This window comes from Photinus pyralis, unplaced genomic scaffold (assembly GCF_008802855.1).
Source record: "Photinus pyralis isolate 1611_PpyrPB1 unplaced genomic scaffold, Ppyr1.3 Ppyr1.4_LG2, whole genome shotgun sequence".
NCBI lineage: Eukaryota > Metazoa > Arthropoda > Insecta > Coleoptera > Lampyridae > Photinus > Photinus pyralis.
In genome coordinates, this window is record NW_022170403.1 from 40,388,478 (window position 1) to 40,501,300 (window position 112,823).

Genomic DNA, 112,823 nt, shown 5'->3' on the forward strand with positions numbered 1-112,823 from the left:
GTTTAGTTACGGTTCCAATTTGGTTAAAAACCGTTCTAATATCTAAAGTTAATTGCCACCGCACAGTTACAGCTTTAATAACGTTAGGGATTTGTGGTAGTAGGTAGGTATAAGCCGAGAACTTGAAAAATATTATTTGTTTCACATAGGAAAATACGCGCTTCCTATTAATCTCATCGTTGCATTCTCGGAAGAGCGGTATACGCTTGGGGGAAGCAAATACAATTTTTGGTGTACACCAAAAATTCAAATTCAAATTAATTCAGGTTAATTCACGTTAATTCACGTTAATTTCAATTAATTCACATTAATTCGATTTAATTCACGTTAATTCAAAATAATTCACATTAATTCAAATTAATTTACGTTAATTCATATTAATTCACGTTAATTCAAATTAATTCCGTTAATTCAAATTAATTCCGTTAATTCAAATTAATTCACGTTGATTCTAGTTCATTCCCCCTAGGGTATACGTATACGTGTGGTTTGCTGTCGTAAATTTGACCTACGGCAAATTGTTTGCAGTCACAATCGTTCAAACTAAAACTAGTTAAAAAGTAATGGTAAACGATTTACAAAAAGCGCATTTCCACTTGCATTCATTTCCCATTTGTAAGATGCAACTTCTGTTAAAATCGCAAAAATCCGGCCACAAATATGAAAGATAGGTTGCACATGTGCAATCCGTTTTTGACGTGCTACTTCAATTTCAGTTTATAAGAAGAATTTCATTTCAATGCTTTCATAAATAAGAAAGTTGGCAAGTGCGCATGCGCAAAACCAAATTTTGAAACTGGCGTTTGATTTTCCTTTATTCCAAGTGCCTATGTATCAAATTTCATTGAAATAGTTTTATAAATAAAAAAGTTTGCAATTCGTTTTATAAATGGTCGAGATGCGAAAAGGTCACTGTGAATTTTGAATCGATTCGACTCAACTTTTGGCATTGCGTATTATGTGGCTGAAGCTATGCCCATATTGAATTTCATGCAATTCAGTTCATAACTAACGGAGATGTCAAAGCGATCGGACATTTCTAAACAAAGTTATCGTTCACACGTACAGATAGAGAGACAGACAGACAAAGGAGCAGACGGACAGACCAACAGACAGACGACAGACAGTAATATGAAATTATAAACGAGCTCTAGGATCGTTAATAAACGGCAAAAGTGTAAAATTATGAAACATGTAAAAAACGGTTTTTTGGTTTTTTTACATAACTTTTTCAGCAATAAACACAGAAAAAATTCCTTCCTTTGTACAAGCCTCGATACCATAACGAACCAAATAGGGAAAAAAGTAGAACAATAGCTCTTAAGATAAAGAACTAATAGCGTCTCAACAAACGAGCGGACGGACGGACAAAGTAGCCACAATAGCGCATTTTTTTTATTTTTGTGGAAATGCGCTAAACAGGGTTTTCGGATAAAATATAATACGAGTGCAATGCTTATTTCCACCTGCGCGTAAGTTAAAGAGCGTTAAATTCTAAAGAAGTTGCCTTATATTATCAACCTAAACGCATCTTGGCTACAGAAAGACTGGAGACGTCTCAATCCAGTGAGGAAATCATTTCAATCTGATTTCCTTTTGTCTTACTGTACCTATATGGAAGAGGTAGGAAGAGACGAGGTTGAAGGAGATGAGATAACAAGAGAGGTGATCGAGCAGCAAATAAAAAGACTGTAGAAAGAGAAAGCCGTAGGGAGACGAGATAGGTAATGAGACTTGGATTTTCGCCACAGGCCAAGGAAAGGATGAGAAATCTGGATCCGGATTGAGCGCATATAAGGTGTAGGTACATACATGACAAATTTTTTTAGGGTTGGATCTTCATGTTCTTAGGATCGCTCCTGATGCTTAGTTTCAAACTAAGATATTGAAAAAAAATGAACCAAATCAATTAATATACAGGGGTGTTTTTTTGCCGAATTCTAAAAACTAGTCAAGAGTAAACTGTCTTTATTTAAGCAGATAACGGGCGATCAAAAATGAGTTGCTGTCGAGTCGCCTTTGGAAGTTCAAGTTAAATACGATTTCCCATGTAAACAAAAGTTCCAAAGGTGACTCGACAGCAGTAACTCATTTTTAATCGCACAGTATAACAAAAATGTATTAAAAAATGTTGTTTAGCATTAAAAGTTATGGTAGACTTTCAATTTTCATACAAATGCGCCTACTTTGATTTTCTCACCAGCATCCAATACTTTTGAACTCATGTTTATAACAAACATCAAAGCACTCTGATTTGTATCAAAATTGAAAGTCTACAATATATTGAACTACTATTTATACTCGTAAGTGGGACAAGGGCGCCGTGACGAGAGAGATGGGTAGAGGTAGGTATACCTCAGCGTGTTTCACTCATGTAGCGTTTATGCTTTTTGCAAAACAACGTACCAGACAAGGTTGATTATGCCAACAACGTGCCAGACAAGGATGAGGATAGCTACCACAAAGTTTATCTCAAAAAAATACATCCAGACTGCGACGTCAATTTATTTCTATCACTTATAGTTTTAGAGGCAGGTACCCCATACTCTCGACCAATTTTAGTCACCCTATACAGAGCAAATAATTTATACATAAACATTAAATTGTCCAATTTTAATAGGTTACATAATTCCGAATACCAAGCACCTTCCTCTATATTTGAGGCCTATAGGATCAAAACCGGATATGTCACATGATTATGGTTTCCCAAAAAACGGAATAATCTGTCCAGTGGATTCGAAACATAAAATTCTTGGTATTTTGATTATTAAATGAGTTATTAATTAATTTAATTAGGGTTTGACCGAATTTGCATCCAAAATGTGGACATGTCTGGTTCTGAAACTAAATATGACGGATTTTTGAGTTACAATACCTATGCTTATTTTTTTCAGTAAAAAAAAACTAACGCAATTGCAACATAATCAAAAAGGGACCGCGCCACTTATATGCAAGAAACTTCCTCAATAAATTCATGATCACATGACACAATGCCAGAACGTTATTGGTTCAAATGGACATGTCCGTTTTTGCATCAGAATTTCATGCGACATGTTCGCTTTTGAATCTAATGGCAATTTTCAAGCCTGATTTTAATAGGAAATGTACGGATTGCAACTAAACTGACTTCATTTTATTATAAAACACGCCACAATGTACAAAATGTATATCTCACTTCATTTTGTTAAAATATGTGACATGTCCGGTTTTGATCCTATACGCCTCTTTTGATCATGCTATATTGCGTCATATTAGGCAATTTTCAAAAATCTCTTGCCCCCCTCTAGCTACGACCCTGCTTAGTTCGTTTACGGTCATTCTTATCCTAATCGAAAATAACTCTCCTTTAGTTTTCAATGCATCAACCTACTTTATGTTCCATATAGATTCACAAAATCGGGCCTTAATGTGTCAACATCGATCATATGAAAAGCTTTTCTAAGGGAGTAACTATATGAGAAATGTAACAAAGTACAGATTTATTGCAGACCAAGAAATAGGCATACGAAAATACGTATGAAAGCCTCCCCATTAAATTGTCATGAATTATTTTTAATTATATGATTTGTGTGCAGTCGAAAAGTGTTTTATTTTAGAATATAGCATTCTCGAATTAGATAATAAAGGGAAAGATAAAAACCAATAAAAAACTCAGTAATGTTCGTATTTTTTGCGCAATTTCGGCGGACGGCCCATCGAGTTGTTAAATTAAATTTAATTGCCATTAGGCGTCGACATCTATCGGTCTCGCAATGCTGTATTGCGAATTATAAGCGCGCAGGGTTTTCAGCTTTCAGAAACCGACCGAAATGAGAAAAACGGCGTATCGTAAAGTACGTGAAAAACCAGCCGGAGTAAGGGTTGAACGCGCTATCGTGCTTTGTATTTTGCCTCTTGTACGTTGAGATCTATCGACTGTCTTATATTTTGTGTAATTTGGGAGGTGTGTTCTTGTCAGCGCGCTTTCTGTGCGGAGAATTATTAGCAATTCCGGCGATCTTTTACAGATTGTAAGTGTCTGCCGTAGTATTGCAACAAGTGGCATGCGTGAGCCGGCCAATGAAGGGTAGGTTTATGGGCCGGCGGGGATGATATCAACGTTGGTGACCTGGTGAAGCCAGTCCGCGCGTGGTTATCGAATCCTTGCGCAATCGCGAGTTGTAGGAGTTGAAAGCGTTGTCGAGGCGTGAGTCAGAGGCGACGGGCACGGCGAGGCGGCAGGCGCCTGGGCGACCTGCCCGCCATGGACTAACGCCAGTCCAGCGTCGCGGCATCTGTCTGTCCACCCGTATGTAAGTATCCAGCATGATCTACTTCTGAGCTTTCAACTTTGTTGAAGACGTGCAACCAACTGTTGGCGTATTATGAGTGCATGGCTTTGCAAATAAATGTTCAAAATTTTAAATAATTTTTAACAAATTTGAGTGAATTGTTAACTTAGTTATTTAGAACTTAATTCGTTTTCTCTGATTGAACGGAAAAATAACATCGGTAAGTGCTACTGTTTTATGACCCTGTAGTGATCATTAGTTTAGTAAATACTAACATAGTAATAGACATTTAATGGGAATTAGCGCGTGTCGTTTTTCATCAACTTTTGTCGATTTTTCTAAAACGTAAGAGCACTGTTAACAATGTGAGACAGTTTCGCCTTTCCTCAATAACGATATGTCTTATAGTGGAATTTCGGCAAGATGTAACTAAAATAGGAACGCAGCGTAATTAAAATTTTTTAATGCCAGTCTAATAATTTCCGCTAAACGAATTTTGCTTCTGGATTAGCCAGCGGACTTTTTTAATTGAAACTCGTAACCGGGTACGATCTGCACTGCACCGTCACCCCGATTTAAACATTGGTTGATTACAATTGAACGCTGTAGGTATGTTTAATTGATATATGATTGAAGTAACCGCCGCAAATTTTTCGGCACAGAACATTCCCAACATTTTTGCGGGTTTGCGGGCGATGCAAACAGTCGTGTTGCCATATTTTTTCTGATTTCCATATAGTTAGTTTGATATATATTTGAGTACTGTTACTATATACACTTGAGATCCGATTTCACTAGAAAGAACCTTACTTTGCATTGATGGGATATATTCTAATTTTTCTAAAGTAACCTATACCTACTGTTAGATATTTCAATATTTTATCTTGTACAATTCACCAACGGATTCAATTTATTGCGTTAGCGCGACTAATGATAGATAAATGTAGGCAAATCATTAGATACACGCGAGTTATACGTTGTAAATCTTAGGTAGTTATTCAAACAATCCCAAACAATAAGTCATGTCCAGGATGTGTCAATATTGACACATATGTAAATACATCCTAATATTGAATATATATCATGCATCCAGAACTGGGTAGCTTCCAGAAAGTTGGTAGCGTAGGTACAGCAATATTGTATTGAACTACTTAATAAGTTGTGCATTACCTACTAATGCATATGGGTTTAGAATAACTATATGTATATCTGTGTTACATTTTTAGAAAATGTGTGTAAAAATACTACAAATGGAGTAGTACCCCAAATGCGCTTTGGGATAATACTGCGGGTAATTAATTTTTTATTGTTGAAGTTAGAGACTAGGTTAAATAAGAACAATTTTGAAGTTTTGTGTGATTGTTAAACTTACGTTTAGATGAGGTGAAAATTCTGGTCCATTAGAAATAATCAAAAAAAGAACTGAAAGTGACCGATGTCAAAAAGTTGGTAAAATGGTATCCACGTTTCTTAATTCTAAGGGATAAACTAAAAAATGGAGGTTCTTCGTATGAATACCAAGTTTTTTTATTACTTTTTGAATTATTTTAGTTTATTTATTTTAATATTCACTGGGCGGAATTGTAATCAACGCGCAAACTATAAAACATTATCCATTTTATTTTATTTAGTACCAAAGCACGAATATCAGCCATGTAATACCAATTGATCTGGGATCTCTCGAGACTTTAGAACTAAATATACAATTTTTTCCTTTTCGGATGGCTGACCAGTTGTATGGAAAATCTGTATACATTTTTCATGGTCTGATAATAAATAAGCTGTTGACATTAATTGTTAGATATGTACAGTTATTATTTTTCCGTAGAATATAAAAATAACTATGGCATTGTGTTTATACAGAGATTTGAAATTGTTTATACTGCACCGGGTGGGTGGCAAGTAACACATGTAGTACAAAAATTTTTGTTTCATAAATACGGAACCGCAATTTTTTTCATTTCATGCGTTACTTCCGAGGGTATACTTCATTTCACATTGAAACCATAAACAGAATTTTGGTTTAACTAGCATTGGAAAGACGTTTGGACTATCGCATTATGTAATATTAACAACTAAACGTCAGTAGAGTGGAAAAAAATTACTACAACGCCTCTCGTGTTTGTTCAGACAAAATATCTGTTTCGCGGGAAATTCAAATAAACTTTTTCATTACATAAGTGAACATTTTGCTATAACGTTTTCAACTGGTAAAATTCATGTCGCAGTAACCAAATTTTTAGTTATGACCCATTGATCCAAAAAAACTTTTTAATATCGCAACTAAGCATGTTCAAGAAGACGTACTTCATTTTTTGTCACAGCCGTTTCGTATCGTATTTTTTGTATTCTTCGCACGCGAAAAATTTAAAATCAATTTTTCACTTCGTAACACAAACGAAGTTGAGGTAACGTTTATGTGCTCAATTTTCTGTCGTCTGCATGTTTGTTCCATCGAGATCTCGGCCCTTTGACCATCCAGAGACTTCGGATTTTCGCTAATTGATAGCTGTTACGAGTGTCACGAGGGGGTTTTGAAACGTTTTTTTAAAAAGTATAGTTCTGGGGACTTCTTTGGCATTTGGTTACGGGATAATTCTCTACAAATATCATAATATTATCAAAAAGTACCTACTAAATCACTTTACCTGCAATGACAACTTTACAACTTAAGTTACAGGGCCGGATTAATAATGCATAAGCAGACTAAGCACGTGCTTAGGGCCCCAGCCAAAAAATAACGAGAAAATGAAAAAACAAACTTTATTAATTTTAATTTTTTGTACAAAATCTTAAATAAATAATTTATTAAAGAAATATTAAATACTATTGGTTTAAACAAGAATATATTAATAATTGCGAAATAATTATTTACCTACTATATTCTATGTGAAACGATAGACGCACGGTAGAATGCTGGCTCTATGAAATAGCAAATCAATATACTCTGGCCTCCAACTCCAACCGATAACATGACTTTCAATACGAGTCTCGCACTTACCTCTTTTCCAAGAACTAAACTTTTTATAAACAGTCTCGGGGACACTGAACTGAAGTAATATAATCGTCATCCAAGAACAAGGACGCATAGAAACCAAAAAGGCGAGGATGCCGAGACCATTGGACCTGGGACGCTCCGCACTCAGCTTTAAGGCCAATTCACACTATTGGTCCAGTCACGTTGCGATCACGCGGTTCGGCAATAATACACAGGTATTTTTATTTAAGGAAAAATATTTTTTCTGCACGATTTTTTGGCGGCACCCTGTATACCTACCAAATATGCACAATCCAAAAAGAAAATCAAAATCGAGGTACTTTTAGCAGATCAGTGCAGCAGCTGCGCTCGGGAAATCGTACCTTCCCGCGTGTCTACCGAGACCTAGACCGAGACCTTAGCAACATCACGCGATTGGTAGACAATAGTTATTTTTCTACAACTGTCAAAAAAACCTGTCATTTTCTGACGAATTTCGAAACGCGAAGTACTAGATTTTTAAACGGTTAAATAATAAGTAAGGTTGCTCTTGACAACGCGCTCCTGTTATATAAATAACTATTAAACCTCTCGCCAGGAAAGATTGCCGGTCACAGAACACTTGATCCCGGTCTACAATCTATGTTTTTCTAAAGATGTGATCGACTTCCGGGATAGTATTGTGTCAATGTTGAACAAAAAGACTTTTCGTTCAACAATGGCACGATCTTATTCCGGAAGTCGCTCGCATCTTAAGAAAAACATAGACTGTAGATCGACACAAGGTGTGCTGTGACCGGCAATTTTTCCTGGCGAGAGTTATATATAACTTAAGAGCGCGAAGTTCAATTTCGCGTATTGAGACTGTCAAATGCGCAAAATAACTTCGCGCTAGCGTTATATACAATATTTTTTCTACAACTGAACCGATTGTTAATTAAATTTGCTGTTTAAATTCAACTTTGTCACGTGCGCGAAATACTTTTTTTCACTGTTGACGATTTCGCGCACGTTGTCAATAGCAACCTTACTTATTAATTAACCGTTTAAAAATCTAGTACTTCGCGTTTCGAAATCCGTTAGAAAATGACAGGTTTTTTTGACAGTTGTAGAAAAATGAGTGCATAAAAAATGTCGCCGCCTCCTGGACTACAAGTAGTCTTTTAAAAACTAATTTACGTTGTACCGCAGTCAGGTTGTTTAATTTAGGTAATCTATGTGAATACACTCGTGATTACATACAGTGAGTTTTTTTAAATGCCAACATGGGACTTTGTATGCAATGTAATTTCCCTATGTTCGATTTTTAAAAAAACGCATCTATCCATTAGGTGGGCTCGGTTCACATTCGCACTAGCAAAACGCGCCACTTGCGTGACTATGAACAGTAACGGTTTCGAGCTTGGTTTCGAGTCTTGATGATGAATAGCACTCGGTGAGATTTCCGCTAAACAGCATGAATTTATGAAGGGTAGGAGCACTGTAACAAATTTACTTGAATTCTCACAAAACGTATCGAAAGCGTTGGAAAAAGCAATTCAATATAATAGACACTTTGGACAAGCACTGTGTAAACGTGTGCGTATTACGTAAACGTTACTTTGTCACGGATACGTATACGTATGCTGTGAGTTAAGGTTGCTTTAGTTAGAACTGTGTTTTTCTAAGGTAGTGTATCTGACGTTTAGAATATTTTTCAAATACACAGACTCTCATAACCCAACCGTAAAGCTATGTTGCGTACATCGGTTTATTCTCAAGGCTACACGTATCCGCATGATAATACGTAAAATGGGAGGAGCCTAACGTAATGCGATAAGGATAAGTCATACGGATACACAGCTCTGTCCTAAGTGTCTAATGTCATATATACACTGACTTTTCAAAATCTTTCGACAGCGTAAACCAGGATATTCTTTTAAATAAATTATATAAATTTGGTTTTTCCGGCCGCCTTCTAAAGTTCTTTATATCATATCTTGCTGAGCGTACACAATGGGTTACATTTCATTCCTGCACATCTCATAGGTTTAATGTTTCTTCGGGAGCACCACAAGGATCTAATCTTGGCCCTCTCCTTTTTCTGTTTATTATTAATGACTTACCTGACGTTGTTACATTTAGTGATCTTGTACTTTTTGCTTCACGATTTATTTAGTTATTTAGTTCGTTGTTTTTGCATCTGCTCCATCAAGTTAGTCCCCACAATTAAAAAAATGTGTAATAAACATTTTTGACCAGTGCTAAGGTTGTGCCGATTCAGTTTTCATTTGTGCTGATCTGGAAAATTAGTTTTCCTTGAATTGAAAATTTGAGTCTCGGTTGTTTTAGGTGACAAATTGCATTAGTACATTAACGAGTTGTGCTCGATGCATATTGGATTGTGCCGGTAAATTATTCGAAAATACGGTAGTTCTTGAGCTCAAATCACGACTCTCAACCCCTACGTTTTTTGAATATATGGAATAAGAAATAAGTGCAATCAATTGTACTCACTGCATATTAGATTATGCAGTTCAAATTTTTGAAGATGTTGTTATACGCGTGTTTACGAATAGCGCCAGTGAACCACAAAATTTAAATAGTTTTGTTCGTATTGAACCCAAACCACCATTGTTTATACATCGAGCACAATCATTTAGCATTATTTTTCATACCATACTTAAAAACGCCCGGTAGCTGAGAGTCTAATTGGCTCCAGAGGCATGTGAGAACAGAAACTAGTATTTTAATGGCATAATCCAATATGCATCTATTACCAGTGATTATCATTATTGCTGATTCCATATCTGTAAAAAACGTGGAAGTTGGGTGCAGGAGCTAATGGATTATGTACATTGACATATAGAAATGACTGCGCATGCCAATGTTAAGGGCGAATACTGCAGGTAAGAGAGAAGGAAATACTAAGAGACAAGCTCTCTCTTACGGTTACGCATCAATTCGAATGCAATCAACAAAAGCACCATAGAGAGAGCTTGCCTCTTAGTTTTCCCTTCTCTCTCTCCTGCAGTATCTGCGCTTAGCATCGACACACGCAGTCCATTACTATATCTCGATGGGTAGGTACCATGGAAACTATCTTCGAAAAGTTGATCGACACAATTCAATTATTGATTCCTAGATTGATTCTGATTCTATATTTGTAAAAAAATTAAAAACACTTTTCGTTAACAGAACACAAAATCTGAACTAAAAAGCCAAAAATAACATTTTCGTTAAAAAAGTGTAAGGATCTTAATATATTGAGAAATATGAGTATTGAAATGAAACACTTTTTCAACGAAAATTTTATTTTTGACTTTTTAATTCCGATTTTGTGTTCCGTTGACGAAAAGTGTTTTATATTTATTTATTTTTTATTTTTGGCTTTGTAGTATTTTATACTCGGTGACTAGAAAGGCTAACAGAATTTGATATAAAAAAGTGTGTACAACTCTTGTGCAGATAAAGCGCATTTTTTTAACCGAAGTAGCTTTTGTTTTGACATCACCAATGGATATATTTCTTGCAGACGTCTCAATCGCCCTTTGTGAGTACCTTCTTCCGACAATCCGTTCTTGAGGTATAAGGGAATATACCCGATCATGATAAGAGGTCTAGGAGGAGGGCTATGGTTGGTAAAAATTAATTTCTTCCGTTGAGACCTTTCATTAGAGTACCATGAAGGATAAAACTAGTTCCACTCCCCTCCTCCCCCACCGCCCCGTACTTTGACAAAAGGACAGAAAGAAGGGCAGTAGTTTTCAGAAAACGTTTCCTTTCGCTGAGACCTTTCATTAGAGTACCATGAAGGGATAAACTAGTTCCACTCCCCCCCCCCTGCCCCCAGTACTTTGATAAGAGGACAGAAAGAAGGGCAGTAGTTGGTAGAATACGGTTCCTTTCGTATTTTTATTTTGCGTATTTGGTTGTCGTATGTAAAAGCTATAAACGTTTTACTTTCAAAAACCGCATCTCAGGAAATAATTCGTGGGGGGGCCCCATTTTAGACAGCGAAATTTGATGGCCGTCTGGCACACTTTCAAAGTATAGGCTACCTCTAGGGCTACCTACTGCAAAAAATTCCAGGACTCTAGGACCATTCCCCTAGAAGTGGGTCCGGACGGGCGGACAAAACGCAACCAATAGCACATTTTTTTAATCTTAAAAAATTCACTAAAAATATGTTCGTGTTATTTCTCGTTCGTCGCCGTCGACGTAGAGGGGTTCCATAGCGCGCACAGCGAGTGACAAGTTCCTCACTGACACACGCATCCCCACGGTGCAGGCTGAGAGAGATGACCAGCGACAGTTGAGTGCAGGAAATATGGAGTACCGTAAGACCATTTTCAAAAGTCTGAACAGCCAGCACAATCCAGTATGCAACGATTACCATTATTGCTTATTCCATATTGTAAAAAACGCGGGGGCCGAGACAGATTGGACCCCGAAATTGGGGTACAGGAGCTACCGGGTATAGTAAGACTATTTTCGAAAATTTGAACGGCACAATGCAATATGATGCATCGAGCACATTGATTGTTATTATTGCCACCGAGTACAGTAAGACCATTTTGCGAAAATTTGAAAGGCACAATCCCATATGCACCATTGCCATTGTTACTTATTCCATATTTGTAAAATTCGTGGAAGCTAAGAGTCAAGTTAGCCCTCGAGATTTGAGTGCAGCAACTATCATGTACCGCAAGACTATTTTGGAATATTTCACCGACACAATCCAATATGCATTGAGTACAACTCGTTAAAGTAGTAGTGGAATTTGGACCTTAAAAAATCGAGAGGCTGAAAGTCAAATTAGCCCCCGCGTTTCAATTCCAAGAAAACTGATTTTCCAGATCAGCACAAATTAAAATTTGATCAGCACCATTTGGCACAACACTAGCACTGTTTAAAACGTTCATAAGACATTTTTTTTAAATTGCGAATCTGTCTATTCGAGCGTCCGTATTTAGGTAGAACCGCAGATAGAATTATGTCTTCTACATTGGTAGATCTACAAGTATATGATGTCGAGAGTTATCACTAGTGAGAGAGCGCGAAATTTTATTATAAATAAAGATAAAAATTTACTATACTCATACGTAATCAAGTAAGTATAATCAATGAATTGGGTAAAAAGTGTAAAGGAAAAATGTGTGCTTACAAACAAAGTGAATACGAATACGAATGAAATATATAGTGCTCTATTATTTTAATGTTGGGGGCTAAAATCGTGAAGTTGCCTCCCCCCCCTTTTCAATATCTTTTTTTTTATAGAAATGTGCAAACGAAAAATCGAAGTGTGCCCAAATGTGCAATCAATGTGCAAACAATGGAACTATTTGACGTTTCATTATTTTTTCATGTCATCACGATCGGAGTACAAAGTTCAAAGAGAATCTACTCACTCAAGATTTCCCTTTCTTTAAAAAAATTACCAGACAGTAACAGTATCTATTATCTGCAAACGCCGTCAAAAATGTGTGAAAATTTGTCGCGTAGTTTAATATTTATTTAGGAAATAATCATGCCGAATATCCCGCGTGCTTAAAAATAGTCTGATCAAACTATATCGTTAAAAAATGATTGTTGGCTATATGGTGCAATCGTTAACAGTAACCCATTTTAAATAGGAATATGTGGAACCGCAAATAAATAATACTAATTTTCGTAACGAACAACAAATTTGAGATTGGCTGTACGACCGTACGTATTATGTAGTATATGTGTACTTATAAAAATTACATAATCCATTCGCTGATTGTGTATTGTAAGTTTGTAACGCGCAGAAAAGTGCCTCTTTTACATAGTAGGAGTGTTACAATACCTATAGTGTGTACCTCGGTGTGTACTAACAATAGTGTGAGCATCAAAAAGATTATTAGGTACGTAGGCCAATATCATCAACTAGATCAATAGCTGTAATTTTAGTAAATAATTAACAAAAATTTGCAAACTGCCTTGTAATGTGAATAGAATAGTTAAATTATGCGTAGGTCTCGAACAAATACCTAAGCGCCATCATAGACATATTTGGCGCATTTCATTTTAGAGGAATGTATATCAATTTTTATAATGAACTTGACCTTAACATAAAAACAAAATATGCAGTACAACTGAAGAGGCGTGCTAGATCTTCGGCCTGCGTTTAGTTTCGTCGATTGAAATAATTTCAGTTTCATCTAGAAGAAAAGGTGTTTGAACAAGTTTGCACAAACGTAAGTATCCTTACGTCATTTTAATATCTGATGGTAAATGGCCATTGGCATAATTCATTTTTCAAACCAAGAGCTTCGGTTGTTCACATCATTTGCGAAGGAAAAAGATTCACAATTTGGAAACGGAGAAAATTTTATTACATACAATTTCTCTGATGCTTGACACACTAAACTTGTAGACGAGATTCTTGTTAAGAAAAAGGGCTCCCCCTCTGTGTAGTATAGGGTTGTAAGGCGGGTAGTAGAATACGATAAGGATTTCGTATTTCAGCGGCAGGAGTTTCGGTAGGTCATAAAGTGTAGTAGTAAATGTTATTATTTTTATCTCGTGAAATGAAATGTAGATCACTTTCTCAGCATCTGCCCAATGATATTTTACTTATACATCATAGTCCAATGTGCATTAAATAAATCGCAACAAAAAATATGATTATACTCGCAAGCTACATACCGCTTGCATCTTTGCAACGTTGATTAAAAACAATCATACACTGCCGACACTTTACTGTTAATTGTGAGAATTGAACCTCTTTTGTTTCATCATGGCACACTTAGATTTGGAAAATATGGTTTTTTTTTACAAATTGGCGTTCCGACTGGTTTTTCTCTGAAATTTTCTTTTGCAATGTGTGGTTTTCTTTGTATCAGTAGATTTTGCAATGTGTGATTTTCTTTGTATCAGTAGAAAATTTGTAGTTTTGGCTACCCAGAGGTATATTTTGTTTAGGGGGGTGCCGGGTGCCATTTGAAATTTTGGAAAAATATGACTTTTGGCGAAGGTCAATCAAAAATTAAATTCTTTTCTTTTTAAGTACCTAAAAAAATTATGTGACTAGGCAAGAGGTTTTAACCTGTGACTTAATTCAAAAATTAGCCACCTGCGCGATTTAGTTTCTCTAAAAAAAATTCGAAGAACTGTCAAATTTTGACGAAAAAAGGTTATAACAGCGAAATCGTTAAAGTTAGGGGTATAATATGTTATACAAAAAATAATAATTTTCAAGTACATTCCAAATCAGTAATAAAATATGGGGCGTTCCATTTAAAAAAATGCAAGTTTGATTCGCCACTGGAATACAGCACGCCTCTGGTGATCAAACATTTTTTCGGTATCTTTTATGGTAAGGGAATTATGATCGGAGGGATCTTAGGTGCTACATCCTGTATATTTAGCGCCAGCTAAGTTGCTATTGCGATCAACGGTTTTTGGACATGTTCAACTTTTAAAGAATAAAATTTGTTTCCGTGTGTATGTATGTGCGTACGATCGTACGTTGGCAATTTTCCGAAGTAACGGCTCGACGGACTTTGTTCAAATTTTGGATTTAGATAGCTATGGGGATATTTAATGGAAGATTTCCCTCAGTTTTGGTATTTACCCCCGCACCCCTAGCGTACCTATTCGTTTTGTTATATTGCCATTCTAAACACTTTTATAACGGTTTGTATTTCATAAGTCCTATTATTTGTGAAATGCCACCATTTAATTTAGGTGTAGGTACCTACTTCCAGCTGTAGATCCGTTTTTACAAGCAGAGCGTGCTTGAGAGACATGGCTCTCGCTTTACCGCACGGGGAGTAATGCGTTAAACGAAGATGGAACTACAAATTTCAAAGGCATGTGCTATAGTTATACGACCGTCTGCCGCGTTTTTCATGGTTTCCCAAATTCTACATTCAAAGAGCTTTATTTTAAGCTATAATTCGAGCGTGTACCTTATGACGAGGTATTTAACAATTTTTGAATGTTTTTAAACGCGTCTGCTCGGGAAAGTTGCCCAGATAAATCGTCTGCCGCTGCAACTATGAATTTGGTGCACATTTCCGAATCAGATTGCAAAAAATCATACGTGTACCAGTGACGAGGTATTATGTGATTTGGAACAGTTTTCAAAATTCGCCCCCACGCTAAGTTGACCGCCGCGGGCCGGCAGACGGGCGATTTTGGAATCACACGGTGACATTCTACTGCCTAGTTACATCAAACCTTTTGTACCCTATGACGAGGTATTTTCTACACGGGCTCTCGGTCTATATAACAGTACATGCTTGCCAAACGGGACAATGACAGCACAAGGAAATTATGTTTTGTTTTAATACTTCAATTTAATCATATGTCAATTTGACATCAATGCGGTTAGAAACAAGGATAGAATTATCGAGGAATGATGCAAACTAATAAGAGAGGCAATTAGTCCATAAGACCCCATACTGCATCTGGAGGTGCGAACGCGCTATAGTGAATGATCTAATTTCGCATGTAGTTAATTGAAAATGTCGCAAATAAAAAAATAACAATTTAAGTCGATATTACGATACTTGCAATAATTCTTATTGATTGTAATGGAACTCTACTTAAAAAGCATTTTCGCACCACCCGCAGCCACGGAATTTTTGGAATCGAATTTGTAGACTTGATTACCGTGATCGACATATCGAATTTTTTGTGATCATTTAATCATAATGTCGACTTAAATCGATGTTTTTTGTTATTTGCGACATTTTCAATTAACATGCGAAATTAGATCACTCACTACACGTTTTCCACTTTTATTCGAGAAACTATCAAGTTAATTTGAGAAAGTATCAATTGTATTTGAGAATAGTAAAATGTATTTGAGAAAACAACAAATGTAGTTCAGAATAGTGATTTGTAATTGAGAAGGCATCAAATGAATTTGAGAGTAGTAAATTGTATTCTAGAAATGGTAATATTAAGCATTTGAGAATCAATAACAAAATCACATGTATAACATAGCCTGATGCTGCTGCTGCTGCTGTTGCGGGACTACATACAGTAGCGGAATTATAAAATTTGATTCTTAATTATAATTCATTAGGAATAATATTACATTCTAAAATACAATAAAATTAAATGATACTTTCTCAAATACATTTGATGTTTTCTCAAATCCAACTGACTATTCTCATCTACTTTGACGTTTTCTCAAATACAAGTAACAAATTCTCAAATACAATTTACAACTTCTCGAATAAAAGTGGAAAAGGTGTAGTAGGCGGGGGACACTTTGTAACCCGAAGGTACCGGTCAAGAATTGCAGTGGAACTTTTTTTTTCGAATTTTCAAAAACTAATTCCAGTTTCGTCATTTTCATGTTCAAAAACCCCCAGATATCAAATTTCGTCGAAATCAGAATTTAGTTCGCACCCCCAAGTAGGGGTGCGTCCTTTCGTGGTAGGAATTTTAGAAAAAAATTTTCAAAATCGGATAGGGCATACCCGAAAACCTATTCAGCCCATCTTTGTAACTCTTATGGTTGCTGAGAAAAACATTAAAGAAGAAATCCAAATTTCACCACTTTTTTGGGGGTGGCTCCCAAACGAAACACGTTGGACCCTCGGTTTATTTGCACAAAGTGGTTGCCTTAATCCCTTCTATCACACGATTTTTTTTTCATGCGGTCATGTAACACCCTGTATAGGTACGTACTTAATTTTCGATCGATATAGCTTATAACTTGCAACGGTGTAGCGTATTCAAAAAGATACAACACACAGGGTGAATTTATTTTTTGACTTTCACTGTGTAACCGTAACCGTAAAAGATACAAATCTCTTAAATGGGCAAAGTTATGCAGAATTTAATGCTGATTAATTTTTCCTTTTAAAGTTTCTTATAGCTCTTGAAATAGCTACGTTATGGGCAAAGAACCGCAAAATCTCATTTTCGAAAATCCGCTAAATTCTACGTTATGACCTCATTTTCAGAGAGGTTGTAGAAAAACTAATTTTAACAAACCCTTAGTGATCTTTTCTCAGCTTTTTGATGGTGTTAAGTTGCTAAAATAAAATAGTTATGATAGTAAGGGAGCTAGCACGAAATCCACTGAACGAGAATGATCAAAATTTTAACCGATGGAGTTCCATTTTGCCCTATCAGAGTATGCTAAAATCGATCGTCTGCCGCCTCAGGTCATATGACTTAAGGCGCTGCGGGTACTTCTTGCGGTACGAATTCTAAAAGGTTGTTTTTGGAGAAAATAAGTTATACACCAAATGAAAACGTTGATAATAGTTCTTAAAAAAATATTAAAAAAAATCGCGCACATTTGGNAATGGTGGCAATTATTCGTTTTAGAGAACTTGTCTAAACGTTTGAGCGAATTTTCGGGTTGTGTATTCTAAAAGTGACAGCGTGACAGTTCTCATTATTGACTACTAGTTAATAATATCCACATTATTAACCACTTTGAACAAATGCCGAGAAAGCCTACTTTACAAGTGGAAAAAAGGTTAATAATCATGTCATCAGACGCTAGTAGTGAAAAAAAAACAATTCTTAGTCGGTTTTTCACGAACTTTCTACGGATATAACTAGGTTACGGTTGGACGAATGAAGCTGATTTTTTTTACAGACTGATGATAGGTACTACTAATGACGTAACGGTGTTTCGTTTTTAAATTTTTTCTCTAATTATAAGATTATCTTATTATCTTAACATTATAAGATATCTTATAATTAGAGAAAAAATTTAAAAAAGAAACACTCTTATAGTCATTGGCTGTACCTATCATTAGTCTGTAAAAAAAATCAGCTTCATTCTTCCAACAGTAACCTAGTTATCTCCGTAGAAAGTTCGTGAAAAACCGACTAAGAGTTGTTTTTTTACGGAGTTACCAAATGTGCGCGATTTTTTAAAATATTTTTTTAAGAACTATTATCAACGTTTTCATTTGGTGTATAACTTATTTTCTCCAAAAACAACCTTTCAGAATTGGTACCGCAAGAAGTACCCGCAGCGCCTTATAAGTCATATGACCTGAGGCGGCAGACGATCGATTTTAGCATACTCTGATAGGACAAAATGGAACTCCATCAGTTAAAATTTTGATCATTCTCGTTCAGTGGATTTCGTGCTAGCTCCCCTACTATGACCTGTAAGTAAATTACATCAACTTTCTTATTTCTTATGGACGCCATATTGGATTTTTACGTCACTCAATAGAGAAAAAACTAGCAAGATCGGCGGTACCAAATACAAGAACCAAATACAACAGCAACACAGCCACGGACTAAGAGACGGACGGATGGACAAAACAAATCAATAACACATTTGCTGCACTTTTATTTAAACAAAAGTCTACGACTAAACCAATGATACATTCAATGCTTACTGGCCAGTCGATGATATAAGTTTCTATGTATACCGGGTGAATATTTTAAAACCGAACATAGGCAATTAACATAGGAAAAACGTTTTTGGCAGTTCGTTGCTCCCCATGTTAAATTAGAGGGTTTATAATGCAACTAATCAAAAGAAGATTTTTTTTCTCATGGAATGATATACGAATTAGTTTATTTTCAGGTGTATTTCTCATTATTTTATCAAAAATTCGGCAATAAATCCAATTATCAAAATCATGGAAATTTCCTAAGGAATTGAAATCGGTTTTCACACAGACGGAATGGCATGCTCATAAAATGCACGGAAAACAAATATCGCTAGAGTAAATATTTCCACTGTAAACGTTGTTTATTATTAAATACTTTTTCGTCAGTGAACCGCATTTTACAAAAAAATTAATGCCAGTCGTCATAAATTGATATTGATTTCGACGTTTCAATCTGCCTTTTGTCTTACTAGCCATGGCTTAACATGATTTTAGTAAGTGGATTTATTGCCGAATTTTTGATAAAATAGTGAGAAATATAAGTTAACATGGGGAGCAACTATCTACAAAAAACCTTTTTCCCATGTTAATTCCCTATGTTCGGTTTGGGAATATTCACCCGGTATATGACTTTCCACTATGCCAGTTCTTAATGAAATGGGTATAGGTAGGTATTTCTCTCTAAAGCTCCAACATGTTTCGCTTGTCCGCTTGCTACTTTATAACACTACTACCTATACTAACTTTCATATCAGTTCGTTAAAATGTGAAAAAAAATTAAATAAAAAAAGACGTATTCAAACTCCACAGCAATTGACACTACAAACTTTTTAAGATTTTCACTACCAATTAAAAACTGCTTGACAGCTTAATGTGAAAGTGTATTACGTATGGGATTATGGGATTAGTAGAAGTTTCGAGGATTTACCGTTTCGTGTTAACAAGATAGTAAGGAAGGTTACACAGAAATGTAATTTATGTTATAACTTCGTGTACAGCGAGCGGTATCATTTAATATAATAATTTCAACGTCAGCTAGCTATGAATCGGAGACTAATTAGTTCGTTTGCGTTAGTTTACAAAGTTAAGATTTGATTTCATTCAAATTTCTACAACTTTCAGTATTATTGAATAAGGCCGATCAGGATATCTAATTGTAGGGAGAAATCTCACTTTGGAAAGCATCTGTTCCTATTCGCTGATCTAAATCTAATAAAGCAAGCAAAATAAACTAAATCTAATTTTGTGTCAATCGAATATGATGTTACGTGGAGCGTTTTATATTGAAATCAAATTAATTCATGTTAATTTAATATGTACCTACATTGTAGCATGTACTTAGCTGTTGGACAGAAAACATCCTAGCGATCTAGATCAGCTTCTAGGATTGTATATTTTTCAACTTAAAAAATGGGATATAATTTAAATTTCAGATTTCTGAAATTATCGATGTAAATTAACCGCCAATTTATTCATTTTGCAACGCGCTTTGCATTTATGAATTCCTTTTTTGCTACACCTTGCGTAAATGCGTCCACACTTTACGTTAGGAAAGCATAATTCTTTTATAAAACATCAGATCAATGTATAGAGCCTCGATTTAGTCTTAAGATAAAAGTCGGAATCGATTTGACAGAGGCAGATTTCTATCACGACTGAAAATCGAGTGCGTCTGAAAGCAGGAAATTAAAAGATTAAACGCACCGCCAAAGGCTACTACCTTCAGTGACAATTTCATGGTACACATTGCTTTTGAATACATTATTAATTGCATAAAATGGATTGTATATTATTAATATAATATTCAGTAATTCTCTCAATGTGCATGCTATTGACAAATCTATTGTCACAGACTTATCACATTTTAATAAGAGGGTTGAGGTCGTTCGAGGGAGTTCATTGGAGGATTAAGAAGTGCTGCGTGACTCGCCTGTGATTTTCCAAATCACAAAAAAGTCTAAGACGCGCAGAATTCCAGGACAATAATACAAATGAAATTGTCATCTCGTTATTGGTGAAAATCTGCAATCAGGACACAAAAACACAGAATTTCCTTAGAAAAAGGAAAATTTGTCCGATTGGTATTCTCGCGTTGTGCGCCGGTGCGCCATCCTGTTGAAACCAACAGTTTTTTTGTATGCTGTACAAGTGTACAGCGTTGCATTCGTAATAAAAAGTGCTACTCGATATAGTATGTACTTTTTTACGGGCCATAAAAATGATTTCTCAGAAACGAAACGTTGTATTGAAAATCTCTTCACGATGTCTTGTCGAGCTCAAAAAGTAGCAACGAGAAAGTGTTTCTTATTGTTTTTGTATCTGTTCAAATGACATAAAAAAATAAAAACGAAATCGCCACATTTCGGTTTTTCTGCCATATCTTTGGAAGTAATAGGAATTTTCTAGTTGTCTTTAAAGCATATGATAATACATAACTCTTTAATTACGCATCTTTTCTCTAATTGAACCATCGTCGACTCACCTATGGTTTCTGAGATCCCTTTAATAGACATCTTATTTTGGACAAAGTGTATAACAAGGGACTAAAGTGTGTTTTAATGCCGAGGGTGCAGATTGTAAAAAAAAAACGTAGTTTAGGGCAACAAGCACCCGAGGGATTAGTACGCACTTTAGTCCTATTTTTTGTACTTTTGTAATAAATCAGCTACAGCAATTTTAATGTTACAAGTTCAAATTTTAAAAAAAATTGTTTGATTGTAGAATCAATGTAGATCGTCATATCAAATTGTGTACGTATAATAATAAATGTCAGTGTCTCTGATTCAAAGCTACGGCGCAGAATTGATCGTTTAAAACTCTGCAGAATAAGCTATGAGGAAACTACTGCCTCCCAAATACAAAAGGTTATACAGTGAGTATTATACCGGTTTCCATATATACAGGGGAGTCCCATTAATAATGGTCACAGGTCATATCTATGAAACCATTAATTGCACAGCTTCGGGAAAAAAATTTTGTTAACAAAAGAGGCCAAGAAAAATCACTGGATATTAGTTAGTTAGTTTCTGAGTTTGCCGCTAGCTAGAGGGAGTACGATTCATGGTTAAGTAGAAAAATGACTTTTTTCCTAAAATATACCTACCCAATAAGCAAGCATAAAAACATCTAAAACATCTATTTAACACGGAAAAGAGAGACCGCGATTTGGGCTTCAGGAAACTTTGAACCGCGTGACAAAATTCACAAGGGAAGGTAACTTTTGGGCGGCCGAAGTTGAGTACCTCTCGATGACGCGGGCCTTGTAAAAGGTGGGGATTGCTGAAAATTTTATATGTGCCAGTCAACGTCTAAATGTACCTATCTGGTAGAAAATTTTCTTCTCTATAATTTTGCTCTCTTCACATTTTTCTTAAAACGCTTAGTTTTAGAGTTATTAAGAAAAATTTAAAAAAAGGTACATTTTATCCCACTTAGCGGGTAGTTTTGGGGTGGATGGCTCAACGCCTCGGCGCAGGGGTTTCAGAGGGTGTTTAGACCCTTAAAACAAAATACCTAGCCAAATTTCACTTTTCTCTAATTTGTTAAACGTTATCCATATAAAACGGGAGATATGCCCTGTGCTAGTTATTTAGTGGCGACAACATTTTTATGAGGTCCCTAAGTAAAATATCAAGCATGTTTGGTTTTGGCACTCGGTTGAGTGAACTCTAGTTAGAGATGAATCTTGTCCTCGCGCACCGATTTCGCTGTTTACTACTCCAAAAACTCCACGATTTGGTAATGAGAGATTAATGAATTTTCTATAAAGATTAAACGAGAGAGAAAATCCCGCCAATAAACAATAAACAAACAATAAACGTCTTCCCATGTCGAGTTCAACACTCGGTTCAACACCTAGTAATCGTATTGTACCGGGTGACCCAATAAGACTATTCCTCGGCCATATCTCGGGAACCGTTCGTCGTATGACTTAGGGGTAAAAAAATTATTGGGTAAATCGGTTATGAAACATCGCTGGCGTTCAATTGTTTTGGCTTAAGTTCTTAACCGTTTGAGCGATTGTAACAAATTTGGTATCGTTGAAAACAGCATTCCTTGGGCAACAAGAATCAAAATATAATTAATCCTTCTCCGCCAGGGGGCTAGTTGTGACACTATGATCCAAAATCCTAAAAAAATCAAAAAATCAAATGGATTGATATGACTTTTTCTTTATGAAAAAGTGGCCAAATAACACCCAAAGAGGCAAGTGAAAACTGTTTTTCAAAATCTCGTTCCTAACCTCAAATATTGGGAAAATTAAATTAATTAATTAATTAAAATGCTTAAATTGTATCTTATTTGACGTATTTCCGGTTTTTGTCGATGGCACGAAAGACTGTTTGGAAAATGACGCTAGGCCTTGGAAAATTAAACAAATGAAACACGATGCATTATAAAATAATGACAGCCGTATTTTGTAAATTATTCTGCTGTGTTTACATTCAGAAAGTGCAGTTTTTTGAATTTGTAATCTTTTTTAAAATGCCGATTTCTAACCAAGAAGCATTTAATATGCTGGCGGCGATGGTTCGTGGTCGATTCGGATAACGCAAATAGAAGATGTGGGCAGCGATGGTCTAATTTTGAAAATACTCAAATTATATCGCCAGCATATTAAATGCTTCTTGGTTAGAAATCGGCATTTTAGAAAAGATTACAAATTCAAAAACTGCACTTTCTGAATGTAAACACAGCAGAATAATATACAAATTACAGCTGCTATTATTTCATAATGCATCGTGTTTCATTTGTTTAATTTTCCAAGGCATACTTAAAAGTGTAGGGTGCTTTTCTTTGGCGTCATCGACAAGTACCGGAAATCGTAAAAAGTCAATTTAAGATGCAATTTAAACATTTTTATTAATTAATTAAATAATTTCGTTTTCCCAATATTTGAGGTTAGGAACAAGATTTTGAAAAACGGTGTTCACTGGCCGCTTTGGATGTTATTTGGCTACTTTTGCATAAAGAAAAAGTCATATAATTCCATTTGATTTTTTTTATATTTTTTTTATTTTTTTTAGGATTTTGGGTCATAGTGTCAAAACTAGCCCCCTGCCGGAGAAGGATTCGACTAAATTAACTATATTTTGGTTGATTCTCATTGCCCAAGGACTGCTCTTTTCAACCATCGTGTGTGTGTAGTAAGGGTTGGCATTGGATGTTATCCATTTGCCACAGACTTTTGTTATGATCCCTGGTTTTATAATTAACGCGAACTAATTTTAAATGTCCATTTGAATGCTATTCATGAAATTGACCAGAGCATCAAATATGTTTTTGTTTTGAGTCTCAAGTAATATCGTTATGTTTACCGGTAGAGGAATTGAATTTGCTATCAAAATTTCTTGCAGTTGTTTAATGGCGTGGATAAAATTTTTGCATGAGAAGAAGATGTGGTTTAAATCACCTATTGACAAGTTATCGCATGAACAGTAGGGCGACTCGGCTAGGCCAATTTTAGTCAAACGATTAAGTTAAAGCAGGTTATTGCAATAATGTAAAATAACTGAGTTTTTGCTTTTACGAAAATGATAGATAAACTGGTTCTCTTTAAAAATGTGAAATAAAATTTTTTTTAGTTTATTATATGAAATTTTAAAAAAATGCAATTTTAAAATTTAAGATGGCAATTACGCCCTCTGTTGGTCATTTTTAGAAGTTGAAAATATTTTCCAGCGATTCTTCATGACCGATTTACCCAATAATTTGTTTTACCCCTTGTCATATGACAAACGGTTCTCGAGATATGGCCGACGAACAGTCATATTGGGTCACCCGGTACTTTAATATAAATAAACACATTGTTCACACTAATAACCATCGTACAAATCAGCGCATTCCACAAATATTTCGGGGGCTTCGTAGTGCCACAAAGTATAGTAAGTTGTAAATCAGCATATGCATGATGAAAGCGCATTTTTGGTAATTACCGATCAGTATTTTATTAGCGAAGTTTAAAATTATCTATCTCATGAGTAATCTAACTCAAAATAGACTAGAGCCTACATATCTACACTATATCAAAAAGCTTTTAGTGAACATTTGAAGTCTTTAGCTATTGTAATTGCTGAAATCTTAGCCGGACAGCCAGCATAACGAATATAATAGCGTATTTTTTTCATTCGTTCATTAAGAATGCATTCCCAGCAATCACTTGTCAACTACACCAATGTAATGAATCATCCCCCTGAGTTGTAAACCACCCAGGTCTCACCACCAAGGATCACCACGACAAGGTTCGTTACACAAATTGTATTGTTATTGTAAATTTTCGATAGACACCTTTATCATCCATTTAAGAAAACTAATTTTGAAATATGACTAGATAAAAATTGAGAACAAGAGATTGTAAAAAAGCTTGTTTGTGTATGTTTTGTTTTGTATTCTTATCGGGAGAAATTTCTGAGTTTACAACCGGTCTTATCAAAGACTGAAGATAGTCTTTGGTCTTATTAGGCTTTTTATTTAGTGGAATCAAATCAACTTCTAATTAAAGTTCATGTTAAGGGAATAATCGGACTCGACAGATTTCCACGGCAGTTATCAGTGGGGCAATTTAGGAAACCACCAGACACAATGTGTATATGACAAAGCAAAAATAGTACAAAACTAAACTCTGTTTTTTAACTAGGAAGACGGATTTAAAAACCTGATTTACACTGAAAATGTCACTAGAATCTAGTAACAAAAATAATAGACTCATTTTATACAGACATGTATTGTGGGTTGCGTGATGTGTTTTTCTTTCACATTTGGATAGATTTCATTATTTATGCTTTTGGGTTATTATTTGGTACGAACTTCTTTATATTATGCATACATCATACTTTTAAAAGCAAATTATAAAAAATAGGTAATACATTGATAAGGTAATCATCCTGCATACATTTTTTGGCCTTTGAAACATTATTTTGAATTGTAGTTTTAAATGTTTTATCAGTTGTAATACTACACAATCCACATTACAAATTACAACAAATGTTAAGTTATTGAACAAATTCAGAACAATGGAATTATATACTCATATTATTAAACAGCATTATACATAAAGCAGAGAACTACTGCTTTATGTATAACCGATTTAGTCACTGTTTTCCGAAAGTTCACTAAAACTGTCGCACTGTCCTCCGATCCGAGTGAAATAATAAATGGTTCTATAAGTGTATCCATTAGGCAATCCAATCTACACATCTTATATTCTTCCTTAATAATGTGTTGCACACAATTCCGCCAATCGTCAGAGCTCACATTTGCAACAGCCTTATGGCCACCGGGACGTTTCGAAGGGGTAACAATGCCAGTACTTCGATATTCTTTAATTATCCAGGATACTGTAGATCGTGCAACTCCTAAAATGTGTCATACTTTAACAAACAAATATATACCTACATCATTATTTACGTTACTTGTGGTAGATGCAATCTTCAACACCAGCATAGCAAAATTCATATCCGGAATATCAGACAACATTTGTTTATATTAAACTGCTTTTCGAAGACTGATAAAATGACCCAAATTTAAGCGACTACGTTTTTTCAAAGGAGACAAGCTTGCTTTCCTGGTACTTGGAGTTGAATCCATCACTAATACCAGTACACTTAGGACGCGAAATATCAACTTTAGCTCTTAAAAGAACTGTTTTTTTTTTGTTAAAATTTATGCAAATGGACTCAGAACACAAAAACTCAAAAATAAGTACAACAGTTACGGACGAGAATCGCGATTAAATTTGACAGTTAAATCATGTCAATAGCAACTTTACCTGGGTGTAAAACGGGCGCAGCGGGAGCCAATAGAAACTAAGATTTTTTGCGGGAACTTTTAAATCCGTCTTCCTAGTTAAAAAATAGAGTATAGCCCAAAATTAAGGTGCGAAAGAATTATAATTTTACAACATCGAATATAGAAATCCCATTCTAAAAATTTGAACAACTCAAAAAGCATAAAAGCACACAATTTGTATGATACAGTACAGAACGAAACCACAATTATCATTTGGATATCGATTCCCCAACTTCACGAACCCGCTGGCTGTTAGGTCCAACGGGTTAGTTACTTATGTGTAAGTGTGTAACCTTATGGTATAAAAAAATCAATCGTTAGTTATTGCTTTTTATTATTGAAACCGTAATGTATTTCGTAGTTAGTATCCATTCAAGCCCTGAGAGTCGATAAAAAGCATATGAAATGCGGTTACGTGAGACCGCACACCCTGAGATAATTTAATATTCCGATGGAAATGTCATTTCATTTCATTCTAAGACAAAGTGCAGCAAGTACCTACCTAATTCAATGTAAAAAAAACCTTATCATCTGTAAGATTGTCACGAAAAGTGCGTTACGACCGACAACACTATGATTCACTTTACATCCCATATAATATAATATTTAAAAGCCTTCCAGCGATGTCTCAAAAATATAAGAAGGTAAGTAACGCTTTATCAAAATGATGAACCGCATAAAAGAAATGTGTGGATTTTGAGAATAACAATACATTTAGGATTTAAGTCACAGAATCTATGGTTTGAGTGTTTTAACAGCTTGTGAACTACGTGAGTGAAATCATAAACGCAATAATGCCTAATATTTTCTAAGGATTTGATTTTATTCCCTTCTTGAGGAGAAATTATGTGTTTGCGTCAATATTTTAACAATGGTTAAGTACACACACACACATTCTCCCTAAGTGGGAGTTGATGACCAGAAAATGATGCCTTCAAACAGAAAATCAAGCTATACTAGAAACAATTAAATACTGACGTATTTAAACGAAAAAAATCTCTTTGCGTCAGTGCTATTGGAAAGCTATTTAGCAGGGATAATTATCACATTTCGCTGGGAGTTGATATTGAGTTTTAAGTGTGCGCTCTTTTCATTTAACAATATTGAGAATATATGATCTTTTTTATTATAAAATATATAAAATAAGGTAGATTTTACATAATTTTTATATTATCTGGACCTTTTCCAAAGCGTTACGCTCGGCGTTACGTCTGTCTAATTTCTCGCAACATTAAGCCCTTTTTTGTGCATGAATTCGCGAAACTTTCTTTCATATCGACTGAAGCAATAAACCAGGTCTGACAATACAATTCTGTTAATGAAATTTACAAACACGGTTTCGGCTTTGAAATTCTGGCTTTTGACATTGAATAAATATTCAATGCTTTTGAGTAACAATACATTTTGGTATACGATGCAGCTGTTATTTGCAACATTTTTGGAACTCGTTTTATTACGTTAAGTTGTATGAAGATCCAAGGCTTACAAGGTGCTAAATGTGGCAAATTTAACATTATTAAGCGGCAGAGCAACGCGATGCAAACTTTGTAGGGGAGTCGATGGTGTCCGTCTGTCAGTCCGTGAACACGATAACTGTCAAACGCTTGGACCGATTTGGTTCAAACTTTGCACAGTTGATCTATATGCCTCAAGTAATAAGCCTATTGAAAATGGGTCAAATTCAATTACCCCTAGGGGTCACCCCTCTCTGTCTCTGCCAAACGCTTGAACCTTTTCAGTTCAAACTTTGCATAGTCGACCTATATGCCACATGTAGTAAGCCTATTGAAAATTGGTCAAATCCAATGACCTCGTAGGGTCATGTCTCTCGGTCTCTGGCAAACGCCTGAACCTATTCGGTTCAAACTTTGCACAGTTAACGTACCGGATGGTGCACGGTAATTGGGAACATAGGGATTTAACATGGGAAATTAGTTTTATGCAATATCCTGTCCTCCTGTACATTTTACAGAAAAATCTGTAGAGTTTAAAGTTGTTCAGAATTAAAAGGTGCATACAAAACTGTTTTTACACGTTTTATTAAGCTTTTGGTATACCCGCAAATTTAAAAATAAATTTCAACATTTCTGTTATTAGTAGCAATTCATAAATCAACAAAAGTCATGGCTATAAAACATGTAAATGTTACAGGCGCCAGGTGTCTCTTTGGGCAGTAATCACACATAGCAGGAATACGAGTTCAATATCAAATACCAATAAAGTAATTAAACTATGCATTTATTTAATACATCTTACAGAAATAGTTGTAATATTATATTTAGAAAGATGTATGATTTATTGAAGATTGTAATTTTATGTAATTACATTACTAATGAATAATGAGGCAAATTTTTCATTATTCTGTTACTCATCCAACTATTTGGAAATTAATGGACGGCTTATGAAAAGTTCAAAAGGGTCGTGTGGTTTACTATGAACAACTTGTGGCAGGAAATCAACCCCCTTTATCCTTCATGGTACTCTAATGAAAGGTCTCAACGAACTCTACCAACCATAGTCCTCCTCGACCCCTTGTCATGATCGAATACATTCTCTTATATCTCCAGATCGGATTATCGGAAGAGCGTACTCACAAAAGGCAAGTAGAACTTCAGGACGAAATATATCTATTGGTGCTTTCAAAGCATTCAATGCAAATATCTGCAGAATGGAGCGTCGAAGGATTTTGAATGTATGCCAGGCGACCTTTAAATGTTTATGTGTAAAGGGCATCCTCCCCATTACTCATTTACCAAAGCAGTAAACATCGATAGCATACTACTACCTTATAACCCCACCATTTACTAAGCTATTTCGGTTAAAAAAAATGCGCTCTATCTGCACAACAGTTGTGCACAATTTATACTTGTTTCTCCCGTATTCTTTTGGCGCTATTTTTTTATAGTCGTCATGATAGCGAGAATCTTCATGATATTTCTCTACTAATGATATTAAGTAGTAGTTCTTCATTCATTTTGAAAAAAAGTAACTAAGACAAAATCAAGCAATTCGAAGAAAAAATAAAACACGTGTCTATCGTATCGTTTCACGTCTGCGCATTAATAGACTTGGATAGTAGTGACGTCAACAATATGTGGGAAATTTGAAATTTTGGACAGTCGAATATTGTTGTTTAGAACTTGACCCTATTTAAGGCTCAATATTGTAATACTTAATTAAAATCACAATTTAATGGACTGTAAAAGAGAAATAAGGTTTCTTACGTCTCAATTCGTCAACCCCACCCTTTAAATTTTTAAACAAAGAAAAATGCTCCTTCATACGGCGCATTGCTCTAATTATTAAGCAGCGTGGTACGTTTATTGTTTACTAAAATCTACTCTTGTGAAAGATACACCCAGGGATACACTTGTATAAAAAGGCCAAAAATATACTTCTTGTATTAAAATGTTTGAAATCACATAAAAAGAGGGAACACAAAACAAAGGTTCAGGTTATGTTGGTGAGACAGCTGATTAAAAACACGCAATAAACGTACCGCGTAGATTAGTGTATGCGCCGTATGAAACAGAACGATGTATAAAATCAATTAATACTACATTATTTATGTTTCATTTTTCCGTTGCTTAAATATTAAATGTTAAGTATTGACACATCTACATAAGGATCTAGACGAAACAAATCACCTGGCCAGATTTTCAAATTTTCCCAGACATTTTTGACGTCACACTGTCCGAGTCTATTGGTTTCGTCGCATCGACTGAGTTGCACCGCACCAAATCGAAACGCCTTAGCGCACTTCGGTCAACGAGCAATGAGCGTGAGAAGTTCGGCTCGATTCGTTACGGCTCTTCACCGGTCGACGCAGATTCAATGTAATTATATGGGAGGCGATTTTTTGCAATTCGATTCGATTCGACTCGGCGAACCTAGTCGACGTTAGCCTTAAGGCCTATTCCCACGAGGCTGGTTTATAAGCGCTGACGATCAGCCTCGTGGGAATAGGCCGTCAGCGCTGACGTACACCAGCATGCTGGAAGCTGGTGACTTTGAACATGTTTAATATTGCCAGCGCTGACGTGATCTATAAGCGCTGACAAATCAGAGTGTGACCAGCACCGTGGGAAAACTCCACGCGCAGTTAGTTAAGTAGTCGTAGAGGACAGATCGTTTGTGAAATGGCCGACAAATTGAAGTGGTCTTTTGACTTAACAATCAAATTTTTAAATGTTTTTAAAGTTTATGTGTTTGTGGGACACAGCAAATGAAAACTACTCGAAGAGAGACGCCAAAGACTCAGTCATGATCGGTTTGCTAGAACAGTTGGCAGCAGAAGGGTTTGATTTTTGGATAATTGGCGTTACCAGTCCCAAAAGTTCTTCAAATTTTGGTTCACTCACTCTCATAAATTTGAAGTGTTCATGAGGGCTTTCCTCAACCAGCTCCCTCAACAGCCTCGATGGTGCACCAAGCTCTTCTCTTCTACCAATCCAGTTCCGTATGCAAACTGATCGTTTCTTCTTCCTTAACATCTTCTGCACTAACTCCTGCACTCCCATTCTCAAAATACATCGTAAAGTATGCCTATTAAGCCCGACAGATGACACTTTTCGAGAGCAATAGCGTAAACACGTCCACAACCAGAAAACTATACACCAGCTACGTGGGAAGAGTTGCGTCTATGCTGGCACACTTAGTTGGTTTATAAGCGCTGATCTCGGCGCTGATTGTCAGCCTTTACATCTGCCTTAGTTTCGAAACAATGCGTAATTTTGATACGTAAAATATACCTAATTTTTATTTGTATTTGAGAGAAAGTCAGTAAACCAATACAACTCCCGTGTGGTAAATTAAAGTGGTATTATATACGTTTATCAAATTATTGTTAAAAGAACGTTTATTTATGTACATATATTATTAAAGTAGAACATGAACTCTGTGGTTTACATACCTATATGAATAAACATACGTAGGGTATAAAATTGGTTTACATAAAAACGTATTTCATACTGCCAATATTGAATTTATCCTTTTAAAGCGCTTTAAAAATAACACAAAAAAAGGTACACGACATCCTGCACCATACTTTCATTACGACCTTTCGAATGTTATATACGATATACCCAGATTTTGTTAATAACCTCAAACAACACTCAATAGAGATGTATTAAGGGTAAGATGAATAAACTAGGTACCGGATAAATTTAACTTGGTCGATACCTTGCCAAAACCATGTTCTAAGAGTCTAACGAACGCATTCTTTGCTTATGTAAATTACGAAGGGGTGACAGTGACAGAAATTCCCTTTGCACTATCTCTCTCGGAGCGCTACATAGAAATGGCAGAGACCGGCAGTGCGCGTTCCAGTTTAATTATAGTTCAGTGATTACCACTTAATTAGCACCGCAGCAATGTGTTTCCTGCAGTTGCTCTGCTGCCTATGAGGATATTCCAAAACGAAAACTTTTACTCGAGGACGGTCTTCAATTTCTTTTTAAAATATGAAGCATTTCGTAACGTCTGTAGTAGACAATAAGTCAACTGGTCAATCTATGAACGCCTTGCAGAAAATGTGAAACGTGCTATCTAAAATAACGGGTGTTTCAATAAAAGCGCAAGATTTGAATTGCGCGCCATGTTTGACAGTCATAATGTCACATGATTATGACGTGACAGATCTAAAGTTCGAAAGTTGACAGATGGGAGTTAGCCAAGGATGCTATATAATATAAGGATTGCTCGATCCCTATACTTGTAATGTTGCCCGAGTTTAAGTCATATGTGACGTCACCAACGGACCTGGCTGTCAGAATTGACAGTTATAATTTGCTAAGTTGTCAACGTTTATGCATTAGCGTTATAACTGTGTGTATGTGTTCGCTATATTGCAACAAAAATGCTTGGACGCCGGCGTGCAGTATTGGACTGTAATAACAATTTGGGGTAGTATTCACATTTTACACTCAACTGGCGGTCATTTTTGCCAGTGTCAAGAAGAACGTCGAGAAATCATTATTTTAAGATGCACAAAGTTGAAATAAACTGTTTTAGCTGCAAATTCCATGGATGATGAAGAGTAAAAAAACCAAAAACGCAGGATGAAATGGGTTCACGACATTTTGAGTATGCGAAAAACCGAAGGAGAATTTGTAGACTTGTAGACAATGAAGTGTACAAGTGTTTCTAATTTAAATACCTACCTAAATACATATATAACATCCATTTGGACGTATTAGAGCCCTTTCTTACCAGGCGTTTTTTGAAAACTCCAAAATTATAACAGAAATTGTACAGAAGAGACTTATAAACTTCAGTTCTTACTCATCTGAGATTTCCGCATAACCGTATCTTTTTTTCGAAGAAAATTTCCACTCTGCGCAGCGTTTCAAAGACGCATCGTGAGAAGGAGCTCTTAGAATCTTACATAATATCATTGAATAATAGATTTTTTATTATACCTGAATCACAATCTCCGTTTTAAACACTCAAATGCGTGCGAAAAAGGGCCTTTAAAACACACGTGCTTTAAAGTTGCTAAGTAACGATACTTCAAGTATGACTTTTGAAACTGTCATCTGGATGAAAAAAAAATCCTCTTAGGTCGCTTTCTGTAAATGCAGAACATTTCTTTGGCTTTTGTACCTATCCTTTGGTTGAAGCTTTCACAAACGCGCGTAATTTAGGGTTGTTTCCAAATCTGTTCCACTTTTTAATCGCAGCATTGCTTTAAAGTTTTGAATGAATGCACCAAAATATAGAAGATTTAAATACCTTTGACATTTCCTTCATATATACCAGCATTATCGATGCATTTAAGACTTTATTCGTAAGTAACTTCCTATTCATCCATGGAAACAACTTTTCATATTCTTTATAATAGGCTTTAGGCTTTACTGGAGTTGGATTTTACACCCACCAACGTTTGTTTAGATTTTACAACAACCGATTTAATGGGCGGTGTATTATCTTTTTCAACGGAAATCGTTTAATTCACAAAGACGATGATTTTTATAAGCAAACGTCAAGTGACATTTCCATGGCAATCGTGAAATTACGAAAACCCAGCCCACTTAATTAGACATGTATTCGAGTATAACGTCAATATGACTTCATTGTATTTCCTATTTTTAAATTATACTGCAGGTATAATAAAAATACTATAAGATACACGTGTATAATTGGTCTTTAAAGCACTTGCAACGTTAAAGGCACTCCGCTTTGCGTCGTGCCCTTAAACTCGTTGCGCGTGCTTTAAAGACTTGATTATACACTTGTATCTTAATATACTATATTATTCAATGATAATATAAAATACAAATTAAAGTGGTGCACAAATCTAAAAATCAAAGCATCCGGTGCGTCTGGATCGCCAGTGACGTCACTACACGCGGCGAAAAAATTCAGTGATCGAGCAATCCTTATATTATATAGCATCCTTGGGAGTTAGCATGGTACAATAAGACAATGTATGCCTATGCGTGACGTCATTGGGATAACTTGGCTCTACCGTTCAATAAAGTAATGGGGTTTTTCTATTTCGGTGTCACAATGATGATTTTGTACAACTGTTTTCGACCGAAAACAGTTGTACAAAGACAGTGATTATAGTCGTTTTTTTTGGTAACTCATCTCTTAAGTTGGCAGTTACTAATTAGTACAAGTAGGTACTTCGTGGGGTACTTCCATGTTTGAACTTCAAAATGTCAGTATTACTACGCTGCCAACCTAAAACTTAACGGCATAAAAAGTGTTCCCAACATAAAACATGTTAGTTCTAATGTTCCCTATAGTTTCTGATAATGATTTTTTTAAATTAAATTAAAGCACCGAAATAGAAAAAATAGTATGAAAAACGCGTGTTACAATGCTTTATTGTAATACTCCTATCTTGCGAACACTCGTGGCTACGCTTCGCGTCGCCACTCGTGCCACAAGATAGTCGTATTACAATAGGTCGTCATTGGGATAACTTGGCTCTACCGTTCAATAAAGTAATGGGGTTTGTGTAGTCCTACCAGTTAATAAAAGTGTATCCCCTTTACGGATGTGATAAGATTTGTTCAATCCATGTCAACTGCGTCAAGTTTCTCACATTAAACTTACAAAGTATCAATTATTGCATGTTATCAATACAAATATTTAAAGTTACAATAAAATATGTAAGTAAAAAAAGTAAAAATATATTAGCATTTTCAAATAAGGACGAGACCTCTAGCGGCAATAAAAAAAACTTAAAAGGCTGATTCATTTTCTGAAATAAGTATATTAAGTGGTACGGATAGCTTCTCTGTTGCCTTATATTTATATCTAAATGCATTCCGAGATGCATTCAGTATGATTACTCTACCAAATTAATTGAGTAATTGCAATGGCAATGGTGATTCTTGTGACGTCATTGGGATAAAAACGTCATCTGTGTTTAGTTATAGGCATACCTTGTCTTATTGTACCATGGGAGTTAGTAAAATTTTTTTTTCAACGGTGCCACATGTCATACAGCCCGTGAAACATTGACCGTCTTGCACGAGTTTGCTCCTGGTCGTGTCATTTCCCGATTTGGTGACCAGGCTCTTGCGATTTACCTAACGCATTTAGACTTCTAGCTGTGGGGTTATCTGAAGTCACAGGTTTATGCCAATAAACATTCAACCAAAGAGTACCCCTTTGCTTCAACCATCGAAGCATTCAAAATCGAAATTAGACGCTGTATCAATGAAGTACCACATGTATTCAATAACGTTATTGAAAGTTTCGTCAAAAGGGTACGCATATACCAGCAAAGCCGTTGCAGCCATTTACAAGATATTTTCCTTCATACATAATTCCCAAATGTACCTACCTACATATATTTCTAAATCAATAAATATTTTAATACTTTGCTACAGAAAACTATGTTTTATTGAACTGCACTGAAATCTTGCGCTCTTATTGAAACACCCTTTAGAACTACCTATATCGAATGTTCTCATCATTTGCATGTCTGGAAAATGTACGGTTATGTTTACTACTGTCTAGCTAAAAAGATCTACATAAGGAAATCTTGAAAAAAAAAACGGTAACCTGTCCCAGCCAACTGTTATTGTTTAGGTACGTCGTTTACGATATAAATGGTCTTAGCGCTAAAGAGGATTTATTGAAGATACAAGTTGGTTGACATCGTTTACTGAAATCACAGCCTACTTACTATGAGCTGTACTGAAACCTGAATAACGGGCGATCAAAAATGAGTTGCTGTCGAGTCGCCTTTGGAAGTTCAAGTTAAATACGATTTTCCATGTAAACAAAAATTTCAAAGGCGACTCGACGGCAACTCATTTTTGATCGCATAGTATTATGAAAGAAATACATAACGTATGAAAACGCTGAACCTACTCAAGTAAGATTGTAAAGCGAGATACCATTGTGTGGGGGTTTTACTCAACGATTTCAATAATGTGGGAACTTTCCTTAAAAATTAAGAAATCTCGTGCTTGCCAGCGAAAGGAAGTTGTTTCAAAAGGAGTATTTAAAAAGCCCGAGAAAACGCCATTTTATGCGTATTAATAAGCAACAACGTAAGTCACCAAAATTGTTGGCAAAAAACAAATTCCATCAATGTTCTCCCTTAAAAAAGAAATTTCTTTTCTTTCGCTGATGATGTCGATAACAGATTAAAAAAGTTTCATTTCATTTACCCGCCCATGTGTAATTAAAGGCCAAGAGTAAAGTGATACATCGAGTTTCAAGTTTGCCGTACTATGGCGAGCCCTATTTTTTGTAAATAGGCCGCAATTTAATTAATAATAAAACAAATTTAATTGATTTTTTATCACATCTCAATAGGACTGCCTTAATTTATTCTAATAAAAGCTTTTCGATGTATCATTGAATAAAAATAGTGTTTTAAATCAACGGGTGTATGTAGTCGAACTAGAAGCACTAGGGCCATACTAGGGCGGAATCGCTCTCAGTATTGAACTGAAATGAAGTACATAATGTTACAACAGCATATGTAACAATTACAAAATGCTTTATTGAAATTGGAGAAAGTTGCTTAGGAAATAATATTATGTTTAGAGTAAACTTCCATGGAACGGCAATGAATTTCCTTTTAACGATTTTTGTAAATAACTGGTTTGTGATCGTTTCATTGCTTTATAATTCGGTATGATCTCTTATGGTGGGTTTATAAATCAATCATTATCACTAGGCCATTAAGAAATAGCCAATAGAAACAATTGTATGGCTGCGTTGATTAGCAACGCACAATAAATCCTTTTTTCTATTAGCTATTTCTTAGTGATCTAATGATAGTGCACTAATGATAATGATTGTATGTATAACCCAGCGTTACTCAAAGTGTGCTCCGTGGAGTCCCGATGCCCCAAAGCCACAGACAGGACTTCGCCGGCAGCCATAACAAAACGAATACATGTATTAAAGTTACCTAATATAAGGTAAAAATAAACTACCAAAACGAAACGCCTACTTATAGGTTTTACGGGTACATACATATACAGGGTGTTATATATAAGTATGTAACAAAAAAATTGGATGGCAGAGAGGATCAAAACAAGCATTTTTTCCAAACAAGCCGAGGATCTAACGTGTTTCATTTGGGAGTCACTCCCCAAAAATTAATGAAATTTGCATTTTTTCTTTAATTTTTTTCTCAGTAACCAGAAGAGTTAGAAGACTGATGGCACGTATTTGAATAGGTTTTCGGGTATGCCCTTTTCGATTTTGCAAATTTTTTTTTAATTCCTCCAAGACAGGGAGCACCACTAAAAGGGGTGCGCAAATAGTTCTGTTTTCGATAAAATTTGGTATCTGGGGGTTTTTGAACATGAAAATCACGAATATGAAATTAGTTTTTGAAAATTCGAAAAAAAATTCCGCTGCAATTCTCAGCCGGCAACGAAAATTGAGACTATTTCATGAAATTCGTTGGGACCACATTTGATCAGTTAAGGAACGAAATTGTCGAACAGTTTTTTAAAATCACATTTCAAACAATAAGTTATACTCATTTGAAGATTGGGCCTTCAGGTCACAAAGTGTCCCCCGCCTACTAGTGAGTGGTCTAATTTCGCATATAGTTAATTAAAAAAGTCGCAAATAACCAAAAATAATTTAAGTCAATATTATGATTAAATGTCCATCGTGGTATTGAAGTCTGCAAATTGATGTAGATTGTGCGTGGTTGTGGGTGGTGGAAAAATGTTATTTAAGTAGAGTTCCATTACAATCAATTAGCATTATTCCAAGTATCATCATATCGACTTAAATCGTTATTTTTTTTTGTTACTGGCGACATTTACAGTTAACTACATGCGAAATTAGATCACTCACTAGTAGGCGCGGAACACTTTGTGGCCTGAGGTTCAAATCTTCAAGTGAGCAACTTTTGTTTGAACAGTGACTTAAAAAACAAACTGTTCGACAATTTTGTTCCTCCTCATCAAGTCTGTACACACCGAATTTCATGAAATTCCCTCCATTTTCATTATCCGGTCAAGAATTGCACGGGAATTTTTTTTCAAATTTTTAAAAACTAATTTCAGATTCGTGATTTTCATGTTTAAAAATCCCCAGATACCAAATTTCCCCGAAATTAGAATTTTTTGATCTTATACAGAGTGTCCCATTTTCGACACTTACAAGGTGTCTCCATAATTGTTGGTGCTAACATGGGGAAAGTTTTGTGTTATTAAGTCGATTATTATCTAACAGTAATATAGGCGTTAGGTATATGCTCCTTTTGGGCCAAACTGTATAATTGTAAAATTAAATTTGAAAATATTCGCTCTCTTAAGAGATACGGAAGAAAATCAAAAAGTTATCCATATCAGAGTACCTCTATATCTTTTTAGTTGAAAAAGATACAACAGTTTCTGTATAATAATTGTTGAATAATCGGCCGCTATTAAAAATAAGTGTTCGGGGTCAGATAAAAAAGTCATCGGTCCTAACTTCATTTTTTAAATGTAACACCCTGTATATATAATCTAAAAATATGGCATATTGAAGTCTCGTTTCAAAAATATAATACTAAAAACGTTTAAAAATTCAATATTGAATGCAAAAGATTTTTAAATAATTTTAAAATTTTTGGATATCAAAAATCATTTTTTTGATTTATTTGAAACTGCCTTTAATTTTTTTAATCTGTTTGAATCATTTTTCATTTTATCTGTATAACTTCAATCTGCTTGGAATATGATCCATAGTGGGTTATATTTTTGAAAAGAGAATTTAATATATCTCTTGAGATTCAAATATACAGATGTTCCATAATTGGTTCAAAAAATAAGTGAGAATAGCCGTTTGTAGGCTCACGGACGATCCAACTCAGGTAGTTTAGACTTTAGGGTAATAAAAGTAAAGATTATTCTATCCCTCATTATCGCGCAATATTTTAATGTAGACGTAAATAAAGTTTAAATAGTTCCTGAACAGACACTGAAACAAAATAGAACAGAAGAGAAACAAATACTACATTATTCAATAAAAAACTTTAAATAAAATGGATGAATGGAGACCTAACAGCTGCGTTTATAGAAGTAAATTGGAGCCCTAAATAGATAAGAAAATAAATAAAGTTTGGAAAAGAACTAATATAGGTGAACTAAATGAAATGCACAGAACGAAGAAACAAGTTAAAAAAGTAATCGTAAACGATTTACAAAAAGCGCATTTCCACTTGCGTTCATTTCCCATTTGTAAGATGCAACTTCTATTAAAATCGTAAAAATGCGGCCACAAATATGAAAGATAGCGTTGCATAGGTGCAATCAATTTTTGTCGTCCTACTTCAATTTCAGTTTATAAGAAGAATTTCATTTCAATGCTTTCATAAATAAAAAAAGTTGGCACTGCGCATGCGCAAACTTAAATTTTGAAACTAATGTTAGATTTTCCTTTGTTCCATGTGGCTATGTATCAAATTTCAATTAAATGCTTCCACAATTAAAAAAGTTTACAATTCCGTTTATAAATGGTCGAGATGCGAAAAGGGCACTGTGAATTTTGAATCAATTCGACTCAACTGTTGGCATTGTGTATTATATGGCTAAAGCTATGCCCATATTGAATTTCATGCAATTCAGTTCATAACTAACGGAGATGTAAAAGCGATCGGACATTTCTAAACAAAGTTATCGTTCACACGGACAGATAGATGGACAGATAGGCAAAGAAACAGACGGGCAGATCAACAGACGGACGACAATCAGCAATACAAAATTATCAACGATCTCTAGGATCGTTAATAAACGGTAAAAGTGTAAAATTATGTGTTCTACATTTTTCGCTATTTGGTTCGTTATGGTGTCGAGGCTTGCACAAAGGAAGGATTTTTTCTGCGGTTATTTGCTAAAAAAGTTATTGTAAAAAAACCAAAAAACCGTTTTTTACATGTTACACTTTTGCCGTTTATTAACGATCCTAGAGATCGTTTATAATATTGTATTGCTGTCTGTCGTCTGTCTGTTGGTCTGTCCGTCTGTTTCTTTGTCTGTCTGTCCCTCTATCTGTCCGTGTGAACGATAACTTTGTTTAGAAATGTACGATCGCTTTGACATCTCCGTTAGTGAACTGAATTGCATGAAATTCAATATGGGCATAGCTTCAGCCATATAATACGCAATGCCAAAAGTTGGGTCGAATCGATTCAAAATTCACAGTGCCCTTTTCGCATCTCGACCATTTATAAACCGAGTTGCAAACTTTTTTATTTATAAAAGTATTGGAATGAAATTTGATACATAGGCACTTGGAATAAATGAAAATCAAACGTCAGTTTCAAAATTTAGGTTTGCGCATGCGCAGTGCCAACTTTTTTTATTTATGGAAGCATTGAAATGAAATTCTCCTTATAAACTGAAATTGAAGTAGCACGTCAAAAATAGATTGCACATATGCAACGCTATCTTTCATATTTGTGGCCGGATTTTTACGATTTTAACAGTAGTTGCATCTTACAAATGTTAAATGAATGCAAGTGGAAATGCGCTTTTTGTAAATCGTTTACGATTACATTTTTAACTTGTTAATATTTAGTTTCTATAAACATTGGCAAATTGAACTATGAGGCTTTACACGGTCGAGCAATGCGTTAAGATTGTGGAAACGTTTTAGGAAAATGGGCGTAAAAAAAGAACATCTCGCGTCTCACGTGATTATTTCGGTGAACTGGCTTGTCGAAACCACAATCGGAAGAATTGTGCAGAAATTCGTTAGATTAGGATCTGTGGATGTAATACCCAAAACACTTTCTCGTGCGGTTCTTGCGTGATAGTTCTGTGAAACCGAAACACAAATAATTAGCAATGTCTACGGTAAAGCAAATGCAGGTAATCTAAACAATATCCCCCCTTATAGCGAAATATTGGCCCGTATGAGTAAAAGTAAGCAAATGCTTATACTTGCAAAATTCAAAGTAAATACTCTTAAGTGCTCCTTCGCAGTGGGCGACTTAGCAGCGCTGCTAAGCAGGAGGACAGGACGCAGTGCAGCGCTGCTAAACAAACCAGTATAAAGGGGCACTTACGAGTATTTACTTTGAATTTTGCTAAGTATAAGCATTTGCTTACTTTTATTCATACGGGTCAGTATCCCGCGTATTATAGTTACTTCTCTATCCAGTAACTATACCGCGTATAATTAATGGAACAGAAAGTAGCAAAAATCTAGGGAGTGGTAGAAATTTCTGTGTAAGAAAAAGGAAGAGCTGTAAATACGGTGCGATCTACTTAATGTAGAAGCAAAAATCAAACGGTATGAATGCAAAATTAATTTACGGAAGGTATCCAAAATTAATACGGTACTTACAATTAATGTAACTAGCAAAACACCAATGGTAAAAAGATCCCCTCTAAACAACGGCTTTACCAGCCCAATGTATTCGGATAAGAACGTCCAAAAATTAAAACTTCTTGAAATAATTTCTGAGATTCTGGGGGCATATTTCAAAATATCAATTAATTTACCACTCACGACTTAATCAGATGTTGTATCCGCAACTCATTAAATCCGCCTTACACACCTACCTAACCATTTCATTTAGTAAAGAAATTAATAGGTGATGAAAATCTCTGCAATTCGTTAGTGTTTATAGTTTCTTGAAAACAAGAGCCCTCATTGGCAATAGCGTTTTCAATCCTAACTTTTCAGAAAATACCGATCTATTTCGCATATTAACCACAATGGGAACCAATCGTGACCCATTATGCCTTTAAACAGTTTTTCAGAAGCTATGTGCAATGTACTTGCGCTAAAATTGTGACCGTCATAAATACTTAAAATGAAAACTTTACGTTACGGTCAAATGTTAACCTTCAGCTTTATTAATTCACTACAGCACGCCGAATTTATTTTTAGAATTTAATTAGTTCTGGTAGATAAAGAGTAATCTTATTTTACATAATATATAATACGGGGGAATAAAAATCTAAAAAAGCCGAAAGCGGTTTTTATAGATGCATAGTAATGTTTGAAGTTGGTAGTGAACTGGGTATAAATGTTGCAAAGTAGCACTCGATTGGGGTAGAGCAACAGGCAGCTTCACTGGTTTTATCAGTTGTACATCTTTTAATAATTTATTTTAAATGTAAATTCAAATCCTCAGCAGAGAGTCGAATCACGCTGGGATCCCCTTGCAATGTTTGAAATACAAATTATATTATTTTATGGTTGTGATATGTACATACAATTATTATGTTTATTTACAATTAAAAACGATTTATAATAACTCACAAAAATATGAAATTGATTTAACAGTATAATATAACAAGAAACTAAATGATTGCAAACACAGAACTATTTAAAATGAAATGAGTTATTGTTTATACGGAATAAATGTTACAAAACACAGAAATCCTCAGGAATGATCAAGAGACTTCTGAGGGGATAATAATTACGAACTGCTCGACGGTGGGGTTGGTGATCGTCGACGGAAGTTCTTGCTGGTATAAATGCTGTATCGTTGTGCGTTTGTAACGGTGTCGTCGAAATTTGCGTCATTATAAGGAGCTCGGACGTCTATAGGACAGCTCGGCTTGATCCTACTACTTACTATACAGCTCGCAGCAGAATGAATTCCGTTCACTTGATGATTTATGAGAGCTGCCTTATAAAGCCTTCTTTGACGGTGGGGTGATTTTTGGAATGGATTGCTATATGTTGTTTCCTAATTATAGACACGTGTAATTATGCAAAAACGTTTATTAAATACCTACATACACAACAAATACTCACTGAAAACAAATAAAATTGAAACATTCTAATATACACACATCTGCCTTTTTTAACGTAACACAACAAGGTGCTCGATTTTCCGTCGTCTGCTTATCTGTCTGTTCCATCGAGATCTCGGCCCATGGACCACCTAGAGAATAAGGGTTATTGGTCATTTGTAGTTGCTAAGGTCTATATTTTCCCGTTACTCATCATTTACATCCTTTTCATATATGATGGCTGATTTTCAAAAATGATGGGATACGCGTCTCCGCCAAGTTTAATCTGGTCTCGTGGAACTGTTAATACTGGACCGTCTTGTCTAGTCATCTTGTGATTGTCTACCCGAATAATGAAAATGTCGGAGAAATGCTTTATACAAACCCTGGAGTAACTAGTAATTTCGAAATTGTCCCGGTGAATACATCTTAACCACTTTTTTGATTGCCTTCATTTTTCGGAAAACGAAAACCGTAACCTTGTCTCTTGAACTATAATTGCTTTTGCAACCAGGGACGCAGCACGTATTTGGCATTTTCTTACTTATTCTGTTCGAATACAGTTAATTTAAGTGTACAACATTAAACTACTTGGAATTAATTACATTAAAAGTCGATATGACGGCCGCCGTCAGTTGTGACGTCAACGCAATAGTGGGGATGAGTGTCACGGCTAGTTCCATACATAAGTCTATGTATGGCTAGTTCTCTCGGTAGGCTACGGTTGATTCCAGTGCTAATTGTGGTGTGATGCGTATCAGCTACCATATGTACCACCACAATTTGAAACACAGATCGCTGAAAACTGGATTTCCAACCTTGGGAACTGGACTACTTAGTTTAATGATTCGAATATGTATCCTTTTTTAGCGCATTTTCCTTGGAAAACGGACGCTATTGTTTGCACTTTGTCCGTCTGTGTGTTCGTATGTACCACTACTAGTCCTCCAGTTTAAGGTTGATTCTCACTATACGTAACGTTTCCATACCATATCCATTCCATAACCATTCCGTAAATTATTATACCTATGAAATTGACCTTTAAGTGATATGTGCGTAAGACATTCAGCCGCGCGCTAATACACATTCTCCTTTCCGTTCACATATGGAAGGCGAATGTGTATTAGCACGCGACTTAATGTCTTACGCACATATCACTTAAAGGTCAATTTCGTGGCCTATAATAATTTACGGAATGGTTATGGAAAGGATATGGTATGGGAACGTTATGTTAAGTGAGAATCGACCTTTAAGTTTTTTCGATGTACTTTTTTTCTTACGCGGTGTAGCACAGCGGCGAGACCAGAACGATAAAGATTTTTTGGATTAGTCACCCCGAGTTATTTATTACTGATTCTTTACAGGGAAAATACGCTTTCGCGAGTGGCCACGTTTTTAACTTATTTTGTAATGTGTGTAAATCTTACATTCTATACGTTCCCAACTCTAATCAATAGATACGCTCTTTAGTGGAACTTATATTCCAGTGTAACTGACCTGGTTGTCTAGTATAAGATCCACACAAAGGTACAAAATGCAGAAATGCAGAATGTCAGGGCTAGTTTTGAGTGTAACTGAGTCTATAGTTGTATTGTGCAGAGACGGACGGAAGAAACACGAGGACATAATCGCTCTCGCTTCATAGGTTCTAACTGACCTTGTTAAGTAGAAACGTACGAGATACCTCAGTTGTATGGGTGACTAGTAAGAAAAGCGCCAGAAAAGGTGCTGTGATACCTTTCCACAAATATGTATTGTCCGTGTTCCATTCGATTAATGTTGTTATTGCCTTTTCTCTTGCAGTACTCATTTCGATTGTGAATATTGTCCATACAAAAAGAACATAGTAATGCAACAACTGATTAAAATGATGGCTTGACACGCAACGGTATAGATGTATTAAAACTTGGCCGCGTGTTTCACCAAAAAATCAAAAATCGACAAATTACGTCAAGTGCCCTGAACGCGCCAATAGATTAGCATACACTGCACGAACGCGCTTACATGCGAGCTTCCATGCATTTAGGTAGAAGACAGAACTGATCGTGTGTACGGCCACTAAGACAACCCGACGATGAAAAATTAGAACTTGCAAGAAGGATACTCAATTTTCCGATGTTAGCTTGACAAATCAATAGCTTCATTAATCTACAAATGCAAATTCAAATTGTCAAAAACGAAATTTAATTTTTGCATTCCGATTGGTTTTTAATTAATTATAAAATACAGAGGTGTCTTACTGACGGCAGTCTTAGGCTCTCCATTAATCAAGAGATTACAACTTTGACATTTTTTCTTTTCCAAATTAAGGCCAAAAGCTTTAGTACTCAATCTCTGACAATTCTTCGCGTATACGTACTGCAGCAGATTCATAGAATACCTATTAGTCTCTCGAGAATAAGGGATGCTTAATTTCGCCCTTGGTTCGATGATGATCGCACAAAGCGTGATTACTAACATTTAAATCTGTGCTTAACAAAGGACGTTTTGTGTAATATCGAAAGTATTTATATGATAGAACCTTTTATTCCGACTCAAACGATCGTCTCACTTTCTTTTGAATTGCCTGCTTTTAAAGGAATATTGACGCAATACTCAAAATAATGTTATCATTAGAGGGTTGTATCGACAGTTATTATTATTTTGGGTCTTGCTTTTTGGGTTAATAATCCTAACGAAGTAGTTATTAAATGGAATTCGGGACGCTACGTATCGGTTAGAGCTGTTTCGGCGTATAAGAATCGAATAGAGTATGTCGTTAGGATTAGCAATAATTGAAACAAGAAGAATTAGCCAAATCTTTTAGATTGCTTTTTATGCCGCTGTTCAAACTGAGCAGTAATACAAACAGTAATTTTCCTTGGTAAAGCCCGCTTGACATGGAGCAATAAAAATTGCAATTGCATGCAAGTTGCAAGAAAAATTGCGAAAGGCATGCGCAGTTCAAAGCCAGCTGATCAATTGCTGCAAGAGACTTGCATGCAATTTTTATAGGACCGGTGCTATTTTTCTTGCATGAATCGTGCAATTCTAGGGATAAATCTAGTTGTTTTTGTGGCACCAACCTAGTAAAATACAGCGGCGGCAACTGTGATGCTGAGAGACGCACTCATTACTTGTTTTTACTAATCTTATTTATTCTTGTAATTTTCATGTTTCTTCAAGCAATCAAAATTTAATTTTCATTTGAGGTTAACAACTTTGTTGACAAATCCATATGTTTCTTCTGTTGGCAGACATGTGGCAATTGAAATAGAATTGCACCATGTCAAATACCGTATGATCGAAGCAAATACCATGCAATGCTTATTGCATGCAAGGATTTGACCTTGCAATTTCTTTCTGCAAGTTCTTGCGCGTAGTATTGCTCCATGTCAAGCGGCCTTAAGTGTCTTACATATTTAGAAGGCCAAGGAAATTTTGAAGTAATCTTATAGGTCAGATATTAGGTGTAGGTACTATACAGGATGGGAAGAAAATATCCTTATCGCAGAGGACACTTCGAGCCGTAAGAGGCGATTAAACAACAGCAAGTCAGGCTCAAGGTTTGTGCATAGACAACATTTTCACCCTTTTTCCGATTTTAATTTTTTTTACTGATTATGACGTTTTAGACGATATTAGTCTAGGCGGGTCCACATCACTAAATATTTGCGTTGTGCTTTGAATTTGACACAAATGTGTTCGTGTGCGCAGACATTTTTGTCGATGTGGACTATGTGCCGCACGAAAACGTACACAAATGATTATGTGACGAACAGCGCACGCTATCCACTATGCCGTTTCTTTTCCAGTCAACATTAAAGAGAATTTCCGCCGCACACTAGTTTGAATTTGAAATAGCTATTGTTTGTTAATCATCTTCGGATCCAATACTATACATGTTCATTTTTTGAATACTCCTGAATGAGGTGCAGTGAATTCTTATTGCTCCATTCCATGTTTTAGTTGATTTTTTATAAGGGATCCTATACAGTGCGTTTGAGATGAGAGGGCCACCCCAAAATCTCTTTTATTTGGCGAGATACTAAAAATGTGTCAAATATATGATAATTTTACAGATAACATTACGATCTATCCGATCGATATAGAAACTACTAGTATCACTTCCGGTGTAACCGGACATTGATGCAACTTTTGTTTATCAAATGAAACGCCTATGTTTTTTAAGATTTTTGAAAAGAGCAATTTATTGTTGCTGTACGGCAACCTAAAATATGCGTATGGCTGATACACAAAAAAATGGAGAAATTCGTGATTCAATATTTAGAAAACTTATGAAATCTAGCATTCCGTGTTCTATCAGGATGTGGGGTGTTTGTTGTGTTACACGGGTACAGTCTGTATAATAGGATCTGACGGTTACGTCATCTTTTTGACGTTAGAGTGGGGGTTTACAGTATAGTTGAATTCCGTAGTTCTAATTTAATAAGCGTGTACCTGAAACCATAAAACAATTTTTTTGACAGTAAAAGTTTATTTAAAAATAGTGGCCGATTAGAAAAAAAAATGAACATGTGCGGTTGCGGTTTTAAGGGTTTATTCAAAACGATATGATTGTGGCGGGCTCTGTGACGTAATAAACCCGACCAATCAGCTCCTAGAACCATTCAGATGACATAACGACTTGGCAATATTGCAGGAGAATGTCATTTGCAACTTGCGTCACCTGTCACAGGCACTAAAAATGCTGCCGGCACACTTCTAGGTACGTGATTGGTTGTAGGTTTGTGACGTATTTAGACTGAAGCGTTTCAAATTCGGACTAAAAACACAAGTTTTTAATAATTTATTTTGGGTTTATTTTACTCGCAAATAAAAAATTAAGGACACACGTGTCTTTTTATTTTTAATGTACTTTATAGATCAGAAATAAAAAATGAATCCGGGATGCCCCCATTAAGGTACGCCACATATTAATTAATCTTGTTTGTTATTTGACTTGTTGTCTGAGGATTCAGTTTAAATGTCCAACGTAGACCTCTCTTTATCTTTAAAACAAAGACAAATATGACGTTTATTCCGACGTTTAATTAAGAGCTGCAACATTGAAGTGTCCAACTTGTTTTATTTTTGTGTTAGGTTTATGAGTGGTATGTGACAAACGCCAAACATCATCCGACATGCGACTGAACATATCTTAATGACATCAATTTCTGTCGCTTCCAAGTCGCGGGTATTAAAGAGAGATGTCCTACAAATGACGCAACCCCGAGTCCCTATTATACAGACTTTAGACCGTATCGCGCCAAAGTAAATCTTTAAAATTAAACATTGAACAAATTGATGTCTATGTGGCGATATGGTACACGGCATGCTAGATTTAATAAGTTTTCTAAATATTGAATCACCAATTTCTCCATTTTTTTGTATATCAACCATGTGCATATTTTATGTTGTCGTACAGCCAATTGATTGCTCTTTTAAATGATCTTAAAAAACATAGGCATTCCATTTGAAACACAAAAGTTGTATCAATTTCGAAGTTTTTATTTTGTCGTTTGATATACCTGTTTTACCTGTTTCTATTTATTATGTTATCTTCATTTAACTTTTTATTCATTAAAGTAAATAGTATGTTTTTTTAGTGATATAAACTACAATCGACAACGAATGATAACAACTGACGCATTTATTTTAAAGCCTCCTAAGATAATTATGCATAACGGTCACAATTTCAGAAAATCTAAAATAAATCGGAAGGTAAACAGATAGGTGTAGGGAATGTAACAATTGATCGATGTAGAATGTTTATCTACATTTGAAAGTGCAAAAAAATAAAACATGTTCCATTTTGAAATAGTCAACTTTTTAGGGTTTGAAGTTGACCATTAGTTTTAAAACACCCTGTAGAAGAGCGATCAAAATATAAATCATTATCACGCAGCATCAACTCAGTGCTGTCGATTTTGGAAGACTTTTTGAAATTTCAAGTCAACTGTACAAGGCTCAAAAGAATAGCAGGCAAACTTGACAAAAAGACAAATCTTGAATAACTTGAAAACCTTTGATTGGGTATTGAGAAATGTGGTATTAAAGGCCGTAGATTTTCATGTAGATTTTGTAAATACAATAAAGTACCGTGTTTTCTATTTAAAATAAGAAGGAAGTAAACTTTAAATATTTACGCCGCATTAAACAAGTGGATTCGGTAAATGCAACACACAAGATAGATAGTTACGTGGGAAATACGTAACCATATTCAAATTTGTGCGACAAATATTTTGCCAAAATTCAAAATTCAACATACAGTGAATTTTTTTTAAATGCGAACATAGGAGTTTGCATGCAATGTAATTTCCCTATGTTCGATTTAAAAAAAAAACACATCAATCTATTGAGTAGTTCAAATGAGCAGTAGATACAATTGACAGCTGTCACATTTTTAAAAATACCGCCGTCCAATTTAATTACGAAATCGGTAAGGTTATTGCTTAGAATGTCAAGGAGGACACTTCGAACATTTATTGCAATTGTTTTCGCTATTTATTTTCTTATTTTCTTCATTTATGTATTGAATAGATCAAATTAGTAGAATACCAGGTGCACATGACCTACAAATAATTGAAGGTTGGTTCACAATGAGTTATGGTGTCAGCGCCTGCCCTGTGAGGTCAACTTATCGTAAGTTTAAGAAAAATGTATCCTAAAGTTGCTATGGCTTCACATGGCTTCTTTAAAAAATTCTTAACGAAACTATTAGAGCTGCTGTTCATAGTCACACAAGTTGCGCGATTTGGGAATGTGAACCGCGCACACCTCATAGATTGATGTGTTTTTTTTCGAACATGGGGAAATTACATTGCATGCAAACTCCTATGTTGGCATTAAAAAAAAACTCACTGTATAATGCACATTTTTATTGATGTGGGCCCACCTTTACACATGGTAATGTATATATCAGGGGGCGAACTCGAGGTATACCCTCCAGCTTTGGAAACTCGGTTACGGGCGGATTTTTGTGTATTAAGCCACCAGAAATAATGAAGATCCTGGCACTGTAGGCGACGCAGTGGCAGTTAAACATTTGAACTTGAATATGGAATGATTATGAGTTTTAGGTTCCCTCTGTAGGTTCTTCAAATCAGGGCCGTAGCCAGAGGTACGCCAGGGCAGGCTGAGCCTCCCCTGAAAAATTTTAAGCCTGCTCTAGCCAGATTTCCGAATTTCTTATTGTAATTTACTAGTGTGCTAAAATATATAATTATTACTATTGACGATGTTGCGGTTATCAATTAAACGAACATATCTATGTATAACATGTTTTTTAAAACCCGCAACGCTGCACTGTCTATCGGTATAGAATTACGATATATCAACATCTCAAATGGCCGAGGGCGTCTCGTGAAGTCGGTGGTTTATCACAAATATTTGGTGAAGCTTTGATCTCTTAGCGCATTTTTCAACGAAGGCAAACATATTTCATATTGTAAACATTAGATTCTGCGCAGTCCCAACTTCATTATTTATGACAATATTTCTTCGAATTTGTAACCATAGATGCTTCTAGTAAAGAAAAACATATCACATTTAGTAAAAATCGAAAACTAGAAATGTAATTCGCAAAGGGAAACAAGTAGTAAAAAATCAAATGTGCGCATGCGCAAACTGCAAAATGACATCTTTTTTACTTACGAAAATCTCTGAAAAATTTTAACCATATACGCTTCTATTACGAGGACGATTGAGAAAATTTAATCTGGTTAAGAATCGGTGATTAAAAACTTTTAAATTTAAAAAATGCGAAGTACTACTTTATTTTGATGTATTTTTCTCGAGCATGTTATTAAATATAAAAGGTAGAGGATTGCGATTGCTTACCGTGAAAGAACAAGTGTGTAAAAGTAAGTGACATTTGATATCTGCTATCGTCTGTGCTGTTTGATGAGCACTAAATTCGTTCCAGGGTACATTTAATGTAGTAATAGGTCACTCTGAGAAATTCAGGGTTTCATTTTAGATTATTATTCATTATTTAAAAAAAATTCCACGTGTGTTCACAAACCTAGTAAATTTTGAATTTTTTGTTCAGGAATAGGCCGCCTGTCCTGAATGTTTGTGAGCCTGTCTGGCTACGGCCCTGCTTCAAATACATGTCGCTTCTCGGCACTTCCAGCAACGTTTGGGTTGTTTCTGCCCCCGTTTTTATGAACGGTCCATCATAGAAAAAAATTTTATGAAATTGTCTCAATAGAGGTTTCGAAAACGAATGGACCGATTACGATAAAAGGTGGATTCTTTATCAACAAATTTGTAGATCTGAGTTCGTGAATTGGCAATGTAAGTAAAAAATAAGGTAGACCATTTTGACATCTCCGTTAGTTACGAATCGAATGCCATGAAATTCAAAATGATCACAGCTTAGCCGTATAATACGCACTGCCAAGCTATAGCCATACATAGGAGCTCGTTTGCTATATTTGTTTACACAATTATTTTCTGTTGTACACGTTCCCATAGCTTTTCAGGAAGTACTGATCTATGCGCTAAAGCTACTCCCTCCCCTTAGTTCGAAAACTTGTTTCTTGTTTAGAATAGTCTCAAGCGGTACTCAAAAGTGCTAGTGTAAGTCCAGATTGTGATTAAAATTCAAAAATTATGCAATTTAGTTTTTTAACCAACTAAAGTTAAACTATCTTTGTATAACCGACCGAGAAACTTATTAAACACTTCTTATACTGTTTCTGTAGCTGATAGCAAACGTGATAACAATAATTAACTGCTAGCTAAGTACTAACTAAGTCCTTGATTTTGTATTCCAGCGGTTTGTATGGCAGTGAAATAAAATCCTAAATTAATAAGGAATACCGACATTTTTGAAGTAGGTACGATTTCTGGAACAACAATATTGAAATCCCTCGAGTTTATGATATCGTAGTAATAATTGAGATTGAATTTAATCCTCTTTAGTATCCGTACTCAATTAAGAGGAATGAGGATTGGAACATATTTTTAATGAAAGTAGCTTTAACGGTTTTACTTTGAAATCTTATTCTCTATTCGTGGGCAGTTGGCATTTTGTCTCGCCTGTTGTTATTCTTTAATTAAATGAAAATTGTGACATATTACGGTTGCGGCCTTTGGAGTACTTGACTGGATATTTGATTCGAATTTCGTTATTGTTAATTGTACACATTGTTCGGAATAAGAGGGTCATCTCAATCTGTTTTATTTGCCGAAATACGAAAACACTTTCAAATATAATTTTGTATGTGACATTACGATCTGTCCGATTGTATATCGGTATCACTTCCGGTTTAACCCGAATTGGACGCAACTTATGTTTTTTAAATGCAATGCCTATGTTTTTTAGGATCTTTGACCAATCTAAGAGCAATCAGTTTGCTGTCCTACATCATAAAATATGCGTATGGCCGATATATAAAAAAATTTTTGGCTAGCGTAGAGACCACCCGCACACCTGCGCACGCGCGATTCTACCCTCTTATGTCTAAGAATATGTGTACCAAATTTGTTTCCAATCGGTTTGGCCGTTTAGCCCGAAATGAGAATACAGGCTGACAGACAGACAGACAGACCGACAGATCGATCGACATCATCGAGATTTTGTTTGATTCGGATTCCTGGTGCTTCAAAACGTGTATTTTCTTAAAAAAGTAGGGTAGGGGGTCATTTTTACCCCAATGCAATACCTTCTTTACTAACGTGCGGGTGGTCAAAATGGAAAAATGTGTGATGCAATCTCGGATGCAATATTTAGAAAACTTATGAAATCTAGCACGCCGTGTGCTGTCGTGATGTGCAGATCCCCGGACAAAGAGATATGGTCTCACAAGTGCCACTTCGACTTCATTTTCCAGGTCATCGCCCTATTTGCGGTAGAGTGTCATAGAATCTTTGTACACCTTAGCTTAGATCATCACTATCATCATCATATTGATTCTCAGTTACTAACCACGACTTTGATTAAATCAAACTCGGAATTAAAACATCACTGAAATCAATTACATTAATCAACAATTTTGTTTCATTCCGTTTACTGTGCATGAAACATTTATTATGTAGCTACTAACGTCTTAATAAATTAAGGAAAAATTCCGAAACTTTTGCGAAAAATCAGTAAAGTAAGCGTTACATAATGGTAACGGATCACCGGTCATGAGTGTTGTATCCAACAAATGTGACTCAACTATCGCCATTCTAATTATCCTACGTATCTTTTGGAAAGAAAGTCGCTTTATATTTATATTATATTATATTATATTATATTATATTTATATTATGCTTGTCGTTGTAGCAGTGTATTTTGGTCCAACTATGATTAATTCATAGGAGCAACTTCTCTTTTCAGATTAAGTCAACATGACGGTGTTGAACGAATGGGTGGCGGGAACGCGCCTAGGCGGCTGGGTGCAACGCTGTCGAGAGTCCCGCCGCCTCGTGCTAGTAATAGTAGCAATAGCACTTCTCCTGGACAACATGTTACTGACCACTGTGGGTAAGTGTTCTATAGAACTATATTAACCTTATATCAAGTCATGTCTAAAACTGTTTTTATTAGTAAAATAAATATCAATCCTTATTATCTATACTGGCATGACTATTAAATAATATAATTACAAACAAAGAGTATGTTACAAATCATTTCCAAAAACATTATCATGTTGTTTTAGAAATGCCGATAATTAAAGTACAGTTAACGACGCATTTCAATGGAGAGAAAAACGAAATTGAAGATACCAATGTGAATTAATGTCTGTTAAGTTTGCCAGAATATAATGCATAAAATCGGGGTTTACCAATTTTTGTAATTATACCATTGAATACTTAATTTTTTATTCAATGATTATACCTACTGTAGCGTTTATATCAAGGCAGTGATGAAGAAACGCCGAAGCAAAGACGACAATACGCGACGCCTTGCGGCCTATCCCCAGAGACATCCCATCCCCAGAGACATCCCATGTCTCTGCCTATCCCACACGAATTCCCTGCGGAAAAGTTACACTTCAACGGTGCCATTTTAGTGTATGGTTGGTTGCCTAAGTGGCAGTAAGCTTCCGACATTGAAGTTATAACTATAATTATAAATTCAATCAACCCTATGCTGTATCACTCTCGTTATTCTATACGATCAATCGTTATCGCAGATTAACGATCAAAGGTTATGATGACCACAACGACTATCGATAAACGCGATATGCTGTATCAATATTTTAACGGTATCGTAACGTTGCCCGGTATCTCGCAGTGACTATTTCGGAAAAAAGTGTCACATTCTAGAAGACAAGGAACGCTGCGCAACGGCAGTGCGTGTAAGAGTGAAATACCACAGCGATAAAATATAAGAGGGCGTTGTGGTGCGCGCTTTATCTTTAAACAAATGCCCGCCAGATTTGGAAATGCAGACGTTTCTTTAAAATTATTTGTATTATTAATTGTACGTGTACCTATACCTAGTTGTTTTTTCACGACATGGCGAATGTCGATGAGAATAATAAGAGGCGGAGAAAAACCACTAGGAAACAATTTGAGGACTTGTTATATTTTATTGAAAGTAATAACATAATCCTCCACGGAAAGACAAAACCGTTAGAGGCAAACAAAATCAAACATTTGTGGCAGGAGTTTGCCAGCGGAAATGGACCACCAAATACTGCCTTACAGATTCTCGAAATTTTTTTTGAAAATCAATTTCACCCAGCTGAAACGGATCGCTGTTGCCTCGTAAAATTCTTCGTTGGATGTTTTCCTCATGTCTCAATAAAAACATAATCTACGAGTATTAAAAGACACAGAACTCACCTCCTTATTACATTTTCCAATTGCCCAAACAAAGCTACTTGCAAAAATCCTTGAAAATTATTCATTTTCTTTCTCTTTAACACCCGCTTAAACTCCAAACGAATCGCTGACAGGACCGTTACGCCCCAAACGGGTAGCATGAACCCTGTCGTTAAGTTTTTCTGGTTATGGTTGCAAAATAACGATAGAGAATTACGATAATCGTTATCCCACACTTGCTACGAGTGATACAGCATACCGATTTTTAAAAAATTATGGTAACGCCGCATAACGATATCGTTATTCTTAACGATAGTGATACAGCATAGGGCCGAATGCTTCCGGTTATCATAACTTTTGTCGGTCAAGGTACATGATGTACCGAACATAACGCATAGCAAACTTATTTCAGATTAACGGCAATGCGTAATGGCTAATTTGTCACTTCAGTTCATTTGAACGGTTACATCTACATGCCATATAACAATTTGCGATGTATTTCTACTTGTTACTCGAGTTCCACAATTTTAATAATATCGAAAACGAACGATATTTAGGGCAAGGGTCGAAGAAAATAAATCGAAAGTGTGCACAATATCGGCACGAGAAAATTTACAAACTTTAAGGCATAAAGGATATCTGGTAGCGAAAAAAATTAATTTCGTATAGAATTTTGTAGAGGCGTAAAAAACAATGATGCGTTATGAAATTTATATAGAATATAAAGACCCAGGACGATATTTCCGAACGAAGATGAAAGCGTTTAAGTAAGAAAATTAGCGTTCAGGTGCGAAATTGATTATTAAGTTGTTAGACTTCCTGTATAGGTCATGAATTTGACAGTGACGTAATGTTTGGGGTTATATTGAGTGCTCAATGCTGTGTGAAGAGCCCTTTGATTCTCTCGATCGAGTAATCGTGATTATTGGCGCGTGACAGCGTTCAATCCAACTCATACTCGAGCTCATATTTACAGTATTCTAGTCGGTACTGAAATATTGTTCTAATTTGCGTTAATTATTCCCTCGTCGATGAAGGGATGGATTTGCGTATTAGAATTTTGCATAATTTAGTTTCATACTTCATTAAACAGAAATCTGGCACATATGTCCATTTTGTCTATTGGAGAGAGAAGATGAAAGTGTTAAATATATGATCAGCCAGATGGGCATACTTGCATGTTTCTAAGCAATATTTTTGCAAGTTTTCGAGGATTCTGTTTTAATTTTCAGTTTACATTGACAAATTTTCACCTCGGAAATGAGCCAATATTAGACAAAACCCCATTTTCTTCGCTTTAACACTCGAAAACAGCGAAATTATGGGCTGTACCGGTATTCTAAACTGCAACCGTTACCTATAGGTAGAAACCGCGTGAGTTTATTTTGATATTTGGCAAAAAAATTAAATGAAATTAAACTAGGTATATAGTATTCAGGTCAGTTATATTAAAATTGCGTACCCACATGTGGATTTAATTAAAAGCTTTTCAAAGGTAAAGTGTTTCCTGCACTAACGGGTTTGTTGTTCTAAGGTCAAATCAATAAAATAATAAACCCACGCAGACCGATAAGTAAGCATGGCTAGCATGCATTTTATGCTAACCTTCCGCATGGGGTTAACCCACGATGCGCAAAATTTGATCACTTCTTCCCTAGACCCTAAGTCTGATTTATCTGTGTAACAAATTAAGCTTCCTATATATGTCAACATATTTGTGTGTTATCGTGGGAACGAACGCGACTGCTCGTAATACTTACTCGCGCCACATTTTGGAAATTGATGCTGAAACATATTGGACCCAATCATATATCCCTTACTTACGGTTTTATGTAATTCCTGCTCATTTCGTGCTACTGCTCAAAGATTATGCCTGCCAAGTGTCAATTAATGCGAAGGGCAACGGGCTCTCCGACCTCCTATGATTTTGGAAAGCGTGTGACCTTAGAAAGTAGGTCAAGGTAAAGCTCAAGGGTTGCTCGCCTTTAAAGATCTATGACACCATTTTTTTGTGGTGTCATATGTCATTATCAGTCATCCGAGATAAAGCTCAAGGTCTCTAGATTCTAGTGATGACCTAGAGAATTAACTCAATGTGAGGTTCAAAGTTCGGTTTCATCTCTCCCCTCATTCAACCGATTGTCATGCTGCGATTTGTATATTTCGAATTCAAGCACTCTGATTTATTATAAAATGTTTTCTTGTGAGACGTTGAATCCATTAAGTAAACATTACCGTTAATAAACATGAGCAATTAACGTACAACGTCCCTAGCAACACAGTTCCGCGTTAGTATAGATAGACTAAATTAACCCTACGTATTTAATACGCATAAATGTAAGGCGGATATTGCTATACTCGTATTCTTAAAGGAATATTATGCGTTTATTATTTCTCATTAATATATACGATTTATATGCGTATATGTGTATCTTACAGTGGTGTTATATACGTTTATCAAACGAATGCTAAAAAGCGGTTATTTATATACGTATTATCAACGTAGAGCGTTAACTCTATGGTATATAAACCGGCATTATGGCTCAATGGTAGAGCGTTGAGTTATAAATCCGGAGGTCGGGTGTTCAAACCTGGGTTGAGGTGAATTTTTCATCTGTGGCAGAGATGGAAATTACCTTAGACCAGTTTCGAGCATTCTGCCGGCTACTCCGAATTAGGTTTTCCTGCAGTTTTCCTAATTCGTAAGGTAAATACCGGAGTAGTATAGAACAACTTAAGACCTTCTGCAGAGGCACTTCTAAAAAAGCATTATGCGGGTCACTCTGTAATTGGGCGCAAGCCTGTTGAGGGCCCAGAACAAGAGAGGGATAATAAATAATTAAATAAATAAATAAATAAATAAATAAATAAATAAATAAATAAATAAATAAATATGTATATGAAACATGGTGGACTCACTTTCATGACGTATTATGTATAAAATTTTACCTGAAATCGCAACATGTAGATAACTTTTCCAAATTAAATTATTCATATGTGTGAAATTTTGATACCTAATCACGCATGCTAAAATCACTTTATTTAATTGTTTCCATAAAGATTGAAAAATAATTAAAATAATCAGTGTCATTTTTAATGCAGTTTGCAGTTTATGCTTTGTACTTTTCAACTATACAGTCTTTATAACTAGGTACAAAAGCAGGTATCAGTGAAGAAGAGTACCTACACGAGACTTTGTTATAATGTAGCCGAAGCTGCGGCCGTCTTAGTGCAATATTCGCTCCCCACAAAATCAAGAAAGAGGTACGAAAAGGCGTACAAACCTTTTAATGACTGGCGCAAGACTAAAGGAATAATTACTTCCACACATATTCCATTAATTGTTAGTAATTAAAAAACCATTATCCTTTGTGTAGGTGTATTAATATTTAAAAATATCCACATAGTCTGCATTATAATTATCCAATCGTTAATTGAATAATTTATTCAATGAACGATCTAATTGTTATTTTGCATGTACTAGGACTGTAATGGGAGTCAGGCAAAAATATTACAGTACTAGTCAGGTAAAGATCAACTTTCTAATGTCAAAATAGCCCTGAAATTTAAATTTTCTTGACGGTTTCAGGTAAAAACGTATACCATACTACCAATACCGAATTTATCAAAGCGCTTTAAAACCGTTTTTTAAAGGTAAGTGTGTTTGCTGGAGCGTAACTCTATGTGAAGGTTGGACGGCAAAGTGATAGAAAATAGGTAAAAACTGTGAACTGAAGTACGCAGTATTCAGTGAAATAGGTATTAATAATAGTGTGTTAGACGTGTTGCTGGAGAAGAGTATTGTAAATTTCTTTATTAAGCGCAAGAGCAAAGTGATATGTAAGCTTTATAGGGGAGTCGATGGTGTCCGTCTGTCCGTGAACACGATAACTGTCAAACGCTCGGACTGATTTGGTTCAAACTTTGCACAGTTGACCTATATGCCACAAGTAATAAGCCTATTCAGAATGGGCCAAATCCAATGACCCCTTGCGATCACGCCTCTCTGTCTCTGTCAAACGCTTGAACCTATTTAGTTCAAACTTTGCACAGTAGACTTATATGCCACATGTAACAAGCCTATTGAAAATGGGTCAAATCCAATGACTTCGTGGGGTCACACCGGGGTGCTCTGCCGTTTTTTTAAACGCTATTTATGGGTTTATTTTAAGCTATTGTGATCAGGGTATTTTTCTTTTCGTTGAAGATGCAAACCTATGTATAAAACAGTATAAATACTTATTATTTAACAATGTGTTAATCTGGGTACGCGTTAATATGCAACAGTCGCCGTCTCCACTATCCTTATCGAAACGTGTTCGTTGTTACGTTACGGGTCATTTTGTTACAATAAGTGGTGTAACAATTTTTTTTGTGTTGCATAAAAATAGGAGTGAGACGAATTTGGAGTCTCAATGTCGCGGACGGAGTTACTGCAAGTTCAAAGCCCAATTATAGAAAATGATTATACAATATATAGACTGGGTCTGGAGGTATACCCACTTGGAGATAGGCAACCGTCTTTGCTTCTTTATCCCAAGTTACGTCTGGCTTCCGGTTGTTTTCCCCCGAACATATATTTTGGTGAACCTGAGAATGAATCAAAGGGAATCTAAAAATGCCAGAGAAGCTACCCTAAACCTCATACGTGGATAGTCATATCTATTTTGAGTTATCGATCCTCACTAGAATTGTAACATTACCAGTAATAGATGGAGAGCTGGCTACGGAAAAAAGTGACTTACCTACATGACTGATTTTTTGTGTTAAGTATGCTGATAATAGTGAAGTAGAAAAAGTCATGTCTGCCGGCGAGATCCCGTGGCTTAAGCTTGGGAGGGGTGATCAAATGTCAAATAATTTTAATAAAACTGCCGATTTTCCGACTATATCTACCTCTGGCGCCTTTATTTTGAATGCGACGCAAAAAAATGGATGAAACTTTTTTGTACAGCTTATCAAGGTACATCTTTTTTGTGTTTAACATTTTTTGCTATGGTGCTTACTTTTCGAAAAAAGTGCAAATCAAAAAAAATTATAAAATAAATAGTTTAACTTTTCGATTCAGAATTTCTCAAAAACTAAGAAACTCACAAAAAAACTGTAATCGACTTTTTTGTAGAGTTTTGTATGCCACATTAGCCAGTGTGTGCAAAAATGATTAGAAAAAAATTTTTGTTATGGCCCTTTTAAACTGTATTCATGTGGTCGTTTCTTGTGAACACAATAACAGTTAAACTATTCATTTTATAATTTTTCTAAATTTGCACTTTTCTCAGAAAATAAGCCTCATAGGGAAAAATGTTAATTATAAAAAAAGGTGCCTTGATGAGTTGTACAAAAAAGTCAGGTACAAAATAAAGAGGCCAGACGTAAATATAGTCGGAAAATCGGCAGTTTTATTAAAATTTTACATATTTGACCGCCCCTCCCTTGACAGACATGTATCCCTATGTTATCAGGATACTTTACACAAAAATCAGCCATGTAGCAATAAGTCACTTTTTTCCGTAGCCAGCTGTTAGACTATAATTGTAGCGCAAGTACCTAATTATGCTTTGGGCGAAATATAAATTTATCCGGTCGGGGGAGTGTTGTTCCAAATCGTGGCCGAGCAAATACGATTTTTCCAAATTTTACATAATTATTTAGTGGGTCCGTTTTTACCTACATCCACATGTTTATAGGATGGAATCATTTATTGGAAAACGTACTTATTTTAAAAGGCACGCATATCGCCTTGTATGATAATGGCTAATAAAATTTAACATACGGAGTGCTTTTTTTCAATAAATAGTAATGGTTAATATACTATACTGTTTCTCTTTTGAGAAATATTCTATTTAACAGGAGCCCATGAAATGAAAATTTAAGTATGCCTATATTATTCAATAATGGAACGATAAAAGGAGAAAGGATGGAAGAAATAGAGCCAAGGGGCATTATAATTACTTTAGCGGGAAAAATTCTTTCATTGCAGAAAAGCAAAAGAGCGCTAGGAATGTCTTCTGAACATAATGGCACAATTCACGCTTAGAATATAAAGTGCTATAAAATTATTGAATTTTATTCCACATTAAAGTGAAATCTCCATCACCCTTAAAGGACTTCTAATAACAGTAAAGCTCGCAGTAAAAAGCAAAATCTCTTGCAATTTGGACCTCATAAAAGCATTAATACTTTTTATTTTTTTTGAAGGGTCGTGCACCAGTTCATTAATTACCTCGAAATGCATACAATTGAGGCGTAATTAAACTTTGTATCTATCTATCTCTCCACTTTAGTGGGTAGGTATTGTAGGTAGTAATGAACAAGAGTAAACGGTTCAAGTCTTCGTAAATGCTACACGCAATTTGATTGAAGTCCAAGTTGAGTTTTTAACAAACACAAAAGCTAAAGAAATTGTCCTTATCGTGTTCCAGATTAGAACGGGAACAATGAAGCTTTTGTCTCAAACACAAATTTGCGGAGACTTGTAAGTGAGCTCAACAGATGGGCAATTACCGTCTACAAAATGACCAGCAAGTGTATAACAATGAGACCCGGTTGACATCAAAGCTTACGAAATCAAATTTGAGAAGCTGCCATTGCGCTATTTCCCTGCATACAATGTTCCAGTTTAAAAAAAAATTATGTCTCAGATGTGCAGGTGAAAATGACTCTTTCGCTAAAACTGCAACGTCTATTTGTTGTTAGGTATAAGGCTATGAAGATTATCGCGCACATGTAAATTCAATTTAAGCGTATAATCAATAACACCAGGTAGGTATATATTAGGTTTAAACTAGGGCATGCAAGCGGGAAAACTGAAATATGACAAAAAAACTGTCGATGATTTGCAATCAGGTTTATAGTAATGGCACGCACAGACATAATAGTATTTTAATCTGTAGTAATTATTGAATAAAAACCTCAATTCAATTCAAGATCACGCTCGAATGGCGGAAGTAAGGGTGTTTTAATAGTCTCTTTATAAAGATAGCCGATGCTTTTTCATGTAACTGAAAACCGTTGCCATCAGTTTTCCGCTGAACACTGCGCAGTGGTACATTTTTTTTTAGCGGTGGGGAGAACCGCAGGTTTCATCGCCAGCGGTATTAGCATTGGACATGCTTATGTTTTGTATGGGGTATGAAGTTACCGGTTTCGTCAAGCAGAAAAGAAGACAGTGGTGTCACAAGTGTTGGATTGTACCATACTTGTGATAGTATCACTAGCATGTTACGACGCTTATTATTCAGAAAAAGGCGATCCCGAGTGAATAAGAGTTATTTGTGTTTGACATATGGCGTTATACGGTTATCATTTCCAATGTCTCCGATGGTTGTATGGATTGCGAAATCTGTGAATTTTTTTTTAGTTTTTAATTTCGTTTATTGCCTTCTATACTCTTGCCCTAAGAGACTACCAGATTTTAGATTATCTTGTTCGGATTCTGGATTCCAACAAAAGTGTTTCGACCTTGCTAATAATGATGTAGCGTTCTCATGATATACGGCAACCGTTGGTTCGTGGATAACTTTTCGGCCTGTACCTATCCTCCGTAGTAAAAAATAGGTGTGCTTTTGTGTTCACCTTTTACCCTTTTTTCGACATTCAAATCGCTACCAAAATTACAAAAATCTTGAAATCTGTAATTTTGTACGCCGCTTACTCGGAAACCTCGTCCGAAACTAATGCTGAAGCTGTTTGAGAGTTAAAAATTATCGCGTTTCGTCATTTATGAGCCAAAATGTTTTAGGGTGGTACAAATTGTACGTGATCTGTAGTATGTAAAAGGCGAAGTAGGAAGATTAACAGATGCTACTACCAGTTTTATTGCTACTACCTATTTATGTGCACGTCGCTTTAGTAGAAACTTTTTGTACATTAAAAATTTCGGCGCCGTCCGTTTCTCCCCATAGAGTGACTACATTGTAAATTTGAATTTATGATATTGATCTATGTCTATTGAACATTTTGTGGCAAAATATTAACATAAAATAATTGATACAATTTGAAGTGGCAATATTCAGCAATCATTACCTTTGATTAATACATCCAAATTGGTTGGAATCAACGTTAGAAACAAGTTTAGGATACCTAAGCAGGTACCAAAAAAGGGCGAAATGCACAGAATGTGACTCACTTTGGTGCAATAAAATCCTTTGTGAAAAACTGCATGAAAAGTTACATGACCTTGGGGGGCAAATTCAACGTTTGAAACTGAAGAGTTTTTTTTGTGTTAGCAGGTTTGACTCCTCAGACAATGGGCCCTGGTTGCGAGAGTTCCCAGCATATAGTTGAGAGTCGAGAATAGTCCCGGCATTAGGTGTTGTAACTACATATGGTTACAGTCTAGATTACAGTTATTTACCACCCCCGTGACCATCTCTTCAAGGCGAAAGGCGTTAGTCAGTACAGATACACACAGCAAACAATTCAGTAACTTCCACAAATTTAAATGAATGGTCATAAATATAAATTTAAGTTGGAACCAAGACCATGTCATCGAAACATAACCATAAATTAGGCAAAAATTTACACCAAAACACAAATAAATTATAAAGAAATGCCAAGATTAAATATCACAAAAATAACAAACAATAATGGAACAACGCTTGCTCAACAACCATTAAAAAAAAGATCCCCAACGTAACCCGCGTTGGCGTTTTCCGAGACGCGCAAACAGCTTTACTAGATTAATCAATAGGGAATATTCTTTACACCATTTTTCAATGAGTCCGAGAGAGCTTTGTGTCAGAGTTCAAAGAGTGGTCTTGCACTTTTAAAGGTCCTAGTCCTGGAGAAGACAGTTCTGTTCCATAGAATTGGTAACAGCACTCCATCACCTTACTTCATTACATTTGCATGTTTAATTTGTAGCGATTCTTTAGGGATAGGAAACGGTCAGGAAAGAGTAGTTCTCCCAGTGAAACAATCCAGAGTGAATGCAAACCCATATAGAGTGGACGCCAGACAGACATAATGAAGCTAAAAATAAAGGACCATACGAGCTCCGGCACTAGAGGGTCTGGCTTCCTGTCCGAATAATCGATTGCTACCATATATAATCAATTAATTTCAATAACAAATTATTAAAGTAACCAATTCCGTATCTTAGTAATATGAATATTATAACACTAAAATACAAAATAATAATCAGAACAGCTGGTCCTGTAAGACCTTGTTTCAAGAAAACCAATACAGTAACCGAATTAGCTTTGGAATATAATCGTTAATTGCAATAGAAAATCTCTAACAATAAATATGGACAATAGGTCCACAAGCGGAATACCCCCTACAATAAATACATGCAGCAATACAAGGGAATAATATACACAAAAAAATGTAGGCTTAAATTAATGTTAAATGGCCAACGCATATAAAGTCTTTAATAACCAAGGCACATGTTACGTAAAGAATAGCTGTGCGGTCATTAACAAGATAACAAACAAGGCACGTTTTATATAAACAATGTTACCACATTTATGTTTTCTTAAAAGAGAGACTCGAACTTCGGTAACTCGAAGTAGGTAATACTGCGGTCCCGGACGATGGATGAGAATCCACCGCACTTGCCCAATTTGACGGTGTCTTATTAGATCAAGTTACTAGCATAATGCTACTAGTTTGTCGACTAATCAAGTGTTAACGATACCGTTTCGGTGCAGATAGGATAACCGCGAAAGGAACTAAAATGGGGAAACCATAACTGAGTTCCCATATAAATACAATAGGAATAGAGAATAGATGATATATTAATCAACTTCGAATTTACCGGGAACATGTGATATAAACTAACATATAAATAATGAAAAATATTGTAAACATCGGAAATATGAAAAATATGCTTACCTAGATTGAGGTTAGCAACTCATTTCACGTGAAGACGTTTAGATAAATAATTTCGGCAATTTTAACTTGGGTTCTCAGGAATTTCATATTTCAACACTTTTCGCAAAATTAGTACTTGTCATTCTAACGACAAAAGCAAAAAGTGACATTTCTTCAATCCCAATGGTACCAGCTCACATTCTCTATTACACCTTGAAGGCGCATTCAGTTAGACGCTCCTATGGGTACATTCAACGAAAAACGGAACGTTAAAAATTCAGGATGTTATAATCCGCCACTTCGCTTAAGATTCGATCATCCACCATTAGGGTTCTCTTTTTATGAATACGTACTACGATGGTTGGGTTGCTATAGTTTGGGCTTTTCACATGAGTTTCATAAAGAACTTACATGTACATACAGTCGTTTATGTCAATATTTCCTGTTTTGTTAATAGCGAGCTTAATAAAAATCACATATTTACAAAATTGTTACACTTCAATTAACGACAATCTTTTCGTTGATTGCTTTACTCGCCCCTAACGTGCCATCACGGATACACAAAAACAAAATCGCTCTATAGATTAAATAGACATTGACATAAGTACAACAAAATCTTGAAATATTTAATGTAGAAGTAGGGCAAAATACACCTCGAACTTTGATTAATTAAAGTCTTAGTTATAACTTTAATTAAAGGACTTCGTGTATGGCGCTGAACATTGGAGTTTGTTTTACACTATAATCGAAGTGCAGCATGACAAGGATAACATCACATCACATCTGATCACATCAGTAACTTGACAGCATTGACGTTTGCAGGGCGTGAAAAGGCTGAGATTGTTACGATACTTTAACAATATCAAACAGATAAAATAACTTTATGAAAACAGATCACAAAATTCAAACGCATTCAACATTGCACATTTTCGATAGAAAGATATAAACTACATATTAGAAGAGTATCGAGAATGTGTATTGTAAAAAGTGGTTCTCTGAATACCGTACCTTTGAGCCCTTTGTAGTATTTTTATGAACAGTTTAATCGATCATTCAGTTCCATTTCCGTCGAAGAAATTGGGTGGTAGACATTTTTTCTAAATAAACCGACGCCCATAAATGTGCCATTTAGGAGCTACGGCGAATGGAATAAAATTAAGGGATTTATCTAGCGTTTTGGGTACACTCGTTTCGGTTTTCTATCAAAATTTTTGATTTCCTACCCTAAGATCAAAGAGTAACCATAGTAAGAGAAACAGCGCAATGGTACAAACGCGTGTTGGCTATAAGAACTTGTACCTCGACTTATACGCTAGGGTTCCGAAAGCGGGCCCTCGCGTAGAGGTCGCCACAACTAACCTCTATCATTGTATATGTCGCTAGCAATGAATAAAATTATTCAATGCCTCTAGCTAAGTATACCTTACCTCTAGCCTCTTTGAATATTGCCGCGTATTGAAAATTTACAGAATTCTCTATAGAATCTCGGTTTAAAATATTTGCGCGGTTGTCGCATTTAATTTTCTTTCATATTGGCTGTATAAAATGTGCACGTGATATAATTAGAAAACATTACGAAATCGGCAATTATTCAGTACCTACCTATTGTTAATTAGATTGGTATTTTCCTGTTTAGTTGGTATTTATTGAATAGACAGTAATTACGATTTAATCGAATAACCCATAACAGGTGCAATTATACAAATATCTGCCAGGATATATAGTTATAAAAAGAGGAATTTTTTATGTATAATTTTTATACGGTCCTCATGGTTTAGTTAAGGGGTGTTTTTCCCTACATTGAAGGGCATCTGTCGCCACCAACGCAGCACTTGAAATCGTCTGCCATAGCGTATTTGAAAACTATCGAAAAAATGCGATTTCTTGATACAAATCTTTTCCGTGACCCTTATAGTTTAGTAATTTAGTTGATCACGTAAAGAAGTTACTTATTCAGTGCCGTCCCACGTTAATGCTGCCACTTACGACTGGCAGACGAGTGATTTTCATTTTATTACTAGGTTTCAACGTACTTTCGGCCTGTGTTGTCGAATATTTTGTCGCTTATGGTTTAGTTAGTATGTACGCTGCCTCCCGGTGTAGTCTAGTGTCACACCGAGATGGTCCGTCGCTTTCTTAAAACCGCTTTAGGGTTTTTTTTATATCCCTTTGAGTTTCACCAGTTCATAAATTTCACCTTGTTGCAATTTAAATGCACTTTTACCGTCGAATGAAAAATAATTTTCATTCTACACTTTAACATTCTGCGGTAATTTGTTACTACACGCAAATTACATCAAGTATATGGATTTGTTTGAAATGAAATCACTGCTGCTCTATACGTAGTTGATTGATTTGCTACGAAAATTCGATTATCTCTTTCAACGAATCCCGCATATTAACTACTGTACTGGTATTGTATGGAGGTAAGCACTATATAGTACGTATACAATTCATAATAAAATTAAATTAATAGTATATTAAGATACAAGTGTATAATCAAGTCTTTAAAGCACGCGCAACGAGTTTAAGGGCACGACGCAAAGCGGAGTGCCTTTAACGTTGCAAGTGCTTTAAAGACCAATTATACACGTGTATCTTATAGTATTTTTTATTATACCTGCAGTATAATTTAAAAATAGGAAATACAATGAAGTCATATTGACGTTATATTCGAATACATGTCTAATTAAGTGGGCTGGGTGTTCGTAATTTCACGATTGCCATGGAAATGTCACTTGACGTTTGCTTATAAAAAACATCGTCTTTGTGAATAAACGATTTGCGTTGAAAAAGATAGTACACCGCCCATTAAATCGCTTGTAGTAAAATCTAAACAAACGTTGGTAGGTGTAAAATCCCAATCCAGTAAAGCCTATTATCAAGCATATGAAAAGTTGTTTCCATGGATGAATAGGAAGTTACTTACGAATAAAGTCTTAAATGCATCGATAATGCTGGCATGTATGAAGGAAATGTCAAAGGTATTTAAATCTTCTATCTTTTGGTGCATTCATTCAAAACTTCAAATATTGTTGCGACTAAAAAGTGGAATAGATTTGGAAGCATATACCCTAAATTGAGTGCGTTTGTGGAAGCTTAAACCAAAGGATAGGTACAAGCCAAAGCAATGTTCTGCATTTGCAGAAAGCGATCTAAGAGGATTGTTTATTTCAACCCCAGATGACAGTTTCAAAAGTCATACTTGAAGTATCATTACCTAGCAACTTTAAAGCACGTGTGTTTTAAAGGCCTTTTTTCGCACGCATTTGAGTGTTTTAAACGGAGATTGTGATTCAGGTATAATAAAAAATACTTACTGATTTTGTATATAAAACTGTTTATGGAAACTGACAATTTTGTATGTTTTTTTTTCTTTTTTCGTTTGACTGTCCATCATTCTGGGTCATCTGGGTGCTGCACATAACGATGAGCAAGGTTCGTGCTAACATGCAATGGCGTAACTAGATAAGTGCCGAAGGTGCCGCGGCACCGCTCTGAGAGGACAAGGGCGCGCCGAAAGCGCCAGTACCGAAGGCGCTAAGGCACCGATGGCTCCGGATGCGCTCTAGGACATCACGTCCGCGTGAGCTGTACGGCGTATAGACCAGGCATTAAAGAAAAAGCCGCAGTTAAATTCGAAAAGTCTGCTAAAGTCGACTACAGGGTGCAAATCAAATTTTCGAACCTTAAGGGTTTTGGCACATGACGAATTGAACTAAAATATGTGGCGCCACTTCCGCAAATACGAGAAGTAGTCATCAACTAGAAGCCATCACAAGAAGTGACTAAAACATGGAATATCTCGGAAACCGTTTGAAGCAGCCTTTGACATTTTGTATCAAATTAAAGGTCTCGGAAAAAGGAAAACAACAGTGAAGAAAAACATGGGGAGTGTCATTTGAAAAAAAAGGTGTTACGGATATTTAACAATTTAAAAGTTGAGAGCTTTGAAAAAGTGACGTAGCCTCACTTTTTTAGACGGTTACGCATACCATAAGAAAATTCGATGTTTCCGTAATAAAGCAGTGAAAACTCTTTTGCAATATCTCTCACCGTTTTCGAATAATACATTTTTAAAATTATCCCCGCAAATTCAATTTTTGACATAAAAACTTGAATATCGACGAAGCCCTTGGAGCAAAGGATTAACTATGGGTATCGTTGTACTCCAAATTTGACGTAGAATCCGAAAATGTAGAAAAAATATGGAATCCCTATTTAAAATAACAAAGTTGATGGCTACTTCCGGTATTTGCGGCAGTGGCGCCATCTTGAAAATATTTTAGTTCAATTCATCATGTGCCAAAACACTTAAAGGACTTATCAGTTTAGTTACATTTTCAAAGATTCTCCATATCTTTCTAACTGACGCTCGTCAAGAATGACCCTGTATATAATATATTTGATCCAGTTTCGATGCTATAAATTTTCGTAATTTGTATAAACAAAAAAATGCTTGAGCTCGATCTATTATATTATATTAAATTAAAGTAATAAATGAACGAAATGAATATTTAACTGCTACAGAAAGTGTTCAGTAGGCAGTCAAGCATACCGTAATTTAATATCGCGTTTGTTTATAAGTCTCAAAACTTATTGGTCTTTCTTTCTCTAAGGTACGCAGTGGCAAATATGACCATTTATTTGTTTTTTTATTGCGACCCATTGTTAATAAAGTCAAATATTTTTACGAAATATGAGAGTTATGTTAACAACAGTTAATACACTTAAAACAAATGATATCCAATTTTATGTAAATGAAAATAATTCAAATGTAATAATATATTACGCACCGAGTGCGAAAGCAGGTTATTTTTCGAAGAATTTTAATCACACGAGGCGCGCAGCGCCGAGGGTGATTATATTCTAAGAAAAATAACCTTTCGTCGAGGTTCGTATACGATTTTATTCACGATCATCATTATAATCATTCCATTATCAAAAATAAAATAATTCAATAAATTTATACGTATATATTCATTCATTATGCGCCATCTGCAATATTATATTATAAAGTGTTGTCGGTAATACAGATTTGGAAATTTACCTAATTAATATTCATATTAATTTAACATGTATGTTAAAAAATGGCCCATACTAAATAATTTCAATGTACATCCCCTCAAATAAGGGAAATTGAGTGTAGTAAAAAATTTACTCCCCGAATGAATTTTTGAAGTGAATGAACAATGGTGGGCAGGAAAGGGTAGGTAGGTATAGGTAAAACTTCATGTTTTACTTGCTTATTTTAATGAGGTAAAGGTAAAGAAATCATCCACATTATGAACGACCAAATAATGTTGTAATCCACATTCAAACCTAATGCGGTAATGCCTAATGACCATGTCAGTTTTATTATGCTAAAATGTACCTACAGCGATCTTTTGTGATTACAGATTTAGGCTGGGTTACAATATTAGTATTATAATCTGTGCAAATGTCAATAACGAAAGAATTATTCTCCAGATCCAATCAGGTAGTCACTAACCACTCCTGTTCCAATACGATAGCCCTAAAAAATAGCATTATCTATTTCTAAAATGTGACAAATTACATTTAATTACCGGACATTGTTTTTGGCATATGATCGCCAATATTAGCAAGTGCCAGTGGAGGTTGGCTGTAGATTGGCTGCAGTAGCAGGAGGTTTCGTCGCAAATTCAGTGGCCCATTCGCTTTACGGGCACGCGAAAATAACAAAGTATGGCAATATCCTCTTCAGTTAGTGCTACGACGTCTCCGATATGCAACATTATGATGCCATAAATTGCCATCCCTTGCTCTTCTCATGGGCCGCAAGCGCAACCCTAATGTTTCCATGTCTTATAGACAAGAATTGAACTTTTCCACCTAGAAATTTAAACAGTAATGGGCTCTCTAAAGTAACAATCAATTTCATTAAACTCAAGTTCGAGTTTTATATACTTACCGATCCTTTAATAATTAACGGTTTCTTTTTGCTTTTCTTTTTAGTTAACCATTTAGCACCGCGCTCGTTTAGTTTTAGGTTACGTAACAAACCATCATCTCCCGTAATCTGGCTAAAGTTAATCACAACTCCTACTTGTGTTTACTTCGGTCCGCATTTACTTATTTCACTTTTTCGGGTTTTGTTGTTCATTTGCAATTTACAAAAAAAGCACAGAACTTAAAATAATCCATATTACTCATAATAAGAATAAGAATTGTTTTTAAAATGCGGTTTTGAACAATTTGCATCTAAATCAGCTGTCATCTGTGTCAGACAGTTACGATGGGAGCGCCATCCATTAGGATATTAGCAACTAAATCGAGGTAGGTAATGAAAATTACTAATCTCGAATCGAACATTACTAACCTCGAGAATCTACTTTCCTCCCTCCTGGAAAAATAAGTGTTGTAAAACACAACTTCCTTATCCTTCAAAATGACAATTATGAGACTGATTACCATATGATCGTGAATAAAGTAGGATTTTCCTTAGTTGCCGCGCACGTTATCAACTCTGTTTTAGGAGAATATAGTAATGCCAACGTATTAATGGTGCCTTTAGATTAGCGAGAAAATTCGCGCGATTTGCGGTCGGACACTACTGTCGCAAGTGTAAATAGCATTGCGAGTTCATTTGACAGAACTCGCCGAAGATTTCCCGCAAAAATTTTCTTGCCAGTTTAAACAGGCAAAAGTGCCGCAGCTAACCAGGTTCTCGCAAACTTTCCATTTCGTTTCGATATTTTGGCGAGTAAACGTGCGAGTTTTATTATATTGTGGCACGTAAATGAGTATCCTGCTTTTTAATTTTGTAATAACAGTTCCTGAAGGCCTACCGCTGACATACGAATAAAATTTTTAAAATGTTGGGATTGATTCTCCGATTATCAGCTTATCAATTAATTTATGGTAGGCCCCATACTTTTCTCTTCTTGAAATCCATTCTCTCACCCAACACTTCTTTTGTGTTTCACATTATTGCGTAAAACTACTACAGCCGCGGCAACACAACGATGTCCTATTGGCTTCAAAACGAAGCATTTGCGGAAGTAAAAAGAGCTGCTAGTGTAAACACTTTTGTGAGAAATTGCGACAACAATGGCTCACCCAACTTGCCCAACAGTTTATCGCGACACTTATTGCTCACAGTACAAAAATACATGTGGAAGTTTCTCGCGCGAGATTATCGCAAGTAACTTGCTAGTCTATCTGCGCCTTAATTAATGGGGGCGCAAATGCGCCGTTGTGGGCGTGGTCGGAAAACCGACTTAATTACATTTAACCATTGAATAAAAACACTATAAGAAGCCTAACGCTTATGGAAGAAAGCGCGACAAATCCCCTTGCACCCGCATTGGTTGTGATCACCGAACTCTCTTTGCGGTAAATAGGAGGAAAGCAAATTCTCATTCTTCTCAGTTCAAGAATCGACACTATTGACAGTGTTTCCATTATATTCTCAGTTCAATCTCTGTCGCGCTTTATTTCCACGGGGTTAGGCTTCTTATAGTGTTTTTATTCAATGATTTAACGCATTGAACTATATACTCTGTAACTGGAACGGCATCGCCCGTAATCAGCCATTGCCAGGGGCCGTGGCGAATTTTTGTGAGAGAGAGATGGGTAGAGGTAGGTATCCCTTATCTTGTTTAACTCATGTGGGCTTATGAGAATACCTACGTTATGCTGGTTGCCTAGAATCATTGTGGCACGCGATTTTGGCGCTCGATGCCGTTCCAGTTACAGAGTATATAGTTCAATGATTTAACGTTATCAAATGATTAATTAAAATTTAGCCTTTGTGACATTATACGTTCGGCCTTCAGTTATTTGTAATTGGAATTGCTAATTACGTAAGCTGCTAGTAAATTCTATTCACTTAGCTGAAATTATTAATAAATTCCTCCTTTTATAATTGACCATGTTTTAATTTCGTCACTTTATGAAGATGAATTGAAACGTGTTAAAGAAAGTTCTACTGGTTTAGGTCGGTTTTGGAATGTTTACTGCGGCTGACAGACCACAGGACATTTCGACCCTGATACTAGTCCGCGATTGCGTGGCTAATCGGTGCCGAGTACTGCCATTTATGCGGTGGCTCGTAGGTATATCGGTAAAATACCATTTGACTATTCTGGAACGCCCGCACGCTTTCCAATTGCCGATGGAGATTGTTTCTTCCATGACGCATTTATTGTAAAATGTTTGTGTGGATTGCAAATGAAAAAGAGTTTATTTCCAAACATATTAGTTAAGGAGTAACACCTAATTAACAGTTACGATGTCTTTAATTTACCTTGTCTCTGTGCTACTTGAAATAAAAGAACCGAAAGACGACGACCTCTAAAATTTTAACTCAAAATACACAACATAAAAATCTAGAAGGTCAGAGTCTGGGAGGAGGTGAGTAGTATAATAATTGCATGGAATGTATGTAGACACCTCGAATAAAAGTAGTTCTAGTGTTCGCATATTCAAATAATGTCTTTATCCGCCAGGGCCAGGGCGCGGGCCTCCGTTCAAAAACTCGACGCTAACCCTCGCGCTAACCATCTATGTAATGTGACGTTCGGTTCTGAAGAGCTCTGTAATGTGAGAAATTGGCTTCAACGCTTTTTGTTGTGAATAGTCATATTTAGTAATAGAGCTACAAATTGTTCATTATTAAACTCTGAGGCAAAGAAATGTTTTATTTTAGAGCTTTCAAAATCACTTAAAACGATCCTCAGTAGGTATTTAATTAAAAAATTCGCCTACCTTAGTACTCGTGCTAAAAGGCTATCATTTGGAAAACTAGTAACAATCTCAATTGGAGAGACGAGCTTCGAAGTAAATCAATTGCAGCAAATCTAAGTCGACTGTTCTAAATTTATCAGAAAATAAGGGTAAGCGCAAATATATTCTCCACAAGATGTGATTGTAGTGGACTGGCGGAAGCCCATCCATTGCAAATGCCACCCGAATGAATAAAAGCAGCGGCGTAAAGTGTTTTTACTAAAACATTTTCTTATCAAGGTAATGGTTTTCGTTCGTCGAGTTAACAAATGCACTCATCCATTTTTAACAGCTCGAACTTAACACAATCCGACTATTATGCGTTAAAACAATTCTTTACTCTCGCAAGATGCGAGCGTGAAGCATGAAGATTTTATGCGAGGGGATGGTCCAAAGATGAAATGCCCTTACGTATTTTCTAGTAGCTTCAGTTTATTAAATAGTACGCACACCCCTGTTAATGGACAAGAGTAGTGTGGATGTACATACGACGACCTATTTTTAAATGGATCAGTTCATTAAGAAAATCGATGCTAGACGTTGGTACATTACTACAACTCTGGTGCTACAACTTTGTATAAATTAAATGGGAAATAATTTTCATTATTAAGGCCGATTCTCACATAAGCGTACGCCGTCAAATGAGGCCTCTTCAAGGTGATGCGGCAAGAACTCGATCAGATTTCTTTTGTTTTCCTCTAATGAAAGGAAATTCTTTCAAATGTGAGGTAATGGAACATCGCGGATATCTATCACACGACGCACAGGAACTAAAATGCTTGCCAAAACAGAAATAATTTAATAATTACACGATGTGAAGAAATTTAAACATTAGCCATAGTACTATGAAAAAAAGGTTTCCACTTTTACACACTTTGACGTTAGAAAAACTATGAAATCATTGTTTAAACATTTGTTCACTATTATTATCTTGCGGTACCTCCGTCAGGAATAACATAATCCGTTTTTAGATCGAAAAAATCGGTCGCCATCTTGAATTCTGGACTTCCTGTTCAGATTTCGAGGTGCCAACATCGATATTCGTGTTCAGGAGGTACCAATTAGTAAAAAAAGCATATAGGTGGCCAAATGTTGTCTGAAATGCCCCTAGGACAGAGAAACTTCGAAAAGTGAACCCTAGAGTGAACCAGTCTATTATACCCTTGCTAGTGTGTCAAATGCGAGTAATGATAATCCTGTTAGCAGTATGTAGCAAAAAAAATTGATTCCTATAAACACCTTTTGTACACAGATAGGTACATCGAAAACATTTGACCCATTGACCGTATCGACCACGACATTCTCATCGTAAAAAAATTAGCCATATTTAAATTTAGTACCTACGGACCTGAAATTATTCCACACCTTATCAGATTACAAGATTGCAAATTCTTACAACTCCAACTGATGCATGTGTATAATGACAAATCCTCACATAAATACAGTGACTCTATATAAGGCGGCTCCACACGCAACGGAAAAACCGAAGGCATGCCTCGGGGCGACGGGCCTTGAGGCGAACCTAAATTATAGGGGGTCTCCACACACTACGGAATATACGAAGGCCAGCCTTAAGGCACGCCAGTTTCGCGCAAAAATGACGTCGACAGATAACGTTCTTCCTGTTGTTGGATTATTGTTAGCTGTCGAAAGTAATAAAAAAAGAGTCCAGCGAAAGTTCTGGACTAAAGACTGGTTACAGAAAAGGAAATGTTACTTCCATGTAAATTTATTAAAAGACCTGAGGTTCAGTCCGAAAGATTGGCACAATTATTTGCGGATGGATGAGGACACATACGCTGACGTCGATCATTTACAAAAAGGACACCATAATGAGGCCACATTACGATTTCTGGCTATAAATTCCTCTTGTTTTTGCTTTGCACGGGCCATGACTATATGAAAACTTGATGCAACGGACCTCTTTTCAATATGACATTAAACAAAATATATATTTCATATGGCAACTCATATTTCTTTTTAAAAATTGTGTAATTTTAAATGTGTTTTTCGTCGACCTCTTGATAACAATATAAATTACTCCTTAAGCGCGGTTTAGACGCTACGATAAATTGTAACAATTTATCGTAACGATCGAATCGTTACGATTTATCGTTGCGTGTGAACAGAGGATTGTAGCGATTTATTGGAATTGGAATTGGATTGGATGGTTGATGGCGGCCGGCTTCAATTTCTGCGAGTCGTAGCGATAAATTGGAACGTGTAAACAATAACAGCGATTTATCGCTACGATTGGTGATTAATGTTGCCGACGTGAACCATTTTTGTATCCATTTGGGCTACTTGGACTGTCTCTAGCGCACACGTTTTACATTTGGCGAGTGGCGATCAAGTTTGGCCACCCAAAAAAAATATTTGGCGACACATGGCTAGTCAGAAATCATAATCGAGATTAAGATTCTATTGTAAGCAAGCAATGTAAGAAATAAAATGCGAGTATAATTTATATTAGTGGACAGAACCAAAAGACAAGTTGAAAAGTAAAAAAATAAAAACTGTATTAAACCGTGAAGGACAATGAGATTGGAATAAGAAACCGTTACATGTAAACAGTACGCACTCTTTCGATTTATTGAACGATAAATTGGACAATCAGATCGTTACGATTTATCGAAGCCAAGATCGTAGCGTCTAAACCGCGCTTTAGTGACGAGTACAATGATGAAGCTTATTAATGGTTAGCAACCATTAATGGTTAGCAACCAACCATTATACGTTAGCAACCATTAATCGTTAGCAACAACTTGTACATAACCATTTTATTAAAGGGAAATGACATTTATATAACAATTCACTTTCGGAAACAGCTGAGAACTTCCATCCACCTAACAATTTTAATCTCGGTTTTAATGTAGTGAGATCAGCAGCCAGTATGGTCGCCAAACGCCTCGGATAAGGTATTGTTAAGGTATTCAGTTACTTTACCTTCAACATTGAGTACGTCGACTAAACATCTCACTCACCAATAAAACGCCCGATTTATACACTCATTGCATAAATAACTATTATGGCCAGGTTTGGTGGTTGACACACGGTATACGTATAGGGTATAACGGAATCGCCTCAAGGCCTACCTCCCACCCATCCACACAATACGATCGGCCTTGGAGCGCTATAAAAGAAGAGGCAAACCGAATGAGATTTTGTATTGAAATTTCCGGCCTCCAGGCGTCAGATGCGCAGGAAAACCTCAACAGAATTCTCCATACACACATAGAGATTTTCCTTGAGGTCTTGCGCCTCGAGGCATGCCTTCGGTTTTTCCGTTGCGTGTGGAGCCGCCTTAACACATAAAAGCGATGCACAGCGACGCGGCGCGGCATGTTGATTCTAGGTTCAATTCTACGGTAAACAGCGCGGCGCGCTGCGACAAATTGTCCTTTTGATGCGGGAACAAACGCCTTGGTTCAGTTCAGTTTTAAGCATAGCTCCATCGACTAGTTCGTCTGGTGATGAAATACTTGCTTTGGCAATGGCGGTCGAAGTTGAACAAAAAACTAAACAAGTAAAAAGGTTTTCGCCCTAAGGCGAGTAACTTCAGCGCATTTTCCATGTGCCATGTTGCCATATGTGCGCTGTGATTTTCTTTACTAGAGGGGTAGAGGCATATATGGTTTAAATAAACAAAAAAGTTGGCGTTGCGCAATTCGCGCATGAGCACATTTAATTTATGGTATATGTATGCGATGTTTGTTTTTACTAGAAGCGTTTTATGGTTAAACTTTAGATAGAGATCTTCATAAGATAATAAAAAGATGGCATTTTGCAGTCTGCCCATGCGTGGGATTTGATTTTTACTATGTGCGATATGTTTTAGAAGCATCTATGGTTAAGGAAGTTAAATTTGCGCAGTTTAATTGTCAACATTTTTCTTGGCTCAGGTGCTAGAGCTATACGCTACCGAATTCAAACAGAACGAACTTGTAGGAGTGGTTAAGGCCTCGGACAGACAGACGGACAGAGAAAGTGGCTGCAATAGCGCACCCAACTTCATTGGAAAATGCGCTAAAAAAAAGAAAGAAGAGGACTTATTTTATTTTACACTGGCCTTTGTCTACTCTTGTCAATATTGCCGTGAAGTTGTAAAAGCTTGTTGAAAGTGTTTCTTAAACGGTTTGTCCGTATTCAGAAAAAGTTAGAACGAGTGGGAGTCGAAGTCCAGTGCCAAAGTTCGCTGAAGCTGTCACCGAGTGTTTTTGTGGGTTTATAATAAGTGCGTGTGAAGTCGCAAACCAGATTATTTGGAATATTTAAAAGAGAAAAAACTGTAAGTAATTTTAAGGTTTTTTTAATTTTTATTTATTGAACGCTAGCGTGCTTGGTAATTTATTTAAAGAAACTTTGTAAGCTTCTCTTTCTTCCGGAAAATTTCTTTTATTTTTTTCATTTAATGTGTTTCGGCATAAATTTTTATTCTAGTCAATCAATTAATTAATTCTGTGTGTTGTTCGAACCCATTGTGCGTTCCTGATAGAGTGTTTATGTCAGGGTTTTCTTTTCGTATCGAAGATTTATTTCAGGTGTTTATTAAAACTTGCGCAGTAAAATCTTTGCATTTTCGGAAGTTGATCGTTAAGTGTTTTCAAACTTTAATTTAGATCAATATCGGAATTTTTTTGTAGCAGATGCCGGAAGGGTACGAGGATACATTATAAAAACTGACAAAGCCTCGGTTACTTCAAAAACTAATTCTCAAAGCGACGGTAGGTACTAATATCGGTATCTGAAGGATCCGTCTGTGTGACGTTGAGCTACATAGCCGGGAGGTCAGGTGTTCGAACCTGGGTTGAGGGGAATTTTTCATCTGTGGCAGAGATGGGAATTTCCTTAGAACAGTTTCGAGCATTCTGCCGGCTACTCCGAATTAGGTTTTCCTGCAGTTTTCCTAATTCGTAAGGTAAATACTGGAGTAGTATAGAACAACTTAGACCATCTGCAGGGGCACCTCTAATAAACCTTATGCGGGTCACTCTGTAATTGGGCGAAAGCCTGTTGAGGGCCCAGAACAAGAAAGGGACAATAAATAAATAAATACAATGCAAACAAACTAATAGAAATGAATAACGTATAAATGAAATAAGGTATAACGGAGCGAAGTCGGTAGTAATGTTGGTAGATAACATCCACGTACTGCGTGGGTAATGCGTAATATCCAAGCAGGTCAAACGTAAAAGGTAATCCAAAAGAAATAACGATAAGAGCTTAATAGAAAACGAGGAGGAGAGCTTGAATTTTGAGCAAAGGCAAGAGCCCTCGTAGTGTTTAAATGCCAAACAGATCCGTAAAAACGTTTCAATGGAGCCACAGCCACAGGCATCAAAAAGAAAGAGAAACCACTCCAAAGATAGGTAATTATGGTAAAGCCAGCGAAATAAGAAAAGTAATGGCGTACCAAGGGACATTTACATCTAAGCAATGCGAGAACAGAAACTTCATTGAAGAGGAAGTGAACTACAACTGCGCGCAAGCATGGAGAAAAGAGGGGAAAGAATTAAGTGCAGAAGGGTACAAAGCTTAGAGCATATAGTACATGGACTGTTATTATATAGCCCTATGCTTTCAATACAAAATGGGTGGTCACGGATAGAGGGCACTGTCGTGGGTATGTGAATCTCAGGGTAAACTAAAGTCGTGTAAACACCACTCGGATCGCATAAATAGTAGCTTTTATAGTAACCGCGTAGTACGGGAAGCTTTAAATACTCTTGAGTATCGTCTATACGTCCACAAATAAAAATAGGTTTGCTTTTTTTTGCCATATCTAGACGATTAATTAATTAACGTTTGTTAATTTATAGGTTGATAGTCTCATATCGTGCCTATTCGGACAATTTCGGACAAACTCGTTTACCCTGAAACTCACATACCCAGTGAATGTCCTTGACCATATTTTAGTACATTATAGTAGTCTATCCATGTACTATATGGTCTAAGGTACAATACAAAGTGTGTACTCTAAACAAAGATAAAGAAGTAAGTAAAAGAAACCTCTAACAAAGAAAGATCTATAGGTAATAAGAAATCTATACCGCGCAAATAAAGAACGAAGGTAATAAGAAATCTAATACAAGAATAACTACATCTAAACTAGTACTTCATATAGTTACGGGGGATCATATTTACGTAGAACTCTAACCGATCAACAACGGTATCGACGGCAAAGAAATACTTACCTTAAATACACACCTACAGGTTCACGGGTTCACCTATCAAGCCCACCTGTCCTATCACGGAAGTCGCGTGCATATTAATACCAATGTACTAAGTTTAATAATAGTTTTGTGAAAATAAATAAACGTTACAATATAAAATGATAGTATTGTACTAAACAAAGCATACGGAATATCAGAATAAAGAATACTGTAATATAATTAAATTTATGCTTTTGATGACATTGTGAAGCGAAAACGGACAGAATAGCTAATTGAGGTCTTTTATGAAAGTTTCAATTCCTCTTTCAGGCGACATTTAAGCTTTACGAATAAGAGGTTCAAGCTCGACTGATTTTAACTAAAAGTTTTCGAGTACAGATGTGCCGCCACTATCTAAAGAAATGCCTATTGTACTTGGAGAAAAATCGAGAATCAACGTTTATATTTAAATATAGAAAGCACTTGCAATCAAAATTCAGTATATCGAAGTAAATGGGATGCCAATTTGTACTTGCATCATGCACGCAACGCCCGTAATCCTATTAAGTAACGACCTCATCTCATCGCCACTGTAATTAGTGAAATGCTTAAGTGTAGATGCACTTTGCATTGATAATAGCGATCAAGTTCAATTTACAGTAAGTTTATTACGAAAAGCAATTTATTTCTGATTACCTATTAAGGTTACTTGAAGCGTCGATTTTCGATGAGCACCTACCTAACAGCTCTCCCTCTCTCTTTACCGTCATTAAAAAGACAATATAATCTACTTTTTCGGCCTCCGAGGAAGTTTTTTCACAAATTCAGATCGGTTCTGAATGTTCGAGCATGAGTGACATTGTTACTCGACAGTGCTTTCAGACAGCAACTTGCCGAAAACTTGCGTGATAAATTTGCAAGTTGACTTATAGTCCAGGGGGCAGCGACATTTTTTGTGCACTCATTTCTACAAAGCTGATATTCTGCCATTTTATTGTTTTGATATTACAAGTAAACAAAACGGTAGTCTACCGCGTCGGCAGTATTGCCTAAATTTGCAACAATGTTCTGAACATGTTAATAAATACTATGTACATGCATCATTTCTACAAGAATGAAAGTTTGTACAGTAATTAAGTATACCTAAAAATGAAGTGTGGTAATAGTCTACCAAGCTGGAAGCGTTGCTATCACAAGTCTACCACCCACGCAAGATGCATAAAAAATTATTCGATTCAACCTATTTCTACAAAGATGACATTTTTGTTGGAAAAAGTTGATGTCATAAGAAACCAAAAAAAATGGTCTACCAATCGCGTGATGTTGCTAAGGTCTCGGTAGACACGCTGGAAGGTACGATTATCCGAGCGCCGCTGCTGCACTGCTCTGCTAATAGTCTTTAAATTATACTCGTATTACCTATACACGGGCACAAAATTTTTCTTTATCTAATGATACACGAATTAGTTCATTTTCAGTTGTATTTCTAATTAGTAACGATCCTCGAGATTGTTTATAATTTTGTATTGCTGTCTGTCTGTCCATCTGTCTGTTCGTCTGTCCGTGTGCACGTAAACTCATAACTGAATAATGTTGTACAGAAAAGTCCGATCGCTTTGAAACAACTGTTCTTAAGGATATAAAGAAACGTCGCTATTGTTTTTCAGCTACGTAGACTAAGGGGGCAAAAAATTACAGTCCAAAAAATTCTCAAACCTCCAAAAAAGGGCTTCTTTTATAATTCTTGTTACAAAGAACATGTGAATGCCCGGTTTTCTGTGTTAGTAAATGTCCCTTAAGCCCCAGGTAACTATGCAGATGAATAAAAAGCAATTGTGCATGCGCAACCCAAAAAACCTATAAAATAAAAATATTTCAAAAACGAACATAGACAATTAACATGGGTAAAGGGTTTTTTGCAGATCGTTGCTCCCCATGATAATTTAGGTCTTAGTGGGTTTATAATGACACCAATCGAAAAAAGATTTTTTTTGTTTATCTAATGGTATATGAATTAGTTCATTTTCAGTTGTATTTCTAATTATTAACGATCCTTGAGATTGTTTATAATTATGTATTGCTGTCTGTCTTTCCATCTGTCTGTTCGTCTGTCCGTGTGCACGTAAACTCATAACTGAATAACGTTGTATAGAAAAGTCCGATCGCTTTGACACAACTGTTCTTAAGGATATAAGAAAGGTCGCTATTGTTTTTCAGCTACGTAGACTAACGGGGCAAAAAATTACAGTCCAAAAAATTCTCAAACATCCAAAAAAGGGCTTCTTTTATAATTGTTGTTACAAAGAACATGTGAATTCCCGGTTTTCTGTGTTAGTAAATGTCCCTTAAACTCCAGGTAACTATGCAGATGAATAAAAAACAATTGCGCATGCGCAACCCAACTTTTGTATTTGCGTAATCCCAATTTCCTTTATTTGTTAAGATATTTAATTGAAATTTAATATGTAGTCACCTCAAGTAAAACTAACGCCGAATCAAAAAAATTGTTTTGCGCATGCGCAATCTTGCTTTTTTTGTTAAAATTTTTAAGCGAAATTTTGTATCTAGGCACCTCGAGTAAAAGTAGAACTAACTCCGTTTCAAACAATTTGTTTTACAAGCTATTCCGATGTGGTGGGGCAGAATCAACCCCTTAAGGCGCGTTGTAAAAATGATGGATGCGTGCAGATCTCGAGGATGGTTCGGTATTCAGTTGTATCGGATTTTATTTTATGCCCGTGTATATAATAATTTAGAGGTACTATTAGCAGAGCAGTGCAGCAGCTGCGCTCGGAAAATCGTACCTTCCAGCGTGTCTACCGAGACCTTAGCAACATCACGCGGTCGGTAGACCATTTTTTTTTGTTTCTTATGACATCAACTTTTTCTAACAAAAATTTCATCTTTGTAGAAATAAGTTCAACCGAATAATTTTTTATGCATCTTGCGTGGGTTGGGTGGTAGACTTGTGATAGCAATGCTTCCAGCTCGGAGACTATTAGGTACCATACTTCATTTTTAGGTAGGTATACTTAATTACTGTACAAACTTTCATTCTTGTAGAAATGAGGCATGTACATATTATTTATTATCATGTTCAGAACATTGTTGCAAATTTCGGCAACACCGCCGACGCGGTAGACTACCGTTTTGTTTACTTGTACAGTGTGAGCAACAATGATTGAAGCGTGCGTCATCACCGCTTGTTCCTATTAATATCAAAACTACCTTCTTTGTATGTAGTTGTATACGAAAATGACGTTCTGCGCTGTCACAGTGACGTGCGTCTATTCGTATTTCGTATCTTGTATCAAATCAGCATATGCTATGAGCGGCACATTGCCAATTTAGCTGAAGCGGCACGCTTCAATCTTTGTTGCTCACTCTGTACTATCAAAACAATAAAATGGCAGAATATCAGCTTTGTAGAAATGAGTGCACAAAAAATGTCGCTGCCTTCTGGACTACGGTGGTTTTTATATATGGACAGTGCTATCGGACAGCAACTTGCCAGAGATTGATGGAGCATGATTGACAAACATCGGGTGCAGGCAGCATATTTGTTGCGAAAAATCATTGTCACACAAATTCCTTCCATACATGTAGTATCTACAACACAATGCAGTGGGTTTCAATAACCTAAATCGAGGACTGCGTAACTTGTGACAAACTGTCATTTTCTGGTCAGTCGCAAAAGTGTACATACCTTTGCCTATAGTAATCTAAGGTCTAGTAAATCTAGATTTTTGTCTTTATTTGTTATCAAGTGGCCTGACGCAGAGGTGCGACGATTTTATATTGCAATTGCATGCTTATTATTCACAAACCGTTTAAGAGAGAGATATGTCGTTGCGGAGTTTTTTTGTGGGCCATTTGGCTACCATTTGCTTGATTCCCTTTGTGCTTCTACTAAAGATAAGGCGACCATACACTATATCAGCATCGTAAACTTGTCATCTAGTCGCACGCAGTTCTTACCTTGTGCACACCTTCTTGCTTATAAAGCGGCACATTCATAATTTACCATTGACGGACCTAAATAATTTACCCGTTAAAGTACCCTCAAAATGAACCTACGCCTAAAGTACTTTATTCACGATATAAATAATAAATTATAAAGATTAATTAAAAAAGCGGCGTCGAACACACATAGCAATTCTGATATCCTGCGGTTATCGCATTGGCATGCGCTATTAATTCTTCGGCACAATAAAGTTAACCCGTTTGAACGTTTCATGAACAAAACTTAGTGCATAAATAACGATTTAGATACATATATTATGGCCAAAATTTAAGTTTTAACGTTGAGTGAAAAATCTGAAAGTTATCTTGGACAGACACACAGGCAGCCAAACAAACAGAAAATATAATGTCATAATTAAACTTTTTATTATTTAATTAAAGATTTTCGCTTGTTAATTTATACAACCAGACTCCACTCTTCTTTTAACCATTGGTATTATATAATAGAAATATATGTGGGACTGAGAAGTAGGGATTAATCATTATATTTGAATTTCAGTGCCCATCATCCCAGAATTCATCTACGACATCAATCACCCCGACGCACCCTTGGATATGGTACTTAAAAGTAAAACAACTCCTCCACCTGTAACCACAACTGTAGCATATCCTCCGTGCGAACCACGTCCAGACATAAGAACACCCTCCCAGTACGAAGAAACGAACACAACTCCAACGGAGTTCACAAGTTAGTCAATGATACTTCATACAGCTCAGGAAAAATCTGACGCATTCAATTGCAGGCAATTTTACCACGTTAGATCCCGAAGTGCAAAGACATGAAGATCTGGTTGGAGAAACTGTTGCCGTGGGGATAATGTTTGCCTCGAAGGCATTTGTGCAGTTATTGGCTAACCCATTTGTTGGCCCTTTAACTCACAAGTAAGAATCAACAGCTGATGCATTTTCATAGCACACAAATAATTTTCGTAATTTCAGAATAGGCTACACCATTCCCATGTTTGCAGGATTCATCATCATGTTCCTTTCAACGCTAAGTAAGTAATGTTTTTTAAAATAACTTTTGAAGACGTGTAATTAAGGCTCGTCGTTTTACGTGATTGGTCACAGGTGGTTATGCTAAAATTGAGCTAATTCTGCTTTATCTTTATTCACCCATTACCAATTCCAAATAAATACAATTTGTTGCCTTCTATAGGTACCCACAAATAATAAAGGCAGAGGCACTATGAAGAATCATTCTTAAATAATTATGGAAATATATTTGCTATAAAAGCGTGGAGATTCGAGGATCCACTATCAAGCATAACTAAAAGATATTTGATGTAAATGTAAATTGAGTAGGTTAAGATAAAAATCTCAAAAAAGGAATTTTAATTGGTCATTGCAGAGCAATCTGTCGCTAATTTGAAGTTGAAAATGATGAACGTATCTCGATTAAGCTCCGGCAGCTTCCTGAACTGGTGATTCAATTAGAGCCACTTACACGCGTCGCAGTACAAAGCAACTTTAGATGTTCTCGCTCTCGAAACTAACTCGTTTATTGACGGCGTATGTGATTCTAATTGATTTACTTTTCCAATTTCGTTAATTCGCTCTTTCAGACTGTAATAAGCAAACATTCAACTTCGTTGTCACGATTTATTTGATACAAACAAACGGAAATCCACCTAATTAGAGTCTAGAGAATTGATTGCAATAAATCTGTACCTTTCTTCTGGTGCTCTTTAGTGTAGCATTTTTTCAAATGGGAGAAGCTATCCGTAAGAAACGTGCAAATTTAAAATTTCCAAAATTCCTGTCGCCAAACATTTCGAAGTTTACAGTTTGGAATTTGGAATAGTACCAAAAATTAGGTTGCAAAATATTTCACTTCGCAGCTAAAATAGATGGAAGATAGAACTAATAACTTTACCCAGGTTTTCAAACATGCCATTTTAAATAACGTTAAAATATTTCGAACATTTCTTTCTAATTTCTAATTTTAATTTACCGTTCATTTCCTGTAATACCTTGGGCTCCGGAAGATGGAGTGCATCATTCTGCCGTCATTATGATGGCGCTGTATTGTTTTCAGATATTTTCGTATCCACACACCCAATATTCAAGCTATACAAAAGCAAAGCCTTTCTGCTTGAATTTTTCCCACGTCAATTGATTGCATAGAGTATCTTCCACTGAAGAAATCTGCTGATTTTGGGCAAATCGTCATTGTCTCTAACTGCCACAAAAATGGGCGAACGGGCATTGGGCCGTCAGACGTTACGACGCAGACAATAGGACGCCGCACATTGGGCCGCAAGACAATAGACCGCAAAGGCAATAGGTCGCAGACATTAAGAAGCGGACATTAGGACGCCGACATTAGGACACAGATCCTAGGCTAGGACTTGACGTTAGAGCGCATACACAGATGAAATAAGTAAAATAACATTCGTTTATTTTGATTATACCTTTTATTGTTCTACCTGCGACGTAATCTCTGCTTTGTAAGGATCTACATGATGCTTGCTTTCTAATGTCCGCGTCCCAATGCCCGCGTCTCAATGTCCGCGTCCCAATGCCCACGTCCTAATGTCCGGGTCCTAACTCCTAATGTCCGCGTCCTAATGTCTGCGTCCTAATATCTGCGTCCTAATATCTGCGCCTTAATGTCCGGTCCCAATGCTCGCGTCCTAATGTCCCCGTCCCAATGCCCGCGTCCTAATGTCCGCCTCCTAATGTCTGCGCCCTAATATCCGCGTCCCATTGCCCGCGCCCCGATGTCTGCGTCCTAATGTCTTGCGGCCCAATGCCCAATTTCGATATCAAGTTGAAACCGGCAAATCTCAACGTCAACGCATATTACTGATCCCATGCCGTGCCGTTCTCAACGACCTACAAATCGTACATCTGGGTATTGTAAAAATTTTTGAAATGTCACTGGGAATATCCCCACGAACCTTGGGAACGGATTTATGTCGATACGCTGGAAAAATGTTCATCATCATTTTCTACGCCTACAGCAAGTGGTTGAAAGTCAAAATTATGAATACTCCTATGGCATCTGCGACAATCACAATTCTTGATAGTGGCGTTACTATACCGGTGTTACCTTTTTTTTCATTGGCAGTTCTTAAAAGCAACTTTTTTCATAAAAGTGGAATGTTTTGTATTTCTAGTTTTAGAAATGTTACTTTTTAAAGTATTCTTTTTTGTATCTATTAGGGCCCGACTGGATTTTAGAACACGGAACCGTGGCTGCACTGTTACGCCACTGATTTTTGATGAACTGTTTGCAACCTATGGGGTTCCCCGTATCGTCGTCTCAGTTAATGGCACTCATTTCGCTCCCACTGAGTTCAGAGAATGTTTACAATATCCGTACCATGTTCAATTGTTCACTGCTCCTTACCACCCTTTAATCAACGGTTAAGCCGAGCTAAATATCAAAACCGTCACGGCCTTACTACTATTTACATCTTCAATGGCAGTAAAAGTTTATACAGGGTGACAATTTGAAAACTTACCACCCCCCATATCTTAGTAAATAAACGAGATATTTAAAAAAATCAAAATCCGTTTCGGTAATTCGGAGGGGAATCACAATGACATAGTTGGCGACGCACCCCCTCCAACCCCCTGCGCCCCAGCCACCCCAACTTTTAAATCTTAAATAGTGACCCCCTATGTGTGATACGTCGTTGGAAAGCTCTGAAAAAATGCTTTCCAACCATACCAAATAGCATTACATTTAGGTTAGTAATTATCGTGCAAATCAAAAAACAAACTAATATGATACATTTGAAATCTGTCGTATTTAAAACGCAACCGGCGAACATAGACGAACTAAGACAGAGAATAATTCAAGAATGTCGAAATATTGCAAAACCAACATTGGAAAGGTTCGACAAGAGTTTGAGAATACATTATAACTGGCGATCAAAAATGAGTTGCTGTCGAGTCGGCTTTGGAAGTTCAAGTTAAATACGATTTTCCACGTTTATTTTTCGATTTTCACGATAATTACTAAACTAAATGTAATGCTATTTGGTATGGTTGGAAAGCATTTTTTCAGAGCTTTCCAACGACGTATCACACATGGGGGGTCACTATTTAAGATTTAAAAGTTGGGGTTGTGAGGGGGTGCGTCGCCAACTATGTCATTGTGATTCCCCCTCCGAATTACCGAAACGGATTTTGATTTTTTTAAATATCTCGTTTATTTACTAAGATATGGGGGGTGGTAAGTTTTCAAATTGTCACCCTGTATAAAATGAAAACAAAATTAAGATCCCGCCCTTTCGCTCAATATTTATAAAACCTCCCTGAATTTGAGGTCTTAAGCATGACGTATAATTTAGAGGCATGATATATATACTACCTATTACATAAACACAATTCTATTACCTATACCTGTGCGTAATGAAAACAAGTACAAATTGTGCACAACCCTTGTGCCGGTAAAGCGCATTTTTTTAAACACCCCTACGAAATTTCTTCCATAAATAACAAAGTTGGCACTGCACGTCCTACACAAAACCAAATTTGAAAAATGGCGCTACATTTGCTTTTAATCAAAGTGGCTATGTATCAAATTTTATTGAAATGCCCAATGGTTATATTTCTTCCAAACGTCCCATCCCCCGATATAAGGAATTATAACCGATCACGGCAAGGGATCGAGTAGGAACACTATGGTTAGGATAAATTAATTCCTTTCGTTGAGAACTTTCATTAGAGTACCATGAAGGATACAACTAGTTCCACTCCCCCCCCCCTTCCCCCTCCACACCGTACTTTGGTAAGAAGACAGAAAGAAGGGCAGTAGTTTGTAGAAAATTGTTCCTTTCGTTGAGACCTTTAATTAGAATACAATGAGAGATAAAATTAATTTTTAACCCCCCCCCCCCCTCAGGCTGCGTCGCTCACTGATCTCGAAAAGAGTCCCACGGGAAAGTTATAGTTTGTACAAACCAATTCATTTCGATCCCCCTAGAAGTAGTTCAAAACGGTAAAAGTGGGTACGGACGGACGGACCGAATTTTTTGCAGTAGGTAGCCTATACCTTGAAGGTGTGCCAGACGGTCATCAAATTTTGCTGTCTAAAGCCCCCCCCCCCCAAGTTAAAATTTGGGAAATGGGGGGGGGGGGTTACACATGTTCTACCCTTCACGGTATTCTAATGAAAGGTCTCATCGAAATAAATTGGTTTGTACAAACTATAACCTTCCCGTGCGACTCTTTTTCGCGAGCTGTGAGCAACGGGGCCTGAGGGGGGTGGGGAGTTAAAAATTAAGTTTATCTCTCATTGTATTCTAATTAAAGGTCTCGACGAAAGGAACCGTTTTGTACCAAATACTGCCCTTCTTTCTGTCCTCTGACAGTTGGTGAGGGGGGTGGAGAGTGGATCTAGTTTTATCCTTCATGGTACTCTAATGAAAGGTCTCAACGAAAGGAATTAATTTCTACCAACCATAGCCCTCCTCCTCGACCTCTTATCGTGATCGGAATCGGGTATATTCCCTTACCTCAAGAACGGATTGTCGGAAGAGGGTACTCACAAAGGGCGATTGAGACATCTGCAAGAAATATATCCATTGGTGATGTCAAAACAAAAGCTATTTCGGTTTAAAAAAAAAGCCCTTTATCTGCACAAGAGTTGTGCACAATTTATACTTGTTCTGCTCACCTGCAATACGCCCTATTACAACCTTATGACGTAATATACTATTTCCCATTATCGCCATTGAAAATCAGAAAAATATATGCAGAGCTGCGTGTACGTTGTATGTAGGAACGAATTAATCATTTAATTTACAGTTTTTGCCTTTGGACGAACCTACAGTGTATTATTTTTGGCAAGAGCGTTGCAAGGTATTGGATCTTCGTGCTCTACAGTATCCGGAATGGGAATGTTAGCCGAACGATATCCTGATGATAAAGAGCGCGGAAACGCAATGGGCGTAGCACTTGGTGGATTGGCATTGGGCGTGCTAATCGGACCACCATTTGGTGGTTTTATGTACGAATTTGTAGGCAAAACGGCTCCATTTTTGGTTCTCTCAATCCTTGCTCTTGGAGATGGACGTAATGCTTTTTTCTATGTTATTAAGTAATCTTTATCACACATTCATTGCAGTTTTACAGTTACTTATGCTACAACCTACTGTTGTACGCCAAGAAACAGACGCGCCATCGCTAAAATCGTTGGTATCGGATCCCTATATAATTATCGCAGCAGGTATTTAATTGTTGTTAGTAAGTAATTGCGTGTATACTAAATTTCGTTTGTATTTATAGGCGCAATTACTTTCGCCAATACGGGTATTGCAATGTTGGAGCCATCATTACCTATATGGATGATGGACACAATGTCAGCCGGTAGATGGAAACAAGGCGTTACGTTTTTACCGGCTAGTATATCCTATTTAATTGGTACCAATCTTTTCGGACCATTGGGCCACAGAATGGGCCGGTGGCTTGCAGCTTTAATAGGATTAGTTACAATCGGCATTTGTCTTATGTGTGTAAGTAGAAATGTTTTCTACCTGCTAGTAGTGATTCTCAGAATGGGAACTAGCTTTCTCCTATAATCAGCTCTGAAATTAATCTGTTTATCGTACTTATAGTATAGGTGCACAATAGCACACTAGGTAAACATTGATCAGCTAGATTGAATTGGTTATTGATTGTACAATGTACTTAAACTTTCAGAGCAAGTAGTAGACTTAAAGGTAAGCCTAAATGTGATCCAAGAAGTAACAAGTTAAAAAGTAATCGTAAACGATTTACATAAAGCGCATTTCCACTTGCATTCATTTCCCATTTGTAAGATGCTACTTCTGTTAAAATTGTAAAAATCCGGCCACAAATATGAAAGATAGCGTTGCACATGGGCAATCCATTTTTGACGTGCTACTTCAATTTCAGTTTATGAGAAGAATTTCATTTCAATGCTTTTCTAAATAAGAAAGTTGGAACTGCGCATGCGCAAACCTAAATTTTAAAACTAATGTTAGATTTTCCTTTGTTCCAAGCGCCTAAGTATCAAATTTCATTTAAATGGTTCCATAGATAAAAAAGTTGGCACTGCGCATGCGCAAAACCAAATTTTGAAATTGGCGTTTGATTTTCCTTTATTCCAAGTGCCTATGTATCAAATTTCATTCAAATACCTTTATAAGTAAAAAAGTTTGCAATTCGGTTTATAAATGGTCGAGATGCGAAAAGGGCACTGTGAATTTTGAATCGATTCGATTCAACTTTTGGCATTGCGTATTATATGGTTAAAGCTATGCCCATATTGAATTTCATGCAATTCAGTTCATAACTAACGGAGATGTAAAAGCGATCGAACATTTCTAAACAAAGTTATCGTTCACACGGACAGATAGATGGGCAGACAGACAAAGGAACAGACGGAGAGACCAACCGGCAGGCGACAGATAGCAATGCAAAATTATAAACGATCTCGAGGATCGTTAATAAACGGCAAAAGTGTAAAATTATGGAACATGTAAAAAACGGTTTTTTGTTTTTTTTACAATAACTTTTTTTGTAAGCGGTACAGAAAAAATTCCTTCCTTGGTACAAGACTCGACACCATAACGAACCAAATAGCGAAAAAAGTAGAACAATAGCTCTTAAGATAAAAAACTAGTAGCGTCGCAAAGTTAGCGGACGGACGGACAAAGTGGCCACAATAGCGCATTTTTTTTTTTTGTGGAAATGCGCTAAAAACGGTAGCTTTTGTAAAGCGCAATCCAATCGATTAGTAGAAAGATATAGGCGCTGCTTCCCTCGTGGTAATCAATAAGGGTAAACTTAAATTTGATTCTTGCTCTTCTATTTTCCAGATACCGCTAGCGACAAATATAAACCACCTAATAGTACCAAATGCCGGTTTAGGCTTTGCAATTGGAATGGTAGATAGCTCAATGATGCCAGAACTTGGATTTTTGGTTGATATTCGACATTCGGCCGTGTATGGAAGCGTTTACGCAATCGGAGACGTCGCGTTTTGTCTTGGTTTTGCCATTGGTACATTTTTTACATATTTTCGGCTAAAAATCTATCTAAACCACCATGGTAAATTATTAGTACGTAATCATCTTTTCGTTTAGGTCCAGCTTTAAGTGGCACGTTAGTAAAAACCATTGGGTTTGAATGGATGCTGTTTGGTATTGCCATTATTACGTTCATGTATGCTCCACTTCTCATTAGTTTAAGGAATCCTCCGACAAAAGAGGAGAAAAAGGTAGGTGGTTTAAACAAAATGTTATGCTAAACTCACCCTAAAAACAATGTTTTAAATTCATTGTTCATTCTTCTTCAAACATGTAAACACCATAATATGACATTGATAAGAGTAACCATTAAGAGGATATTTCAAGACTAACCAGAGCTCGAACCAGAGGCAATTTTTATTATTTAACTACTCAATTTTTTCAAATGATAAGTGATGATTACCATTAACTGATAAGTTATATGTTTGTTACAGTCCTTAATATTGGGAGAAAAATCATCAGTTCGATATGTAACATACCAAAATGAAGAAGACGACGAATAAGTAAATTTTGTAAGATAAACTGTGGATACCTATATAAGAAATGGACATAACATAGTTTTTAAATTATTTGCAACATTGTTGATTAGTAGTCTAAGTCATTGTGATTACGTACCATATGTTGTAAAGTACACGCTCTGTACGCAAATATGTTGTTTACAGATGGGAATGCGACTAGTGAACAAATTTCCAAATTTATTAGGGATCTCCGTCTTGGATTGTTGTGAATGGCTGCACTCAACCCTTTCTCCTCGAGAGAGATGGAGCAATAAGGTGTCCCTTGAAGTTTTGATTAAAATTGAAAGAAGCGAATGAAAACTTATGCATTCCCATCCCCGACAGTTTAACCAATGATTGCCACATGTAATGGTTTCTATACTACTCTCATTATACCTATAACGTTAATTTATGTGAATAATATCATAAGATGTGCTTAATCATTATGTATACAAACACATATACTTATATTATTATTCATCGGAAAAATGAAACTTTTTAAGAGAATTGCTGAGCCAATCAAAAAACATCATCATGGGCAAGCCTAGTGAGTTTGGGGAAGAACCCCGGAAAGAAGATTAGGGGACCTCATCAATGTTTAAATGCTTCAATTTATTTGTTAATTGTTTCCAATATCTATGGCTGCTCGGTCTTTGTATGCTACTACATATTATGAGAATTTATGTATTCAAACCACTATATATTTCTCCTTCAGAAGAGCGCATGCTCCTAGGAAGATTATTGTGAAGAGACAATAATCATCATTGTAATCAGTCCCGACGAATTTTTATTTAAAAAGCTGGTAAGGGTCCGAACAACAACGGCAATCGTGCGAATGGCGCGTTTGCTTAAAAGTATTACTAAACTGGGCCGTATATGTTATGATAAGGCACCTGGTTTAGCGGTAGATTAAATGTTTTTAATATAGAGATCTATATAACACCTAAATGTATAAAAGATGTGCTATTATTGTTATTAAATGTTTGATGTTAAATATGTCTATTAGTTGTGCAATAAACGTAACCGATTAGTTAACTATACATCGCCATTAAATTATTATAAAATGTTTCAAAACCCACTCGTGGGTGTTGGCGCGTAACACAACCGTAAATGATGAGTAACGGGCAAATATAGACCATAGCAGCTATCAATTAGCGAAAACCGGAAGTCTCTATGTCGCACTAGGTGGACCAGGGGCCGATCTTGATAGAACAGACAGACGACGGAAAATCGAACACATAAGCGTTACTTCAATTTTGTTGTGTTAATAAGTAGGTAACCATATTCTATAGGTAATCAAACAGGACAGAAACGAAATCTGTTTACTCATGTCACATGTGGGACCCCCCATTTTGTTCTTCACCCTTGTTTTCCTTTTTCCTAGACCTTTAATTTGATACAAAATGTCAAAAGCTGCTTCAAACGGTTTCCGAGATATTCCATGTTTTAATTACTTCTTGTAGCAAATTAATAAAAAAATTAATTCGCTAGATGTAATTCTTTTGTTTTTATTATGACAATGTTTAAACGTCAAATTTGCAGGAATAACGGTATGTTACAAACAAAAATACAAAAAGGAAGCCTGCGGTAGACTCTGACGGACAAGAAATAACAGCTGTACTGGCGTATTTTGCTGCAAATCCAACTGCATCGCTTAATGATATCCAAAGAGAAATTGACATATCAGACACGAGTGCACAAAGAATTCTCTGTACTGGCGTATTTTACAGTTATTTCTTGTTCGTCAGAGTCTACCACAGGCTTCCTTTTTTTGTATTTTTGTTTGAAACGTGCCGTTATTCCTGAAATTTTGTATTAATTTGCGAATTATAGCCTCTGTGGGTTGCGCCTTGTCGGAAAAAAGACGGCAAGTCCTGGCCGCTATTCGATTAAAATTCAAAAAATCTTCATTAGTATAACCCAAACGAGCCATTATTGACGAGAAGTATAAGTTCAAGCAGCAAAAATTTGACGTTTAAACATTATCATAATAAAAACAAAAGAATAACATCAAGCGACTTAATTTTTTTATCAAGTTTCCACAAGAAGTAGCTAAAACATGGAATATCTCGGAAACCGTTTGAAGGAGCTTTTGACATTTTGTATCAAATTAAAAGTCTGAGAAAAAGGAAAACAAGGGTGAAGAACAAAATGGGGGGTGTCATTTGAAAAAATGGAGTTATGGATATTTAAAAGTTTAACAGTTGAGAGCTTTGAAAAAGTGACGTAGTCTCACTTTCTTAAACTGTTACGCATACCATAAGAAAATTCGATCTTTCTTTAATAAATCAGTGAAAACTGTGTTGCAATATCTCTCACCGTTTTCGAATAATAAATTTTTAAAATTACCCCTGCAAATTCAATTTTTGACATCAAAACTTGAATATCGGCGAATCCCTTGGAGCAAAGGGTCAACTATGGGGGTATCGTTGTACTCCAAATTCGACGTAGAATCCGAAAATGTAGAAAAACTAGGGGGGCCCTATTTAAAATAACAAAGTTGATGGCTACTTCCGGTATTTCCGGAAGTGGCGCCATCTTGAAAATATTTTAGTTCAATTCATCATGTGCCAAAACCCTTAAAGAACTTATCAGTTTATCTTCATTTTCAAAGGTTTTCCATATCTTTGATCTTTCTAACTGACGCTCGTCAAGAATGACCCTGTATAATAGGCACTTTATTTCGGTGATCCAGACGCGTTTGGATTGTCAAATCATGTTCTTTCGATGTGTGATCTTATGATCATGAATGCAAAAATCGTGAACAAATAAAATAAATAAAAGTTTTATGATTTGTTTACTGATCACAATTAGGCAACTCGTATCAAAATTTGGTTCCGATAAGTAGATTAAGAAAAACGTTATTGACCTAGCGACGTTCGAGAGCGCTGGTCAAACACCGAATGCGTTTCACCGGGATCGCTTTTATTCAAAATTTATCGGTTTCTTTCAATTTACGTACCTAAATTAATTTAATTATTTATTATTATTATTTTTTAATTATTGTATAAACACAGCTTACTTACGCAATGGGTCCAAAGCATTGAAATAAATCGTCCGTTTATTCATAGAACAACAAACTTAAGAAATAGAATGGAAGCTGTAATATAATGTCATATGTGTTAAAATGTAAAAATGACGCGCCATCTCGTATATGTTCCCAGCAACTTTTGCGTGAATGGTGCCAAATTTAAATAAACCTCTCGCCAGGAAAGATTGCCGGTCATAGAACATGATCCCGGTCTACAATCTATGTTTTTCTGAAGATGTGAGCGACTTCCGGGATAGTATCGTGTCAATGTTGTACAAAAAGACTTTTCGATCAACATTGGCACGATCCTATTCCGGAAGTCGCTCGCATCTTAAGAAAAACAGATTGTAAATCGACACAAAGTGCTGTGACCGGCAATCTTTCCTGGCGAGAGTTATATTAAAATCAATTTATGTAAGCTACGTCCGAATTTCTACGGATCTGTAACAATAAGATTGGATTTGACTAGCACTACTAGCAGCTAGCTGAAACCTAAAACGAAAATGAATCCAGGCAGTAAAGTCCAATTTTGTTTGTTAGAGGTTCAGATAAATTCAGTTTAATGCGGACGCACCTGACCTAAAAACAAAATATGTAGCAAATTATTAATTAGTGTTACCTGCTAAATATAATATGGAAACTTGCCAAACGCTTTAAGGTTGATTCTCACTGTACATTACGTTTCCATACCATATCCTTTCCATAACCATTCCGTAAATTATTATACTTATGAAATTGACCTTTAAGTGATATGTGCAGACATTCAGCCGCGCGTTAATACACATTCGCCTTTCCGTTCACATATTGGCTTGACTCCGCTCCGTTGTATTCAAACCAAACGTATTTTTGACGGATAGGCTGCGATGTTACGGAAAAACGGTATGGCTAGTATGAATAGCGCTCCGCAGTTCCGCACCAAATTGGTTCCAAAACCGCCTTTTGTGTTTTCTTTGCTGTTCGTCGTCCAAAATAATAGTAGCCATAGTCAAATTTTCTTCCCACTATCTACCTAGTTCACTATGTACTAACCTGCACTGTACCTACTTGCAAAAATGCAATCGAATTGTATGGAATGGTTATGGAAACGGAACGTACAGTGAGAATATAACCGAATTGTATGTAACGGAAATGGTACGGAAATGTAATGTATAATGAGAACTTCTTCGTGTCCTGGTTCTAAAGCGTAGTCAGAAAAATGACGTTCACAAACCGGAAACTTTCTGTAAATTTCTTCCACAGTCACTAATTTATATTCTTAAACCAATCCTTAAAAACTTCGGTCTCCGTTTTTGGGAAACGTCTTCACAATTGGTCACACAACAGTTACGTTTCCGATTTGTACCTATATGCATAATTGTAATACTAATAATGAATCGTAATTATACTTTTTGCGCGATCGGTCATTTCTGACTATTTACCATGTGTGTTTCCATGACAGTACGTAGCATTTACCAGTTGCTATGATTACGACGACGCCAAAATTACTTACCGATCTAAAAACAGAACAGCAATAGTATATTAAGTATGGAGAACGGTAAGGGATTTTTACCGTTCGAAGACAATTGTTTGGAGGAGGAGCGAAGCGACGACTCCAATTATTGTCTGAGAACGGTAACCCTTAACGTTCGACGTGCTTATAACATTTTTTGCGCGATCGAAATTAAAATTATGCAACCAATATAAATATGCACTAAGAAATTAACGAGCAGAATGAATCGAAATGATCGAAGTGGTATGGTGTAATCACTAGGTAACCAGTTTACTTGTCAAAATTGAAATGAATAATTTCATAAAAATGTGCATGTGTCTGATGTAGTTTACTAGCTTTGCACTTCCTTTATGACTTTATGAGCGTCTTGCTATAGGAAACAACAGCACAAATTGTACGTTTAATGTACCTAACAATAATTAAAGATTAAATGTAATGTAAGACTGTTGATTTTTAAAAAGGCGTCGGTAAGTATTTTTGCTGTTCTGTTTTTAGATCGGTAAGTAATTTTGGCGTCGTCGTAATCATAGCAACTGGTAAATTATACGTACTGTCATGGAAACACCCATGGTAAATAGTCAGAAATGACCGATCGCGCAAAAAAATGCTTACCGACGCCTTTTTAAAAATCAACAGTCTTACATTACATTTAATCTTTAATTATTGTTAGGTACATTAAACGTACAATTTGTGCTGTTGTTTCCTATAGAAAGACGCTCATAAAGTCATAAAGGAAGTGCAAAGCTAGCAACCTACATCAGACACATGCACAATTTTATGAAATTATTAATTTCAATTTTGACATATAAACTGGTTACCTAGTGATGTACACCATACCACTTCGATCATTTCGATTTATTCTGCTCGTTAATTTCTTAGTGCATATTTATATTGGTTACATAATTTTAATTTCGATCGCGCAAAAAATTTTATAAGCACGTCGAACGTAAGGGTTACCGTTCTCAGACAATAATTGGAGTCGTCGCTTCGCTCCTCCTCCAAACAATTGTCTTCGAACGGTAAAAATCCCTTACCGTTCTCCATACTTAATATACTATAAAGCACAATAAGCCGCCAATCAAAATTCAAAATTCAACGCACTCAAGTCACTAGATCTATATTTATAGTGACTAACACGCACTAAAGTCCCTAGATTAGGTACTAAAGTAACGCGATTCATTAGGCCAATGTATTCAGAGACTTGTTATAGCAAGTCTCTGAATGTATTAGACAAAAACAAACTGCTAATTGAGCCAAAATGGCCGCTTGACACCTAGTGTCAGGTTTGACATTTGTTGTTTTGTTTTGTATTATAATAATATAGTTGTGTGTACATTTAGGAGAGTACTGATGTAACCATTAATTCATTAGAGAAGCGCATCTAGGCACTTTTGCAAGAAAACAGAAACCGAAAAAGGAAATTACTCAGAAGCGAAGACATTTTTCAGGAATCTTTTAATGAAGATCAATTAAAATATTAGAATTGGGTACACACAAGGGTTTTATGTGGAGTGGTGAAGCGATTGAAAAAGCGACGCAACTATATTTTTCTTGTGATGTTGAAGGCTATTAAACGATCCGCTCACAAAACTTGCCATATCCAAGTATCCGCACAATCTAAGAGCGACTACAAAATACAAACTTTTCAACTGTTGTTCAATTTCAAATTTCGCGGTTCCCAAACTGAGCCAAAATGGCTGCTATTCGCATTACTTTAGTAATCTAGGGACTTTAAGCACGCACGCTAACTATGCGCCATCTATTGAATGTTCTCCAAACGTATTGTATTTGTACTCGATTGCTCCCGTCACCCGTGGCCGTTTAGGTTTCACTTCTTAAGTTTGTTTGTTCTTTACACTCGTAGGTTCTGGGGCGTTTATTTACAAATGAATCTGAGGCATCTAAAGTCATTGCTCTGCTTTTTTGTGATTATGTAACTGAATGCAGACAAAATCGTGCCGTGCCGATTCCCCTTTAATCATATATATAAGTATATATGCCTTTAATGCGCCGCGCATGTGTCACAACGGCTCATACAAAAGTCGGCCACTGTAGTTCACAAAGTTATATATACAGCTCTGTGCTGTAGTTGGAGTAATTTTTCCACGCGCAAGTCCTATCTACTTCTTTTCTATTAAATTTATTAGGAGAAATTGAATATATGTGATAGCAGCACCAGATTTAAATATTAAATCTGTGACAGCAGTAACACCAGTATTACCAACCTAGTGCAGTGTTGAAATGGAAATGTCTAAACTTTTAAAGCTAACTTCATTTACGTGTTGTTTTCTGTCCATGAGGCATTAAAATATATCGTTGGAAACCAAAAATTCAATAATGATGCGATGGTGATCCAATATTATACTGATAGGCAGTAGTAGTCATGGAAGAAACTGAAAATTCCGTGGAATTTGAGGGCACTGACATTGACAATAATATTGTACCACAAGAAGATTTTGAAGAGGATATCAGTTTGGAAAGTGAGGACATTACTGCTAGTGGAGGTGAAGATTTTAATAGTCAAAGAGGCAGAGGTCGAGCAAATTTTAGGTAATGTTTTTAGATTTCAATTCTGATTTATTTTCCAATTTTCAATGTTGCCCGTTTCATCATTACACATTTGGTTGTTGCGTTAACGATGTTGTGCAGTAATTGTGATATCTGCTTGAACTCCGCTTTTGTTCTTGCACTAAATATAAGGAAGCATTTTATCAGCTGATTATTGTCAAACTGTTACCACAATTTGTTACGGGAAATGTGAAATCTATGCACAACAGGATATAAGGTTTCTGATGTAGAGGTGGTATAAGCATACGAAGAATTGAAACTATTTGTTGAAGTAACCTAAAAACTTAACGAATTACGTTTGAGAGTGACGAGTACAATGGTCCGTCGCAGTATTGCCATGGAAACGATTGTAACCATAGCACTTTTCATCAATGTTGTTTACTGTTGTTTTTGTTTTGTAAATTTCATGTAGATTGTTGAGAAAGCTGCTTCACTTTGACATTGTTGGAATAATTTAAGGTTTGTATCTTGCAAATTGTGGTTTTCTGTAAGGTTTGAGATTTTGAGAAACAACTTCTCCTTAAACAGTAGACAAAATGAATCTATCTTATGGTAATTTAGGGGCAGAGGACAACCACGAAATTGGCCAGGTCCGCCACCTGGTCCACGAGGAGAAGGACCACCACCTAGATTTCGCGGACGAGGATTCGGTCCAGGGGGACCACCACCATTTCGAGGAGGTAGAGGAGGACCGCCGCTTCCAATGTTCGGAAGAGGGGGACCTCCCCCACGCAATGGTCCACCTGGTGGATTTAACGGTCCACCGAACTTCAATGGACCCAATTGGGGTGGTCCTATGGGACCACCGGGAGGTGTTAATGGGCCGCCGAATATGATGGGGCCACCGGGAGGACCTCCTTTTGGACCTCCAGGGATGATGGGAGGACCACCAAATATGGGAAATGGACCACCACCAATGATGGGGGGCCAATTCGGACCGCCTGGGTCTATGCCTACTTCCCCAAATATGGTATGTAATTATACTAAGCATAGTGTAAATTGTAAAGAATAGAACAGTGAGACAAGCTCTAAAACCTTCATACCTCTCATTTTTGGAATTTTGCAAAAAGTAGAAAAATGCAGAAAATCGTCAATACGTAGAATACTGCGTTGAATATGTAGAAAATCCCTTTTCAAATTTTAACCTTTTCATTTTGATTTATCAGGGCCATGCAACGGGTCTATTTTAAAATTCGACGTGACTTTGCAAAATTAAGATTGTAAACCCACCAGGTTTACTCGAACCAAGTAACGGATCAAGTCTTTAAACTGAACAGTCTTAAAGTTGTTGATTTTTGTGATCAAATCAAGGGCAAATCTTCAACGAGAGTTGTGTAAATTATTTGTGATCGTAAATGACACAAGAACGATTAACAAATGTAGTTATAGCATACCTAGCCATAGAAAAAGATTTAGTAAACAATATACGTGGGTTCAACATTTGCTTTTGCGTACAATAGGGAATATGCATGTGGTTTAAATTTACTTGATTCTTTCTCCAGCAAATATTTATTGTCCTGACATTATACTTAAACCATTAGTTTCTTATTTAATTTGTTTTTAATTGCTAAAAATGTTAATTCAAAAATGCAAAATAAGCGAACGAAATTCAAATTTGCGAAACGCTTCACTATTGGACGAATGAAAGTGACGTCAAATGCCACGCGATCGCATTTATTGTGTCAATATTCATAAGTACTTATAATAGTGCAGTCAAATTACAGTTTGGGCAGATTGAGCTGAGTGTTGTCATTTCACTCAACGAAATCAAGTGTCTTGTATGTGAAAAGATCCGCTGAATCCGAAAACCATAGTCCCCCTAGCCGAAAACTCCCGGAATATATTGTTATGTATAAACAAAAAACGAAGAAAAAATGGCAAGATGTCGTTTCTTTTCGCATTTGACTTCAATTATCTCGTTAACTATTACTCTAAGGGAAAAAATGAAGAGAAATGAATTGGTTTAGAACTGAATTTTATATAAGATACAGTGGGTATGATTATGAAACGTTCATTTTCAAATGTTATTGTTTTTTAGGGTTTTTTATGGAAAAATATAAAAAAGCAATCCCGAAGATGATCAATTGGTTATTACTAAGTAAAATTCATCCGATTTTTTTGAAATTCCGTATTTGGTCACTTCTTTTGATAACAAAATAATATGACAATCCCAATCACCGTAGATTTGATAGTTATTGCATAATTAAATAAACAAATTTACAAAACGATACTTGGTCTTTTAAACTGGGTGACTCCCAGAGCGTTCTACATTTGTTTACAGATGGTGGAATCCTAAGACAGCCATTTCCAAAAATTGTCCCGATGATTCTTGCAAATTGATGGACTGTGGAATTTTTTTTAGTTAACTAACAAATTGAAAAACTCCCGAAATATAACAAGGAAGGTAACTCTATAATAGGCCCTTGGCGTTCTGATTAATAAAAATCATACATTTTGGTAAAATAGAAGCATAAAAAGCTCACCCTTTAAAGAATCGTTCGATGCGACCCGATTTGCAAAATCATTTTTTGTTGTGTCGAAAACAAGTCCGAAGTCAAAAGCTGATTTCTCGTGAACTCGGATTTGGACGTATTTTTTTAATGTAGGTCTTTCCGAGAGCTTTCCATTCGCCTACTATAGATTTACATTTCTTTGGAAATTATTCCATTTGTTAACTAAGAAAATTCATCGGATTTTGAAACAAAATTGCATAGTTCGTCGATTTGCAAGAATCAACGACACAATTGTTGAAAAAGGTTGTTTTAGGGTTCACTAACTGTAAAAAAATTGAGAATGCTCTGGGAGTCGTCCTTTTGGAACTGCAAAATACACTATTCGGGAATATTTCTAATAGTGTTTTTGCACTTTTGTACATGAGAGACCTATAAAATCGTTTTTCAGGTTTTCCATGGTCTGAATAGCTATTACAACTGAAAATCTGTTTAAATAACTCAACACTAAAAGTAAACAAATACTGGTCGTGGCTTGTGACGTCATCGAAGGCCCGCTGAAAATGTGGCGGCGTTTAAACACATCGAATAAAGTCAACGTTTTAAATATTATTTTACAAGTTAAATTGAATTGTTCTAACAGTGTTTACTCTTTTTACTATGTTAGAACGATGTAAAAAAGCGATTAAAACAATAAAAACATTACATGCATATTCCCTATTATACTCCATACATTTTTTGTAAAATGTTTATTTAGTGTTAATGAAACATAAATATTATCTTTGTGTTTGTGTTAATGTATTGCTTTTTAAATTATGCATTGGTTAACTTGACCCCCTATTTAAACGCCCCGCGAACATTTATTTGGAAAAATGTTTTAAGCCATAGTTTTTTCTGGCAGCCATTTTTAAAATGGCAGTTTGGCGAAAAACAGGATTTGCAGAAAGTTTAATTGCCAAGTTATTTTTTAAGATATCAAAATAATTCAAAGTCCCATGTGTTCAGCATTAAATGATCTAAAACTCTCATTATTTTAATTTCCCTATCATGCAAGCAGCTGTTCCTGAGAATTAAGAAGTTTGGTCGATTTTTGGGACTGCAATAAACAGGTTATAATAGTAACTGAATTGTCATTTTGAATTTCATTATTTACATTATCTTTTAGTTTATCCAATCAAAACGAAACATATGAAATTCTTTACCATAACATTTATGTTTAATTAAATATAATGTTAATCAGGCCAGCATTTTCAAATTGTCTACACAGAATCAGCAGATGCACTGTAAATAGTAAAATTCTGCTTGATCCTGGAGATCCTGTATTTATTTATTCAATTATAATGATGATCTGGATGCTAGTGGAAAATCAATTATGATTCAAGGTTATTCAAAAGTAAGTTTCTAGTTTGAAAAGGTCCTTGTGATGCTAATTTTTGAGTCTTTCTTTTGTGTCATGAACTGCATTGTAAAGAGCATTCAGTGGCATATCTCGTTTGTTTGGTCCAAAACTATCAGTTTCCCTTTTTCACCGTAAGGTCGTCTCATTACACTTCTTTACACTATGACCAAAGATAAAAGCAGTGTTAATAAAAACATTTTTTCTTTCACAGAACATTGACGTAAACAGTGAAATATGGGTTGAAACAAAGACAGGGGAAGGAAAGTCGTACTACTATAACGCTCGAACTCGAGAAACAACATGGACCAAACCTGAGGGTCCCAACTTAAAAGTCATTTCCCAGGATCAAGTGGAGGCAATGGCCCAAGCTGCGGTCACGACATCAACAACACCGCAAGGAACATCCACCGCCGCCCAAGCTGCTCTAGCACAGGCAAATGTTACTAACAAAACAGAAGGTTCAACTTTGTTAACATTACTTATAACATTGTTAATTACTGTTATTCTCAGAACCGGATGAATCCAAGTCAGACACTGCAAAGGTAAATCAAATGGGATCGGGCATAAATACTACACCTAACGGCCCTATGCAACCATCAGGTTTAATGCAAGGACCTCCACCAGGAATGGCTCCATTTGGTGGACCACCTGGACCTGGACAATTCGGCGGGCCTCCTTTTGGAATGCCTCCTCCTGGTTTTCAGGGAAATTGGGGTCCTGGACCACCTCCGTGGGCAACCGGACCTCCGGGCCCGGCACCGTGGGGAATGCCACCCGGGTTGATACCAGGAATGCAACCTCCCATAAATCCGATTGAAGAGGCGGCGGTTATGGCAAAGGTGGATCCAGAAATTGTCGCGAAGGCCTCCGAGTGGACAGAGCACAAGGCACCCGACGGGCGGTTTTACTACTACAATGCTAAAAAAGGCGAATCAGTGTGGGAGAAACCACAACCACTTAAAGACTTAGAAAGTGAGTTAATTTTCGGCTCTATTTTATATGTGTAATAAACTCAAATCATTTTAGCTGCCAAGTTAGCGGCGGCTCAAGGCATTTCGACGAGGCAGGACACCGAAATCGTAGGACCTCCCATTGAAATTCCAGGTAAGCAACTGCAAAACCCAGTTATTGCGACAAATGGCGGCGAGATAGTACCACCGAATGTGGTAATTGCGGTAGTGGAGGACGACGCCGAAAAGCAGAAGAAAAAGGAGGAGGATGCAAAACGTAAGAAAGAGGAGGAAGAAAAAATGAAAGAGCAAAAAGCGCAAGACAAATCCAGACCTATATCAAGCACACCTGTTCCGGGAACTCCATGGTAAGTACTTTAAAAAATGTTAATAAGTACAATAAGGGCTGCTCCATTGCCTGAAATGCTCCGTAACTCTAAAACATGCATCTTTTATATGAATAATTTTTAATAGCTCATAGGCAAGACATTTGCTTCAATATGGTGTGAGCTATGCTCCCGCTTTTTTTGTGTAATGGATAAAGTGTAATCATTGAAGTAAATAATCGGGAAGTTAATTGGTTAGTTGATTTCGACTTATTTGCTTATTCAATTATTAATATTTTCAAACGTGACTAATAAACTCGCTAATAACTAATCCACTAAAAAGTTCACTCTTAATCTCAAATTCAAAAACTAAATCTACACAAATAGTCCTGGGAATAGAGGGTTTTAACTTGCAAAATGAGAAGTAGTTCCAATATATTTTGCATGTCATAGACAGTCATCTGGTGGTTAAGAATCTAAGTTTTCGACCTCCCACCCCTTGTGCGTCCTCCGTACCACCCCCAAAACCCCTGAAATTTGGTTGGTTTCTTAGTTTTTCAATCACGTCTTTTTAATGGTTCACTTTAGAAAAAAATATTGTTATCAGAAATTGTAGACCATAAAATTCTAGAGAACTTTGATATACACTACTTTTTTGTGAAATGTTTATTAAAAAAGATATAGAGCTTGAGAGTTGGTTATATTTTGAAGAATTCTGAAATTTCTATGTAGATGTTTTAACCAAATTTTATACTTTATCTCTATAATTAAGAGTTTTATGAGAAAATATCTTGAACTTATCGTGGTATAAACCCTCCTACCCTGCACCCTTGCCAAAGGGGATGCATAATAATTCAACTTTCAACCCTTGCTAATGGGGTATTTGAATCACTGTGAGATTGTAGCGCTTTCTAATATACTTTTGAAATTAAAAACTTGTCTCACTTCAGTTCAGTTTCACCCCCCCCCCGCGCGGTAAAAATGGATATTTAAACGCTCTTGTAAAGTTAGTCAGAGAGTACAACGCTTATTACATATGTGTTCTATTCCTCTTTAAATATCTATTCCTACCACGGATATGGGGGGATGGGGGATGAAGGATTTTAAGGATGAAGCTGAACTGAAGTGAGATAATTTTTTTGTTTCAAACGTATATTAGAAAGCCCTACAATCTCACAGTGATTCAAATATCCCCACTAGCAAGGGTTGAAAGTTGAATTATTATGCATCCCCTTTGGTAAGGGTGCAGCGTAGGGGATTTATACCACGATAACTTCAAGATATTTTCTCATAAAACTCTTAATTATAGAGATAAAGTATAAAATTTGGTTAAAACATCTACATAGAAATTTCAGACTTCTTAAAAATATAAGCAACTCTGAAGCTCTATACCGTTTTTAATAAACATTTCACAAAAAAGTAGTGTATATGAAAGTTGTGTAGAATTTTATAGTCTACAATTTCTGATAACAATATTTTTTTGTAAAATGAATCTATAAAAAGATATGATTGAAAAACTAAAAAACCAACCAAATTTCTTTGGTTTTAAGAGTGGTACGGGGGAAGCACAAGGGGTGGGAGGTCGAAAACTTGGATTTATAACCACCAGATATTCTTTCATGACATGCAAAAAAAATTGGAACTACTTCTCGTTTTGCAGGAAATGGTCCATTTTCAGTCTCTATTTCCTGGACTAAAAAACAAAACAACATATTAATTAATTTTATTTATACTTTCTTTTACTGAAATTTCGAAATTGGTTTAAGTAACAGAGATTGAACTACCTTTTCTTAATTTAGGTGCGTAGTGTGGACCGGCGATGGACGAGTATTTTTTTATAACCCATCATCAAGAACTTCAGTATGGGAAAGACCGGACGACCTTATACGACGATCAGATGTTGATAAAATGGTGAGCAATCCCCCTGATTCTTTACAGTCCCAGAAAGATGCAACGGGAAAGGTTACACTCAAAAAGAGATCTGCATCGGAAGATAGTGATAGTGATCGAGAAGATCCATCAAAAAAACTAAAAGTTGAAAATCCACCTGTTGCTAGTAAGTTGTTACGAAAATGTCCTTTTTCTATCACATTGTGCGTAGAAATAGTTCCAGATATCGAAGTTACCCCACCACAAGCGAAAAAAATTGACATTGGTAAGGAGGCTGCCATTGAAGCCGAAGTGCGAGCTGCAAAGGAGCGCGCAATAATTCCGCTAGAACAGCGCATTAAATCCTTCAAAGAAATGTTGACCGAAAAGGAGGTGTCCGCATTTAGCACCTGGGAAAAGGAGCTGCATAAAATTGTTTTTGATCCACGTTATCTTTTGCTAACTTCGAAGGAAAGAAAACAGGTTTTTGAAAGATACGTAAAGGAAAGGGCAGAAGAAGAACGTAGAGAAAAAAGAAACAAGTTACGAGAACGCAAAGATGCGTTTAGGAAATTGCTCAGTGATAGTCATCTACACGGAAAGTAAGTACTGTATTATATTTCGTTCCAAGAAACTGAGTAACTAAAATGTATAATTTTTAGATCGTCATTTAGTGATTTTGCACAGAAGTATGCAAAAGACGAACGATTTAAAGGCGTTGAAAAAATGAGGGAACGCGAAAGCCTTTTTAATGAGTATTTAATTGAAGTAAGGAGGAAGGAAAAGGAAGAGAAGTCGCAACGACGCGAGCAGGTAAGAAGTACAATAGTGCTAACGAATCGTTATACAAGATGGTATAAAAAATGGTTCAATTTTTTGTATCGCTTGTTGTATATTGTTACAGAACTAGTCAATGCATTCAAAATATGTAATTGCAAATTTGTATGTATTTGAATGTAATGGCCATTGTATAAATTTTAATTTACTACACCGTACATAATATTTCAGGGTTTTCAGCGTTAGGTATGTAATGAGAATTTTGATAGAATCAATTTATCTTATAATTTTGTTTGTAGAAAGTTGTTCTTCATGTCTTGATTATCTTCAGTTTACTGTCAATAATTTTACGTCAATGCGAGACTACTCTTACAACTTTCTACTCAGATATTGTATATAATGTGTTGTTTCTTTATCCTACAAGTAAGCAAAGTTTACTAACTTTTGCGTCAATGTTGTGGTCCATTTAAAGGAAAATGGGTGTAGTAAACTTTGTTTGCAATAAATTTTGATAAATTAATTAAGAATTGAATGAAGAAAACTCGTAATAATTTGAAGACATTCTGAGTACACTTTTGATATTGAAAAGTTCTAAATAAGTAGTTTCTTATTTAGCACAGTTTCCTACTGGAGATGTGTGGTGGTGCGGTCCGGAGTTACGATCCTGTCTCTGGATTTGTCTTCTTCGTGAGGTCGGGCCGATCTTGGATCACTCGGTGCATTCTTCGTTCCTAATGGCTGCCGGTACTTGTTTTGTTTTGACGGTACTTAAATTACAAATTAGTTGTACCTAATTAAAAAGATTTATTCGAGTCAAGAAGTGAAGTTGAGTTGATAATTCAAATTTCTTTTAATAATTTATTGCTGCTTCAATTGAACACATTGCTACAAAATGAGGAATGTAGTTATAGTTTTAGCATTGATAAATTTTTACCTTTTAAGATGTAACTTGTAACGATTATTTTTGAATTTTCAGCAACTGTTTGTTTACCATTGGAGAATCAGCGAGAACAGAATTTTTTTGAAGAGTTATGAATACAATTTTTTCTAACTTATCACGAATTTTTACAGTGCTTTGTCTAGCTTACGTTAATGCAAGGCACCATTTTTTTTTAGGGTTAAGCATTTAAACTAACATGTGAAAATTGCATTGGACGCATTTGTAATAAAATCAGGAAAGAGGGTTTATGGCTCCCTGTACACTCCACCAAAGATTATATTTAAAGAAGAAAAATAGGAAACTAGAATGTCAAAAAAACTACCCAATTTTTTATGATTAGTTCATCTATGAACCGTAGGGAGCGCTACTGTCAAACAAACAACAAAATTTAAATTACATAGGTAAAATAAAACATCAGTTTATTTTTTGCTATTTGCGACATTTTCAATTCACTACATGTGAAATTAGATCACTCACTAGTAGGCGGAGGACACTTTGTAACCCAAAGGCCTAATCTTCAAATGAGTACAATGCGATCAAATATGAGTTGCTGTCGAGTCACCTTTGGAATTTTTGTTTACATGCGAATTCGTGTTTAACTTGAACTTCCAAAGGCAACTCGCATGCAACTCATTTTTGATCGCCCGTTATAACTTTTGTTTGAAAATTTATTTTAAAAAACTGTTCGACAATTTTGTTCCTTAACTCATCAAGTATGTACACATCAAATTTTTAAATCGTACGTCGTCCGTTTACGACGGAAAAGTTGGTTGAAGTTGAACATTTACGTTTCCGTTGGTCCGTTTTTAACAAGAGTGAGGTTATGTTTGGTATGTTAACAGCGTTCGCCTATTCGTTCTTCACAGTAATAATCAGATAGCAATGTGTTCTTACTTTCGTACCATTTTCACATACTAAAAATCACGGAGGGTACAGTACAAAATAAAGTATAGGTTATGGTTATACTTGCAAATGTACAATGTGGACGGATTGCTATGAACCTTAACAAAATGTACTATCCGTTTGACGGATCAACGCAACGGATGAACGGAGAGCTATGAACCCACCTTAAGAGATAGAAAGTTACCTAAATGGAAAAAGTTGTTATGCTGATTAATTGTCCCATTCAAAATTATTTGTATTTGTATTTTTTTTCTGCATCAAGTGACGACAAATTCAATATGGTGTCTATAAGAAAGTTGATGTGACTTACTTCAAACCCACAAATCATAAAAATGTGATTTTCGACCATCAGAAAGCTGAGAAAAAATCAGGGTAGGCTAAAATTATTTTTTGATATCTTTGGTAAATAAATTACCGTCAGCGCATTCTCGAAAATGACTGATTTGTAGATCTATAAAAAACTGAATGGGAAAATTAATCACTTATAATTGCACAAGAGGTTTGTATTTGACCGAGTAAATTTTGGTTGTTTAGGAAATGAAAATCTGTTGCTTAGCAATTAGACAAGAAAATCTGTCAATTAATAAAAATGCGACACCGAAGAGAATTACTCATCCAATCCCACACCATTTGGAACATTCATAAACCAAAGCGCTTAAGTACAAAGATTTAGATTAATTTTATGGATAATTATTATAAGTGAAGACGTTAGAACAAAGTGTATTTCATAATGTTATTAATTATTTTCATTTCAGTTATCTAATTATTAATTACACTATTTCAGATTTAATGACACTTCGCTTTCAGCGTTCCTGCTACAGCCCCATTTATAATTTTATTTTTTAAATTTAAGTCATCGTGTGTCGCCATCTATTATTGACTTAATCTTGTGACTTCCAGGTAAAGAAAGACTTCTTTCTTATGCTGAGGGAACATTCCGACATAGACCGGCATGCTCGTTGGTCTGACGTTAAGAAGAAAGTGGACTCGGATTCAAGATACAAGTCAGTCGAGTCAAGTGGCCAAAGGGAAGATTGGTTTAGGGAGTATTGCAAAATTTTAAAGGAGGAGAAGAAGAAGGCCAAAGAAAAGGATCGCGAACATAAAAAGGAAAAGGATAAAGAAAAGCATAAGAAGAAGGATAAAGATAAAGATCCTGACAAACATTCAAAAGATAAAAGTAAGCAAGAACACAAACTTGAAAAAAGCAAAAGGGACTTGGAAGAACCTGAAGATATTCCAATGAAAGACGCTGAGGTTTGTTTTTTGGTTTTCTGCTAATGTTTCTTAAATATATTTTAGGAGATGGAAACAGATGTCCCACCAGGTGACGACGATCGTGCAAAAGAATTAAAAGAAAAGCAAGCTCGAGCAGAAGCAAGTATGAGAGAACGCGAAAAAGAAGTGCAACGGACATTAGCCACTCATATGCGAGATCGAGACAAGGAAAGAGAACAGCACAAACGAGATGAGGCCATCCAGGTGAAAAACCTTGTAAAAATTGTAAATAATAATTATGTGTCTTTTTTGCAGCATTTTAATGCGTTATTGTCCGATTTAGTAAGAAACTCAGATTTGGGGTGGCGTGAAGTTAAGCGATTATTAAGAAAGGATCATCGTTGGGATTTAGCAGATTCGTTATCCCGTGAAGAAAAAGAAAAACTATTCAATGAGCATATTGAACATTTAATAAGGAAAAAACGGGAAAAATTCCGAGAATTATTGGATGAAACTGGAGATGTAACTTTGACAAGTACGTGGAAGGAAATCAAAAAGATGATTAAAGAAGATCCCAGGTATACTAAATTTGCGTCTAGCGATAGGGTAAGTTTGAGTTGCTATTGAAACCAATTGTGTTAAGTTGACATCTTTTAGTGCGAAAGGGAGTTTAAAGATTATCTGAAGGACAAAATGATAACTGCAAAAGGGGAGTTTAAGGAATTACTTCAGGTTTTTTTTCTTTCTATAATTGACAATATAATATTTTACTTTTTTGTAGGAAACCAAATTGATAACTCATAAATCCTTAACCACTTTAAGGGAAAATGAAAACCATATGCAAGAAATAGAAGATATTTTAAAAAATGATCGTCGCTATTTAGTTTTGGATCACATTCCAGAAGAAAGAACACAATTGATACTAAATTATTTAGAAGAATTAGACAGAAGAGGCCCCCCTCCACCCCCTACAGCTAGCGAACCATCACGTAGATCGGTAAAGTAGGCATAGTATTTTCACAAAATGGCATTTTCGTCTTGTTTGATAGTTTTTAATTTAGACAAAGTAAGTATAATGACATTGCCATAGTAAATATGGAAACTAGGACGAATGATTGTATGCGTATATTGATTAATTGAACAAAAAAAAACAAGTTTATTTAATTGTAATTTTGCTAATTGAATTTTATTTACTAATATTGTGTAAAAATAAATGAACAATGAATTAGTATACTTTGGGTTTCATTTTTTTGCAGTTTATTAATTTAGCAAAATTATTCCCACATTCGCCCAGACAGTTACTTTACTCTTCCCCAATATGTAACCTATCTTTTATTTATTCTCTTATCTCAAGTTTCCATCTTTGTATCTTTAATAGAGCTCAAAAGTAACCTGACTTTCCCTCTTTTAAAACGTCATCCTGTTGTACACAGAAAATGAAAGTCTTCTGAATAGTTTAATATACTATAATAGTAGTATTCTACATTATTAGCCAGGTAAGTGAGTTTTTACTGGCGATAGGAGAAGTTGACTGGCGAGCCGTTAGGCGAGCCTGTCATCTCCTAGAGCCAGTAAAAACTATTACCTGGCGTATAATGTACAATATTTTATTTGTTACTCATTTGTAAACAATAGTAAACGTAAATAATTAGTTCTTAAATTAATCATGAAGAAATGTCTAAAATATCATGTGATCCATGTAACAGAGACTTCGTATTAATTCTGGCCAATGAAATTACTAGATTACTAACTTGTAAAATTTTTACAGGTCTGCTGTCAGTTTTACAAGTCAGTAGCGTTTAAAGATGACGTTTACCCGTTTGCGTTTTGTCTTGTTAATCAACGTTTACAACTGAGTAACAAATAAAACATTTTACGTTGCTAGTTGAAAAAAATTAAAAAGGTTTTTGCCGTAGCGCGAGTAACTAACACATTTTCCCATGCCATGCGATACAGGTACTGATGTGTACTAAAAGGATTTGTGGTAGAATTTAAAAAAAATCCACAAATAAGAGTTATGCTGCACTCAACCACACACACCTGGTGTTTACAACATGCGATATGTTTGCCTTTACTAGAAGCATTTTTAGTTAACATTTCAAGGTAATATTAATCCCTTTTCTAGGGTAATATCACAACATGAGTTGAAAAATGTGCTAAGAAAGATATGCGGCGCCCCAAACTGTTCAACGTGGTATGACCGTTGTTAAAAAATGCCGTATTTTAAGGGAAACATTCAAAATCTTTTCTTTAAAAAAAATACATCAAAAGGATGCAAATGTGCCGCGAATTTAGCCATTTGAGCCTTTAGGCACTTTTTAAAGCATGCTTGACGGAAAGTGTCAAGATTCCAAAGGGAAAATGCGTTAGTTCCTTGTTATGAAAAAGAGGATAGTACAATCCTGTGCGGTTTTGTTTACATCAATGGAAATGTTATAGTTTTGGTTATCCAGATGAAGTATGATTTATTTAGGGGGGGTGCCATTTATAATTTTATAAAAATATGACATGTGGCGAAGGTCAATCGAAATAGTATATTATGTATCACGTTTTATAGCGTTACTACAGAAGGAGCAGCAATAACATTTTTCTCTCCATTATCATTCTCTGTGTCCATTTTTGAAAAATAGGAATTCGCCCACAGGCGTATAATTACAAGCCATGCTGAGAAGTTTGGCAACGTTGTTCGAAAGTCAATCGGTGGGCCGATATCATATATACCGGGTGATTCATTAGAAGTGAGGACAATTTGAATTTCTCGCAAATCAAAAAAAATATGAAGTTGGTACTAACTGATCATCATTTATTTAATTGCAGTGGTGTATCATCATGCTTTCAGTAAATCGTTTACTTATTTATAATCTACAAATACTGGTTCTGTTTTACCACAAATTATAAACTAACACTAGACACAGTCACATTTCTTACATATGTTAGTGCATAAACTATAAAAATTGTTCAAAATGGAAAAAGTAATAAACCGCAAATGGCACACAACAATTAACGGCGACACTAGTTTCTTAAATCACAGTCATGACAGAAAAAAATTACTAACGAAATTCAAACCAATCTAATAATGCAAAAAATACTAAGACCTTACGCGCGAAATTCAAGCGATCATCACTTCTAATGAATCACCCGGTATAAGAGAAGTATATATATGGCCGATATGTTTTAATGGCTTCTCGTTGCTCTTGAAAAATGGCATTTTCCCTCTCTCCTGTGATTCGCCTTGGCGGTTTTAATATAGTAGAAAGATACTTAGGCAGCTTACAATTGTGATAAGTATATTATTTATTCACAAAAATGAATAATAACATTTTTATTTGACTTTAAAATTCGGAACGCTGTAAATTGGTAACTGCATCA

The 112,823-nt window shown here is 36.0% G+C and overlaps 2 protein-coding genes across 4 annotated transcripts; both read left to right on the plus strand.

Annotated features, from left to right (window-relative positions):
* The first annotated feature begins 4,143 nt into the window (after nucleotides 1-4,143).
* On the plus strand, nucleotides 4,144-92,572 carry LOC116164552 (synaptic vesicular amine transporter). Of its 3 annotated transcripts, none has more exons than XM_031478745.1 (11): nucleotides 4,144-4,292; nucleotides 52,857-53,003; nucleotides 83,528-83,716; nucleotides 83,772-83,910; nucleotides 83,968-84,026; nucleotides 88,792-89,058; nucleotides 89,111-89,212; nucleotides 89,272-89,498; nucleotides 90,828-91,011; nucleotides 91,095-91,228; nucleotides 91,472-92,572. In XM_031478745.1, exons 2-11 carry the CDS (start codon nucleotides 52,868-52,870, stop codon nucleotides 91,538-91,540), a joined length of 1,506 nt encoding a protein of 501 aa, XP_031334605.1. In that variant the 5' UTR covers nucleotides 4,144-4,292; nucleotides 52,857-52,867; the 3' UTR covers nucleotides 91,541-92,572. The 3 variants fall into 3 exon arrangements, with proteins under 3 accessions (XP_031334605.1, XP_031334607.1, XP_031334606.1); XM_031478747.1 differs by lacking the exon at nucleotides 4,144-4,292 and adding an exon at nucleotides 4,379-4,491; XM_031478746.1 differs by lacking the exon at nucleotides 4,144-4,292 and adding an exon at nucleotides 12,975-13,115.
* A 5,717-nt stretch (nucleotides 92,573-98,289) lies between these two features.
* On the plus strand, nucleotides 98,290-110,655 carry LOC116163072 (transcription elongation regulator 1). The gene is made up of 12 exons (XM_031476918.1): nucleotides 98,290-98,604; nucleotides 99,184-99,592; nucleotides 102,683-102,929; nucleotides 102,982-103,443; nucleotides 103,498-103,789; nucleotides 105,547-106,218; nucleotides 106,279-106,429; nucleotides 109,137-109,493; nucleotides 109,539-109,718; nucleotides 109,770-110,060; nucleotides 110,112-110,186; nucleotides 110,236-110,655. The coding sequence occupies exons 1-12, from the start codon at nucleotides 98,438-98,440 to the stop codon at nucleotides 110,458-110,460; spliced, it is 3,528 nt and encodes a 1,175-aa protein (XP_031332778.1). The 5' UTR covers nucleotides 98,290-98,437; the 3' UTR covers nucleotides 110,461-110,655.
* The last annotated feature ends 2,168 nt before the right edge of the window (nucleotides 110,656-112,823 follow it).

Bases quoted from the DNA above. Each gene is read 5' to 3' on its own strand.
- LOC116164552 (XM_031478745.1), top strand. From the start codon at position 52,868: ATGACGGTGTTGAACGAATGGGTGGCGGGAACGCGCCTAGGCGGCTGG. The intron at 53,004-83,527 runs GTAAGTGTTCTA...TTTGAATTTCAG, and splicing joins CATGTTACTGACCACTGTGG to TGCCCATCATCCCAGAATTC. The intron at 89,213-89,271 runs GTATTTAATTGT...TTGTATTTATAG, and splicing joins CTATATAATTATCGCAGCAG to GCGCAATTACTTTCGCCAAT.
- LOC116163072 (XM_031476918.1), top strand. From the start codon at position 98,438: ATGGAAGAAACTGAAAATTCCGTGGAATTTGAGGGCACTGACATTGAC. The intron at 103,444-103,497 runs GTGAGTTAATTT...AAATCATTTTAG, and splicing joins ACCACTTAAAGACTTAGAAA to CTGCCAAGTTAGCGGCGGCT. The intron at 106,430-109,136 runs GTAAGAAGTACA...TGTGACTTCCAG, and splicing joins AGTCGCAACGACGCGAGCAG to GTAAAGAAAGACTTCTTTCT.